We start from the raw sequence: 123,920 nt of genomic DNA on the forward strand, positions 1-123,920 counted from the left end.
TCACCTTACATGCAAGATCGTATTTCAAAGATTTTCATGATTTATTGCTTGTTCATCCTGTATCTAATTAAATGTGTGTAATTTAGACAGAGGTTTACTGATTCATATTTCACTGTGAGTATCCAAGGGTTATACTACTCACATTTGTTATGAATGATACTACGGTTATGGCAGAGATCAAAGAAATACCGCGGTCATTATTCTGCAACATAACGATCACGTCATCAAAAGATTATCAGAATAGTGATACATACGAAATTTTCTCAAGAAAAATAAATATGTGAGTTTAAAACGTAATACTTATTGAGATCATGTCACTTTCAGGTCTACGACGTACAAAAGTAATTAGATGTTGCGTGTTGGCTTACAGCAGTTGTTAAATGTCTTCTGTGGTTCTTACTATCGTGTTTTGCAAATTAAACTGATAATCGACAGTTTTATTTCATATTCATAAAAAAAATCAATCAATATAATTTATAAACAAATTTCTAGATAACTAAAGGATACTTGACATTCAACAATATCTATATCAACCAACATTTAAGAAAAGTCATATATTTGAGGCATATTTTAGATGGTGATGAAATGGATAATTATGAATAAGGAGGAACGCTATTGAAAGGGGTACGTCATAGGAGTTTGGTAATTTTTACAAACTTAACAAATAATGAATACAATTGTTTAATGTTGTGTAGTTTTAAATTGGATATATTTTGAACAAAGCTGTATACTTGGAGGATATTCCATAATATTCATTGTGGCACTGCATTATTACATACATATGTAACTAAAGTTGCGTGGGGCGTCGTCGCGTTTAAACAATGTAGCAGCGAACGGGTTAAGGATTGGGGTATACATACATGTACATACATACATACATACATACATGTATGTTGTTCACAAACAAACCACGGATTATGTTCATTATGGTATATACCAACAGTCACTGAAAATAAGGGGGTGTCAACAATTTTCACAGGTCTAATAGCGTGTATGATTGCCATTTGCACCGAAGCATTCTTCACATCAACGACGCATTGAATTAATCAGGTTATGCGCATTGAACGAATCAGGTTATAAAGAAATGTCTAGGGAATGTTCTGCCATATGCACAATAAAGAACTGCACAAAGCGTCCAACGTAGCAGGTCTGTTTTGCTCTTGTCATAGACGTCGTTCTATTCCATCCTAACATGTTTTATATGCGATAAATGAATGAAATAATCATTGTTGATACATGTAGATAAAACGTCGTCGATATATCTAAATGTCGGGTTGAAAGACACAGCAAGAGATTTTTCTTCTTACGTAGAAGCTTTTGAATAAATTCTGTCTCATAAGAATATAAAAATAGGTTATCTAACAAAGGAGCACAATTTGTGCCCATGGGAATATTGTGTTATCAACATTTATGCTTAATGCTTTTAGAATACATTGGTTTTTCTTAAATGAAACATTGAAATGAGCACAGTGGGTACATGTAAATACTAACAGCAATCGTTCAACAATTTGTTAATCATGTGTATTGACTTTGGTATTCTAGGCTAGGATACTAATTCACTGAAAACATTTCGTAAGTCATTATGTGGAGCTCTCTTGGGGATTATCTTTAACTTGAACAAACAGATAGAGAGCGTACAGATTCTTTGAAATTATGGAAAATGTGGCCTTTGTCTTGCCAAGGGGCTTCAATTAAGACTTAATGTTGCAATACTTGAATTTCACTTGTAAAACGCAATTTAATTCAGCAACATTTTCATATCGTTTACAATGAGACGATGTTATGTTGCTTTACATTAGCATTTTTTCCTGTTTCCATTTTGTTGCAATATCAGTATCGTATCACGTCATATAAAATTCAATTTTTTTCTTTATAATTATTTTTCAAATGTTACATGCAATATCTTTACTAAATTAATCGATAATGAATGAAAGTAATTTCTACCATTTTATACGATATAAAGTAATAACGTAAGTTGGGCAGCTTTTAGGGCTTACAATCTATGTATGATATTTAAATAAACAAAGATATTATTGTGTTCCATTTCCATCTCTTAAAGCATAAAACACATTACATTGTACCCGATGATATTAAGTCACATTGAACACATTACATTGTACCCGATGATATTAAGTCACATTGCCCTAGTCCCTTTAATGGCGACAATGGTGCATGCAACGGTACGTTTGATGTAGTTTAAAATCAATATCTTCAAATTATCATATTTTCTAACATTTCTTTTGCGTGGTGTCAAAAGGTGTAAACATTTTATCCCGTGTTTTCAGCAGGGGCCATTTCAAAGTCGATCTTTACAACGCGGCAATATACCCATTACATGCGTAGCCTACACTTACTTTCTGTAAAGGCGATTCATTGCATACTCCACCTTCAATAGATCTAACTACGTTTTCAAATATTGTAGTTCCTACATGAATTATACGATCGGGTGTGATGTAGAACTAAGATGGCTGCCCCCACAACTCGACGCTTTGTCGGTAGTTGCTAAGTAAATCCTTGCGCGGTGTAAGTGATTCGTGTTCATCAGTGTTTACTCACATCTTCATATACAAAGAATTGTAGTTTTATGTTTTTACTATACATTATAAGGAATGAATATAAATTTGGGGTATATTATTTAGAATAATGTGCTTTGGATCAGTTCTCGACTTTCTTTTTTTTTTTAAATATAAAGCTGAAAATGATTCAAATTAAATCAGGTTAAATCGCATAATCCATGTATGCCCCAAAATTATATTCATTCCTTAAATATGTTTGGACCACTGGAATAAATGTAGATAAACAGTTATAGAACCCTGTACTGTTGTGCTCCGAAGCTGGAGAACTAGTCTCCTTAAGGTTTATTGACATTATTATGACGGGGGAGGGGGTAATTTACATGTATGTACAAGTTTAGATTCAACCACAAAAACCTGGTCAGTTGTTAGAGCTAAGGTCTCATTTGACAGGACCATTCCTTGCCGTCTTATATACGCCTTCGCTGTACTACGCTAATGCTAATGAAGATTGTCCTAAATGGTCGCAGATTTCCAATAACTTCATATTCATTGTTCATTTTCATTCATATACTGATTCGATATATCCCAGTGAACTCGAAGTAAAAGACGCCGCAGTCTTCTATATCTGCTTTATATTTGGACACTAAGTATTTTATTGAACATTGGTGTTAACGACAAACTGACAACTCAACTTTATGACAAACGGGATGACTTCAGTTTCTCCATCGTCAACTTCCCGTATTTGTGTTGTAGTATTCCATTGTCGTCTGCACAAAGTGTTAATGTTCCTCCACTGGATGCGCGAGAGCATGTTCTGAGTACAGGTGTTTCAACAGTCTTGTTTGAAGCCAGCATTTCCCAAAGTCGATGGTCTTTTTAAAGATCTTTGCAAATACAAGCTATCACTGGACCGAATCATGTTTGACGTGTTTTAAACCAATTGTTAGACCATTCTTTACGTGTGCATGTACATACTGATTTTACCTACGTATTACTCTGTTTATTTGATCACGGTAGAAAGCTCACGGAAGGTGTGACCGATCAAAAGGGGATGGTTGCTCCTCCTTATGGAGAACCAAAGAGTTCAATATTCTATCTTTGTAATTATGTATTTGTTGTTCCTAAATGCGCCATCGGTTCAATGTAAATAGAAAAATGTTAATCGTTATCTTGATATTTGTAGTGCATAACGGTATATTCGTCATTTGAATTGCGTAAGATGTAAATGGAATATATGTTTGTGTAGATAATAGGCGCCTGGGTCAAAGATATTGCATTATAACCTATATATAAACAATGGAGGAAATTCGAACCACGAATAAATATTTCTCTCTGATCTATGGTGTCTCTTTATACATTTTTTCATGTTCCAGGAAGCTTAAATACACGTGTCATTATCACAGAACACCAATTTATACACGTTTTAAAAAATGTCTTATCCCACTGATTCATAATATATAACAAGGCTTGCAACTCAATCTACCCCTTTCCGTACCCCATGAGAGATATTTGTCGATTAAAAGTTATTTACACTGCTTACCAGCTAGTTTCAGGGCCCCATTCACTCCCAGTAATTCTTCTTTAATAATTAAAATCCTCTAATAACAGCTGTCTATCCGTTGTATATTTTTAATATTTTTTTCCTGTCCAGAGTCATCTCATTCAAATCTCTAATCACGTAAGTGCGTAAACAGTACAAAACTCGAAACGGAATAAGGGATATCCGAATTAATCTCGAGTTCCGAAGATGCTATGGCTATGTAAACCCCAGAGGATATCGATAGTATTGGCGCTATTTGTTATTTGGTAATGCAGACGTGAGTGCCCCCCCCCCCCCCCCCCCTATTTTCAACAGTAGTAGTGAGTAGTATATAGTGAATTTAATGAGAGGGACGTATGCTTTAATGTCATGAAATAGCAGTAAAATCTCCACACACGGATAACGAAAGTGAAGATTAAAGAACTTCTTTTATATAGGGGGGGGGGGGGGGCAATTTTCCCACTTTTCCTCCAATTACCCCCTCTCAGCTTTGACAATAATGTGGTATGTGCCAGACAAATTACAAATTCTGTTCTCACTTCCATTAACCATTAATTATCTTTCAGTAATGTATCCTCGATTTTCAAAAATGGGGGGGGGGGGGGGGCAAGCCAGAAGATTGTTGGTTTTTCTGTTTTACTTCCCGTCGAGAATGTTATACTCACATTGAGATACCGCCATTTGTAGGTGAGTTAAACTGAAAAACCCGTGATTCTCACTTCTAAATGCCGAGTGTTTGGCAAAACGATCGGAGCTCGAATTCACGACCTCCCGGTTACAAAGCGAAAGTTCAACCACTGAACTCTCGCGACCGGTAGCAGCAGAAAGAATAAAAATCCTCACAAGCAAAGACAATAACAAAAGAAAAGAAAAGAAAGAAAAAAAAATTACATCAACAAAATTCCTAATTTGTGCGGGGGAAGAGATGTCTTATAATGCCTCAAATAAAAAAGAAATTCCCCAGTTTTTAATTTCTTATACTCCGTGGGGAGGCGGTGAGTAGAGGGTTTTACTACTATTTCAGGACTTGATTCTTCTTTCACTACTACTGTGAAAAATAGGTGGGGGGGGGGGGGCTCACACAGTATATTTGATTGTATTACAAACCACAAATAATGGTCATTATGAAAAAAGGGGGGAGGCAACACTCCCACCCCCCACTTCCGATTCTACGTGCCTGGTTTTTAAAAAAATTATCTCACCTAAACAACAATTGAGGGGAGGGAATGTATAAGACAGGTAGTGAAACTAATCTAAGCTGAAAGAAAATGATCCTAGTAGGGGAAAAGTGGTAGGAACCTGCCCTTTACCCCCTCTTTCACTTCAGGGTACCTATTTTATTTTGTTCTCATTTCTTTTTATGTCGCATTGTTTTGGAATTCATAAAACCTTGATAGTTTAGGCTGTTGTTAGACAGAGCGCCAATACTCTCGATATCCTTTGGGGTTTACATAGCCTTTCAGAACTCGAGATTAATTCGGATATCCCTTATTCCGTTTCGAGTTTTGTAATGTTTACGCACTTCCGTGATTAGAGATTTGAATGAGATGACTCTGGACAGGAAAAAAATATTAAAAATATACAACGGATAGACAGCTGTTATTAGAGGATTTTAATTATTAAAGAAGAATTACTGGGAGTGAATGGGGCCCTGAAACTAGCTGGTAAGCAGTGTAAATAACTTTTAATCGACAAATATCTCTCATGGGGTACGGAAAGGGGTAGATTGAGTTGCAAGCCTTGTTATATATTATGAATCAGTGGGATGAGACATTTTTTAAAACGTGTATAAATTGGTGTTCTGTGATAATGACACGTGTATTTAAGCTTCCTGGAACATGAAAAAATGTATAAAGAGACACCATATATCAGAGAGAAATATTTATTCGTGGTTCGAATTTCCTCCATTGTTTATATATAGGTTATAGTGCAATATCTTTGACCTAGGCGCCTATGGTGTAGATGCGTAACAAGTGAATGCATCATTTATTTAATGTAAATTTGAAATTGGATCTTTGTCATCCGAAGTTGAGCATTTGCACATTGTAGTTTGTTAAGTCTATGCGAGTTGTGGTAAATGTGTTTTGGTAATCCGTCCGATGTTAGTTCGACATTCGCATTTGCTCAATTCAACATTTGTAAATTGTTTTACCATTATGACGACAGAGGGCGCGCGCTACATCGTATCTTTTGGGAAACAGACTACAGTAACTACAATAACAAACTCCAAAAATATTTCATAACGCATTTCTTATGATTTGAAATATCTTCATAGATTGTGAAGGATGTATTAATTTTTGTAAATTTCACGCAGTCACATTTTTGTATATCAATTTTGATAAGTAATATATACACTTTCTATAAGTGATAGATAACGAGACATGTAATTAACTCTAGTTTACAGGAAGACATAACGTGTAATTAACTCTAGTTTACAGGAAGACATAACGGTTTTCTCCTGGAATAAACCATTAGTCGTTCCTGAATAAGTACACCGATATAAGAATTCAATCGTGCGCAGACAAAAAACGGTGCTGTAAATGGAAAGTTTTTCATAAGGAGCGGCTGATCTGTAGCTCTCTAGCATATTTCCATCTACCACCAGAGAGCTACCGTTCTGCAGCTAGAGTAACATAAGTTCCACACGTAGAGGAAAGGAGTAAACTGAATATATTCAGTGCAATGTCAAGGATTTCATGTGTAATATCTTGCAAACTTAATTTTTAAAAGTTTACGAACACAGTTACCTGTTTGCCAGTTGTATCTTGTCTAGTCAAAGTCAACCAAATTGTCATTTACTACCATGTTTTATTTAAAGTCTTTCTATTGTTCTAGCTCTTCCTTTATAGCTCATGCAGGTCTTTTATTGATATATTATCATTTATTATTAGCACAAACATTTTACAACGCATAGAAACAATATGTAATTTTGCGCTTTATAAATGAATAAAATAATGATAATATATGTTGAAGCTTACAGCTAGCAGGTGCACAATAAAAAAAAATAAACCGTATAATGATACCAAACTGGAAAGTTCAGATCGTACGAGACGGTCAAATTGACAATATAGTAAGTTGTTGTCTTGGCGGTAAGGATTTGCTTTCGTCGTATTTCTTGCTCCTCCTTTTAACGGTATTTTAAGTCACACTGAATTTTGTTTCTAGGGCCTTACTTGATGGACGCCAGCAACTTAGCAGTGAGTTATCATCTTTACGTGGCACAATGTACAAGAAAAGGAGGCTTGTGACAGTGCATACCTGACCAGCTTGGTCACGTGACAATTTCTCTGTGCACCTCCAGTCCCCAGTGCTGCCCCTAGACAGCTCCATACATATATACCAAGCTCAAGGAAATAGCTATGATCCATATAGCCACTATGACGAGCAAACAGACACTAAAAGTCATTTATCCGCGGTTTAAGAGGGTTCTGGGGTCGTGGCCATTGTAAAACGTTATTATCTCAAGACAAAAAAGATTTTCATTTTGAAGTCACGTCACTTCCGTACAAGTCTCAGAAGATTCATTGTTCTTTATGTGACTTTTACTATAGTAAGGTGATAATAGTCTATGGTGGGAAGAATGGATGGTTTATAAGTGAAAACCGGGTGAAAGATTTTTCTCTTGGTGTATTGTATGTAGCAATAACAACTACCGTCTCGAGCACAAATTTCTCGAGATCATGCATACTCCAGAAAGAAACCTCCTCTGCAAGTAACAAATTTGTCGACGACACCAGTTTTTAGGATCTCAACTAACTAGTCTACAGATTCATTTAAGTAATATACATATGTTTATGGTGATTTTTCCCTTTGTACTTCATAATATCTAAGCAAAGTTCAATTTTCACAAATAAGACAGAGATAGCAAATGGCGTGAATATGAAAATGAAGCACAAGGCCTAATTTGATAAATTGGTAATCATTGATTTATTTAAATCTTTACCGTTTGCATTTTGCATTAAAGCACACCCAACATCCATGTATCACTAAAGAGGTGATTGTTCAACATCTCTCTCTCTCTATCCAGCTGTCTATCTATCTATCTATCTATCTATCTATCTATCTATCTATCCCATCCTTCCATATATCTCTCTCTCATCTATCTCTATCTATCTATCTATCTATCTATCTATCCGTCTATCTATCTATCTATTCCATCACATCCTTCCATCCATATCTCTCTCTCTCTCTCTCTCTCTCTCTCTCTCTCTCTCTCTCTCTCTCTCTCTCTCTCTCTCTCCACGGATCAATCAAATATCGTTGGGGTTATAATTCTACACTCTTGTAGATCCGTCAACTGGGCGTATGGTTGCATCAATTTAGGAATTCCCCAAAATCACCACCTCAAATTCAATTTCCTACGCTTGGTCGGTTTTTATCTAGTAAATGCGTAAACAAATAAAATATCAGTTTACCTTTAAATTAATGAATGCGTTTCCAACTTACGGTATTTCCAATGACAAGAATTTTATTTGTTAATATTAATATCCTTACGTGTTGGATGAAGATGTTTTTATTCTACTTTTGGTGATAGTTTCATGTTGAAGTTAGTCAATGCTCATCTTCAATTAAACTTCTCCGTTGCGATAGAAGAAACAATTATTGATCTTTTTAAAATACAGCGTTTATTACAGCAACAACAGAAAGAAAAAATATTATCAATATTTATGTACACATGCATTACCTTCCAATCAGAAATTGCTTTTGGATATACGTGTTCGGTATGTTATGAATATTGAAATCCTTTAATAGCATCACTGTAATATGCAAATTTTATTGCAGCTATTTTAAAATATTTTCTGTTTAAATTGCTTCTACATTTACGACATTTTTATCAGGTTTTCCATTTGTCGTGAAGATCGTTTATCGTGTTTTGCGTTTATCAAATCTATCGTGAAGATCATTTTCATCGTGAAGATTGCTTATCGTGTTTTGCGTTTATCGTGAAGATCACTTATCGTGTTTTGCGTTTATCATTGAGATCAATTATTGTGTTATCAGGTTTAACGTTTATCCTATTATACCTTGCGTGTATCCTATCGTATTGTGCGTGTATCCTTTTGTATCATGCGTGTATCCTATCGTATCGTGCGTGTATCCAATCGTTTCATGCGTGTATCCTATCGTATCGTGCGTGTATCAAATCGTTTCATGCGTGTATTCTATCGTATCGTGCATGTATCGTGTTCTATTGTTGATCGTATCAAGAAAAACGTTACAGGTACTGGTATATATATCATCCCAGTGTTGTATTGTAGTCATTTATAAATATAATTATCTTTATTTAGGATTAACATCAATTGCACAAATGTCTGCTGGTTTGCGGAGGGAAATGGCTTTCCCACGTGCAGACATCAGACAGTCTGCGTCTGCTACAACTAGGATTTCCTTTGGTGATGTGTGTGTCTTTACAAGGAAGAGAAGGGGGTGGGGTGATCTACCGCACAATGTGAAATATTTCTGTTGAATTCATGAGCATGTATCAATTTTGATCACATTGTTGGAATTTTAGACAGTTTACAACTTTTTAAAAATTATTACTAGACAAATTATGGTGCAGGCCTTTCTTATGATGTCTGACAATGCTTAGAATGTCGCAGATGCCCTGGAAGACATATTGGAGTTTCATTGTGTTTGGAGGTCTACTATCTATTCACTTATCGTTTGTATTATGTCTACAGTGCTCTAGTCTTTATTATAACAGAAAATACAAAATTTATTATGTACAATTACCATCACTGTCTCAGATTTCGTTGCAGCGACTTTTCTTTTTAATTCATGCATGCCGAAAAAAATGCTGATGAATCTTCAAAGGGAGATAACTACTAATGTATCAAATAATTTATTAAAATTTGACTTTTTATTTATTCAAAATTCCCCAGCTTTCCTTCATTATGCTTTATTCATACCTGACTATTGCGCTTAAAGTTGAAAAATATCTCATGATTACTTCTTAGAATTAATCTTTCCTTTTTTGTGAAATGTAAGATTGTAATATTTTTGTGAATTCACTATTGCTATAAAGTTTTTGTTATATTTACTTGCATGAAGTTATGTATTTTGACCCTTTCCACTGTATATTTGTATTGTAGGTTGGTTTTGTTCATTTTCATGTTCACCCGATGTGCATGTACAATGCTAATGAAATAAATTATATAAGTACATGTGAACTTCATTGAGAAGTGACCTTTCATTCGTGCTTATATCAAGCATTTCTGCTAATTTAGGAATTCGATCCCCTAGAACACAATTACAAAGCAGTGGCCCACAGCAATGGCTTTGGGGGTCAGTGTGGACACACAGACGCTAATCGCTTGGGACATTGCGCCTGGGAGATCTCCAAACATCCAGGAATACACCAATTATCCTAGCGGTGTGAACGGAATTGGTAATTTAGACCTATAAGATTATACACAGCGAAAATGGTGACGATATTGTTAGTGTTTGTCTGCACAATTTTGTTTCAAACTATTGCATACACTGCCAGCGTGTTGCCGCTGATCCCCAGGGTGAGGATAATGATGTATAGGCCAATAAGCAGCACGAGCAGTTCGATTTTAGCGTGACCTGTTCCGGTTCAACCATCACCAAGGCGATTTTCATTTCCGTGACTTTATGCATTATGGTAGTCAAGCTATATTTCAATATTGATACAGCGCGTATTAGAATATACATTACATGTAATGTAAAACGTAACTGTATTACAGTCTTTGCCTCGCAAAAACAAGGATATGTAATTACACCCGCGGCTTTCACAACGATCTCTGATAAAGAAATTATGCAATACAATCTGGGTTTCTTTTCCGTGCGATATACTCACTCAATCCACATTAGACATTTTAAAGTTGTACACAATCTTCACAAGGGTGATAGTTGTCAAAATACAAGTAAACATTTAGGGTTCATTTTCAATAGTGATTTATCTTGGCAAGTCCAAAAAGCCTATTCACGCATGAGTATATTACGAAGGGTCAAGTTTATCTTAGGAAAACTCTGCAAAAATATATTTTTCATTTGTAAGACCCGTCCTAGAATACGCTGACATTATATGGGACAATATACCAGAATATTTAGTCAATAAAATTTAAAACATACAGTTAGAAGCAGCCAGAATAGTTACGGGAGGTAACAGACTAACATCCAGGCATCTTCTATATAAGGAAACGGGATGGGATCCATTGGCAAAGCGTAGGGAAAATCATTGACTTATCCAACTCCACAAGATATACCATAACATGACTCCCAATTACCTAAACAATATAATACAGTCTCAGAGAAATCAAGGTCATAACTAAAACACAAGAGCAACTAATTCACTGCAAGAAATCAACTCTAGAACCAAGCTATACTTTGATTCATTTTTTTCAGCTACAATAAGGAAATGGAACACACTTCCACGAAATTTCCAATTAAATCCCTCCCTATCTCGCTTTAAGAAATATCTTAATACAAGTGTCATTAATATTCAAAATTATTTTTACTTAGGGACCAGAATCGGACAAACTCTTTATGCAAAATTGAGATTAGACTGTAGTGCTCTTAATCTTTACGTTTCAAAGAAAATTATGCAATTCACGTTTGCATTTGTGGAGAAGTTGAAAGTATTTTCTTTTACGCTTTAATATATACTCAAGAGTTAGGACCAATACACTTCTGACACTGCCATATCCACTGAATGTAGAATAATTGTTATATAGTAAGGAAAATCTATCTGAAAGTGAGAACAATATTTTTTATTTAGCCCAGAAATTTCTTGTTGAAAGTAAAACGTTCTGAGCCTACCTCTGAAAACTGTTCTACTATATCTAATGCTGTATATAAAATATACTCATGTCCATCAGGGTTGTAATAAGTAGAAAACCTGTTTATTATGGCATAAGTCTACAATTTGTTATTTCAACCTATTCTATAGTTTATATTCATTTGATCTGTATCAACACTTATCATACATACATGTATTAAACGTGTGTTATTTTTCCTTCAATACTCAATTCCAGATTTTCTTTCTTTTTTCTGTTTCTTTTTTCATGTATTATTGTAATTACTTACTTAAATGACTTATACTGTACTTAGATATTTCATTCACCTCTTACTTGTAAGAGATTGAGAGCGAGATTAATATAAGCCTATTGGCTTGTTTCTCAATCTATTACATGTATAAGACATTGTAAGAAAAACATTATTATCAAATTATTTACTAATAAATATTGTTTAAACTAAAATACAAGTATTCTGATGTATAGCATTCAGACTATGACCTCCGGTACAGTTGATAGTTTGAAGGAGTTGAGGATATATGATGTTGACCAAGTACATCACAATGAAATCCTGGGTCTAAAGTGTAGCGTACGAGTCAGTGCCATTACCTTTAATTGTGTTGCACTTAAATTAAACTTAATAAACCGAAGCTTTTTTCAAAGGATTTTATTCCATGCAATGTAATATATGCAACAATGAAACATTTGAAATGATCCACATACCTTCATCGATTTAATGTAATATATGTCAAATGATATCACTCTAAAATGCACTGGTGACGATAACATTGATTGTGTATGAAGTCAGAGTATGAAGACTTTCCTCAAATTTCAAAATACAGCCACATGTTTAAAACAGTATGCACATTTTGCTTTAGAAATACTTAATTAAACGCTAGGGTAATCAAACACGATTTTCACAAATTCTATTAATTTCTGTCATTTTAAATTCTGCAAAAGATACAATATTAGTAAGGGTACCTAGTGTAAACACTAGATTTTATATCAGAAGCTTACAACCAGTTGTATGATCAGGTGACGAAGTAGGAGTAAACATCTCCTGATGATCGGTTAGTAATACAAAAACAGGTCAGCAAATAATGTAGCACAATTCATTCCCATGGTCATTCTAACAATCTATCACTAATATGGGTTTGAAAAGTTCTTCCTATATGGATTCCCATGTATTGAAAATTTCCTATGGAACCCCTATTGTGGCCCGACACTACCCTTGAGGTCGTTGATTTCAAGAAATTTGAATAAGCCCTACATGAGGATGCCTAATATTATGACTAATTATAGCTTAGCTGTTCATAAGAAGATTATGTATTACCATGCAAGGTGAAGATAACGAACAGTGATCAATTTCATAACTCCTATAAGCATATAAATCTTTGATCCCTTATTGTGCCCTCATCTAACCTCAGAAACCCACAAATTGAACAAAGGCTTTGCACTACCTAAGAAGCCCGATAGTAGAAAATATGTTTCAAAACAAAATGAGATGTGACAAACACTAGAATCTGTTTGATTATGCTCAGAATTAACTTGTAAATTGAATAATCTGCTTTAAATGAAAGATGTTCTTTAAATAATTTGTTCGGTTTTTGTCACATACATTTATTTATATTTTATGTCTTTGTGATGAGCAATTTTGTTAATATACTTTGTCGAGTAGTCTGTGCTCCCTTTTGACATTTTTTCTCCATATCTAATATTTTTTAAGGAATTTAATTGGCATTAATATCTGCTTGCAGGAAAAACTAGCCTTACGTAGAGCACCAAATAAAATTCATTCTACAAATAATTCAGATAGAAAATATTTCCTGTTGATATCTTCCTTAAAAGACTTGTTCCACATTTCACCAATCTAGATCAATAGGGTAACTGCCAGTGAGACAGGCCACACAATGACCAGTGTTTCCCAGCACATCCCCTTCTATTCCTTCCACAACTGCTTGTTGAAGTCCCTCCACTGTCAGATACTGAAGACTGTCTGCACCAAAGTAATCTGCAAGTTTGTCCTCCTTGATTCTATTGGCCACAAGCTCTTGTTTCGTGGGGATATTAATCCCCATATAGCAAGGGTATTTAATGGGAGGAGAGGCAATCCGAATGTGTACCTCTTTAGCACCCTCTGCCCTGAGTAGGCGAACAATGGGGATCATGGTTACACCCCTGACTATGGAATCATCAATCAGTACTATTCTTCTTCCCCTAATGTTATCACTCAGTGGACCAAACTTTTTGTTGACCCCCATCTTCCTCAGTCTCATGTTTGGTTGGATAAATGTTCTTCCAACATAACAATTCTTGCAAAAGACTTCTCCATATGGAATTCCAAGCTGAGCTGCGTAAGCGAGAGCGGCAGGTGTAGCAGAATCCGGGACTGTGCTAACCAGGTCTACCTCCACTGGTGCCTCCTTGGCCAGCTGCTGACCACAGCGCTGTCGGACACTGTACACCATTTGTCCTTCCATGATGCTATCTGGTCTGGCAAAATACACATATTCAAATATACAGGTGGCAGGAGCCTTGTTGTTTAGTCTGGGAGCCATGTACACAGATTTTACTCCTCTTTTGCTAAGTTCCACCACCTCTCCCGGTAGAACTTCTCTGAAGTATTTGGCCCCAATGCTGTTGAAAGAACACGACTCCGATGACACTACCCAGCCACTTGTCACCTCATTTTTATTTGTGTTGTCTTTGATTGACCCAAGTGAGACCAGTTTTCCCAGACAAAGAGGTCTGTTTCCAAAAGGATCCCTGACAGCATAAATCTTGTCAGCATGCATGATTACGAGTGAATACGAAAGTATAGTCTCACTCATTATTTTCTTAATTCTTTCAACCCAATTGGCACCATGAGGTTCCCCACACTCTGGGGTATGTGTCAAAAGTTGTGTTATTAACTCACTGTCTGTTCCTGTGGACAGGCCAACTCCGTGCTTCATCAGCTTTTGTTTCAGTTTCTTTGCATTTACAAGCTCCCCATTGTGAGCAACTGCTATCAGTCCGTGTATGGTCTCCACAACAAATGGCTGCACATTGATGGTGTCAGACTCTCCCTGGGTGGAGTAACGGTTATGACCTATTCCAATGTTTCCTTTTAATTTATGAACGTCGTCTTCTGAAAACACGTTACTGACCAGCCCCATTCCTTTCCTTACAATGTACCTACAGTCATTTGTCCCCATACTGGTCACAATTCCTGCACTCTCCTGCCCTCTGTGTTGCAGACCCACCAGACCTAGGTAGATGGTATGGGCTACGTCTAGCTGGGTAGGCCATTCACCCTGTGACACACAACCAAACACCCCACAGGCCTCCCGAAGTCCTGGGTCATCTTGGGTATTCAGGTGATCCACCATAACTCGGCGATTAATCAGTGAACTGCTTCTTTCTCAATGTAATGTCCGGAAATCAAGTCAACCGTATCCTGAAAAAATCAAAAACAAAAGAACTACAAAACACTTTTGCTACTTTGTTTACAAAGTGATATTATATAATACATCTATTAGTGCATAAGTACTGAATTGTGAAATATAATGCTGCGATGTTGTTTTTTTTTTTTTTTATAATGCTGCGATGTTAACAACGACGAGGACAAAGTGTGAACTCGTAAAGAAAAATAATCACGAAGAAATAATTATTCACATTTGCAGAAATTGCATATTAATTATTGGACGTAAAATAAAACGTGTCAGGTCGGATCGACCCACGGTTGATCCTTCCCTAGTGAATGCGTCTCGAGATGACCCCGTTCCATTGTCGATCCGGCTCATTTTGATTATAGTCTACCCGGCCCCTTAAATATGTTTATTAAAGATATAACAAATGATAATGATTGAATAATTTAAATTTGAAGAAAAGGGGGACGTTTTTACATGTACTTGCTTATTTAACACGATTTAGCAGAGAGATTGGGAATCAAATTTTAGGTCTCTGAAGTTAGATATCAAAATTAGATAAATGTCGGATTTAGGTTTGTAAATGATTTGTTTAGACAACTATTAGACTTTATGATTTGTGTTTGAAGTGCGATAATCATTGACACCTATTATCAGAATAAGACTAGTACTAGTCTTCATGATAGAATGCATGTCTCCAGGCTATACTTGATAAACACGTGGTATTTAGAAAATTGTTGTTGTAGTAGATTTTAATTCAAATGTAACTCTGCTTACAATTTCACCTAGGAAAAAACTTTAGAAAACAATAATTTGTAAATAAAAAACACGGGTGATCAAGATTCATTACTAATTACTGCCTGGTGACAGGAGATGTCAAAGGCACACGCCATGAAGATGAAACATACAAATGAATTAAACCAATTCTATATTGTAAATAACACTTGGAAACATAGTTCAAAACGTAGTAATCATAATGAACACAAACTTTTTTCCTGGGTCGGATCGACCGGGGACAGATTAACTAGGGGACGGATAGCCTAAGTACGGATCGGTGAATGCGGGACTTTCGCCTCTATGGACGTTTCGTGCTAAGACGATTCGCCCCCAAAAAACGATTCACCCCTAGACATTTCTCCCTCTGTTAGATTACCTTATGGACAGATTGATAATGGGACAGATCGTCTAGAATTCGAAATAAAGTATTTGTAACGTAACCGAATGTTTGTTGTTTCATTTTGAGCGGGATTTAGTTACAATGTACAATAACAAAGAAAACCGATAAACATGGAATAGCATTGTCTAGAAATTGTACTTTGACATTTAACAAAGAAAACGTAACATACAAAATAAGATATTTCTAAAATGTTGTACAAAACAAAGAATAATTACAGAAAACACTTTCTGGCCATCAATGAATCACGAATTAAAATAATATTTTACGACTACCGGGTATTTAGATTTCACAAGCATTGGAATTAAACGTTCCCGTGCAATAATTCACCAAAACAGAACAACATGAGTATAAAATCTACTGTACTGGAAAATTGATAATAAAAAAAATAAAATAAGTAAAACTTTCTTTACCTGAAAATAGGATAGTGACGGATAATTATACGACTTTATGGATTGACGTCCGGGGGAGAAGTGACTGGACTCTAATTCAAGATACATGTAGCGTCCCCTCTCTAGGCATTGAGTTAATCTTGTCGATGAATGGTGTGAAAAAAAAAACCTATTATTGAAATTGGTATCAAAAGGGTACAGTTTACTTTGGGATTTTACTTATAATGCGAAGAAAAAGGTAAATGCCATACAAGAAAATTAGATTTCTTCACAAATTACTCTAAAGATACTGGCTTCATAGATTAGTGTGACACTAATTGACTTTCTCAGGTTTGAAAGAAAAAAATGTCAAAAGGGAGCACAGACAAAGTATATCAACAAGATTGCTCATGACAAAGACATAAACTATAAAATATATACGAAGGAATGTGGCACATCATTTTAAGTTAAACTAGTTTTTGATCCTATACAGATTATTGTTGTTGTTTCAATTGCAAGAAAAAAAAACCCAAAATATAAAAGGTTCTAAAGTTTCTAAAATTTATAAAATTGTTAGAATGATGAGTGTGTCTATATGATATACCTCTGTGAGAGACATAAATAGATACAGTATAGGTGTATCGTTGTGAATATTTTATACAAGGAACGCATTAGGTTTTTATTATTAATATGCATTATCGTATAGAGCTGAAACGAATGTTCTTTTTGTAAAACTTGTTACACTCTGAAGAGCCGAACTATACGGTGAAAGCGCTAAGTGTGATTAATTAAGTGTGGATCATGTGTACTTATAGTCATCGTTGGATATATATATATATATATATATATATAATTACTACTTACCGTATCTCTACCACCCCCAGAGTTTGTTGCTATGAGAACCTGTTTGCACATATCGATTTACTTACATTACGTGACGTTAAACTATCCATTCTTTTCGGTAAATGCAGGTATATATTAATTACAAGCTCAAATGACTGGTAAATGTTCGATAAACAGTTGAACACGTATTTATAAAGAATTAATCTTATCAAATGTCCCCTACAGTCCGAGATACATGCCTCCCAGCAAATATCCATGTTACATGATGAAAATTCAAAGGCAATAGCGGGTATCGTGTTAACACACACACACACACACACACACATTGAAACATTAATAATCATAAACAATTATCGGAATAAATTTCTTATTTATAATTTTCCCCTTTCATAGTCTTGCGTTCAGATTCTGGGCCCCTTGTGATTAACTACTATATGATAGATTCATTTACTTTTTCAGATACCGTTTCTTTCACATCCAAAATGCACTAGAGTAGCATATGGTAGCGATATCGTAAAGTTTACTAAATATCGATCAAGAAGTCTTGTTTCCCCACGATACAAATTTTTAAACTATTTTGTTTTTACTTCCGATAAAAAAAAAAGTAAAACGTGAAAAGCAATGATGAATTTAACTCCATGAGGCTGGGGTATGTTCCCTTTTAGATGATTGATCAAATTTGATATCGTGCCTTTATATACATGTATCATATATAACGGAAGTGGTCTTAGTTTGCAGATACCTCTGTCTTTGCTCTCGCTCGATCTCTCACTAGAGGGCGTGCATGTATTACATATTCGCTGCGCTCTAGAACATCTATCATCGTCTAAAGTGAAACTATGCGTAGCGCGCCCTCTGGTAGAGATTGGCTTTGTTAAGAGAGAAACATCTCCACAAGCAACGTTTCTTTTCCATCGCCACAAAATGTTGCATATTTTACCTCGCCGTCTTAACTCGTATACGGGTATTAGACACGTGACTGGATAATCGAATACTGAATTTCCATTCGAATATGCGTAATTTACTAATAACGATTACTCGAACATTCTTTTCACATCTAGTATCGCAAATTTACACATTTTCTTTCAAACCATCCCAATAATTGTAGTTACTAGTATAGCGACATTTAACCGGGAGTTTTTCTATAGAAATTGTCGAGACGTTTGTGGGGGAGTGCCCCAAAACATTGGGATGATCCAGACTAGTGAAACCATCAGCGAATCGTCGCTTTCAATGCACCGGTAATTTTGATTTTCAGTTCAGCATCCCAGCATTTGCGAAGTATGAGCCCAAGAAAGTAGTGTTGCGAAAAGACGATTTTGTGAAAAGTCACAATTCAGCAACCGGCTTAATGGAATTTACACGGTGTTCACAGATTGGCAGATCTAGACGGGGGTTGTGAAAGAAACATCAGATTAATCACGGAGTCCTGATTTGGGGCATTTCTTTGTTGAATATCGCCAATATTTTGTTGCATTTCAACTGAGACGACAACACACTTATTTATATCGTCTGTATATGTACATACTGAAAATTTATATATCTTTATATTGAGCCCGGTAACTTCCTAAATGGTCATGGGAGGAGGGGGTCTTTGCAAGAAGAAAATAGTGTGTGTTACGTCATCGGTTTAGAGGTTGGCAGTCCACAGTGTGGCGATCCCGATAGTCGGATCACACTGTCACGTGACCTTGTACAATGAACAGTTATGTTATTGCAGGACTGATTGTAACAGTTGTGACGTTCCAGACAATGCGTTTCACAATGCAGGTACACTTGTAAAGTTGGTATTACATCCATCCCCGTTCCGTGGGGATTCGGGTTAGAATAGATCCTCAGTACCCCTTGCTTGTCGTAAGAGGCGACTAAATGGGGGCGGTCCTTCGGATGAGACCGCAAACACCGAGGTCCCATGTCGCAGCAGGTGTGGTACGATAAAGATCCCTCCTGCTAAATGGCCATAAGCGTCGAGCATAGACCTAAATTTTGCAGCCCTTCACCGGCAGTGGTGACGTCTCCATATGTGTGAGATATTCTCGAGAGGAACGTTAAACAATATTCAATCAACATCCACACCCTATATCTATCGGTTTTCGGTAAAACGGCCCCCGAGCATGATACATGTATCATATTGACTGTTATCTGATACTGTGTAGTATGGTAAACACTAAATTGCATGCTAGAATTGCGCAAGTGACGCTTAGTTTTCGCAACCTGCTTTCTGAAGCGTTCCAAAATTTTACTTTTTCAATATTTCGTATTGTGTATAGTTAACATCGATATTTTCAATATTCCGAGGCTCGCGGAAGTCATGCTTTAATACATGATCTCAAAACCATCCAATTCCACCTAACCATAGTGTTCATTTCAAGCTAAGATTTAACACATGGTGAAGAAGAAGACTTTTATTTTTAAAAGAACAACACCCACGTCACAATAAAAATATACATTGTAACAAATGCGTTTTTTGTCTATTCCAAGTCACATCAAATAGTGTACCTTTAATGATTTACGGGAGAAGCCCCGCAAAGTTACTGGCATACTGTGTAAGGGTGTTTATATTGCAGATGTAAAATTAAATTTTGGAAAACTCTTCCTGGCCACAAATTCTTAAAGTCTATTCTGAAGTAGCATTTGCTTAACTTTTGCGACTTTCAAAACTTGATATTGAAGCATACAAGATTGTATGCAATAATTCAAAAATAATAATGCAAGCGGATGTGGTTTCACCAATAATGAACAAAAACGAAAAAATAAACCTTCCCAGTATACAGTATGCAGGTCAACTTGATTTAGCTTTACAATCTACGGCGTGAAGCACTGGGGGACCTACGATGCTTCAACAACGCAGATCTTAAACGCAGAAAATTCAACAACGAATGTATAAATAAAGAAATGTACATAGTTTATCAATAAACCTCAAATGCTTGTAGTACATTACCAATCACGTGGTCCTTTTTTTTTTTTTTTTTTTTTTTTTTTTTTGAGTTTTTCTTATTTGATATTTCATTGTTAATTGAAAACGTTACTCTCCTGACTCCAGTGTATAATAGAACCTAAAACATGCACCATATAGATGAGGAAAATTTCATTATACATACATGTATGTATCTTATGTTGGAAAACATCCTGAATTCTTTTTTAAAATGGTATGAATACATGAATGACACACTAATCAACAAAGAATATGTAATGGCGATAATTTCGCACGTCTCATCCTCTACAGAAATCCTCGATACCCACACCACAAGCTGCTGAATGATTAGTTCGTACCTTGAATAATGTTTTATCACGGAATCATCAGTCGTTCCTGAATAATTCGTACCTTGATGAGGCTTAGTTCACGCGGAATCATCAGTCGTCTCTGCGTTGAGCTGATTAAGATGCACTTTTTCTGATTCAGTATCATAGAACACCTTGGATTTTTTCATGTTGTTCATTTCGTCCGGCTCTCTCATGGGTGATCGATTGATCAACACAGACGGCTGATTGTCAACGTTGGTGTACTGAGTATTTGTAGTGCTTCCGTTCACGTGGCGATCCCGATCGCCTCGGAACAGGCAAGGCAACACTTGTTTGAATTCCTTTCTAAAATTATCATTCATCCACGCATAAAGGAAAGGATTATATATGGTGGAACTCACAGCAATTACGTGCGCAATAAAAAATATAAGTGTATAATAATACCAAAATTGATAGTTCTTTTCGTAAGAAACTGTCACATTGACAATATTGAGCATAAGCCAACAGAGCACAAATATGGTTACCATGGCGATAAGCATTCTGTTTGTTCGACGCTTTCGTCGTATTTCTTGCTCGTCTCTCTCACGGCATTTTGAGCCACTCCCTATTTTAGTCCTAGAGCGTTTCTTGAGCGCCAGCGAGACTTTAAAATAGCAGTAAGTGATAATACTACAAGGCACAACGTACTGTAAAACGAGGCTTGTGACAGTGAAAAACTGACCAGCTTGGTCACGTGGCCATTTCTCTGTGCACCTCCAGTCCCCAGTGTTGCCCTTCGACAGCTGCATGTATATACCAAGCGGAAGTGATATAGAAATGGATATGATCCATATGGCCACTATGACGAGCAAACAAACAAACACCTTCATCCGCGGTTTAAAAGGATACACTATTACAAAGTAGCGATCCACAGCAATGGCCGTGGAGGTCAGAGTGGACACATAGACACTAATCGCTTGGGACATTGGGACTATGTGACAAAGAGCTTCTCCAAACATCCAGGAATTCAGAAAATATCCAAGCGGGGTAAATGGAATTGATAATAGGCATATAAGGATATCAGATACGGCGAGATTGGTGATGAAAATGTTAGTGATTGTCTGCATGGTTTTATTCCGAACTACTACATACACCACCAGCGTGTTGCCACTGAGCCCCAGCGTAAAAATAATTATATAGAGGCCAATAAACAGGACGGCCAGTCCGGATTTCTGCATGACCTGTGCCGGTTCCCCTACCTCCCCCACGCCAGAGAGAGGAAACAACGTGACGTTGTCGGTGACGTTGTCGGTGACGTTGTAGGTCACGTTGTACATCATGGTAGTTGCGCTTTGGTTCATCTTGGTTACGATCTCAATTTCCTTACTGTAAAACTCTGAAATACAAAGGCAAGGTTGTAAAATCCGTATACAATAACATTACTCGTGGATCAACGGGGTCGCCCGGAACCAGTATCTCACTGAATTTCACGGTTGTCGATATACGTCGTAGCAGTCGATATATTGATTTGGTCAACAATGCATTTTCCTTTGAATAAATACTTGAAAATGGGCGAAAGCAGACATACTAGTGAATTTATATACTCTGCATGATGCAGTTTACTGAATATGAAAATTTGTCAGTCATTTCATCCGCCGTCAAATTTACCGACTCACTGTTTGAGAGCGATCGTGTGATCCCAGAATGATTCGAAGTCAAATATATGTTACAATTAAAATTTATTTCGGTCATCAAGGGGGCGCCATATTGGGATTTGATTGTTTTTTAATCGGAAATTGCAACTGTTCAGGTGAGCGATGTGGCTCATGGACCTCTTGTTAAACATTTTCATACAAATTCTTTAAAAATTGTTAGAAGGCTAACTCTTTTGTCTTGTCAAAAATGTCCAATGAATAGGTAAGTGGTTATCTTTTGTTAAATTCATATGTTTTACATTTGTCATATCCTGAAATTCGGAATTACAAAGAAAATGTTGGGGCTAGACGTCTCATACATGTATCAGTTAAACGTATCCTGACGTTCTATTTTAAATATACTTACTTATAACTAAAGCCTTATACCAAATATAATTATTGTTGGAATATTCGCAGTATTGAACGTTTGATTAATGTAGGAAAGGGAACTGAAAATTAGATATTGATTTAAGGGGAAAAAAAATTAAAAATGGTCCGGTATGTATTTCCTTCAACAAATTTCTACAAAACAAACAACCTTCCAAATTTGTATTTGGTGCAGTACATTTTTATTTAGTTATTTTATTTTTTTTTTTTTATATTTTCAATTGTAAAGTTATTCGACGTACATAATATGACTATGCTGTTAACATGATTTTTGTTTGATACACATCTTGACTTTTTAAGTTGCATTCTCCTCTTAGGAATCGCACTATGCGTTGTTCTGTTTGATGTAAATATATAATACAGCCGTAAAAACTGGACATTTAGTATTAAAGGACCTAATTTTATGTATCACCAAACCTATTTACGATTGTAGTACATTTATTTTTACTCTACCTCGATGGAAATTTGTTTCTTTTTAAATAAGACTCGTTACCTATCTGCTAGAGCTCAATAAAATCACTGCTAAAAGCATATGCATGTTTGTCGTGTGTTGAATTTCTTTATGTTCATATTTTCTGGTAAAAAAGAAATCCCGTAATTTCCATAGCCGGTCAATGTCGACTGCTTTGGGGCCTTTTTTCTGCGGGAGTAAGTCGGGCGCGTGATATTTTGAATTCCTCATTACTATACCCATGAGGCATCTAACTGAAACAACACTAATCATAAAAGAAGAAAGATTCCTTCTCCAAGCTATCTATTGGAGTCGCACTCTCAGATTGCGAGTTAACAGAGGAACGCATCGGATACCGTAACTGTATATGTTATTTTTGTCTTCCCTTGCGCATATTCAGGCCCATACTAAATTCATTTCCGCTTGGTTTTGTTGACAAATTATGATAAATTCCATCCTCATTTCAAATTTCCGATACAAATATTGCTTGAAATATAAGACGAATAACCGTTAATGAAGCCATATTGTTATTCTTCTAATAGGGTTAATAATCTCACACAGTGGTTAGGTTTACGAAATCAACATATTTGGCGCCATACTGTCAGCTTGAATCTAGTATTTATGATTAAATTGCATAAATGATATGGAACTATGATGCCGTATATGTATTATGTTACATTTACATTAGATTCGAATAAAAGTTTCGAACAAAGAACCTTTTTTACTTCTTCCAAAAAGCCAGTGTTTGTTGTCTACACCCGTTTAATTTATCTTTTATAATGTTGAAATCAATTGACCACCCACCTTTATATGCAACTCATTTTGTATAAAAAATCCATAACTATTTATTTCCCGTAATAAAATGTCATTTAATTCGGAACGAATTAATATTCAAATTTAAAAAAAAAAAAATTAGAATGAAGGTCTATCTAGATCATGAACACATTCATCTTTGAATCACCTACTTCTGTGAGAAATGATGTACAGATTATATTGAAGGAGTTACTAGGAGTTTATGACTTCAAAAGCACATGCAATTTACAACAGGCTGTACTTCCTACAGATAAGTATTGATAGATTGAAATTTTTTCAACATTTGCATCACAGATACATTTTTTTTTTCAACATTTGCATCACATATACATTGAAATCTTGAGATAATGCCCGAAACAATGATTTATTCTGATCCAGATGTTCAGCTGTGTCTCATCCGTTTCCCCAACACATGCAGATAGGCAACACCTGTTCACACCGGGTGCGCGTGTATGCTACGAGCAAATTGAAGGTATGTTGTATTGGAATTAAACAAGGACTGCAATAAAACTAAAACCGCGCATGTAATAAAGTGTTAAAACCTTTTAAAATGAATCTCTTTCGATACTGAGTTCAATGGCGAGTAATTGTTTAAGGACGACAATTCACCGATACTGGACATCAATAATCATTAACAGATCTATGAACCCGTGTGTACAGTGGTAATCAAGCCTGTGTTTTAAATCACCCAGCAATTGATTACTTTGTCACAGATCTCGTGCTTTAGAGGTAAAACTCCCACCAACACCGACGACGTATAAGTGGTTGCTGTAATTAAATCCTTACGATTGTTGACCTAGTATTTATTCGATTTCTAGCACACTTTTAAACGGGTCTGTTGCATGTGTTTTACCTATTGTTTTTACCCCTCTGTTAATGTGATTACAAGAAGCAGTAGTTCATTCCTGAATTAATGTAAAACCAGAAAGTTTTCCCATCGTGTAGATCTGCGTCAACATATTGGAATTCTAGCTTTAAACGATACAAAAAATCGTTAATAAACATATTCCTTCCGTTAGTTATTCCAACTATTTTGGAACAGTAAAATAACGACATTTATCACCGCTTCTGTTAAGTGCTCACTTGAAAACTGTGTGGTTCTAGAGATTTACATCTGAAACATTTTCTGTATTGTTTTGAACACTTCATTTTGGAAAATGCTCGATTTTCCCTTTGACAACAGACAAGTTTTATTAATTAAAACTCGCGAAACAGTACAAGGCACTTCAGTTTCAACAGATTGCCGCTCTGAAGCAGATGACTCGTAGAAGAGATTGACTTTAGTTGCAAATTAGCTTGGACTGAATTTTATCAGGTTAGAGCAGTGCGTGGCTTAGACTGTTTATCAATATGAAGCAAGGATTTCCTTCGTCCAAATGTGAACTTCATATATCTTCACCTCATTTTGGATATGGCGATAATTCATCATTTTTCAACGATGAGTTCTGGCAATTAGTAACACTAAACGACATGTTTCGGATACTTGATTTTCCTGTCATTTACAGTGTTAATGATTAAAGACAAATAATTAGCTGAAATTGAACTACTTATCAATTTAGAAACAACCTAATTCAACAGTATACTAATGTATGGATGTCCTTTTCATTAATTCATGGTTTCGTGAGATAATCATTTCACAGTTACTGAACACATCCAGTTGCAAGGGATAAATAATTGCCTACCATGAAAGGCTACGGTCTTAAAACAGGTCTAATAAGCTGAAAACAATGTTTGGGAATTTATGAAAAAGAATTTTGCTTCGTCACAAATCGACATAAAAATTGATAAATTATGAAAACACATCAATAACTGTAATAAAAATTCTGATCCTTCATTACAACGTGCTTCAGCATACGTTACAATTCTGTAAAGGCTATTTAACGGAAAGTTCCATGTATAAGAAACGATAATATCGGGAACCAGTATAACGAATTCCCGGAAGAGTGGTCGTTATTGATGAAGTATTTATACTCGCATAACGGATGAGGGAAGGAGAAAATTAATCGTAACACAATCAACTTGTGTTTTATTATTGCGAACTACTGCGGTTCTAGAGAGCTGGTTAAGGGTTAAAATTGTCAAGCTAAAGCATTGTAAACACTGATGGAATACGAAGAAATCTCGCTCCCTATCGTTCCCAGTGGTATCATCAACTTGCCTCCCATGATTTTATTTATCTTAGTCAGTACGAAACAGCAATATATACATACTGAACTGTGTCAAATCTATAACTGTGTGCCTTGGGTTACTTTAAATTGCGTCTCATATATCCCTCCAATAGTGAATGTGTTTTCTGTTATATCTATAAAAAGGTGTTTGAAACTGTTTACCACTTCTCATTATTGTTAATGCACACTGTGATAGATGGTTAAACGTTGATGCAATCTGTAAATGAATCTACGGCATGAGTGTTAGCAACAAGCAGAATCCTCGTTATCCGCATAATTTCGTTTTTCTTACAAAGTGCTTCACTAATAAAGGGACCCTCATCTTTTTGAACAGTCAATTACGAAGGAAGTTTGATGGAGAGCGGCTTTTGTCGGCCGTCTGCTCATCACACGAGAGAGACCAGGCGCCCAAGCGACTCATCTTTAAAAATAATTTTTTTTAAAGCGATAACTGTTGTTCGTCTGATACCCCCACTTGTATAGAACACGGCCTGTTGTACAGCGCCCCAGGCGGAGCAAAATGTTTCTTATCTCAGATGTAAACACATGCAAAAATGTAATTCAGTGTTTTTTGTCATGTATCTGTTTTTAATCAGACTTAACATCTTTAATAATTGCTGATGAATGACAAATTGTATGGGATGTCATAACCGCTGATGGTGTATTTTTATACTTGATCAGAGAAAGAAAGAGGGATAGAAAGGGTTTATGTGTAATATTCATTTCGAGTTCTATTAAAGCACAAAGTAATTTATGGTGAGTTTAAAGCATATTCACCCGATCACAGTGACCGAAACATGTTGTATTTTAAAAGACAACCAATCATCCGATGACACTGCATATTTGGAAAGTTTTGTAAAACAATGTGGATAATTGTTCAAAAATATATTTACACGTAGCCCAATTTCATTATGTATGGATCGGCAAACCGTTGTGCATGCTCCCTCAAAGCTTTGTTCCCAAAGTAGAAATCACACAGAATAATGAGTAATTAATGAACTTCACTCTCATCCGTTTTCCGTCAAATAGCAATGGGAAGTCCATAAATTCATTATATGCCCCATTACTGTCGATATTGTGCATACATTATTCCCCATAAATCGTCGAGCTTAATGACTTTAATATATTATACGTGGCTTACGATACAATACAACCAGCATACAACGGTTACCCCGGGACTATCGCTTCGTGGAAACCGGAGGTTGGGTGTTAGTATCAGTGTGTGTCTTTCTAGGTCAGCATGACCGAAACAGGAAAGACTTCTGTATATGGCATAAATAGGTCACAATGACTTCAAATTTCCTTTACAGCTTATCGAAATAAACACAAACAGAAGGTTTTGATTTCGAAAATCGAAAGCATTCATGTTGTATAGGAGGTCTTCATTGATAGTACACTGAACATCACATATTGGTCGCGGCTAATTTAGTAAAGTATATTTATGCCTACGAGATCGGAGATCTGGAAAAGAAGGGCATTTGTTGTGCTCTGTCTGTTTGCCTTTCCTTTAACTTTTGAAATGTTAAAGATAGCTCGGTCACAGAAAAGTTTGGATTCTACATATGGATGGGATTTGTAATTACTGATTTCTTTAAGATTTCATTTCTCAGCTCTCAGCGTTTTCTCCCAGGCTGTTCCATTATATAAATTACCGATTTCACTGGTGAACAAATTGTTTCAGATTTCTGGGTTTGACATTCTTATTTCTTGTAAATATTGTTACCACATTTCAGATATGACATATCAATAGTATCTTCTGAAACGTGTAAATTGCTGACTTAAGATTTGACAAATGAGAGTTGATGGTTTAGGGGTTTTAACAGTCCCGTTTAAAGTCAGCATTTCGCAAATTCTATGGTCGTTATAACGATCTAGTTTGCAAATACAACTTATCATTGGGTCAAATGCTGTCTGAATTGTTTCATACCGAGTGTTAGGTCGTTCATGGCACACTGATTTTGACTACGAATAACTCCGTTTACCTGATCAAGATATAAGGCTCACGGCGGGCGGGACCTGTCGACAGGAGGTTCTTACTCCTCCTAGGCACCTGATCCCATCTCTGGTATATCCAGGGGTCCGTGTTTGCACAACTTTCTATTTTGTATTGCTTATAGGAGTTATGAGATTAATCACTGTTCGTTATCTTCACCTTTTACTTACATGTTGGTTCCTAGCATGGACCGGTCGCGGTAGCTCAATGGTAGAGCGTTCGCTTCGTAACCTGGAGGTCGTGAGTCCGAGTGCCGCTTGTGTCATGGTCGTGTCAAACCCAAGACCATACCACCCATAACCCTCTACATCTCCGCACACAGAGGCACTACCAGATAACATATAGGGATATTGTACGTCCGCGATTACAATGGGGCTAAGTACATAGCGCAATAAATGCGCACTTATCCAAATTGTACTAACAAATTTAAAAGAATAGACGCAAATTTAAAACTATAGACGCAAATTTGAAATCGTAGGCGCAAACTCAACTCTACATAGATTATCTATTTTTGTTTGAATTAAAGCAAGCGTGGTTTTATAGTGAACACTTGCTGTGTCACCTGCAAAAGAAGTGAAGTTCGGTCAGCTACTACAAGGGAGGACTCTTGCATCTATTCGGGTTAAATGTTACATACTTCGAAATAAAAGCGACTGACGGACTTTCTACGTGTATTTTTTCTTCTTCAAAACCTGAATTGTTTTCGATAACTATAAGGCACCTGCAAGCGACAAACCCATGGTCCTTGTTTCTAGTTAGATGTGCTTTGTCCTTGAGAATGCTACACCATTCCTTCATTAGCTACGCTGATAATTCCATAAGTGTTCACCAAAACAGTGAACTATTCTTCATTTGCTACAACATGCAAAATTTTGAGATGGCAATTCCATATGTGGCATGGCTACGTGAATATACCAATGTGTTACGTTATGTCGTGGATATTAAACATTAAATATTATTACATACAACTTGTCGAGGTCTTCCCCGACCAGACAAATGAATCAAATCGTACGATTAATGATAATAGCAGATATTTTTCTTGGTTTCAATATTTCTATATATTACAAAAATACACCATTGCACATGAATACTAGAATTTTTAAAGAGCTTTTCAAAACGAAGATAGAACGGTCCCTTGGTAATGGAAGGATTTTTTTTATCATTGCCAGGGTTGTAGTAGTTATTCACGATGATCTATGTGATAATGAGGGGTTGTCAACTAATACTGATATCCCATACACTATGAATGATGTTTTATATAAATCTAAATGATATTTCAATATTACCACCCAGAAGGGTCCATAAGGGGTCTTTGTTTTGTTGTGCAATATAATAGTTCCTGCTGCGCTCAAAGAAGTTTTTAAGTGGTCGCTCTCTGGAATTTTATAAAAGCTTTTGACAGATAGTTTCATTTTTGTGAACTAATATTTATTTATTGCTAATGGCAGAACTAGGGCATTTTAAGTATCCTGATGATTGCAGAAAGACAGTTTTTGAGATAGGGTTTCTAAAGTAACGACAGCAAATGTCGGCCTGACTTCCTCCTCACGCAGAGGCTTTATGTAAAATTAATAATAGAAATAATCTCGCAAAATGCTCATGGCCGTGTAATTATTGTTGCAAGCATTATAATCCTTGTGGCAGGGCAGTGAAATTATCGTTATTGGTTTTGTAACGTTTTAATTAGGATTTTTATATCTGCTTTTACCGAAAAATGTGAATTCAGCATGTAATCTTCAAATCACAGTTTATGTCTTTCGTCCAAACTAAGACAATTATTGCCTATAACGATTTTTCTCGATATCTTTCCGAGAATTCAGATTTTCCTGTCAGATAAGTCTTTCTAACTTAAAAACATAACATCAACAGTCTATGCTTTTACCTGTAGGAGTTGTTCATGATTTGTATTGAAGCACAGTTGTCAACTTGACCCTCATTGGAGGTGACACCCACCCCAAATTCAATGCTATGCTGGTTATTTTTGCGTGCCATGTTAATATTAAACGTTAAACTATTACCTCGCATGTCGGATGAGATGGATTAATGATCCCCAACGACAAGTTATTGTTCTGTGTACCTGATTTATAACACATGGATACGTAGAAGTGTTTTTTCGTATAATTACACTCTTAACTTTGTTTTAAGGGCTAAGTTGTTGCCGTGTAAGTTGATCGTTTATTTTGTTTCTAATAAATTGGCTGCTTGTACCAGTAATTGAAATATATAGATTTAAAACCACTCCTATGCTCTTTTTTCACTTTTGTTCCTTTACATTAGGCAAAATAACGACTTTTCCCTGAGCAACTTTGACACTCTCCCGATTATCATTAATGTGATATTTTCTATCTGGAGTGGAGTGTAAATTTCCGGTGCCTGTAAATCGGCTATTGTTTCTGCTTACTGAATACACGTAGTATCATACAGAGGGTATACTGCACTGTCCGGAATTGTAAACATTCGTGACATTGCACGGAATATCTTCTATTCAGTTATACAGCCTTACTAGAGTGAATACATGTCAATACAATTATTCTAAATACATAGTATGTCAATGATATTGTGTGTATGCGTCACTGATATCGTGTGTATACGTCACTGATATCGTGTATATATTTCTATTACGATTGAGTTCAGTTTGGAATTAGAATTCACATCTAAAGGTTGTCTCTACACCCAATCCATCCGATACTTTATGAACCTTGTGAAGTCTATTTTTAAAGAAAATAAAAATACATTGCAACAAATATTACACACGCACGAGGTGTTGTTCACATGAAGTAGGGTTACATGAGCAATATGTTTTGGTTCCAGCTGACAAAGCTTGTAACAACATTGCCTTGGTAAGGCTCATTATTACAACTGTATTTTAAACGAACTTGGCATTAATTCCACTTTTGGTAATCGTACTTATGCTCCAACTACCCTTTCAAAAGACGAAATTCTTCAAAACCATGCTTCAGTTTTAGACACATTTAATATCCCAGTCAATCGGTCAGATGAATTACCGTACCTATACTGGATTCTTAAACTTCATAAAAACCCTTACAAAGATACATTGCTGGATCCAGTAAATGTTCTACAAAGTTCCTATCTTTGTTCCTCACGAAAATCTTAACAGTTGTGAAGGAGAAGCTTCAAACGTACTGTGCGACTACATATGTCAGAAGTGGTGTAAATCAAATGTGGATTTAAAAAAATTCTAAACAACTTTTTGTAAATTTGAAGTTGCAAAAACTTTTCTTAAATTAACAACTTTAAAACGTATGACTTTTCAACACTTTACACGACCATTCCTCACGATAAATTAAAGACTAGATTTTTTGACATCATAGACAGTTGCTAAACGCAACTCTGATCCCACGTACAAGTACTCTGAAGTTGAAATAAAAAATATGCTGGAGTTCCTCATTGCCAATATCTTCGTGGTCAGGTCTTCCAACAGTCTGTTGGAATTCCCATGGGCACGAATTGTACTCCTTTGTTAGCTGACCTGTTTTCATATTCCTATGAAGCATAATTTATTCAAAAACTCCTACGTGAGAAGAAAAAATCCCTTGCTGTGGCCTTTAATTCGACATTTAGCTATATCGACGACGAATCCATTAGCAATAATAATTTTCATTCATATGTCGATTCGATATATCCCAGTGAACTCGAAATAAAGGACACCACAGAGTCGTCAACTTCTGCTTCATACTTAGATATTTTATTGAAAATACATATCAACGGCAAGCTAAGAACTCAACTTTATGACAAACGGGATGATTTTAGCTTCTCCATCATCATCTTCCCATATTTATGTAGCAATATTCCATTATCACCTGCATATAGTGTTTATCTCTCAACTGATTCGATACGCAAGAGCTTGTTCTGCCTTTAGTCAGTTTTTGAATCGAAGCATGCTCTGGTGTGTCCAGGGGTCCGTGTTTGCCCAACTATCTATTTTGTATTGCTTGTAGGAGTTATGATATTGATCACTGTTCGTTATCTTCACCTTGCATGCTACTGACAAACAAGTTGATGGTGCAGGGGTTCCAACAGTCTCGTTTAAAATCAGCATTTCGCAAATTCTATGATCGTTATAACGATCTACAATGTAGTTTGTCAATACAACCTATCATTAGGTCAAATGCTGTCTGACGTGTTTCATACCGATTGTTACATGTAGGCCGTTCTTGGCACACTGAGTTTGTCTACGGATAACTCCGTTTTCCTGAGGCTCACGGCGGGTGTGGCCGGTCAACGGGAGATGCTTGCTCCTCCTAGGCACCTGATCCTACCTCTGGTATATCTAGGGGTCCGTGTTTGCCCACTAGATCAATTTGTCTCATGAAAGATTGATGGGATTTACACATACAGAATCAATTTTTGTGTTTTACAGAAATATGTATTTATCACCAATTACAACAGGAGTTGTTTTCCTTAGTTGAACTCTTCTGTGCGGTGAAACACAAAACATTATTTTCAAAATTCTTCCTCATCTAAATATAATTGTACTGTCCGCATACATTCTGCACGCACCCAGGCGTTCAAAGGATTGCTAGTACTAAACGTATCTCCATATCAAAAGAACTGATATCTCAAATATTGTATGTTTCTACAAGTTTGATCTTCTTTCTAGTTGACCTATTTTTCGATGGGAAGTGTACCATAATGAGAAAAATAACCAGAAATGTGGCGATGTTATTTACCTTTTATTTAGTTTTTAAGGTGGAGGTAACTTCAATCCAGTGAAGAATGTTACACGTATCAGTGGCGGATTTAGAGGGGGCGCAGCCCCCCCCCCCCCCCCCTAAATTTTTCAAATTTAAGGTAAATCGTGGTATCTTGTTTCGGAAAATGTACTAAACGATAAAAACAGCAATAATTTCTTCCACTCCCATAGAAATAAATGACAAAATCATTTGATTTCTTGAATTACTTTATTGGGAGAACTTAATTTTTTCCAAAAACCCTTAAAATTTGGGTCATTTTATTAATTTCACCTTATTAAAATGATAGAAAATAGTACAAATGACTTAATAGGAGAAATATTTCAAGCTCCATAAAATCTGTAAAATGCGGGGGCTTCGCCCTCCTGGACCCACTGCCTCATAAAGTGGCGTCCCCCTTAACCACAATTCCTGGATCCGCCCCTGCGTATAAGTACCTATTTGTTAAACCTCTTCACAGTACCTACTCCTCTCTTTAGAATACGTTTAGCTCTACAGTTTGCTTGAATTTAAGGAATGAATAATCATCTTAATTGTTTGAAGCATGGTCGTATTCAAACGTTTACAAGTCTTTGATTAACCCTACAAAGCGTTTATGTCGCCTGAACAATTTGTTGTAGTCGTTGCAATGGGTAGACTGTTTCTATAGGATGTTCTGTTTATCATCGAACATGTAGCTTCAATCTGTCGCGAAACGTCCGCAGACAAGACAATATGCTACATATAGAGAGGTGCATTATTCATAGCTGCCGCTGAACAAAATTACAAGGATGGGCATACTTAAAGACAGGTTAGAACTAGGTACCCGGTAGCACTTTAAAAATTCAGATTTTGAGGCAAAGTCTCTTCGTCGATTCTATTGAATAAATACAATGTTTGTCCCTGGGATAACGATATTGACATCTGTCATGTAATTATATAGAATGCAATCCATCAAGTTCTACTTTAGTGAGGGGCAATAGTATATGACTCCTTTGTTATAGATTTCACTCATTTTACTCGCATTAAATCATAGGTAATTAAGTGTAATAATTTATTTGTAAAGTATTGCTTAAATTCCGCCTTTTTACGATACCTGATTTGGGATGACAGCATTGCTGACATCAAATGGGTGTATCACTAATAATTCATAGGTGTTGTTGGATTTAGTAAATGCCCGCTTTTGAAAGTGGATTTTGCAAAAAAAAAATTGTCTTCAAAGGTAACATAAAAAAAGGTTCCGTTTCAAGAAGCGTATATTCAATTACGGTCCTACTCATTTCCTTACTCAATTGAATGAATTGAACTTTTTATTCGTAATCATGTCAAAGGTCCGAAATATATGCAAATTTACTAATCGTGTTTCTGAAGTCCATCTTCATTCCCGACGTGATTAGCATTTACACGTTATAGTTCGTCTCTGTGATGGAGGGTCGCTACAGCTCTTAGATCGATAATTTCCGTATTTTTCCGGCTTTCTTTTGATCGTCGTAGAGCGAATGTTAATTAGTATGGAATAGTAAGGACCAGTACCATATGGCGAGAAATACGTACCTTATTCGAGTGTCCAGGACAAATATTTCGCAAGCTGCTGAATTCCACAGCTTCATCTTCTTCTGGAATAGAAAGAAAATTGCATTTATCCATAAGTTCAGGTACATTTCATTTCACCTCCAATCACAGAATCACCTTCTAGTATGTAAAGTTTTACCAGCATCGTGGAAAAGAATGGAATTCTTTCTCATCGTACAACCGTGACAAAAGAAGGCGTCATCATTAAATATTTTTTTCAGCAGCTTAACTTTTTCCGTTGCTGTGTCTTTGCACAATATCGATCTGAATAGCAGCAGGCACCTGGATTCCGGAGAAAACTAGCGTTTCCTCCCGGGCAAAAACCATTTTAATGCAGAAATATAAACGTGTAGGGCTCGGAATGACGGCTATGATATGTAGCCTTAGGAATGCTTTATGATAACATTTGATAAATTCAATGCCAACGTTTGTTTTTACAGAAGATTATTTTTACTATTTAAACTCGAGGGAAAAAATGTGTTCTATTCCATCAGTGGAAGTATCTTGGCGGGGAGAACTGAAATATATGTTATACATTAAATCATCATATTTTATTTGGCAGGATAAATATTAGATAAAAAGTAAAAATGTATGCGTTTATTTATATACAAGTTTATTCAAATAAATAGCCACTATACATTTGTCTTCTTTGAAAGCTCACGGTAGTGTTTACAAATGCTCACAGGAGTTGGAAGCCGCTATCGGCATGCCCCAATAGAATTTGGTTTAATGAAAAAATATTTACTCCGTATAGCAGCAGATCTGTGAAAATAAACAAGCAGAGATTTGTGAAATAAACATTCCAGTTTTAAAAAAAACCCAGCTTGTTTCATTCGTCTGTAAATCTCTTTGGCGGAGATTGAATATATAAGTGTCACGGAACACACTTGATATAATATCAAGGAAACTCGGCGTTTTTAATTATTTTTAGTCCGGCATGAATCTCTTGGATAGTTAGGTGGGTGTACAATCTTATACAGAACGTGAGTACATTGTGACTATATACTAAAATAATTATAATGGATCGATAGCGCTAGCGATGGAGATAAACTGTTCAGTCCTCTGTCGAGGGAGTGTTCTCTTTAGAGATTTCGTTCGGTGTTTGTCGTGTCAAATCTCAAATATCCTCTAAGGGAAATTAACAGCAATGAAACATACATTTATATTCAGTTTGTTTCTTCCAGTAGTCGACATTTCTAAAAATAAGTACTGTAAAAGAACAATGACTGTTATCTTTGCACCAATCTTAAGATTGAATTTTAATTTAGTAACTAGCTCCCTGCTGAAACAATCTCAATAAAGCAAAACTCACGATTAGCAAAGAGTAATTCTTTAAGAAAGTTTGAGAAGATTTTTATGGCGTGATCGTAAAACCTTAATTTTCTGCGGAGCGTTTTGGAAAAATTTTATTGCACCGTAATGAGTTTGGTATCAGATGTTGAGGATCGTTCGCAGTTGCGGCTTCATGTTGAACTAACGGCATGTGGAATTTTGCGCTAATTTGTGCGTGCGAGCTATGTCCATAACACTTTTCTTTTCCCTGAAGACATTCCTTTGCAATAAAGTTTTTGTGAGACTTTTACAGACACGACCAACTCTTTCTTACATGCAGATGTTCTGGAATCATAGAAGAATCGCCTTTCATGGTCAGATTCCCTAATTGAAAAGTGTACATCCACCGCGGAATCACATTAAGGGTAAATATTTGTAGCATGAAGGGTACATATTTGTAGCATAAAGGTACACTTTTGTCGGATACACTTGTACATGCACACATATGTACTTATATATTGTAAACCAACCTTTATTCGCGTGCGAGAAAATTTCGCGAGATTAACGAGAACCTCATCGTCGCGAACCAGTCCTTGAATGTCATCTGTAATGAAAAACGCTTGATCGCAAAAAGTAATCTCCGCGAACCAGTTTATCATAGGTGAATCGCGAAATAAAGTAGAGGCGAATAAAAGTTGGTTTACGGTATACACATTGTATTTGTCGCATCATGGGTACACACATTTGCCGCATTAAGGGTGTACATATTTGTCGCATAAAGCTAACACACATTGTCGCATATGGATGGATTTCGTCACATAAAGGTAGTGCATATTTGTTGTTTTAAGGTTACAGGAATTACTCATATCTTGTTGCTACATGTGCATAATGGTAAACATATTTTTCGCTTCTAATAAGGGTACACATATTTTCGCAATAGGGGTAATTGAAAAGTTTGCCAACACACTGAAAGAAATAGTTAAAGAACGTCATAAACTCATAATGATGTAATTATTTTTGAGATTTTGCTGTACATGTCTAATTATATATTCTTTCTTCTCTTATCCTAATACATGCATTTTTACTGAAATAATGATTGTTACAAAAAACAAACCCATGTTTTTGGTTTTTTTTTAGTATTTTACCATAATAATTGTTCATTAGATCATAGTTATCATAACTTAATGTCTCTTGCATTGGTACATGCTACTCCAGGTTCAGCTGGAACACTATTATTCTATGTTGTCATGTATATGTATTTCTTGTTTTTATTAATCTGATTTCTTTTTTCCACGTTTTATTTTCATCTGATTTCATTTATATAATTTTTTATTATCGCATAACCTCTGACATACATATGTACGTTGTAAATATTCTCGCCGCTGAAACCACGCCCCTAGAAATATCTTGCTTTATGAAACTTCCGACTTATTCCACTTCTATTTGAAATTTACAAATTCATCTATCATTATTCCAACTTAATCTAACACAGATCCAATCGGTGACATAAAGCGTTAGCACTTGATCATCAATATTTCCAGCCAACATACAAGGTGAAGGAGGTTAAGTTAACAATACAGAACGGAATATAAAGCAAGTTATCAAACGAAAATGGAACCCAGCAGAGGCAAGGACATCTCTTGGAAAGTATCGATGATGCAGATGTGGCCGAATTTCCTGGACGCGTGACAGATTAGAAAAATAAGTTTTCATTTAAAAAACCAAATCGTTTAGTAGTAGTATAAGAAATATTTTCGTTTTCTGAAAAATCAATCTGAAAACATTTTCTTTCGTCAAATCATAACAAATCATTATAATCTGGCCTGGAGGTTATAAAACTTTTACCGTACTCATACTCAAACTCAGCCATGTTTGTTTTAAGCATAGCTCTGTGCAAAGTTTGAAACACACTAGAAAAATATTGAGCATTTACTCCATTTTAGTGTGAGGATGATTTTATAAAAGTTTTATAACCTTCACTTTTGAGTATGAGTACGATTTGGAACACAGATTTTTAAGTTTGAGTATGAAAATGTGCTCAAAATGTTTTATAACCGCCAGGCCAGATTTCTAGATCCGCGCCGTATACTCTGCGATTGTGAGCGTATCTTAGGGCATGCTTTTTAATTATCTTATGCACCGATTCGAATGAGATTAAATACATGTGACATTAACATTTCCAAGGGATATTAGAATTCAGTCGATTAGATAAAAATTATTTAACGGTAATTAAGGATTTAAGTACCAAAAGATTTAATGTATTTGTGAATGCAGATTTTACTTAAAATCCTTCCCATGGAAATTCGGTCGGAACGAGGTCGTTGAAAAATGACCTTCGGATATTAGAGTCCAAGGTATATAAGGAGCGTAGGAACATTAATTGAGGCGCTTACTTGTAGGAGTAGAGTATATGCGATATCTTATTCTGGATTCGAGTCGAAGCTTCAAGGGAGGTTTACAATAGCTCATGTTGGTTGTGTGGAGAAAATTGCACCGCGTTTCTGCTGTGTGCTGCAAATTGGAAATCTCTCTCTTCTCTCCCTCGCTTTAAATATATATATATATAGAGAGAGAGAGAGAGAGAGAGAGAGAGAGTAGAGAGAGAGAGAGAGAGAGAGAGAGAGAGAGAGAGAGAGAAATTGGTCCCCGGTACAAAACAAGCTTCATTTTTAAATAAAGTAACTTTACATTAAAATTTTAAAATCAATCTTAATGCAAGTAACACATACTTATGTTTATGCTTACTCCTGCAGCTGATTTTTCTATTCATACGTATTCAAATATTTAGTTTTTTTTTCGAAATTTCTTACATAAACTCATGGTAACCCCCCCCCCCCCAACCCCCAACCCCGCCTTTCTTACTGCGACCCGTTTTGATCCGGCCCCTTATTAGTTTACATCAAGACCCTATATGAAATCATTGTTTTTAAGCCAATCAGATTGCAGCGCAAGGCATATCTCGTATTTTCATATATATCTGCTATTCGAAGTGCCGCTATGGACATTTTCTGACGGAAGAACAACCCCCACCTCCACTCCATCCACCGAGTTTTAATTAACTATTTTATGAACTTGTTTCCACTTTTGTGCGCTTTTTTATGCACCACTTTTGTCTTCCATTAAAGCTGATATTGTGGGGTCTTTTTTCACATGATCGCATTTTTGCTTTGTAGTAACATTGCGGCTGTTGTGTATTACCTGAATATCTTGCATTTATAGTTAAGAAATAGTTCATATGTCAACTGCTGGTATGTCTCCCAGCCAATTTTTATGTGTTTACTTTTATAATTTACATTTTTACGTCATTTAAAATAAGTGACAAACTTTTACACCTTGTCTTATTTTCTTTTATGATTTTTATAGAAACAAAGAGACCAGCCAAGTTGCCATGCGAGATTTTTTGTTTGTTAAAAATCAGCTTATAATTGAACGAAAGTGTTGCTTCTGTTTCTCGTGCGTTTTTTTGTTTTTGTTTTTTTTTTACTTGTTGATGTGCTCTGCATTTCTTTTTATCAGCGATACATATTCTATCGAGAAAAGTGGATTCGGACCTGTATACATACATTCAGGATAAGCTAATAACTTGAGGACGCGCTATTTACGTAATACTAAAGTCATTACATAACCCAATCCTGTGTATGAAAAATCACCATTCAAAAGAACAGAAATGAGTATTGATTTCATTTAGCAACTACTGTGCGGTAGAAGCAATTCATTTTCTAGTCAGAAGTTCCAAAATATCAATGAATGTCATATATTTAACAAAAAAATATGTAAAAAAAAACCAACGGTTACCATTGTTTTATTCATCTGAATTGTTATATTGGGCCGTTCTTTGCACACTGAATTTGACTATGGATTACTCCGTTTATCTTAATAAGATAAAGGGCTCACGGGGGTGTTACTCCACCTGATCCCGCCTCTGGTATATCCAAGGGTCCTTGTCTGTCCAACTCTTTATTTTGTATTCCTTATAGGAGTTATGAGATTAATCACTGTTCGTTATCTTTACCTTTCCATAGTTTATTCAGCGTTAATACTTTTTTCCTTTATAGTTGATCTAACGTTAATACATCATACTTTATTTCATAGTCAGACCTATGATTGTACGAAACTATGACAGAGCACTTACTTACCCTCTTAAAAAATATATTTCAATGTTTAGTTTATTTTGATAATACATATATACGTATACATGTATATTCTGGTATACTTTATTCGTAGCAATATGCGCATGATCCTATAATGTTCAAATAAAGCACACATTCTTTTCCGAACTGTGTCTTTGTCGGCAGGATGCATATTACATACATGTGCGCAGTTTCCCTTCATTTCCCCCCCTCAAAAATGCTACACTAGTAGGACAATTAATCGTGTTTACTGAGTCGCTCGAAATGTTTTTGACAGAAACAAATACTTAGAAAATGATATTTTTGGTCGTAAAAGGGGAAAATATGTGTTCTAAGGTTAAAGCCACCATTTCAACCAAAAAAAAAAAAAAAAAAAAAAATCGGGATCCGCCACTACAGCTGATATTCCTTTATCTAAAGGTTAGGAAGGGAGACATCATGTATTTTATCATACTGTGTAAGACAGCATTTCAAAAAGCTGAGTATGTGCAGATAATGTAGGGTGTGGTTTGTTTTCCTGTCCGACTGTTTCACTGGCTGTAACAGAGATATATCTTTCATGCTTATCTAATCCAAAATTACACGACCTTCCAATGGCTTAATTTTGAATTGAGTTTTTAACATGTTCTGAATGGTTTAACGTTTAGAATAATAGAATGTATGCCTGCACCACAGGCAATTGCATCGCTTGGGGTCGAATTTACTATTAAAGAGTAAAGGTATAGAACTCTATATATAGGGTAACCAAGTTAGACAATGTAAAAACAATAAACCAATTGATATAAAATTTTACTCTGTATTCTAATATATTCATACATAATCAATCTACATTACTACCAAAGTTCATGCAGAAATTCCGTATACCTCCCAAGATATGCAGAAATGAATTCGGAAAAACGCCTATTATTTTTTGGTCGAATTCTAGCTGGGCCCTGGCACTATACGACTAAACAGAATGTTTGAGCATTGCAACAAGCTATTACATAGAATGTGCAGCATAAGATATCATTTCTAAAAATGAATTTCTTACCCCAATTCATGAAAAGAAGTCCGTAATAGCTCCAAGTGACTGAAAATCTTAAAACCGTTTCTACGGATAACAAGAAATTCAGTTTAAACCATTTTTAAAATCTACCTTTAAAAAACACTTGGCGATTGTTTTGCGTAAATAGATTATACTAGTCTTTTTGTTCCTGCTTTTTTACGAAAGCAGAGCCATTAAATCTTGTGAATCCGTCCTTCAGTCTGTCACATGATATATATCTACACAATAAATATGCATATTCAGTTTCCTGTTAGCTCAGTAGTTTGCTATGTTTTGTTTTATAGATTTGAATTTGAATTTGCTAGGATTTTGTGGTTAGCTCTGTATTAGGAGTCTTATGTTGGCTCTATAATTGTGCTTGGAATCAGATGTGAATGTATATTGTTTAACGTCCCTCTCGAGAAATTTTCACTCATATGGAGACGTCATCATTGCCGCTGAACGGCTGCAAAATTTAGGCCTATGCTCGACGCTGATGGCCTTTCAGCAGGGAAGGATCTTTATCGTGCCACACCTACTGTGGCTCAGGACCTCGGTTTTTGCGGTCTCATCTGAAGGATCGCCCCAATTGGTCGCCTTTTACGGCAAACAAGGGGCACTGGGGACCTTTATTCAAACCCGGATCCCCACGGGAATTGGAATTTGGGGACAGCTCTTTAGTTTGGTAGAATGTTTAGGTTGGTTTTGTGTTTTGATAGGATTTTAATGTTAGATCAGCATTGTGCTATTGTTTTAAGACTAGCTCTGTATTTTGGTATGATATTGGGGTTATGCCTGTACAGCTTATAAAAGTCGATATTATCTAAATAGATTGTTCATATTTCGCATCCCAAATAACTCGTGTGATGTTGTGTTTTTTTTTTTTTTTATATCTATTTAACAGGATAGAGATTCCATTTGTAACATCACGGAAGCAGCTCAGTTTTGATAAAAAAAATTGTGCCTTGATGGTCATGAAAATTTTCTTCAACACGGAAACAAAATTGACTTTATAGTTGCCGGAGTATTTCATGAAGGGATGAAGTAATCCGCTAATTGTCGAGTAACGCGAGGGTTTTTATGTAAAATTTCAATAAGAGTTTTCTGAAAGGATTTGACATTTTCTCTCTTCTGACAGAATGTCTTCATCAATGTCTCAGTCGTGTTGGGAGTGTTGGTTTTGTCAAGCGCTGATGTTTTTTGTTAAGCTCCCATAAAGTATTATGGAAATATCGATGTTCGTCCTGACTGATGTACAACTTTATCATTTTCTTTCTATTTTGGGACATGAAGACTGCGTAGATATTGAAACAATCCTTCATTATAAACTGAGAATCTGTAGTATACATGAGGTAATATATATATATATATATATATATATATATATATATATATATATATATATAATGATTCAATATATATTGATTTTGGATCAGCTCTTTGGACGAATAAGGCCTGTCCTAATTCGCTCCAGTTTTAACATTGATTGGCAAGGCTAAAGCCCAAAAAAACATGTAGTCTGCGTTGTAAATACGTTTGTAGATTAGTGTAGTTGTGGTGCTAGATGTATTTATATGTAGTTTTTGTTATTATTCTCTGTTGATATTGGCCACATTATGTAATTCTTTTCGCTTGTCCTGAAGAAGGGACGGGTCGTCCCGAAAACTTGACAATTTGGTTTGGTCATTTTAGTGCTTTGTGTGTGTGTGTATATATATATATATATATATATATATATATATATATATATCCCCTATTTTCTAAAGACAAGGGCCTCCGTGGTCGAGTGGTCAAAATCACACGGCCTCTCACCTCTAGTCGGCGCGGGTTCAAATCCCGCTCACACCTGTAAGTGAGAAAGTTTCCCAATTTACTTTCGGAAGGTCGGTGGTCTCTTCCCAAGTACAATGTATCTGGGTTCTCTCTTCCACCAATGAAAACTGGGCGTCACCAGATAACTGAAAAATTATTGAGTGTGGCGGAAAACAGCAAATCAATCAATCATTATAAAGACAAATATTGTGAGTTGGTTCACTAACCACATCTAAATCAGGATCGTGGACCAATGCAGTAGTATACATGTAATTGAGATTTGTCATTTACTAAACATCTGAACGTGTAATATGAATAGATTAACACCGTAATTAAACCATTGCTTTCCCTGAATGTATATACATGTAGATTATTTTCTTTTTCATCACACCATTTTTGCAAATGTGTTACAAACTTCATACAAATATTGAAAACGGAAGCCTGATTTATGTATTATAAAGTCATATCAAAATACCAAATAAATATTTACAACTTTTAGGTCTTATGAAGGACACGAGTAAAAATCATATATATTGATATTTTCCTGCTCGCATTATTTGTACCGTTCGTGAACAGCGCAAAAAAGCAAGGTGTGTTTATATTTCTTTCTTCCTTCACAGACTGGATAACCTAGATAACCCTTTTCCAACTTTTAGTGGGCATTAATATAGATAATAACACTATCTACGTGTCCCATGAGGATCCGGGTTAGAATAGGTCCTCAGTACCCCACCCCCGGGGATCCGGGTTAGAATAGGTCCTCAGTACCCCACCCCCGGGGATCCGGGTTAGATTAGGTCCTCAGTACCCCACCCCGGGGATCCGGGTTAGAATAGGTCCTCAGTACCCCACCCCTGGGGATCCGGGTTAGAATAGGTCCTCAATACCCCACCACCGGGGATCCAGGTTAGAATAAGTCCGCAGTACCCCCTTGCTTGTCGTAAGAGGCGACTAAATGGGACGGACCTTCGGGTGAGACAGCAAAAACCGAGGTCCCGTGTCACAGCAGGCGTGGCACGATAAAGAATCCTCCCTGCTCAAAGGCTGTAAGCGCCGAGCATAGGCCTAAACTTTGCAGCCCTTCACCGGCAATGGTGTCGTCTCCATATGAGTGAAAGATTCTCGAGAGGGACGTTTTACAATATTCAATCAATTATACTGATTACGTCATAGATTACAATTTCTAGAATCTGAAGCAGGATTTTTGAATGATGGGAGATATAACATGTCATAGTCAATAAATATATGCACACAACAGAAACAAAATTAGTTATATTATTTTTTATGCATAAAAAACTAAACTGAAATGAAACTTGCAACAATCATAAAAAAGATTCTGGCGTCAAAACGAGGCGCTGTTCCCGGACCTCACCGGTCCTTTACGTTCTTTTGATGAAGGTCCAGAGCGGTCCGAAATAAGCGCAACGCTCGATTCCTCTGTGTAGTTAAACATAACGAGACTTCAAAACAACATTTGATTTCGATAGCATGCAGTGTACAGATGTAAAACATCTAATTCCATTGTCCGTGTGCTTGTGTTATATTTAAGCAGTAAATTTAATTCCTTTATTCAATCACATGCATTATGATTACATTTATATACAACATGCAATTGCTCTGTCCAATAATGTGCATTATTACATTTAGAAACAACATCTCTGTCCAATAATGTGCATTGTTACATTTAGACACAACATCTAAATCCCCATGCAGTGTGTTATATAGCTTTACAACATATAAATTGTTATTCGTGGATAAAAGAAAAGACTGTGATGTACTTGGTAATCATAATAAATTTGTTGTCTTGTCTGACGATTAACTGTAGAGAAAATACCAGAAGTGCAGGATCCTACATATACCACAGCTATAGATATTGTCAGACAGACGTTTAATTCAAGATATTCATTATTTGTCTGACCAATGCAATTACTCTATTAGTAAATGGTGGCACGTTATCTTGGATAAGATGAATGCTTCCTCCCGTTCGTTTCTAGTCCTCGTTAATTACTACTTTTTATTGTTTGTCTAGAACCCTCAGCTTCCTTACCTAAACCAAAAAGATGTCAACACCTGTCTCCATCATGAGCAAGTCTTATAAAAAGTTTATACAAAAATGTCTCGATAGACTTTTATTGACAACATAAACCGTTAAATGGGGCAAATATATTGCAAATTTCATGAATGCTGGTTAAAACGAATTTCTTTGAAATATTGTATATCAATTTTGTTAGTGCTTTTCCCCGCGAGACAAGAAAGCCCTGACAAGAACGAGAGCCATGTCACAGACAGGCCGTGTTTATGACGTTCTGTATCGATTCAGTGGACACCATCAGAACTCCCAGTGGGGAGAACCTCAATCTAAGAAAAACAGTACTTCAAGAACTATTGATTAAACAATTTGAATCCAATTACATTCTGAGCTTAGAAAAGTATATATATATATATATATATATATATATATATATATATATATATATATATAATATAATATATATATATATATATATATATATAGTGTGTGTGTGTGTGTGTGTGTGTGTGTGTGTGTGTGTGTGTGTGTGTGTGTGTGTAGCACTTAAATCATTTTTAGTTTTTTAGTGCTTTTTGTATCCTTTTATATTTGGCCTCGTATCTACTATTAGTTCCGACACTTTGGATGTTGAGTGTTGTTGGATTATAGTGTTTTATATACATACATTTATATATATATATACATGTATATAATTTCACGACAACCCAATTGATTTTTTATTGAATGAACTTTTCCAAAATATGCGTTTTAAATAACCTTTGTCCAAACAGTGAAACAAGGAGACGAAATTGGGTAATCGATTGCAAATCCACTTATCATTACAAATATGCGAATAAATTATTGATAATTGCATTTTACCTGTGTATGAATAAAAAAAAGTATCCATCAGTCATTTTCATTGCAGGCCTCCGCCCACAAAATAGTATGAATTTCCGACTGTGTTTTTGAAGCTGCAATAATATTTTCTGTTTTTCGGTAACTCAATACAGAGAATTTTAGATTGCAAATGCTATCAACTTGATATACATCAAATCAGAGCGACAAATTTGCGCAATTTTACTTTTGTGATGTGGACAATATGATTGCATCATATCGATGAAGAGCAAAACGAAAAGTTTTGACGACTCTTTTATCGTTGTGTTGTTACAAGCGATTGTTAAGTCACGCAAACAGTCGAATACAGACGATACTAATATTATCCTCAATACATACGACCCCCCTGATTCCAAACAAGAGAATCTGTACATTTTAATCAAGAGTTCCTGAATAATTGTACTTAGATTAGTTGTCGGTGTCCAACTTGATGAATTTGTGAAGATTGGCGGGTTTTTTTCCTCTATCAAAATAATGAAAAACGATCTATCAAAGAAATGTCGTGATGAATCACCGACACGTCGCTTCTGTGTGTTTGTGTGCGACGCCATTGTGTTAGCCTATAATGCTATCGTGATAAGTTATATTTTTTTGAATGCCGAGAAAACGATGATCAATTGGTAATCAACAGAATGAAAAAAATCACTCTCCGAATTTTCATTCCTCGACCATCATCAAAATGAAAGAACAGACCGTGGTTTAATCATTATTCGTCGAATACCAATTCTCGTCGTTTTCGTGGTTCAGCACGTCAACGAAACCAAGTGACCAACGAAGAATAGTTTGTTTGAAAGTGGAAAGCATAAAAGGGGCAACTGTCTACAAACTTACTTATCAATGGCATTGTATTTGTTGACAAAACCAGAAATTTGATGGTAACGCAAAATAATGAATCGAATCTGGCAACAGAAACTAATGAATGGGATCCATGGTAACACATTGTATTCACCGTGGGCGAGAGTTATGCACAGAGAACTACATCTTGTTTAATACCATGTACTACATGTAAATAAGAATATGTCGGTGTATCAGTACTATCACAAACGAGTATTGAATTATTTAGACTTTTAGTTTTAACCGTTTTTGGTTTCGATTTACAAAAAAACAAACAAAAAAACCCACCTAAAGTTTCATTATGTACTGGCTTCTTAGAAAATTCATATTTAAATGTAATCTTGGAGTAAGTTTACATACATGTACTTGTTTTTCTAGGGCGGAGGAGCAAATGAGAGATACAACGTGCAAGGACATTGTTTGCCACATATGGTAACAGAGTGCACAAATATCAACACACAGGCCTGGAAATGGTCAGTCAAGTCACTAACAGAATAATCGCAAAAGGACGTAGCATGTCCAAATAATCTTGGAGGAACCATGCCGATGGCAATGCCGGTATTTTATTTCGATATGCGAGAAATCGATAACTTAAGCGTTGGGTCTACTTATAATAAACCTTAATTCCGGTGTCAACGTCCTTCTTGTTTGGGATTGGTTGTAATTACCACCGCCAAGAAGGTTAGTGTGCTTCTGGCTCGGTGTGTGTTTTTCTTTACGTGTCTGTCTGTCTGCTACTCAATAAAATTACGGACAAGCTTTTTTCTTATATCACCAAACTGAATCTTATGACGGGGGAAAAGACTGAGGTTTTAGAGCTGATGGGGAGCTCCGGGATTTGGGTGGGAACTTCGAGTTGGTTGTCGCTTTCATTCGCTGTCTGGAATTCATCAAGGTGTATGCGATAAATGTACGCGTGCTTGTTGAATGTTTTAAATAGTAAAAACATACTATTTAGAATGATTTCAAAATTGCCGTAATCGATCTGAATCAGTAACCAAACGAAATGGATTTCCCCAATGACGAAAAGTGAAAAAAGGAGAGAGAAAAAAAATGAAAATGAATGCAAAAATCGGGTTTACTACTAGAGCATTGTCATCACCAGCGCATGTGCTTTGGCAAGTGTACCGAATTTCAATATCCAAGCAATAGATTTTTATTCAATTAATGTTAACGTTATCCTCTATTAGAATTTTTCTAGGATCGCCGCGGTTGCCTTAAACCAATCACTAAATTTCACGGCTGTCAAAATATATGTCTCAACAACAGACTATAGTATTAAGAAGACACTTTTTATGGTTGATCAACTATAAACAAATCGTATCTTTTAACTACATTTCTTTTAAATGGGGACTGTTATTTTTGTTTCCCTGCCCATTTAAATTTTCAGTTTGGACGTCCTTAATTGAATGCACGGTGGTCTATCCGTCAACGACACGGTGTCTTCGGTAATCGTGCTTTACGGTTTGATTTTCATGTACGTACGAGGGTTATAGCGAGGTAATATCACGATATACCGGCGCCGTGAATATGATTAACTACGCAGAATCCGGGACCATTGAGCTTGAATAGCGACCTGGATTTTAGAAAGAAAGAAAAAAAGAAATAAACGTTTATTCTCCGGAATTACAAGATATAAAAGCTAACAGGAAAACAAAAGTTGGTTCTACTCATTTGGTGTACAAGGATGTACTATGACAACGACCATTCCCAAGGCTGATATCGGATGCACAAAACGATTAGCCAAAACAATCCACTCATTACTAGCCTTTTGATCAGTCGTAGCTGAGAGATAATGACAAGTTGAAAACGAATCGCTATGTTTTGCCCTGATTGCATCCCTGGTTCTGGTGTTTCCGAGGCAAGCCTCACTGAAAATTTTTAATGACTACTCTTCAATCAGATTGGTGGTTGCGATCTGAGACAAATATGGAAAATGAGATCAAAACCGTGCTCGTGTGAATGTCAACCATCGACGAAGAGACATGCATGTACAGATTGATAACGAGCTATCTAGTATGTACAGGGACATGTCGGCAACCAAAAAACTGTCACTTTGATTAGCGGTACGATCAAGATACGTTGAAGATTGCAAGACAGTAAAGGTCCGCATGATCCACTAAGTCTTCTTAAATTCATGGTAATGAAAATATGCCGCTAACACTGCCTCTCTGTCCGTTAATTAGCTATGATAAAAGGTAATCCTTGATTTGTATTTCTAGACATGGGATAAGGGGTTCCAGCAGTGGTTTTTTTAAAGCCCTTTAATGTTCAGCATTGTATGTTTTAGCAGGCGTTGTAGAGACGCGTCGTTCTCACACAAGCAATCCAGCGATAGTCGGAAAAACACTCTGTTGCATCATGAAAAGAAAATTCTGCCCATACGTCACTCTTGAGTCCATAGCCAAGAAGTGATTGATATTTTATTTGATATTTACGATACCTACTAAACATTCAAGTTATTTAGGAGGTGATAAGTCAATGGTTTGGCATCGAATTGAGTGGAAACCGCATATAAAATTTGAAATGGTTCCTCTTGGTTTTGATGGATTTAAGGAAATTGAAATTCTAATCTTAAATGGTACTATTCTGTTATTAAAAACGTATAAAGGGTGTTGTATACATCCTTTTGAGACAGAATGAAATAGTATGATTAAGGGAAGTGTCACCAAGGTGAACTAAGGTGAACTAACAATTGGGTAGACTGAATATTCAGAACTTTTATATTTTATTTTGCTGCCAAGATTTATGTGCTGGGAATACGACATGTACATGTAAATAATAAACACGAAATAAGACTTATGAAAAAAATATTCATTTGAGAAACGATTCCTAATTTTCTTCCAAATATGCAAGAATGTGCATATGATGAATGCAATACGTATACATGTATGCTGGATGCATTTAATGGCACTGTAATATTTTTCCACGTAATGAAGCAGAGATAATGTTGTATAAACGATTAGTACTTTGAAAAAAAAAGAGTTAAAAGACCCTTTACCATTTTATTTGAAGCAATTACCAATAATTCTCTTCAATCCTCAGATATATAAAATCAATAATACAATGTTTCACGGAGCTTAAGCACTCCATCATCCGAGACAATAACAATTTTGCCCCAAAACAATTTCTCATGCTATCAGATTTTATGTTTTTTGAATCCTTGATTTAATGTTTTGAAGTCTCTCGTTATTTCTGGTGGCCACCGATAATGGCAGAATGTAGAGTTTTATCCAATAAACAAAACCTATCACGGAGTTATGTACATGTAACAAACAAAGGGACTAGCAGTGATAACGACCATTATTGGCCCGGAATTTTAAACCATTCTTCTATTTCTTTAAAAGTCTCCATGTTGAAAAGTTTGGAAGGAAAAACACATTCCAGGCTTGAACCTTGACGTCACAATGCTGGAGATATTTTTACACGAGAAAATTGATGAATTTGTCAACTGTTCAGGCAATTTATTGCCTAGAAATAAACGCGCTATGCATTGCCCGAAATATAAACGTATTTATCGCATATGCATCATTAATAAGATTTAAATGTGTTTGATGCATAACGCCCACACTATCAAAAGCCATATATAGCTTTGAAAAATAGCGAGTTTGGGTACGTTAAAAGAAAATGTAGAATAATACATGTGGTTGAGACATCATTAGTTGGTAAATTCATGACATAGAAATTATCTGAAGTGTTGAGTATCATGCCTATTTAACAACATATCTACGTGTATTCAAACTCGTCTTAAATGATTGTCAACATATCGGAGCTAAATTAGACCAATTGGAAGTCTTGTTCTTCCCATTTATATTAGTGCTAGCGTCAACATTGACATAAAGTTCAATACAAATATTCATATACATGTATATAAAATAATCGATGTAAAATTTCTTTCTAAAGGAAATGAACAAATATGGTGTATGTGTTACTCAATTAAAAACAAGATTGAGCACGTCCTTAATTTATTTCTGTAGTAAAGATAATCGAATACAGTAAGCTGTATTTAGAAACTTAGATCGTGTTTCCAAACGACACAAAAGTTTATGAAAAAAGTTGACCGTAGGAGATTTCCTGGTATTGATAAGATATCAAAGGGACCCGCAGTCTTCTTGCTTCTCTTAGGTCGTTTCAAGTTTTATTAATTCTATTGGATATCGAATCGCAATAAAATATTTTTCTCGCTCATTCTTTCTCTTTTTTGCCACAAATTTGTTTTCTTTCATTACAATACCTATCTCAGAATTGATTTTACTGTCAAAAAAGTCCACATATTGTAATTAGTGATATTTATTGTAATACAATGAATGTCTAGTTATTCATGGAGTCAATATATTAAAGTCTGAGCTTATAGATTGAAATTGCCGTAAAACTTCGTGTGAACTTCATTGATAACAATGTTATTAAAACGCTTGTCTGTTATATCTTTTTCTATTTTTTGTTTTTTGGGGGGTTTTTTGTTTGTAGATAACAATTAAAATGTCGTAAATATACACAAAAAAAGAAAGATAAAAATAGATAGTCTTTTAAATAACACTGAAAATATATTTCACGCACATTTCAAATGTTTAAAATCTGTTTTCTATCAAAATGTTACGTCATTAAAAAAATGCTAGCGAGTATTAGTTATTCTGTAAATTTAGTAGGTATTCTAATGTTTCAAAACCACTTGTCAAATTTGGGAACGCGCTTGGTATTTTTTATTCGTGATGCATCGAGTACAGGTAATTTTCTAGGCGAAGATTATCTTAATCAACACGAAAATGGTTAATAGGTACACATATAATCTATTAGTAATTTTTCAGTGACATTAAAATTGATCAATCAGTGTTCTTTTATTTACACCGAGGGGATATCACTGATTTCAAACCAAAAAATATCTTTGACAATCTAACATCGATAAAATAGTCAGACCATTTTCTAAGACAGAATTATAAAAATGTTACATAAAAACATGCTCTGTGATGACACATATAAATCTAGTTTTGTGCAATGAGGAACTATCGATTATTTCTTTTTTTTTTTACTCCCAGAACAACACTAGAACTCTGCCGATTTTCCATTAAACGTAGACACATTTCTGGAAAACCAAAATAGTTTAACCATCTTCTAGTGAATCAACTCGACTTATTATAGGTCGAGATGAAAAGATTATGTTTCTGTAAGTGGTGTTCTAGGTTCAGAAGGTTTATTTCAGGTAGCAACCCGATAATGTCCAGTCTTCGTATCTCTACGGTCATTGGCGATACTAAAGATAGATACCAAGATGGTTACCTCTACTTTGGTTGTGACGTAAACGGAAGGGTTTTATTGGATTTTGCAGTCTGAAAATATTTTCAGATTTTCTATTTCATGCGATATGAATTAAAGCTAATTTACTTATTACATGGACCTTATGCACGGTGCCGTGGGAATAATTATGCAATAAATAAAGTACACAAGAAACTTTATTTCTCAAAAAAGAGGGCAAATCCAATTCAGTGATGTAAGGTTTAATGAAATATGTACGATAGTTCATAAAAAAGAGAATTTCACAGGTAATTAGCGAGATCTAGTTTACTTAATATACATGTATGTTGGTGTCAAATCACTACGCCTCCATTACAAAACTACAATTAGAAACTACGTACTATTGCCGGGTTTCTTGGCTGCAAAAACGATCTGTTGTTTGAACATATTTTATCGAACTTTAAATAAGCAATGGGATCGGGTACACGTTTTTTATTAACCTAAGATTTCCTCTCCCTATAAGTATACGACAAAAAATTATAATGGGCTGTTATATGTAGTTAAACAGTAATGTATTTCCTAACCGTAAAACATACAGATAAATAATTCAATAAATAAACATTCATTTCAGCATGGCGAAAGGTGGATTTCTGCTGCACCTTGACAATACCACTGTCCTGCCGTTCACAGTAAATACTCATTCTGACTGATACCAATAACTGTCTTGACATGCTCAGTTTTATTTTGTCAGGTGAAATGTACGACAATAACATATACCAATTATAACTACTTCTTAGTTGAAAAAAAAAACCAACCCAATTATTGTTATCAGAGAAACACTAGAACTTATCGAGAAAAGAAATAACAAAGAAATGAAATTTCCCAATCCTTTTCTTTCCGTTGGTTTTCAACACCTATTACATGTACTTTATGTTGTTATATGTAAAACTTAATGTTACTCACCGATACAACGAGAGTGTTAGCATCTCTCACAATTCCCGTCGTTAACAGTAGTATAAAGGATGAAATGAAACCGTCTTCCCAAAACGACCACCTGTTTATCTTTGGAGAAAAGTTTCTTTTTGTTATTGGACGCTTCAAACACAGTTTTTTGGTTATCGAAAATCAAGGAAACATTTATTCAATCGTTTTATACACAAAGATCCAGTGGTAATGCAGAGACTCTCCGTGCGCGCGTTATTTTCAACAGGCTCAGTACCTGTGTGAATATCACGACTGGCGAGGGCTCAGGGATCGATAGAATACAATCTTATAAGCAAGCAACATCTACACCATCACCATGTCTTCCCCCAGCGTTCGTCCAATCGTTTTGATATGCTGTGTTAAGTGAATCCATTACGCCATCTACCAATGGCTGAAAGAGCAAAGACTGAATCTTTCCATAATGGTAAAAGATGCGGATTTGTGGGTGAGGAGACGACTGTTTTCGCTATGCATTTCTGGTGTCAAGTATTGCACTGCGAATTTTAATAGATTCGAATACCGTTATAAAAGATGACGAATGCCAATTTATTGCTAGAATCATAATCAATAAAACAGGAATATTCAGAATGATTTAAGAGGTTTCAGCACGGACATTCTAATCATGAGTATTATTGCGAAGAATATATTCAATATATGTATGTAATTATTTAACTGCAATCATAATGAAGACACTTTTAAGAAGATCTTTACAAATTACTAATGGTGATATATGCTACATAACATTGTTAACAACATTGCAAATAACTTAAAGCAATATAAATGGTACAAAGTACTTTTAGAGTGAATGAAAGGGGAAGAGCAAATCTCTGTGAAGACACACAAGTTCTGGTCGGGAAGGCAGGTACATTCAATCATAGAGTGTTAGTAGTTGACATCAGGTTACATAACTTCTTTGTATTTGGTGAGTCAATTAAATCTCAGCAAAGTGTTGACAAAACTTTACTTTATAATATACATATTGTGGCATCCATCCCCAATTCGATTTTAATTATATATGCGAAATATTTTCTTTACGGCGTTGAATACAAGGCTACCGCGCAGACTTGAATATTGAGATTAGTACTTCATTGTTTTGTTTCCGTGGTGATACTGACAATCAGTTACATAAATATTTTCTATATCAGACATTGAATTAAATTAGTATATGGACACGAAACCCGTACAAACAAAACTAGAGAGACATATAACATGAAATCATTCGTCCATTGCTTTAATAACGCATCAATATATGCCTAATCAATCCATCTTACTAAATACATGTATAGCCCCTAACTAGCCACGATCTTACTAAATACATGAATAGCCCCTAACTAGCCACGATCTTACTAAATACATGTATAGCCCCTAACTAGCCACGATCTTACTAAATACATGTATAATGTAATGATGAACATTGACAAGAAATAGTCATTGACAACTACACCTGAATTTTAGGACAGACAATCGAATTAAAAATACTGCCAGCTCTCGTGCAATGTAACACCCATTACTCCATAGATAAAATTGTAGTTTTCAATTTATCAATTCGTGATTCTAGTTGTGATATCAAATATACAAATAATACAAGATGTTATGAATTCTTTACAGACATTTTTTATAGAATTTTTGTTAGAGTTTCAACGACCTTATCAGCCTTTTTTATGCAAAATGTGACATTTTGAAAATAGATATGAATATGATTATTGATTTGTCGAGGGAAATTAAAATAGATAGTGTATAATCTCAAAAGATAACTAGTTTATTGCATTCGGTGATGATATGAATTATACTTCCGTCAGATAGAAGTAATTAAAGGACAAGGTGCGAAGACAGCCATTTCTACTCTGGCTCTTAAATTATACATTGTTCGATTTCTCTTAATTTTGATAGTCATATACCATAATGCGAGATCTTGTTTTATCCAAACTGATTCCCATTTTTATCATTACGTAAAAAAAATTGGCTACTATTTACACTTTCCTAAGAAATGTCAAAATCTAAGGTAGTTTTTGAATAGAAATCAAGGACTGAGTGTGTCAGCTAAAATTATTTTTAATTTTTTGCAATGTTGGGATATAAATTATGATATATTTCAGTGTGATCGTTGTCGGCGAATGCGACCTTCCGAAGCCAAAGAGCCTAGAAAAATAGCGATCCTTGCCGATTTGGAAAAAACAACCCCATTTGAAGAGATTCACGTACTTATAACGTATGTTGTGCAATATGAATTATATATTCATCTCTAAACTTACATGTACAAGTTCTGTATATGCATCTCACCTAGTTGAAGTATATTATAAATCCAACTATAGCAACTACCAGTCTTTCGAAGTCTTTTCTGAAATTCAGTGATTTATCAAATCGGATTGCTTCTTCAATATGCGATACCAAAAATGCTGTGTTACACACATGGGCAACCTAAAAAAGGATTTAGCTACATATATCCAAAATCAGATATGCACAACTGAAAAAGCTACCCCGTCATTAATTAAAGTTGTTTTTTTTTATATAAATGATTCGGTGAAAACTAAACACTTATGTGATAAGCATGATATAACAAAATTGACTACCGGTACGCTCAATTCAAAAAGCATGTATTTGCGAAATATACCCCAATGGCCATGCTGTCGTGTGTGCCAAGTTTGAATGATGTCGTATGGAATTTGTTGCAGTTTCACTTTACTCAAACGTCTACAGCAAAAAACACTTACAGTTCCACAAGTACACATAGGAAACTTGCCCAAACAATTTTCAAATCTTCTAGAGTATATCATGTACAATATCTCTTCAGACATTGTATCATCTGATAAATACACACAACGGCAGTACAGTGTACATGTGGTACAAAATCTCTCCAGATGCTGTATCCTCTGATAAAGACTAACTGTGTATAGTGTATATCTTGTACAAAATCTCTCTAGACGCTGTATTGTCTGATAAATACTAATACATACAACGGCTCTACAGTGTACATCTAGTACAAAATCCCTCCAGACGCTCTATCGTCTGATAAATACTAATACATACACTCTGTACAACGACTGTGTACAGTGTATATCTTGTACAAAATGTCTAGTGACATTGTATCATCTGACAAATACATGTACAAGTACATACGATGACTATCATACAGTGTATGTTGTGTACAAAATCCCTTGTCGCATTGTATCATCTGACAAATACATACAGCGGCCGTATAGTGTACAGTGTGTAAAGAATATACCTGATAAAAAAATCAACTTGTTCACTGCGGAACAGTATACATCATTACCTGTACATTCTAAAAGAAACTACATTTGATATTGAATAGTCGAATGTCACACACATAAGAGAAACCTAAAATAGCCTATGCATTCTACACACACACACACACACACACACACACACACACAAAGGCAATGCAAATGAAAACTACCGACGTTCTATAACAATCATTGACATTTCTAGGTACGGTGTAGGTTAAACCCAGCGTCAAACAAATTCGATTTATAACGAATTTAATTTACAAGTAAGTATTCCAGAACGTTTAAGGAAAGAGAGATGTGTATATGACCATTACATTATGCTTACAAATTACCTTTTGTGCATTTGATTGTACCAGTGTTTAATTTTTTATCTTTGTTTTTTTTTTTTTTAAATAGTTCTATTCATAATTATAGCGTGTTTGGTCTGGAGAGAGAAGCTGGCCGGTTTAGGTAACTAGTACACGTAAGACGCGAACATGTACACAAAGTGATAATTTTAATCCCTAAAGATTACAAAATGTGTAATGAAAAGGTCAAACAACGGTTATTTACACCGTCTGAGCGACAAGTACTCTAGTCTCCATTGATTGTTTTTCATAAATTACTTCTAACAGGAAATACTGAAACTGAATCACACGAGACTGAAACTGAATCACACGAGACTGTTCAAATAACGAAGTAGACTCTATCATGCTAACCACATGTAAACCCGTACCAAATCAACATCAACAGCAAATGAAATGAGGGTTTATTTTGGATTTTGGTGGGGTGGGGTGGGGAATTTCATACTTACAATAGTTGTAGTTCAATTTCTCCATCATGATATTTATTAGCTTGGGAAAAAATCATTTTGTTACAATTGGGTTAACTTAACAGATTCCTCAACCTTCCCTACTGCATTAAGTTGTGCCGTAGGTTGTAAACCTCAAACAAATGAGGTAATTTTTGTTGAAAATGAAATTAAAATGAAGAAACATAGATCGTCTGAATGAGTCATTTTGGATACCGTCAGTGTACTGTTATATACATGTACCAGTGGGCTTACATCTTTTCGACGTCATCTTCATGTGACTAAAATTACCTTTTAAGGTAACTAGAATAAAATTCACATATATAGAAAAGTAAAAATCAATCTCGTAAATTTTATAAAGAATATAAAATTAAAACAAAGACAAATACGTCCCCTTCAAATACCAGGGATGGTATAAGGTGCCTAAGAGGAGTAAACACCCACTGTTGACCAGTCACACCGACCGTGGGCAATGTATCTTGATCAGGTAAACGATGTAATCCGTAGTTAAAATCAGTATGTAAAGAAGAACCTATCGTACATATGTATCAACACTTAGCGCAAGTTACGTCCCATGTCCACTATCTCGCGGTTAAAAATCGTATTTCCCTACGTTAGCCTTTGTAATTTTTTATCTGTACATGTAGCTTTGACATTTGTTATTTTTCCATTAATTTCAGTCAACTACAATAATGCCCCAGAGTGGGGCAACCGATTAACTTATTTGAAAGCTTGACAATTAGCTAAAATTCACAGTAATAACGTTTTACATTTGGTAAGGTAAAGAAGGAAAACTTGGCTTTTCACCGATTGACCTTTAGCTGACCCCGCAAAGGGACGTAACTCGCGGCGAAGTGTTCATACGTGTATGGGCACATGAAATACGTCAGGCCACGAGAGGGGGAGGTGCATATAAACCATGTGTATTCTTTCCATTATTTAACCTCTGCTTGCTAATACCTCTGTCAATGCTGAATTACAAGATGCTTGTAAAACTAAAACTTGTACGAACATTTACAAACAATGTGAAAATCAATTTATGGTGCAGGATTTTAAGATGCAGTTGTTTTACTGCTTGTATGCAAATAAAAAAAAAATAATAACATATAAACATTTCAGTTCTGATATTTACGTTCCATTTTCCGTTCCACGTTTTAGCAACACCCGCAATTTACTGGACAAGTCTTAACAAAGTTTAAAAGAGGTAATCCGCTATATTGGGGCCACCAACGGGGACGGTTGAGTGAGATACCACAGACTGGTGCGTGTTATTGTCTTATGTTTATGCCCCACATGATAATTTCCAAACCATGGGCATCCGGGTTAAAATAGGTCCTCAGTACCCCTTGCTTGTCGTAAGAGGCGACTCAATGGGGTGGTCCTTCGGATGAGACCGCAAAACCGAGATCCCGTGTCACAGCAGGTGTGGTACGATACGTCCCTGCTCAAAGGCCATAACCGCCGAGCATAGGCCTAAATTTTGCAGCCCTTCATCGTTAATGGTGACGTCTTCATTTGAGTGAAATATTCTCGAGAGGAACGTTAAACAATATACAATCAATCCAAACCTGGTAGTACTGTAGACAAGGTGAGAATGGTGGGTCTCGTCTACCTCCTTAGAACACTGGAGATCATTCGGGTCTGAGCACCGAATGTTTCAATCCCTCCCGCCTCCTCCAGTGTACCGCTTATAGGTTAAGTTAAGCTGGCAGATAACCATAACCTTCATCATGCGGTCGATCTCACGGATGTATCATGTACATGTATATATCACAATGAATTGTTAAACATATACATGTACTTGTATCATATATATTATGGAATTGTAATTAGTTACATGTATGAACATCTACATCTCCATGTCAGTTTGGATATTTAACTCAAAAAATAATATTAAAAGCACTTATGGTATGTGCTCAAATTATAGGCAAGCATTGGGTGCAAAATGCCTTTAATTGTTGTGTTAATCCTTTTAATGACGCCTCATATTGCCCACGTATGTGAAATTATCAACATTCTTCATAAATCATCCCGAATAGAGTGATTTTCTATAAATTGTGCACATTTTTATTTCAAATGTAGAAAAATCAGTAAGGTCGATGACCAGTAGCTCACAAATTCGACATGGAATTCAAAACGTCTTTCTAAAATCATTCAGATTTCAACAATATAATTTGCGTATAAAGTTAAAAATTTCATAAAAGAGATGCAATGTATGATTAGAACTACGGCTATTTGTTTTGTTATGTTGTGGGTTATCATTTATAGCGAGCGAAGCTCGCCTTCGCGAAGCGACGCGACGAGCTCGCTTCAATGATTACACATATGAGTCACGTGATTTGCTCTTCATCAGCTGAAAAAAGATGAGTATTACCCATAATGCTTATGGAAAAATGTCGCCGTCACTGCGGTATACTTCATTAACAAACCCGTAATTAAAATGATTAGATTGTTTAGAAAGTACCATAAACGTTTTTAAATTCCAGACAAGCTTTATCATAGCTTCAAACGTTTTCTTTTTGCTTGGTTTCAGAGAAGAAGAAAAAACATTGCAGCTAATATGACGTCACAATGTAACTTTACACCCACCGCATTATATTTCCCGCGTTAAATGAAGAGGCGGATAAAATGTCTATAAGTCGTGTTGCAAGATGTCAATGGGCTTCGCTCGTCTCAACGGTCACACCGTACAACGTATTAATATTTATCATGAAATATTTCATTCGATTTATGACTGAATGGTTTTTAAGGGTATAGTCAATGAATTATTTGATTTTTCTATTTTCACTTTCGGTTACGTTGTGCATACTTTACCATTCTCTCACCAGAGGGCGCGCTATGCTAGCTTCCGCTTGGTAAATCGTTCCTACATCACGTGACAATTCAATCACGTGAAGATGAATAAAAACGTTGTTGCATGCACCCTAGAGGAAACAAATAAATTGACTGGGTTTATTTTTTTGGTGGAAAATATATATAAAAACACTTGTAAAGCGAAAGAACAATAGGAACTGAGAAGAGATGAATGTTTTCGATCAAAACCTACAGATGATAATACGTGCAGCTAGTGTGCTTGTTCGATCTATCTGGATTATGTATATTGGAGACAGTATATATACATTGTAGCGCTATTATGACTAGAGATGAGTTTAAGAATATCCAATTCTCCCACTAGTATCTTTTCTCTTAATTAACGTATAAAATACAATGTAAAATGCTCAACTGTTTATAGACACATGGGTTTGTTTACTTTTAAAGGAGTTCTGTGTATTCATATACAGTTTCTATCAATTAAATATTCTATTTTCTATGATTAAAAACAAAACCAGAATTTGTTATATTCATTATTAACAATTGTATAAGAATCTTGTACAAAGATTTACACTGAAATGTATGTGAAGCATGCGTAGCGCCCTCTGGAGTGAGAGTGATATTTGACAGGTTATTACATGTACATGTGTTAAAATAGATAAAATTCTTCCTAAGCTGTGCTCATTATTCATGATCATTAGGAAAGAGTAAGGTTTGGTTTGAAGGTAGGATAAAACAAATATGACTTTTGAAGTTTTAAATTAAACATTTTGTTTCTTCTATCTATAAGACAACATCATGCTTCTCAATTTCAATTAATCAAAGAAATGTCAAAATGAAAGCCTACATAAGTCTGTGCACTTTGTTCGAATGTTACAAAACCTGTCGATGTAATTTAGATGTTCTTTGATGTTGCTGCAATAACTGCATCACCGGCTAGTGCATAAATGTAAGTTTCTAAGATTAATTAATTTCCACGAGTTTCTTCAATGCTTGGATATTCGATGACAAATAAACCAAGACGTCTACAAATTGATAATAAAAATCCCACTGTGACAGTATGCTATTATGCTTTAATTGTAAACCCTTCCACCCGCCCCTAAATGATACCGCGCATTTGTACAGAGTATGTAATGTGAGAGAATTAATTTTACCTGAACACTCTATTATCATACTCTGGTACAAAAGATCCATGATAACGAGCCCAATCTAATTAGAATTAGATCCGCTCGCATTCATTCTGTGTAACGAAGTACGTGAGTGGATGTACTCCGCGTTCACAGCAAATTTCACATACATGTACGTTGAAACCAGCTATACGTGATACATGTAATTACATATACGTAATGTGTGTCGCACGTATATATTTCAACTACATGGTACGCCAAGAAACCTATGTTGTACATATGTGAATACGTGTAAAAACGTATGTTTCCTAGACTTACATATTTCCCACCCGTTAGTATATTCGCTGATTATAAACGAGCGTTAACCATACTTAACTATAATATAAGCCTGTATTTCATAAATGCATATTCGTAAACTGTGAGCATACTAGTTCATGGGTTTAAACTAGTTTTCAGACCAGTTCTAAAAATTTCATTTAGCGAAACGACTTCATAATAGGCACACGACAGCAGAAAACAAAGACAATCTTAAAACAATGAGTAAAAACTGCACACGTATAATGGATAGTTGTATAAAAAAGTATAAGTTTGAAATAGCACGTAAACTGTCTGAACTGCGCTCTACAAACTTTAAAGAATATTGGAAGATCTTAAATTCATCAAATAAAAATAAGAAATGCGCCGTCGATATTAACGAAATGTTCCAGTTTATGAGGAATCTTAATTTAGGTGATTCTAATGACGATTTAACGGGGAATTTTGATAATTTTGATTTTGTTCCAAACGATGGAGACACCTCTGATGAGTTCCTTAACACTGTTATTACTGACGACGAAATAGAAAAGGCTGCTAGAAAACTTAAGCACAATAAAGCACCTGGTTATGATAATGTATTAAATGAACATATCTCATCAACTTTGTCAATATTTTTACCTGTGTATAAGAAACTTTTTAATATGATTTTTGACAGTGGCTTTGTTCCAGATGAGTGGTTACTTGGAGTTGTTAAACCTATATACAAAAATAAGGGTGATCCAACATCACCGGAAAATTACCGCCCTATTACCTTGTTAAGTTGTCTCGGTAAACTTTTCACATGCATTTTAATATACTATACATCGCCTGTAGTCATCTAACCACTGGTCCGTGCATCCCCCTTCAGAATCACCCCTATTCGTAGTCAATATTTTAAAATCGATCGCAAATCATTTTACATTCGTATAATTATTTCAGGAATCGACTGCTATCTTACTGTAATATACTCTACATGAGAAACATTTTTCTCGGTCTGCTAGAAATCTGATACATGCAACTAACCTCATTGATTCCGGTAAACATCTGAGAGAGAGAGAGAGAGAGAGAGAGAGAGAGAGAGAGAGAGAGAGAGAGAGAGAGAGAGAGACCATGGGGTAAATGCATTTCATTGTGGAATTTAATAAAATATATATACACCATATGAAAATTATACGTTTTAGATACAATCACTGCCTCTCCCCCTCAATGTAGCTGTACGAGGACAATTGTAGTCACGTGTATTTCTTTGTCATAAAATGGCTTGTTTTCAGTCAAATTTTGCGAGATGGTCAAAAGTCAAATCTTGTCAAATTTGACACAATGATTGATATTATACATAATGTTTGACCAATAGATGGGTAGAGGCATCTTTGTTCAGTACAAATATTTTCTATGCATTTAGTTTGTTTCCTAAATGTACATTCAGAGAAGTAGATAAACAAAAGTCCTATGGGCCACATCTCTCATCTGAGTCACCTTAGCCCATATTTAAAAATGTCCCCTACATTTTCGCATGTAAAACTTTGCCGGGGGGGGGGGGGGGGGGCATGATTTTTACAAACTTGAATCTGCACTATGTCAAAAAGCTTTCATTTTTACAAATGTCAACTTTTCATGCCCAGAAGTTCTTGATACAATTTTTAAAGATTTCCCCTATCTATTTGTATGAAAAACTTTGATCTCCTATTGTGATCCAAGTTAACAAACTTGAATCTGCAATATGTCAGGAATTTAAGCTTTCATGTAAATGTAAACTTATTTGGCTCAATGGTTCTTGAGAAAAAGATTTGTAAAGATTTTCCCTAAATATTGATATGTAAAGCTATGATTCCCTATTGTGGCCACATCCTACCCCCTGGGACCATGATCTGAACAAACTTGGACCTACTTTATAGCAGGAAGCTTTCAGGTAAGTATCCACTATTATGGCCTACTGGTTCTTGAGAAGAGGACTTTAAAAGATTTTCCCAATACATTAGCATGTAAAAAAAAAATTGATCCCCTACTGTGGCCATACCCTACCCTTCCCTACGGGGTCATTGTTTTAATAAACATGAATTTCCACTATGTCAAGAAGTTTTCATATGAATTTCAGCTTTTCTGGCCCAGTGGTTCTTGAGAAGATTTTTTTAAATGACCCCACCCTAATTTTGCAATTTTTGTGATTTTCTCCCCTTTGAAGGGGGCACGGTCCTTCATTTGAACAAACTTGAATCCCCCCTCCCAAAGATGATTTGTACCAAGTTTGGTTGAAATTGGCCAAGTTATTATGGAGAAGAAGTCGAAAGTATGATAAGTTTACAAACAGACGGACGGACAGACAGACGACGGAAAACGGGTGATCAGAAAAGCTCAGGTGAGCTAAAACTATGTATTTCCACTACACTTTAGTTCCACCCAGGGGTCATGAATTTCACAATTTTGGTATAGACGCCCATGTCTATTATAACTATGGTCTAGTCCGGTTTTTTTTTTTTTGGTTTTTTTTTAAGATATGCAGGAGTCAGGAAGACGATATGTACATGTAAATATATGTATGAATGTATCTAAATACTCCCGCCAATCGCCGTAAAACCCCAACCCAGATACCATGGATTTTACTATTTGGGAAAAGCTTCCGTGTTTAGTTTTAAATGTTTATTTGTCAGACGTAGAGAAAACGATTTTTAATTTGTAGGTTTCGGCCCTATTCCTAGACTTTCAATAGGAAAGAGATCACGAATTCTTAACTTTTGTTAACAGTCTGCTACAAGAGGAATGGACGTTTGAATTTTATAACGCGCTATATAAAGTATGCCGGCATGATGCGTTGCAGCTCACACCCTCATGCATTTTAAAATATGTTTCATAGATATCAAACACATCTTTATAAGTACATAACCTACTTTGGTAGATTTGATTATCGAAGGTTAAATGTACAAAAAATTACTTAAATAAGTTTTGCACATAATACGAATAGGAACACGTTTCGTCAAAAAAAAAATAATAATTTGATTTTCATAAAATGTTCAAATCGGTTGTAGTTTACATGTATGTACAACAAGTTATCAGGTGCAGAAAGGTAAATTTTTACTGGGATAAAATCCGCGAAACAATGTAACGTCATAATTGAAATAAGTATATCACTAAGTATATATTAAATTCCGATTTTATTTTTTATTTAAGTTTTATTTATGCATAAAATAAACCATGCAGCTACTAAGATCCAACTAAATTCGAAATGCTATACTGCTGTTGTGTAATTTCTGTCTGATCGATATGAAAGTAAACTGATGACGTAATGACTATACATCGAGTGACGTTGACACATGCAAGGAATTTGTTTATGTGTGCCATGCAAATATCGAAAAAATGTAGCTCGTATTTCAAATATATGACATCTATGGAATATATATGTGAAACGCTGAGAATTTATTGAAATTAAGAATGTATGTTAATATCATTCATTGGCAACTTTGTTTGACGGAGAAAACATTCCATTTAGCATGTCGATCCGATTTTCCTCGGTCACAGACTGAAATAAAACTGCAAAAGTAGCACATTAGCCCGCATACTTTTAGAGACTTTTTATACACTGTTTGAAAGGTCATAAACTAATGTACACGGCAATTACTGATAGAATCCTCTGTTAAGAAAACTTTTATAGAAAACTACATAGCATAATGCAAAATGTAAAACATGAGCTAGATGGTTTCGTGTTTAAATGTTCAATAATTATTTCTTATTGAAAGTGGTAGGATTCTATCAGTAATTCTGATATACTATGGGTATTTTACCGTCATTATCGCCAGTTAGACCAATATTTGAATCTTGGGATAATGTGTTACTTTTACATTTTCTATTAAGGTACCCCCATGATCTATTTATAACAGTCATGCAATGACGTCATACGGAAGCGCATGTTTGTCATGTTGTTATGATACAAAATGTTCTCATGTAAACAACCAAAATAGTTTTTAAGAGTTAGTAGCTCCCTCTAAATGTAAGACAGATTTTAAAAATTATGCAGTTTACGTGCATAAATGAAGCATGACCTGCCTTAAGGTAGTACTCTACATCGTCATAATGGCTGACTTCCTTTAAAAACATGGATGACAAAATCGATATCACCAATATTTGACTTTTCCTTTTGTATTTAAATACCTAGCCGAGTAGCTCAGTAGCTTAGAATACCGACTGCTGAACTGTAGGTCGCAGGTTCGAGTCCAGCAGGGGTTTTAAATTTTTTTCAGATTACCTTCTACTAAAACTGTATTTTTTGACAAAATAAAGTAAATTTGAAAATTTTCAAATTCAAAATATTTTTGTACATATCCTACACTTTTCACCTACATCAAATTTCTCTGGTGTAGCATACCTCCTTAACATACCCGCGTACAGGTGCACGATCTTGAAGATTATTAATACACAGTACAAGTAAACATCTACCGAATTATAGTGTTATACTAAGAGGAGTTCCGGTTTGCTAATGGCAAGGTGAGCACGGTGTATTTTGACTGTTCGAATACAACTGATTGTGTTTACTGTGTATATTGAACCACTTGACTGTGTCTTCCATAGGAAGACTTAATGTATATACTTTTGTTTATTTTGCTTGTTTTGTGTATATTGTGCTGAAATAAGACAGTGTGAATAGTGATACGAACACGAGTGTGGATGGCTGCCACGTCAGGCGGCCGCCATTTTGGCGGATCCAAGAATTTGTTTGCTGACAGAAAATATTGTCGAGAAAATACTCTATTTGTGAATGTTAAAGATAATTCTTCTGTTAAACCTGAGAAAATTATCGAATTCATCCATGACAACTGTGGAGTTGGTAGTCTACTGGCATGTGTACCAAAATCAGGGAATTTGTACGAAATAACATTAGATGGGAAAGCCCCCCTACAGTACCTCTTAGAAGGGATAAAAATAGGCAACAACACTTTCGAATGTCATGAAGTAGTACCTAGCTCGATTGTGGTTAGTTTCATGCACCTGCCTGCTTATATCGATGACAATGAAATTGAGATGACATTAAGATCTATGGGAGTTGAACTTTTATCACCGATCAACAGAAGATACTATCCAGGTACGACAATAGCGGACGGCACGCGTTATGCAAAAGTCAGACTACCAGACAACATGACCTCGTTTCCCTACACAATAAAATTCCAAAAAGAGTACTACAGGTGTATCCATAATGGTCAATTAAAAGTGTGTTCGTTGTGCTATTCGAGTGAACATCTTTTCAGGGCTTGTCCAGAATTCACCTGTTTTAAATGCAAGAAACAGGGACACTATGCAAAAGCATGTAAATCTACCAGATGTAAACAGTGTGAGGAATGGGAACACAGATGTTCGTGCCGGGTGAGTGACCACGGAGACAACGAAATGAGTGAAGGTGAAATAGATGCATGTGAGGTGAATAACGGGGACGACAATGATGTACACAGCGACGGAGACGCGGAGGCACCAGAAGGGGACCAGGAAATCGGTGAGCCGATAAAACAGGCCAAAGAAGATGAACAAGGTGTAGTGAAAAAAGACACAGATGAAACAGGGACCAGTGATCAGAATGAAAATGGTGATAACAAAGAAAAGGAAGAAACAACAACTGAAAACGAACCACCGGATATTACAGATACCGAAATGTGCGATTGTGAAGAGTCTTCAACCGTAGAATCGGAACTTGATACAGAAGTGACCGTGAAAAACGCCAAGAAGAGGAAAAGTAAAGTGAAAAATAAGAGCAAAGTAAAGAAGAACAAATAAAATGGAAAGCATCATTAACTTTTTCATTTTTACAATGGTTTTTATAACCTCGTGGAATTGTAACGGTTTGTGTGACGTTGATAAAATGAAAATGGTATTTAGCTTATTTGATGATAGAAAATATGACATTGTAGCTTTACAGGAAACCCATTGGAAAGACAATTTTATTGACAATTATAAACACTTATGGAATGGTGTTATATATTATGATAGTACAAATATGTCCTCCAAAGGTGTAGCATTTTTAGTTAAGAATAATATCAAAACAAACATAGAAAAGGTAAAAGGGTTTGATGGGAGGTATTTACATATCAAATACAAAGAAAATGATAACAATTATGACATAATAAATGTATATGCGCCAAATGATGTAAAGGAAAGGGTATTGTTTTTTAATAATATTATGGAAATAATGCCACATTCTACAAGTTTAATTATTATGGGAGATTTTAATAATACTCTTGCAGACATAGATAGGTGTGGAAAAACTGCACACAAGTATGACCAGAGTTACAAAGCGTTGACAGATATGATGAATGAACACAATGTGGTTGATGTTTGGAGAAAAAGAAATGAAAGGAAAAAGATTTTTTCAAGAAAAGTTATTAGAGAAAATTTGCTTGTATAAAGTAGAATTGATTTTATCTTGATCACAAAAATTCTATGTGTTTATGTTAGAAATATTTTTTACGTGGAAACGACAATGAGTGATCACTCGATGATTGTTATGAATTTCAATACAGATGTGTCTGAAAGAGGTCCAGGTGTTTGGATACATAACAATTTACTTTTGAATGACGAATATTATGTAAACAAAGTTCAAGAAGTAATTGAAAACGAAAAACAGTGCATATTATTTGAGCAATCAATTTTGGTATGGTGGGATAATCTAAAGTACAAAATCAAAAAATTGTCACAAAGTTATAGTCAGAATAGAGCAAGAGAAAGAAACAGGGAGTATTACAGAATTCAAAATAGTTTACAAAGATTGTCAGAAAGAATTGCTGATGGCGATAGTATTAATATTGAAAATTATGAAAAGTTGAAAACAGATCTTAGTGAATTTGAAAATGAAAAATGTAGAGGTGCTATACTAAGATCTAAAGCAAAGTGGGCCAATGAATCGGATAAGTGTACGAAATTTTTCTTGAATTTAGAAAAGAGTAGACAAGAATCAAATACTATTAAAGAATTAGTGGATGAGAGTGGAGAAGTTATGGAAAATGCAGATTCTATTTTAAATCTGCAATATGATTTTTATTCCAAATTGTATTCATGTGTAACTATTGATTGTGATAGTAAAAACCAGTTGTTATCATTAGTTAATACAAAGCTTGATGTGAATGATACAGAATTGTGTGATAAGTACATTGATGTTAATGAAATAGAACAAGCTGTGAAAGAAATGGCCAGGAATAAGAGTCCTGGTCCTGATGGATTGACTGTTGAATTTTATAGGAAGTTTTTACCTCATTTGAAAACTATATTGTACAAATTATTTTTAGAAATAGAAAAGCAAGAAACATTGTCACATTCTATGAAGATGGGTAACATAACGTTATTATACAAGAAGAAAGGTGATAAGAGGTTGTTAAAAAACTGGAGACCAATTAGTCTTTTAAATGTTGACTACAAAATAATAGCAAGAATAATGTCAAATAGACTCAAACAGGTGTTACCAAATGTTATTTCTAATGATCAAACATGTTGTATTGTTGGAAGAGATATTGCAGATACTTTAGTAAGCATAAGAGATATCATAGAAATGGTTGAAATGGATCAAATGGAAGGCTATATCGTAAAAATTGACCAAGAAAAGGCGTTTGATAGAGTTAGTCATGAATATTTATTAGATGTGTTACAAGTATATGGTTTTGGAGATTATTTTAGAAAATGGGTTAAAATATTTTATACAGATATCTATAGCAGTGTTAAAAACAATGGTCATTTGACAAAATATTTTCCAGTTCGAAACTCTGTTAGACAAGGTTGTCCAATATCTGCTTTGTTATATGTGTTATGTTCAGAACCTTTGAATTGTGCAATTAAATGTAACAAATTTATTAGAGGAATAGATATTCCTATGTGTGATAAAACAGCATTAGTTTTTCAACATGCAGATGATACAACGATCTCAGTATGTGATAAAAAGTCTATTTTTGAAATACTGAATATTTTTGAATTATATGGAAGAGCGTCTGGTGCCAGAATCAATGTACAAAAATCTGAAGTTATGTGTATAGGGACAGGAAAATTGTTACTAGATGATAAAAAACTTCTCAATATAACAGAAACAAATGTCATGAAAGTTCTTGGAGTTTATTTTGGTAAAAACAAATTGGAATGTGAAAATCTGAACTGGAGAAGCAAAGTTCAAAATATCAAGCAAGTTCTTAATATGTGGAGACAAAGATTGTTGACAATACAAGGAAGAGTTAATGTTATTAATACATTACTTATGTCTAAATTATGGTATTCTTTGTCTGTAATTTCTATTCCATTTTGGGCTAGAGATTCGATTCAGAAAGAATGTATTAATTTTCTTTGGAGTTATGGTACACATTTAGTGTCATATAAGACAATTGTCGGAGAAAAAGAAAATGGAGGTTTAAAAATGGATGATATTTATTTGAAAATGCTTTCTTTTCGATTAAAATTTTTAGCTAAGTATCTTTGCACAAGAAAACATCTTGCATGGAAATATTTTCTTAGCTATTTTTTATCAAGAATATGTGATTTGAAAGGAGGAGTGGAAATGTTTTTACTACAGTTGAACAAAAAAGATTTACAATGTTTACCTTTGTTCTATACAGAAATGTTTAGTGCTTGGTATGCTGTGAAGGATAATATTGAGTACAATGAAAGTACAAATGATGTGTTTAATTACTGTTTGTTTTTTAATCCCAAAATTGTCAATCAAAACAAGACACTATTGTGGAAACATTTCATAAAAGCGGGGATCACACATATCAGAGACATTTCATATGAAGTGATACCTGGATTTTTACCTGCATCTTTTATTGTAGAAATGATACATGAATGTGATACTGAAATTAGTGCAAAACGCATCAAAAATGATTACTCAACATTATTATCGATTATTCCAAAAGAATGGGAAAATGTTATTCAGCACAATGTTTATAAAAAAGAAGCATGTTTACCAATTTTTTCACTTTGTGTCGAAAATACAAAGTATGATTTTTCTTCATGCACTGTAAAAATATTTTACAAATTGTTGATTCAAAAAGTGTTTAATCCTCCAAAGTCAAACCAATATTGGTCAGAGAAATTTAAAACAAAAGATACAAAGATGCTTGACAATAGATGGATTGTACTTAAAGAAAGTGGAAAACCTCCTGATGTTGTGGAGCTTGATTTTAAAATTTTTCACAATGCAATTTTTACGTATGAAAAATTGTTTAAAATTGGTAAAACAGATTCAAACAAATGTCCACTTTGTTCGGTAGAACGTGAAGATTTAATACATATGTTTGTATATTGCACAGAAATACAAGATTTCAAAAGCGAGTTTATTATATATCATTTGGAAACATTGTTGAAAGATTGTGAAAATAGTGTATACAATGTTTTAGATTTTGATGAAATATTTATGACTGCTTTTCCAAATGTTATGAAAAATGTTAACACATTTTTTGTTAATTTTTTTCTGTCATTATGTAGATTCACAATTTACAGAAGGAGACAACTATTGTTGCAAACTAACAAAAGAATACATTTGACAAGTTTTTGCAAATATTTGCTTAGACATTATATTTATTACAATTACCATTATTTGTGTATTGAGAAAAACAACAGAAAGATGTTTTTTGAAAAGTTTTTGAGGAACAATCCGCTATTGAAAGAAACAGATGGGATATTACTGTTTATCTTTTAACATGGTTTTATTGTAAAATGTTAAACCAAATCTGAAACTGTGATATTCATTGTGATGACTGTGTAAATTGTATGTTGATCAATAAAAGATAAAAAAAAAAAAAAAAAAAAAAAAAAAAAAAAAATACCGACTGCTGAACTGTAGGTTGCAGGTTCGAGTCCAGCAGGGGTTTTAAAATTTTTTCAGATTATCTTGTACTAAAACTGTATTTTTTGGCAAAATAAAGTAAATTTGAAAATTTTCAAATTCAAAAAAAAAAAAAAAAAAAAAGAATACCGACTGCTGAACTGTAGGTCGCAGGTTCGAGTCCAGCAGGGGTTTTAAATTTTTTTCAGATTACCTTCTACTAAAACTGTATTTTTTGACAAAATAAAGTAAATTTGAAAATTTTCAAATTCAAAATATTTTTGTACATATCCTACACTTTTCACCTACATCAAATTTCTCTGGTGTAGCATACCTCCTTAACATACCCGCGTACAGGTGCACGATCTTGAAGATTATTAATACACAGTACAAGTAAACATCTACCGAATTATAGTGTTATACTAAGATACAGTGTTTATTAATCCTGGGCAGGTGAGTGATTATTATGTTTTTCGTTGAACTCCAGATGACTGCAAAACGAGCTCCAATTCAAATGAACAAAATAGCATGTAAACACCGCCTCCGAGAAAAAGAAATCCACGTGCGAAAGGAACGAACTGAGGTGATGTCTTACGTGTATCGCGACAATTTTATCAGTTTCAGATTTGAATTTTATTTTACATAAGCAAAAGACTGAAATATACGCTTTCATTTAAATTTGTTTTATTTCATACAGAAACCCTGCAGACGATAGAAAACGTGACTACTAGATAACGAAGCGAATATACGAGAACCACAGACTAGGCTCTCTTTGATCATCTGATTTAATTGACAACATCAAATCCTATTACAGGAGACGTTGGCACTGCAGACGATCTTGGTGTCGTTTTCTGTAGAGCGGAATGTTTAACGGTTTATATCACCCTCTTTGAAATCATTTATATCATGAATTTTATATTATATCGGATCATGTTATGAAAGGCACGAAAAGTCTATAGCAATAAATGCAACAAACGGAGTTTGAAGAATACAACGTCACGTAGTTCTGAGACAACAGAATTAACACCTGATGTCATATACAAAAAATACAGTAACCGCTTTTTATCATTTCAACTTACAATTTTACATCACTCTGAAAATTCCTTTAACTTTTGATGAAAGTGAAAAAATTCATGACCAGTATACCGGTACCATATTATGTCAGTGATATGACTGTATGTATACGATTAAAAATAATTATATACAGGGGTGCTTACTCTTCCTTGACATATGATCCCACTTTCATTATTTCCAGGGGTCCTTGCTTACCCTACTTTCAATATTGCATTCTGAATAGTTTTATAGGATTGATCACTCCTCGTTATCTCAACTTGTTTTATCTGGAATCTATCGGGGAAAAGGAAAGAAAAAAAAAAGGTGTCCAGCAACGGACGCTTGACGGACCCTGCATGCAGAACTATAATACACTGTACATCTAACAGGACCCCTCATCACGAAGCACCTTCTGATGATACGATGTACCTTCTGATGATACGATGTACCTTCTGATGATACGATGTACCTTCTGATAATACGATGTACCTTCTGATGATACGATATACCTTCTGATGATAATATGTACCTTCTGATGATACGATGTACCTTCTGATGATACTATGTACCTTCTGATAATACGATATACCTTCTGGTGATACGATGTACCTTCTGATAATACGATGTACCTTCTGATAATACGATGTACCTTCTGATAATACGATGTACCTTCTGATGATACGATATACCTTCTGATGATACTATGTACCTTCTGATAATGCAATGTTCCTTCTGATAATACGATGTTCCTTCTGATATTTGCCATGCAACTTCTGATAATTGCCATGTACATGTACCTTCTAATGGTCAATGGCTATATAGATATTTTAAAATTTTGCATTTTGACTGTCTACTATTGACATAAATAGTACTAGGGTTGTTCAGCATGATAACGCTAGCCTTTTCTTCTATTCAAAATCGATTTAAGGCATTTATACTGGCTAAATGCGCTCTTTACCATATTTGCAGTTAGAAACATGTTTGTTTGTTCTTGGGAGAAGTGAATTCATTCTAATACATACAGATGACCGAGAGTATAGATGAGTCTTTGTATTAATACTAAGCAGAGCTGGTGATGGGTTCCGAAGGAATGAATAGTATAGGATTGATAGTGTTAATGGCCTCAGCCGGATTATCCCTCTGCCAACAATTTCATAATGTCTACGTAAATATATAATACACGGCGACGACAAACAACAATGCTGTAGTCCTTATTCCTTTATCTCATACAGCAAAGCATTCTTGGTGATATTTCGGGGGGAAATATGTTGCAACAATTTGAAGTGTCTTTATCGACCTTAAACAGCAAAATTAATCACAGGAAATTCATTTATCGTGAATTCAAATAAAGCATTATAAAATAACAGTTTCCGTATCCTAGCAACATGACAACGGCGTAACCATGGATACAGGGAATTTTTACAAATGTTTTATAGTGGGCATTAACATGAAATAAATACAAAAAGTCGTATGGGGTTCACACTGAATGACATTTATGATCGCAGCCAACAGTTAATTTACAGAACATGCAACACTCTCGAAGACTAGTTCAACTTTCTTTGTGAATAATGATAGTTTATACTAGGTTCAATGATATGTTTTAAATGATACGTGCACTAAGACCTACTTACATTCAAGGTAAGTAGATAATTTTGTTCAGGTGATACAACGCTTGCAATTCTAGAAATATTCCAGCAAGTCATGAATTCATCATGGTCTGTCAAACAGTATTTGTGCAATTAAAGAACCGTAATAAATATTTTGTTATGAGGCTTTAGTCCTGTCACCACTGCATGTCTGCAAGGGACATTCCAATTTGAAGTGTCATTGTTTTAACCACAAGGTGTAGGCTAGTTGAACTCAGGTGCAGAATTCAATATTCCCCACGTAGCGCCCGTCCACACGAGTGATCGATTTTTCCGCTTCCGTTTGTCGAATTGGAAACTTTACACGCTACCTTGGGGATTCAATTCATGTATAAAATTACTTTTCTTCATAAATGTTTCTTGCGGCTAATGACACATCTTAACTGGGAAATGAAGAACAAGAATCAATATTCTATGTAGATCATAATAATGAATATTAATATCCCGAGACCTATGCAAATTCTAATCAACTTATTTTTTTGTAAGGCGATATCCTCTATAAACTAGCACATAATTCCTTGGCATATTTCTTTGTGGACTTTCTTCATTCATGTATGTATAATTGTTGATAACGCAAGCCTTTAGTGTTCCAAGGAACTACAAGACAGAAGGAGGTCGGGTATCTGGGATCGCTTTAGGTAGCCAAAAATGTTTTTTTAAAAATACGATTTTGCAAGTCAGATGACGGATTGTTATATTTAGAATAACAATTTACTCGGAGTCTTAGGGATGTATTCTTCAGATCCTTTGAACATACCAAAACAGGGAGTAACCCCTTATAGTTCCCTACTTTGAAATTGATTTCCATATACACCAAATATTATATAACTTAAAGTCTATAAAATCACTATTTTTATCATATTTGAGGAATAACATTATTAAATTAAGCTTTCACCAAGAATAATTTCGAATTTCCTCTAAATATGACGTAGTATACAACTCTACTCTATGACGAGCCGTCTTCAACTTCTCCATTGTTAACTTCCCATATTTATGGAGCAGTATTCCATTATCACCTACATATAATGCATATGTCTCTCAACTAATCCGATATGCAAGAGCTTGTTCTGCGTATGGTTAGTTTTGAAATCGAGGCAGGTTACTAATAAATAAGTTGATTTACAAGGGTTTCAATTGTCTCTTAAATCAGCATTTCGCAAATCTTATGGTTGTTAAAACGATCTAATTTACAAAAACAACCTGTCACTGTCTGACATGTTTTATATCAATTGAGATCGTTCTTTATACACTGATTTTGACTACGGACTACTCCGTTTACCCGATCGAGATATAAAGCTCAGGGCGGGTGTAGCCGGTCAACAGGGGATGCTTACTCCTCCTAGTCACCTGATCCCACCTCTGGTGTATTTTGGGATCTATGTCTGCCCAACACTTAATTTTGTATTCTTTATAGGAGTTATGAGATTGATCACTGTTCGTTATCTGCTGAATCACCTTTTCATACAGAATTGTAGGAAACATCTTCATTAGAAATGACATCTTGATTAGAATCGATATCTTGATTAGAGTCGACGTATATACTTTTGTCATTATATCTAACTAATATATTTGCAACTTGAAACGTGTAGATCAGTACCACAGCTATTTGTTGACGTTAGGAAGTACGGTAAGTCCGAGTTTACTCTGTCGCAGTCAAAAAGTAACAATTTGATAAATATAGCCATAACTTTATTGTACTGCTTAAATGCAAAGATATTGAATAATGGTTTCAAAAGTATGTCAAATAAGTATGAAATGTTTTGTTTTGGTGGGATATTTGCATCCATTATGTTAATAACACCTAATGGTATGCAGAACAAGGCTCACGTCACCATATTTTGGGATTTTAGAAATCCTGTGTTACCTTTGTGGTTTTTTTAAAATACATATCCATTTCTATATTTTGTACTAGATGTATAATATTGATGTAACTATCATCATGTACATAATTGATAATTTACGATTTAGAAGAAAAAGTTTTATCACAGCGAAATGCAGTTTTCTAATCGGGTTCTAAAAATCTAAAAGCATGAATATTCATTATATTTAGTGAGAAACTTAATGCATATAAAGATGCACATAGTTCGCATACTTAATGTACAGGAATCAAGAGTAAATATTCAATAGAAGTTAATGCATTTGTCAACATAAGATCAGTACAGTCCTATCTGGGGACCAGAAGTTACCGATACTCTTTAGCCATGGGGCATGGATTTAACAATTTTGATAGCGCGCTAGTTGCTCATTATAGTGCTTTTATTATGACTTAGTTATGTGGCTGGGGGGGGGGGGTGTCTTAGAATGTATTATAAATATTTGTGAAAACCTTCATCCCAGAAGGGCCTCCGTGGCCGAGTGGTTAGAGCATCGCGCTCAAAATCACACGGCCTCTCACCTCTGTCGGCATATCTATAGATAAGGGCTCACGGCGGGTGTGATCAGTCGAAAGGGGATGCATGCTTACTCCTCCTAGGCACCTGATCCCACCTCTGGTATATCCAGGGGTCCATGTTTGCCCAACTCTCTATTTTGTATTGCTTATAGGATTATAAGATTGGTCACGGTTCGTTATCTTCACCTTTCATCAAACAGTCAAATAGTTTGAACGATTATAAAGAGCAATGAGTCCTATACCACAAAATGTTAAATTCATGCCCCCCCCCCCCCCCCCCCCCCCCACCACATGGGTTCAGGGTCCATACCCTAAGATGGAGGTAAGTTGTTCATGCATATAAAAATACAGTTTAATATCGATTTTTTTTAACGTTTTGGACATCAAGGAGGTGAATGTTTCCACGAATATATGAGCATTGAGCCCTCCACCGAAATTGTGAATTTTTTCTACCTCAGGGTTCAGGTGCCAGGGTGACACTAGATTGGCCATATACATAATGTATTGAATATGCAATAAAAATCTTTACTGTTGGATATCATGTAAAATTTACAACTCCTGGGTACAGGTGCCAGGGTGGAGTTTTGTTAATCATACTTTGAAAATGCAATATAAATGGATACAGAAAATAGAAAACGTTGACATGTATTGAAGATGCATGTTTAAAATTTGTCTTTTCTTTTGAACTTTTAGCAATCAAACTGTCTGTATGATTGTAATACTAGTATATAATTTTCTGAATAATTTCACAAACCTTCCTTGATGGGGACTGTCCTTTCCGCAACAAGTTTTTGTTCATTTGTGTGAAATAATAATGAAGATGTGCAGTTGAAAGTCATTTATGCCGTTATGACTAATAAATTTATAAATTAACATTTACAGTAAACTATGGAAGTAAGTATAAAGCAGAATATGATACATTGAAAATAAATTCAGACACTTCATCCCTGCAACTTGTACGTACAATAATTACATGTATATAAGAAACCATAGCAACTGGGATGAAGGTTGATTGATTGATTGATGTTTGCCGCCACATTCAACAGTTTTTCAGTTATGTGGTGGCGCCCAGTTTTTATTGGTGAAAGAGAGAACCCAGATACAATGTACCTGGGAAGAGACCACCGACCTCCCGAAAGTAAACTGGGAAACTTTCTCACTTACCGGTGCGAGCAGGAATCGAACCCGCACCGACAGAGGTGAGAGGCCGTGTGATTTTGAGCGCGATGCTCTAACCACTCGGCCACGGAGGCCCTAACCAGCTTTTAAAAATGTAGCTCAACCCTGTGGCATGAACTCTGAATCATCCCAAGGATCATGATTTTCAAAGTTTAGGTAAGGGACTTTTTGTTTATAATGATCATGCCAATAGTTTAACTGCTTGATGTACAAGAATAAAAAATAAAATTTAAATGTTCAGTGTTTGTTACCCTTAACGCAAAAATATTATATACGAAAATTGCTTGAAGTTGGTTGGTTCAGCCGTTCCAGAGAAAAAGTACCTAACAATCGATAAATGACTAACGAAAACGTACTAAACAAGAGGTACTGTGAGCAATGCTCACTAAGAATACCCCCCGCTTACCCCAATCTCCCAAAGGGTGCTGTTAATAGGTATAAATTACCTCTTTCCTGAGTGTAAAAATATGGTATGCCTTTGTAGAAGAAAATGGAAGATATAGTCCGAACACAAATCCATGGCATATACCTATGATTTTGATCTTCAGGTCAAGGTCATAAAGAGGTCATGAATGTACATGACACATAGTCTCATGGTGATACACCCATGTCTTATGGTATGACTATATCAATACTCTATAATCATTTTGACCTTGAGGTCAAATTTCAGGGTCATTTAGAGGTCATGAAGGTACCCGACACATCGTCTCATGTTGATACACTCATGTGTCAAATATGGTACATGTATACCTATGTCAAAGAACAAAAAAGTTATGACCCTGAAACAAATCCATTGTAAAAACCTTTAATTTGACCTTGAGGTCATGGTCATATGGAGGTCATGAAGGTACATGACACATCGTCTCATGGTGATACACTCATTTGTCAAATATGGCATGCCTATGTCAAAGAACAAAGAAGTTATGGCCCGAACATGAATCCATTGTAAACAAAAACCTTTAATTTTGACCTTGAGGTCAAGGTCATATAGAGGTCATGAAGGTACTCGACACATCGTTTCATGGTGATCCACCTGTGTGCCAAATATGGTATGCCTAAGTCAAAGAACAAAGAAGTTATGGCCTGGACACGAATCTGCACAGGCAGACAGACGGACGGACAGACAGAGAGTGATTCCTATATACCCCCCTGAACTTCGTTCGGGGGGTATAAATATATGTAGATAGCAATAGGTCACATGAGTGACTCACGTGACGTAAAAGTTTAATAATGCGCGTTAGTGTGTTTTGGAAATTTCCTTGCAAACCATGGTTTGTTACTAGCACAATTCATGTCAAAAATAACATAACTGTCATTTAACATTAAAAATACTTAAATTATATTTGCAAGTGATTTTTTAAAGAAAGTATCTCTGTAATATCACATTTTAAAAACTCATTGGTGCTTGTCGAGCATGAAGTTGTAACAACCATGAAATAGCCAAGACTGTTTTCGTCAACGTAATTGTTCGGTCTAACAATGCTACATCATTGTTTTGTGTGGCGGTTTGATGTCAACATGTTTGTTATTTCGACAGTGTAGTGCCATGCTAATGTTGTTATGCTATACCAGATTCATAGCAAAATAATAATGAACCGTAAATTTAGCATTTTAAGGCCGCTTATGAAAGTAATGACCAAGCACCACTTTGCATAGTAGGTGAAAAAAAACGATCTACAAAGGATTCAGGAGCTTGAACCGTTTGCCTTTCTCATTGAATGAGTGATGTTCCGCAGTCAACTTGTGAGAGATCTATAGATATTACACGAGGTTCATTAATTCCTGTCAGTATTGTGGCATTCGCCATTTGTTTTGTGTATAAAAAAAATACAGTTTGAAAAATGGTCCGATATTTTCTCATTTCAAATCACGATGCACAGATGATGACATCCCGTCGCAACATAGCCATTTATCTATACCCGCCGCTGAACCCCTTTCAAGTATATGCAGTTGATACATGAGCCCAGTCCCGAGGAATTTCGAGTTGAAAGTTAAGCAAAATATTAATTCAAAAAAGGAAATTCGATCTTGCCATTTTCACTTCACAGGAAATGCAAAAGCGCTGTTATGAATTATAGAATTGTCAGTGTGAATATAATTTATATACTGTATTATTATCTAATGTATCTAATGCGACATATTTCGTTGTTTTATTAAATATGTAATATTTGTAATATTTTTCTGCATACTCATCTGCCTGAATTATTCAACTAACAAGAATGCGATCTCATCTCTACTGGAGCGCCTGTCATCAGTTTCCGAAGTTTGGACGACTTTCTATTGGACCGGCAATGTATTCCGGAAAATGCGGTATTCGTTTCGAATTTATACCCTATTGTGCAGACGACAACAAATACGGCAGCGTCAATAAGATTTCCAGAGCTTTGGAGGATATTTGGTTTACCTTCTTGAAAATAAGGACTCTAAAAATACAAAGAATTCAATCAAACGTCATTACATGCGTTGATGGCATACTGCGTAAGCAAAAATATAATTATTTTCTCTGATTTCAACAAGAAACCGTTGGATTCTTTTCAGTATGGGCATCTGAGGGGGTTTTACACGTCATTGTTTGGAAAATGCAATTAGATAAAACAGACGTGATTTTAAACACATTTATTTTAAATTGAAGATTGTTGATGTTGGCAAAATATAAAACGGCACAGGATCACCAAGCGAAGGCAGACCCCAAATCAACACATAACATGGCTGTTTTGGATTTACCGCGAACGGTAATTCACTTTACAATATTAAATGTATTCATATACAAACTACAATGTACCAGTAGTACCGTTGGACGTTTCCGTTGAGAAGGCAAACAATCGAACTGGAAATGGAGGAAATCCTAAAACAAATGCAACAGAAAATGCAACGACAAACTTGGAGAAAAGTAGAATAGGAACCAACAAATCTCCGATCCAAGGTGGTGGGGATGAAGCTTACGGTACCAAATTTCTTATTCTGAGGAGTTTTAATAGGTTGTTTTATATATATTATATAGTCTGATTAAAAACAAGGGCTAGTTCTTCAACTTTCAGGTGAACATTTTTTAAAATGTACATTTCGTTAAATTGAAGGGATGGGGGAAATGGGTGCAAGCTGTTTTTGATGTTTAATTCTGTTGAAGTTATGATGCATTTGATACTCAGAATTTCAGAAGTAATCTGTAAAAATAATTAACAGACACATGGATATAAAAGCACGATTAAAACGTGCGATATCATAAATATAGTCAGGCAGGCACGTTGCATCGCTTTTCAAAAAAAAAAAAAGGGGGGGGGGAGCTGGAGAAGTTGACTTCATACTTTGTCTGAAGATTATTGCCAAGTAATAAACAAACAAATCTATAACAAACACAGATTTCTAAAGCGTGGGAGGAGGTGCAAAGGTTGATCCTTCGATTCATTTCATCAGAATTTACAATTCACTACTATTATTTTAAAAGGGGGGGACCAGCCTATAGATCAAACTTTGCCCGTAAAAAAAACCAACATTGCATGTAATAATAACGGAGAAAGTGCGATGACGGAAAAAAGGGGGCGGATCTCACCTCCACTGCTATGTGCTTGATAATTATTTTTGTGTACATTTCAGCGTTGATTCACCAAAAAAAAAAAAAAAAAAAAAACTTTTAATTGGATATAATTGATCTCAATTTCGTACCGGACAAAAAAAAATTTCGCGTTATAACGTGAAACAATGCAAAACTTTCGCCAATAAACGCGTAATTATCGCTTTATACCGCGAATTATTCTATACAAATATAGTTATGCATTTCAGTAAACCGTGATTAGTACAATGAACGAAGACTTACATTTATGCATTTTTAAGTAGCCTTAAAGTAAAGAACTCGCATATATACAAACGCTAACAAGCCTACATTTACACACGCATCTTTCAAAATGTTTGGCGCATACATGTATCACATTGCGGTTCTACAATATAAGGAAGACACAGAAAAATTATATTGCTATTTCTGATTGTAATTAATTGCCAATTAAAGGATTTTTTCTCAGAATTAAGTGTATTGACTGAGGAATTAGTATGACTGTACAATGCGTTTAGTCATTAATAACTCATGTGTCCCTTGTGTGATTTTCATCGCAAACAAAAGTACGGTCATGATGTCATAAAGTACATGTATGGATAACTATCAGCTCTCGACTTATTTAGAATAGGGTGTCTTTGCACAATAGCAATTTTTCATTATTAATTCTTATCAATATCTACGATGACCAAAACACAATTAGATATGCATGAAATTGTATGTGCAAACCAACGCATGCATATTTTACATGTAACTTATTTCACACTATGGACAAAAATACCCGTTGCTAATTGTTATTGTCCATCAGATACCAATGAACAGAACATGTTAGTTATGTTGAATCGGTATATCTAGGTTAGTCTTTCTGATGAAGTATGCTTTTTCGCATATAATTCAATCTTATGAAAGTTAAAACTTTTGTGCAAATCAACTTAATTACATGTACATTGCACAGCATGATCTGCATTTGCAATTTCTCATGCTAAAATAAAAATTATCAGGCACGGAGCTACAATGGGTGTGTCCCTACTATCATTACATGAAAAGTTGGTTATATTTACATGCAGAGTTCGATCTCTAGGTAGGCTGCCCCCTCCCCCTTTAAATTTACACGTAGTAGTTGTGAATTATCGTAAAAATGTAAAATTTAACCGATGAATTGAACTGGTTTAACCCTTGACTCTTCCCCCACGATTAAGGATTTCGAGGTTTAGATTTGTTTTATTTTGAAAAGATTGTCAAGAACTTTCAGGCAATGTTGTGAAGTCAAATATGTTCTTTTCCCCCTCCCCCCCCCCCCTTTTAGAAAAAAATCAAGGCTTCATGCCTGATTATACCATGTGCTGTCATCGTAGTACTTTTATATCTAGGTGTCTGTTAATTTATCTATTAGCTTATTTATGAAATTCCCATTATCAATTGTGTCATAACTTGGACTGATCAAATACGACTGTAATCCTCCCCCTTCTTAAACGTGCAATTCGACAAAATGCACATTTTAAAACTTTTCTCCATGAAAATGAAGAAAATAAACATAATTGATTTCATCATAGATATTACACAACCTGCTAAAACTCAGCAAAAATGAAGAATTTAGCAACGTAAAGTTTACTATACACTGTTTATGTAAAACTTAGGAGAGCAATGGTAAGCACGCCCCCAACTTCCGGTGTAAGGGGAGTAACTGCAAAAATGTAGACTATTCTCACAGCAACCTTTATAACTTATGTTTTATAACTTTGTCATTCGATATGCATTGGTTTGGTTTGACCATATTTTATTTTCTAGGAAGATCTATCTTATTTCACGATTAAGAACACAAAATATGTTCCAAAATGTAAGTACAACGGAATCAAAAGGTCATTCAGATGATCTGCTTAAATAAATCAAGAGATAATGCATAAACAAAATACAGCTGGACAAGTCTATCACTATTCTTCTTCATTGAGATTAACAAATTATTCAGTGTTACTTTCTTAATATTGAGAGCATTTAATCAATAAATTGGAGTTTATGCTAACGTTTTGTGTATATAAGCAAAATTTGCGCTATATCATGTAACAGTTCCGAGTAAAAACGCGTAATTATCGTGTTATACCGCGAAAGTTCTAGTACGCGTTTATTCGCAAAAAGTTTGCTTTTTTCGTGTTATAATGCGAAATTTACACATATATTCGCAAACGTTTTGCGTTATAACGCGATTTTTTTCAGCTACGAAAATGAGCTCAATGGGCTTTCGTACACGTGAGAAAACAGTTACATTAAATATTCGGATTCAATAAAATTCACATGTTCTGTTCATTGTCACCGGATGTACATATTTGTGAAATGATGTCAAGTCAATGATGTACATGCATTGAATGCACATGTATTTTCTAGCATATTGATTGTAATTTGGTCGTGAAAAATATTCATAAAAGTATTCGTGAAGAACTGATGATAATCTATAGAAATCCTGATCTAAAGACGCCGAGGACTAATATATGCATACACATGTACTTTGTTACATCATCACCCTACATTGCCTGCGAAAAATCACACAATGGACACAAATATAATCAATGGCTAAAGACATATCATTTGTCAGTAATTACACTTAATTCTTAGAAGAATTCCTTCACTAGAACTTAATTATCATAAATAGTGAAGTTTCTATTTATTCCTTATAATGAAGCTATGGATTAGAACATGTATCTTATTCACTAATGTTGAGACTTTACCAGTGAAATGCCACATGTTTTGACATATGCACGACGCTCAGGGATATAGCAATGCGGGTTCTTTATCTGCTCTCTCTCAGCGTGACAGGGGGCCTCCATTTCTAGGAGTTTACCCGAAAGATACTTGGTTTTTGCTCCTAATGCTGGGCACTTGACGTAGGAAGAATCTCTGTCCGTATTAACGTCTTGATGCGGCGGTGCGGGATCGAGAATCGAATCAGGGACCTGCCGTTTGAGAAGCTAACCACCAAGCTACCACAATCTGTAGACTATAAAAGTCGAGTAAGCACGAGGAGACAAACCATGACCAATGCAAAATTCAGAATTATCTTTAACAACATTAATCCTTCTCATGGAGTAATATAATTTAATGCATCCTGACCGGGGATATCAGAGAACCACGCCTGAAATGCCACGTTGTGATCATAGAGAACTGTAAAGAATAATGTAACTTGCACATGTATATCAAAGCAATATTTGATTGATTCTTTCATTATCTACGTGTGTCATTTAATACACCGCAAATTATATATACACACTATAAAACTAGCTCTGTCACACAGGGGACTCGCGCCTTACTGGTGAAAATTTTACCCATAAAAACAATCCTGTAAGAAAAATAAATGGCCGAAAGAATGTTAACAAAATGATATGGAGAATTAGACAATCCTTTGTGTTTCCTATAATTTCCCTTAGGAGAATAGACAATGTCTTGGAAAATTTTGAATTCCTGTGAAATTTTGTTGAAACCCAAGATCTATTGCTTCTCATAAAAGGAAATAAAATTTCCTGCTTCAGTAGGCATTTGTAGAATTCTCACAGGGCTGGCTAAAAACTAACTCCAATATATCTCCTATCGGAAATGGATAATGTTTTTAAAAAGTATTTCTTACCCTCAGGTGAAAGTAAACTTTGGCGTAAGTGATTTTGAAGTCTGTAGACGATGGTCGTTTCACCACCTGGGATTTTTGTAAAGTGTTACAATCGTGTTGCCCATACTATATTCTCCAATTTCGATGAGAGTTCGAGGTGATGGAATCGTATTTCGAATAAAGCTTATTCACAATTTAATAGCTGATATCAACTTTGCGTTGTTTTCATTTCACTAATAGGCAACTAAAATATTGTTGGTACTCGTAATATTAAACGTATTACGTGCAACTCGTTCACATTGACACATATATGGCTCCCCGAGGCAAATACTATTTTCCGAGCTGGAGGTGGTAAACCGGATTATGTGTTCTTTCCAGAATTACGTAATACTGAAGTTGTTTATTAATGTGTTGAAAGGAAGCGTTCAGAGACTTGTTCGCAGTCATTGGTATCAGGTTGGCTTGTTGTTTGTATCTTGTTTAACGTCCCTCTCGATCTCGAGAATCTTGAAATCCCTTATATATGAAAATCTCACCATTGTCGGTGAAGGGCTGCAAAATGTAGGCCTATGTTCGGCGTTTATGGCTATTGAGCAGGGGGGATCTTTACCGTGCTACACTTGCTCTGACATGGGATCTCGGGTTTTGCGGTCTCATCCGATGGACCGCCCCATTTAGTCGCCTTTTACGACAAGCAAAGGATGTTGAAGACATATTCTAACCTGGATCCCCGCGGGACCAGCAGTATAAAGGAAAAGTTAAGCTTTTAAATTCAAAAAATCAAAGTTGATGGCTGTCATAATGTAATTTAGATCAAATTTAGATCACTGCTTCAGGACTACTATAGTATATTCGTATTTGATAATACCCCCATCACACTAGGCCACGTTCGCACTACGACCATGTAAAAATTGATGATCGTAGTGCGATCGGGTACGTCGTAGTAAGGTCGTAGTAAGAACGTAGTAAGGTCTTTATGGTCGTGATGGTCGTGGAGCAATTTTGAACATGCTCAAAACAAACGTAGTGCGGTCGTGGTCAAATTTGATCGTAGTGGAAGCGTAGTAAGGACGTACTAAGGTCGTATTTAGATCGGCATGGTCGTAGTAGCATCGTAATGGGATCGTGATGCATAAGAAAACGACTGCACTGCGATTCCACTACGCTCTCTATACGACCATCCCGTTTTCACTACGTTCTCATTACGATCATCCCGTTTGCACTGCGTTTTCTTCACGCTTCCGCTACGATCACGACACGTCCATACTATGTTGTTGAAGACTGTAGTACGTTTCTACCAAGCCCATCCCGTCCTTAATACGTCCTCACTACGATTTCACAGCGCGCAAGCCACGACCGAATCACGTTCTGTTCTCCCCCACACACTGGTATAAAAACTGAACAAAGGTTGCATATGACCATTGCTTCTTTGGAATCATGGAAAGGCCAGACCAAGAAATATTGATGGAGATGTTGATGCATATTCAGTATATGGCACTTAACGACCAATCTGCTATATTGTTACTTAGGCGAAGGAGGAGGAGAATCGTAAGGCAGCGTATATCTTGCTGGGTACGACCTTGGCTTTCTGTTGAAAGAAGACTTCAGTTTGACCATTATGATCAACTGATGAATGAATTGAGGATGGAGAATCAACAGTCCTTCTTCAACTTTTTGAGGATGCCTCCAGAGATGTTTGATGAATTATTGAATAGAGTTGGACCCCGAATTCAGAAGAAGAATACCACATTCAGAAAAGCTCTAGAACCCGGTCTAAAACTGGCTATAACCATAAGACATTTGGCATCGGGCGGTCGATATTCAACCCTCCAGTATAATTTTAGAGTCGCACGCAATACCATATGCACATTTATACCTGATGTTTGCAAAGAAATTGTTCAAGAGTATAAAGACGAAGTTATATCATGTCCAACAGAACCAGAAGAATGGAGGGCTATTGCTGAGGAATTTAATTGAAGATGGAACATCCCACATGCTTGTGGCGCATTAGATGGCAAACATATTGCTGTTAGAAGTCCACCAAAAACTGGGACATTGTTTCATAATTATAAGGGTTTTTTTCTCAATAGTTCTTCTTGCCTTGGTTGATGCAGACTACAAGTTCCTATGGGTAGATGTAGGTGGTTATGGTTCCATGTCGGATGCCCAGATATTCAACGCTTCTGAATTAAAAGAATGCTTGGAAGATAGAAGTATTGGATTTCCAGAACCAGATGCAATGCCTAACGATGTCCAGGACATGCCTTATTTCATTTTGGGTGATGACGCTTTTGGACTTAGAACCTATTTGATGAAACCCTATTCCATACGAGGTATGACAAAAGAACAAGCCATTACTAATTACAGAATTTCAAGGGGGAGACGTGTTGTGGAGAACGCGTTTGGGATATTAGCACAGAGATGGCAAATTTTATTATCGACAATGATGCAAGGCCCAGATACCGTTGGTGTTGTAACTGAGACTTGCGTTTGTCTGCACATCTTGATGAGAACACGATATCCAACCTTACAAAATGCTCTACTGGACATGGAAGACGATCAACATAATATTGCTCCAGGTCTTTGGAGAACAAATGCAAACAAGCACCTTTCCCTTTCCCTTTCCCACCACGAACTCTTTCAGTTTTTGGCGGCATGCTTTTACAATGGAAATATTGGTACAAATGGATGACAAGAAGGTTCTGAGCTGTATTTATACTGAATCTGGATCTGATTCAGCTGCTGCAAAGCGTGGCGACAGCGGCGCGGAAACGTTGTAGAACCGTAGTAAGATCGTGGTAGAATCGTAGTAAGATCGTGGTATAATCGTAGCAGAAGCGTAGGAAACTCGTGTTGCAGTCGTGGGAGTCGTGGTGAGAGCGTAGTTAGAACGTGATGGACGTAGTGGGAGCGTAGTAAGAACTTGATGAACGTAGTGAGAACGTGGTGAAATCGTAACAAGGCCGTAGTTTAATCGTAGTGGAGTCGTGATAAGAGCGTAGTGAGGACGCAGTAACATCGTGAAGACAGACAAAATTACAAATTCATGCCGTTCGCACTACGATCTCACCACGATCTAAAAAAATGATAGAACGTAGTGAGGTCGTGATGGTCGTGATGTAGTGTGACAGGGCCATAAAGGTGGTTTGGCCTGCAGTGGTACAGGCGGATTTCACTTTATCAAAATCCCTGATGGCTATATTCTACCACTAAAGCATTTGTACCACGTACGGTAGCTGTGTATGTATTCACTCAAAAGAAGAAAATTTAACAAACGTCACTTAAGACAATATAGACAGATGATTGACTCAAAAGTATTTAGCGCATACTGACCTTCAACCATATAAGCTCAAAAGAGTTGTAAGCAATATATGTACGTCACCAATCAACGACTCTGGTTGACTAAATTAAACAGATTTATATAGTACATACATGTATATGGTGAATGGAACATTCGGACCTTCACTGTACAGCACTTTTCGTTGCTTTTCTAATACTACACTATTTCATTGTAGGATACCAGGAAGTTCACTCTCTAATAATTCCAAAAACTTTTAATGTTTCTATCCCGTATTCATGAACTTATTTAGAAACAAGCAATTGAATTACAATGGGTTATTCAAGCGTTTGAGTGGGAAACCAGCATTCGTATACTTGATAGAAATGATATTTAAGCCTTTCGTGAAAACAACAGTAGGTCAAATGACTAGACTTCCTATATTCTTGTGTAGGAGACGAATTACTGAAAACAACAGTGATTTTCTATTGTCAGATCTTCATTATTACTACATGCGTTTATTTATGTTCCTGTCTATGTGATATTTCGATATTTTCCCACAACCTACAGCGCGAGCTTTACGCCACCTGAGGGAGAGAAGGAGAGATTTACCGTCCATGTCCTCTGCAAACCACAAGATAATAATATATCTGGATTGCTATAATTGCTTAAAGGAATCACCATTTCCATAGATGATGCATGCAAAACGAATGTTCTTCGCTCATTTGATTATTTTTATGCCCCCAAGATTGAGGGATATATTGTGTTCGGACCGCCTTTGTGTCCGTCAACATCTTTGATTTTGAACCTATGTGTGATATATCTTCATATTTGTACTTTTTGTAAGTCTAATGAAAACTTAATTTGCAATACCTTTGGGGTTATGGGGTCAAAGGTTGTGCCTTTAATATTTGGTTTCTCACTTCATAACTTGAAAAGGACTAGGCTTGAAAGATAACTTCGATGTTACATTTGCACCGTGATTTGACATAATAAATGCTTATTTGGGCTCAGTTGGAGTTAGGAGTGCAAGGTCGTGATTTCTACTTTAAAAATAGATATTACACGGATAACTCCTTTTACCTGATAGAGATATATGGCTCACGGCGGGTGTGACCGGTCGACAGGGGATGCTTACTCCTCCTAGGCACCTGATCCCATCTCTGGTATATCCAGGGATCCGTGTTTGCCCAACTCTTAATTTTGTATTGCTTATAGGAGTTTTGTGATAGATCACTGTTCGTTATCTCGTCTTTTATTATAATAAAAAAAAATAATCTTGACCAAAATCAAGGACATTTTTGCTAAAATATTTTCCAGAGTTAGATCATTCTTATAATTTCAAATGGAGAATAATGTAGTAACTATGAAGATATAACACTTGAATTTGATAAGAAAACAAGAATAAGTTAGCGTCATAAACGGATATAAAAGTATGGCTCTGTATAAAGAATTCATTTAGGTATTGAAACACTTTGCGGCTGTAGAGGTCTTTACCCATGCCAACATTAATGGCATTCAGCCATGATTATTTATTTATCATCTCAAACAGTATCGTCACATGGGGATCCGAATAAGAATAGGTCCTCAGTACCCCTTGCTTGTCGTAGGAGGCAACTAAGTGGGCGGTCCTTCGGATGAGACTGTAAAAGCCGAGACCGTGTGTCCGTGTTACAGCAGGTGTGGCACGATAAAGATCCCTCACTGCTCAAAGACCGTAAGCGCCGAGCATGGGCAAAAATTGTGCAGCCCTTCACTGGCAGTGGTGACGTCTCCATATGAGTGAAATATTCTCAAGAGGGACGTAATACAACATACAACCTACCAACCACATCATGCTAAGAATCATAATATCAGAGACAGATTGAACATCATGTCAAGAATCCCAGTAAAAGCACACACTCTCCACACCATGAGTGTTTGCTATTATTTATTGCTTTGTACAATAACAGAACTCGCTTGGGATTTCATAAATTCGAACCGATTCATTGAGGATACTTGTTCTAATCTATAGACAGCATCGTCTTTGTGTTGGGTTAATCTATCAGATCGCATTCTTGCTCTGTAAAGATTTTTGAATATTCATAATCAATACGTTTTTCGCAATCCGTCCTGTGTATTTGATAGATTTGTTCCTTCTAGCATGCATGTCTTTTAACTCTGCAAGGTACATTTCGTTTTCTGTTTTGGCTGATCGAAATTCACTGTACTTTCGATCAGCACGTGTTTTTGATAATTTAAAGCTGTGCAGGTTGTCTTTTCACAATATTGATATTGTCTCTTTGCTTAGGGGTCATCCATAATTGTCAACCATTTTCCAAAGTGTGCAAAAAGCACACTTTTTGAGACCCCCCCCACCCATGTACCTGGTTAATGGCCCGAACCTTCACGTTCTTACACAATATAAAAGTTTACATAGTGAGACTTGTCTCGGATTTTCTCAGGCATCTCAACTGAGAATATAGAAAATATTTCACTTCCATCCTGATGCGGAAAATCAGTGGAACGGGGGAGGGGGGGGTGCTACCCCTCCACTGTTTAACGATATTATTCCGTTATTTTCATATGCAATTAAGATATGTTAGATGACACCCCCCTCCCCACTATTTGTTATTGTAGTAGTGAATGGGAAGAATGAAAGCTTGAAGTCCAAGCATTGAAGGACGACCCCCCCCCCTCCCCCATTGAATTTTGACAAACGATGCCACGAGCCTGTAAATGCGATTTCAGTGCACTTTGCTTCTATTCACTGATAATTTTCACTTAGTTGCCGGAACGCAGTAGAATTATGTGCTTGATTCTTAGAACTGTTCAATTAAACGATTAGTTGAATAACTTACATAATAGTTTTGAAATACAAGTTAGACTGGATGTAGTACGTGGCGTACCGATCGCAGTTACCTAGTGGTTAGGACGAGGCCCGGTGTCGTATTATAAACTACCCCCCCCCCCCTTCCCGTATAAAATCCCCGGGTGATAAACTTTCCCTATTTTGGGATGGCAGGGAGAGATTTCCCCACGATGAACAAAGTCAGAATAGTCCACCCACTCCGGGCGGGGAACAACGCCCTGGAACTGAATTAACCCTCTTGCCTCCGTGCCGTGCCTATTTTAGCGCACCATTTGAGAACACAAATCTCGATTCGAAGTTTGTAATGATAAGTTTTGTTAAATGTAGAAAAACTTTAATGCGCCACATCTATTCATTTATAAATATGAAATGTATGTCATATTCACAAGTAATATTCATAAACGGTTTTCTGAAAGATCCATGACATATATATATATATGTAGTCCTTGAAAGTAGGGAAGCGCTACATGTACAATAGAATGATTACACCCCCCCCCCCCCCCCCCCCCCCCCCCCCGGGAGATTACTACACCCACTCAAGGACATAGGATACTAAAAAAGTTATGATATAGAAATCGGTAAAACTTTACCATTGCTAAAACACGTATATCTTTATCATAAAATTTCACTAATAAACAAATCTTATTATTACTATTATTTTTTTTGCATTTTCGCCAAAATCTATACACTAATATTCATATCTGAAATCACTGATATCATGAATAAAAATGAAATTCACTCAGAATATCTATGTAGGTTTTTAGCATGCATCTATAGTTATTCTGTGAGATCAAATGATAGGTACAATATCAAGTGTTCTATAAGGGATATCTTATTTTTGTTATCCAATGTATCTCTTGCAGATGATAAATAATCTAGAAAAATGAATATTAGCTTATAATCAAAACGAGGAAAGGGGATGCCTAAAATGGGCTGTGTCTGCTATCTAATCGTTGTGAATAAATTAGATAAAACGATGAAACTGAATAAATTTGAATGAAATATAAATATTATTTGAATCCCCCCCCCCCAATTAATTCACATCAATGTCCTGTTTTCACTGCTATCTCAAGTAACAAGCAAATGGTATTTGGTAAGATCATATTAACCAGATCACATATGTAAATAACTCTGTGCTTTTCCAAAACAAATCTTTGATAATATAAGAAAATAAATGTTCTTTTAGGTATTGATTGACATAATGCGGTCTAGTTTGTTTAGATACAGAAATAATGATATTCTTAAACATTTCAAAAAGTCAAACTATGTATTTTTGTGTACATTGAAGTTTATGAGTATCCACATTGCTCTATCTATAACTTTAAATTTCGGAAGTAATATATACAGTACACCAATTACTAGTATATACATGTAAAATACATTTGTAAAACAACAACAAACAGCCCCCCCCCCCCCCCCAAAAAAAAATCGACAACAAGCAAACAAAATATTTCGCTACTGAAGCAATAAGGTCAAATTGTTTCGTTTGTAAAACGGGATATAAAAATATATCATGATTAATTTCTTTGCTGAATATAATAAGCTGCATCCAATCAAAACTGAGTTGAAATCAGATTTAAATTCATTTCATTTTAAGTGGTATCAGTTTATTCACTGTATTTATTTATTTTCCACTTATACAAAAATGTATTATGGGTGAATTTTACTGACCGTTGAAAGTGCATTATTTTCAGTGTTTATTTCAATAATTCCAACTGACTGCTTGATTTATATCATCATGTAAGCAGCCTACTCACAATTAGATATCCCTGTTCCACAATGATACAACAAAGCCACGATTGACCTCAATCCGAACTTATTTGCCAGGTGTTGAGACTTAGACTAATATTCAGTTCGTGTTATTACCTGCAAAACACGAAGAATTCTAGTCGTAAGGTGTAATACGACGATCAAATATCGTGAATTTGTATAATAAAAAGTTGCAATGTTGGAAATAAAATTCTGATTCGTGTACCAAAAATGGCATTCTTAGTGTAAATGCATTTTTAAAATCCCTGTGAATCTTTAACAAACCCTTTCGATTGCAAATATGACACCTTACTTATAATTCACTGAGCTGATGAATGTTGATAGGATAAACACTGTATGTATCTACTGATTTTCCCCTGTTTGAACTGGTCAGTACCATATGTATTTGTGAAATTATCTATATGGGGGAAATCAGAAATGATGGGTTGACATATTGAGCAAGAATATGACAGTGCTCGTGGATCGCTGATTTCCCCCCCCCCCCCCCTTTTTTTTGTATGAACCTTTATCTTCGTCATTTGTTGTCTAAAATAAATGACATATTTCATTCTCATACAGTTTTACAGTGTTAAATTTTAAAAGCAAAAACAAGCTTCGGTGAGCTGTCCTCTTGAAAAGGAAATAGTATGAGACATAAATACATTTGTATCAATGGCGTAGTTCCATTTGGAAATTAAAGTAGGGCTAAACCGCGGAACGGAAAGCGAAAAAATATTATATGTAATAATGTTATGAGGAAGTCAGCATATCTATGCTCCCGAAAAAATTTCGAGGGAGCATAATAATTGCCGTCATGTCTGTCTGTCCGTCCGTCCGAGCTCATATCTCCTAAACCTTTCATCAGAAATTGATATGATTGATCACAAATGTTTCATAAAACAACAAGGACGTTTGGACTAAGGTCTTTTATTGTCATTTTAGAAAGGTCAAGGTCACTAAGAACCTAAAATTCCTAATTTCAACAGTTTTTAATATAAAAGTTCCCATCTCCTAAACCTTTCATTAGAAATTGATCACAAATATTCCTTAAGACAGGGACTTTTGGACCAAGGTCACTCAGAACATATCTCTTCCATGTAAAAGATTCTTTATTTCAAGTTTTTGAAAAGGTATTGATCATATATTACACAAATAAGTAACAGTCAAACAACTTTCAGATAAAGATCACTCAAGGTCATTTTGTAAAGGTCAAGGTCATTCAGAACCTATACCTTATATAATAAAAACTACTTAATTTCAACAATATCTCAACCATCTTCACAAGTCAAGGGTTATTGATTCGTTTTAAGGAATCAATAACCCTTGACTTGTTAGGATGTATTTCAACAGTTATTGATCTTTTTGACCAAGGTCTCTCAATGTAATTATGAAAGGTCAAAATCACTCAGGACATAAACATCTACAATGTACATTATATAAAGAAAAAGGGCCTTATTTCAACAGTTTTTGAACAGGCATTTGTTATATTTCACGCAAATAAGTAATAAGGAAATGGCTATCAGACAAAGGTCATTGTCACTCAACATAGTACCTAATATACATGTATGAAGAAGAAACCTTCATTTCAATAAAACATGTATTGCAACATTACTGATTATTGTGCGAGTCATTTACCATGAAGTAGTTCATTGGTTAGATGCATTTCGGGGAGCATTCATCATTTTACTGATATTCTTGTGTAAAAAATTACTATGAACAAGGGAAGCAAACATTACAAAGGAAGTCATCCTCAGAGTCACCATTTTATATACTTTACACTTGTGCCGTTCTTAAAGAAATGCACGAGCTAACTGGAACTCCATAGATATTCTTTATACGGACTTCCCTCATAAGACGAGGGTATAACACTGTGAAACAAACAAAAATTGGTCATAAGAAAATGATCAAATTGGATTGATTATCATACAATAAAACTGTTTATTACTCTATACGTATTACAAACATTTCAACCTATGTACGTTGCACCATATAAAATACACTTTAAAAATTCAGGAAACGAATACGCCTTTACATACTTATGGAAATGTTTTCAATTTGTTTATCAGACCTTACTCCTTAGGGAGGTCCAAATCTCAAACAATCACTTGACCAGAAAACACATTGCGCAAGTTTAAACTGAAACACTAATCCTCGAAACCGGGACAATAAAAATTTCGAACTACCAGAAATCAACAATTTTTCATACAATGAATATTTGCTAAATAAAAATAATAATACTTTCACAAATGTCAAAAACAAAGACAAATCGTTCAGCATTAACTTCAAAACATGTTCCACACATGAAATAAAACTCGCACAGAATTTAAAGTCCAACAGACAAATGCTCAAAAATGTTCAAACAACCTCTACAAGTGTTACAAGATCTGTGATTGGTCTTATACACAAAACACGTTTAACACCCCTAACTACAGCAACTTCAACTTTTCTAACAATGCCATCTTTCAGGGATGTGACTGAATTCCTCAGAAATCAGAGGAAAACTGGTCAAAAGGGGGGTGGGGGTGGGACACCTCACCCTACCTGGAAAAACATAATTTTGTGCCACTTTAAATCAAATCCAGAGTGTTTCATTTTTTTCGAAAATTGAGCAAATCAGAGGATTTCCTCTGAAAGGAGGAAAAATCACACCCCTGATCTTTACTCTCAAAGGTCCTTTGAATAAGTCCAGTTGGTCAATCGTTGCGCGGCGAAGAATCAATCTCCTCGGGTAAAACAAGATCTCCAACTTCGAGATTTCTTGACTGTTCCTGCCACTTTAAAACACGTCCTTGCAGCCGGGGCAAATGCTCCATTTTCCATCTATGCCAGAATGCGTCTGTCATCATTTGTACGTTTTTCCATGCAGACTTGAGTGTATCTTTAGTTCCAAATGAAGGAAACGGATTGACATCAGATCTGGTTTTCATTGTAAGTAGCATTGACGGGGTAAGTATGTTAGGTGATTAGAAGTCAAACGATACATCCACAGGTGGTCGGTTGTTGACAATCGCGCATATCTCTGACATGAGTGTCGTGAGCTCTTCATAAGGCAAAATTTTCCCTTTATGTTGTAATAATATAGAACTGAGTATGCGCTTCATTGTCCCGATGAGTCTTTCCCATGCCCCTCCCATGTGTGGAGCATATGGCGGATTAAATTTCCACATTGTGCGCGAGCTTGAAAGTCCGATACGGACCCCTTCTCAATAAACTGAGCGTCGATGACAAGATCCTCGGAAGCTCCAATAACATTGGTTCCCCTCTCAGGGCGAAATTGAGTAACCGGTCCACGAATGGAAACAAATCGTCTCAAGGCATTTATAAATGACGAACTGGAGAGCTGTTCTAACACCTCAATGAATGAATGATGTTTCCGCCACACTCAACAATTTTTCATTTATTTGGTGACGCTCAGTTTTCATTGGTGGAAGAGAGAACCCAGATACAATGTACCTGGGAAGAGACCACCGACCTTCCGAAAGTAAACTGGGAAACCTTCTCACTTACCGGCGCGAGTGGGATTCCAACCCGCGTCGACCAGAGGTGAAAGGCCGTGTGATTTTGAGCGCGATGCTTTAACCACTCGGCCAAGGAAGCCCCTTACCTCGATGTAAATCGCCCTTGTGACAAGACATGTAAATAACAATGCCCACCGTTTCTGACTTGCACTTCCACCCCTTGTCCGACGAAATGCACTAGATCAAGGACCGAAAGTGTCCACTCCTTCGTAAGAGAAAGATGGCCAAGATTACCGCAAAACTTACGACACACTATAACACTGACCGATTTCTGCAAAAATCATCCTCTTCATTCCTATGACCCAATACCGAGCGGAGCGGACTGCGCCCTCCGTTTAATGCCGACCTTGGTGGTATTCCTCCTGGTGGTACATACAATGTCTTACAACTAAGCGAGTAACGTGGTGATTTTTAGGAAGTATGACAGGATTGCTCTGTAATATCAGTTTCAAGTGCATTGTTCAATCTCCCACCAATTCGATTGATTGATTGAATATTGTTTAACGTCCCTCTCGATAATATTTCACTCATATGGAGACGTCACCACTGCCTGTGAAGGGCTGCAAATTTAGGCCTATTGCTCGGCGCTCATGGCCATTTACCAGGGAGGGATCTTTATCGTGCCACACCTGCTATGACAAGGGACCTTTATTTTTGCGGTCTTATCCGAAGGACACCCCCTCCATTTAGTCGCCTCTTACGACAAGCAAGGGGTACTGAGGACCTACTCTAACCCGGACCCCATCAATTCGAAGAACACCATTTGTAATAATGGACGAACGGGATTTCAATGGACTGTTGCGCGGAATTCTGTTTCCATCTTTGATAAAACTTATTTCCTCTGCAAATATGTCTCTTTGCACATACGCAATTATTGCAAGTTCACTATTTCTTAATTGTTCTGGATCATCAAAGCGAATTGGTGAATGTCCATCCTTGCGATGTTGACAAGCTCAAAACTTAATACAAGCAATAACACGTTCCATGTTCCATGATGACAATCTAATTAAGAGGGCTAAAAATGGAACTTTTAGCTTTGGAAAGTACTTGACTTTCACAGCTTGCATCGAGCAAGTTATTTCGGGACATATTTCTATGTCCTGATCCGGATGAATAAAACTGTGACCCGTGTCTGATACAATGTCTAGAGTATCCTCTGGGTAGTTGAACCATAGTGAACCAGACAGGTTTGACGCATGTAGACCACGGGTAGCCACATCCGTAGGGTTATGTTCTGAGGCAACATAATGCCACTGGGATGGTTTGCTAAAGAGTTGAATTCTGCTCACCCTGTTCCCTACATAGATATAAAATCTCCTGCACTCGTTCGAAATATATCCAAGTACCACTTGGCTGTCCGTAAAGAAACTAAAGTCATCCTTCTGAATGTTCAACTGGTCAGCTATAGTCTCCGCAATTGTTGTAGCAAGGACCGCCTCACATAATTCCAATCGAGGAATCGAATGGCCGTGACTAGGTGCTACTTTAGCTTTGCCCATTGGGAAGCTGATAGTTGATCTATTGACATCATACAGTTAGAGATATGCCAAAGCAGCTATCGCTTTCTTTAGGCATCTGCAAAGACTAAACCTTTCCTGCGGTTGACGTCTTCAAAAGATATATCGTCACTGTACATTCTGGGTATTTGAAGCCCCTCAAGAGAGGCCAATGATTGGATCCATGTCGTGTAGGGATTCCGGTAGGGGATCATCCCACTCAGTTGTTGTTTTTTTTGGTGATGGACAGCATTTCGCGTAATACAATTATCTCTTCAATGACGACAGGTTGTACAAAACCAATAAGATCAAAGCTGCTGTTGATGGTAGACAGCAATCCACGTCTGGTGTACGGTTTTTCCACTTGAGTCACACTGAATTCTGTATTCCATAAAAGTCCTAGACTTCTCTGAGTAGGAAGGGCAGCAGTTCCCATGTCTGGGTCCTTCAGGTCTTTAACCAACCAGCTGAGTTCATGTCTACTATTCAAAACGACGTTATAGAGTCTTATTCTCCCTCAATCCAGCAGTGTTTGCTAAGTTCGAAGCACGAGGTCAACTGTCTGAGCAACGGTTTTACAAGACACCAAGCCATCATCAACATAGCAATGTTCATGAATGAGGTCCTGTACGTTAAACAAGATACAATCAATCAAACAATTAAAGCGAACGAATCCGCTGTGTTTCAAATATTGAAAGTCGAAGGCAACGCAGAAAGCAGAACTAGGCAAACACGGAGTCCTGGACACACCAGAGGTACAAATGTACCAAAGACGGGATCAGGTGCTCAGGAGGAACAAACATCCCCGTCCACCGGTCACATCCGCCGTGAACCCTATATCTTGATCTGGTAAATGGAGTTATCCGTAGTCAAAATCAGTGTGCCAAGAATTTTGGTATCAATTCATGTAACGTGAAAGTTCGTAAATGTACACGTACCGGTGTCTTCCGGATTAATGTTGAACCTGATGAAACAAGAAACAACAACACAAACAAACAAAACGATTGAAACAGAACCAATGAAAACAAGAGGTACTGTGAGCAATGCTTACTAAGAATACCCCCCGCTTACCCCAATCTCCCAAAGGGTGTTGGTAAAAGGTATAAACTACCTCTTTTCTGAGTGTAAAAGACAAATGGCATGACAAACCGAACCATATTGCTACTTCGATGTCCAGTGCACGTGACCTTTGACCTTTTGACCCCAAAATCAATAGGGAACATCTTCATCCCATGGGTAGTCCATATGTATGATATGGTGACTGTAGGTGGAAAGGATAATGCTTTAGAGCCCGGAAACCATATTGCTACTTCGATGTCCAGTGCGCTTGACCTTTGACCTTTTGACCCCAAAATCAATAGGGAACATCTTCATCCCATGGGTAGTCCATATGTATGATATGGTGACTGTAGGTGGAAAGGATAATGCTTTAGAGCCCGGAAACCATATTGCTACTTCGATGTCCAGTGCGCTTGACCTTTGACCTTTTGACCCCAAAATCAATAGGGAACATCTTCATCCCATGGTTAGTCCATATATATGATATGGTGACTGTAGGTGGAAAGGATAACGCTTTAGAGCCCAGAAACCATATTGCTACTTCGATGTCCAGTGCACCTGACCTTTGGATCCCAAAATCGATAGGGAACATCTTCATCCCATGGGTAGTCCATATGTATGATATGGTGACGGTAGGTGGAAAGGATAACGCTTTAGAGCCCGGAAACCATATTGCTACTTCGATGTCCAGTGCGCTTGACCTTTGACCTTTTGACCCCAAAATCGATAGGGAACATCTTCATCCCATGGGTAGTCCATATATATGATATGGTGACAGTAGGTGGAAAGGATAATGCTTTAGAGCCCGGAAACCATTGCGTCTACAGACGGACTGACGGACGGACAGACAGACGGACAACCCAATTCCAGTATACCCCCCCCCCCCCCCACAACTTGTTGCGGGGGGTATAACTATATGAAAGGTGACGATAACGAACAGTGATCAATCTCTTAACTCCCATAATTTAAAACTTATACGGTACCAATTTTGATGCACCAGATGCGCATTTCGATAAATAATGCCTCTTCAGTGATACTGGGCTATAGAGACCCTCGGGGACTAACAGTCCACCAAAAGAGGCCTCGATCCAGGGGTCATAATGTAAAACGTATACGGTACCAATTTTGATGCACCAGATGCGCATTTCGACAAATAATGTCTCTTCAGTGATGCTCAACCGAAATGTTTGAAATCCGAAATAACGATGAAGTTTTACAGCAATACAATACACAATAGATAGTTGGGCAGACACGGACCCCTGGACACACCAGAGGTGGGATCAGCTGCCTAGTAGGAGTAAGCATCCCCTTTTGACCGGTCACACCCGCCGTGAGCCCTATATTCTGATCAGGTAAACGGAGATATCCGTAGTCAAAATCAGTGTGCTAAGAACAACCTAATACTATAGTAATCGGTATGAAATACGTCAAACAGCATTTGACACAATGATAGGTTGTATTGACAAACTAGATCGTTATATGACGACCATAGAATTTGCGAAATGCTGACTTCAATCAAGTAAGCACCCCTGTCGACCGATCACACCCGCCGTGAACCAATTGAAATGTATTATCGTTTCATACATACCTCATTCCTTGATGTACACACACACTGTATTATATTATGTGTAAACACATGTGCGTTAAAGACGTTTTGCCACGAGAGGGGAGGGGACATATCAACCCCGTGTGCGTTGTTGGGTTGTTTTTTCATTCTCTAACCATAGGCGTCGCTGCTCGTTAACACCTGTCAATGCCGGGATTACAAGATTTCTGTAAAACGCTTTATGAACGCAAACTTTTAACTCAATTTAATTTATGATGCAAAATTTTAAGATTAAATTGTTTTACCGCTTGTAAACAAATTCCTACGATTCTTGTTCCTGGCACCGCGTCAATTGGTGTTGAGTGCTCCCTCGCCAAGCGCCCACCATTAAAAGTGAAAGTAACTGGTATTACAATGCACCTTAAAAACGGAGGTCTGTGTATTGTTTTTATGTCCCATTCGATAATATTAACATTCCTTATGTACTTGCAATTGGGTGTCGTGCGTCAACAATTGAACATATTTAACTTCTTAATAACCACCTGTCCAATTCTTCCAAAATTTGGTATGAAGCATCATTGGGACAAGGGGGACATAAATTGTAAATTTCAGAACTCCAGCACCCCTGGGGCCCTATGGGTGGGGCCAAAATTGACCAATTTTTAAAAATCTTCGTCTCAAGAACCACACACATGTAAGACAAACTAAATGCATGGTGATAGAGAGCAGGAAGGCCTCTACCAAAATTGTAAATGTTATCATCCCCCGGGTCGGAGTTCTGAGCCCAGGACGGGGGCCAAACTTGGTATATAGTGCTTATATGTAAAACACTTAAATTACATCTTCTTTAATGCTATTGATACTAAATTGAAAGTAAATACATATTTACAAAGAACAGATAGTCCTTTACCAAAATTGTAAATTTGATTATTCCAAGGGTAGGGGTTTTGGTATCGAGGTGTGGCCAAAATGGTCAGTTATTAAGTGTGTGAACAATAGACATTTTTAACTTCTTCTTGATAACTATCATTCCCATCCTTTTCAAATTTGGTATGAAATATATTTGGAACAAGGGGAACATAAATTGTAAATTTCAGGATTCCTGCTTCCCTGGGGCCTTAGGGGCAGAGCAAAAGCTGCCCAAAATGACAAATTTTCAAAAATCTTCTTCTCAAGAACCACACACATGTAAGAAAAACTAAATGCATAGTAATGTAGAAGAGGACGGTCTCCACCAAAATGGTAAATTTTATGATCCCTGGGATAGGGGTTCTGACCACAGGGCGGGGCTAAACTTGTTATATAGTGTTTATGTGTATAACACTTAAATTACATCTTTTTTAGTGCTATTGATACTAAATTGAAAGTAAATAGATATTTATAAAGAAGAGGTAGTCCTTTACCAAAATTGTAAATTTGATGATCCCAGAGGTAGGGGTTTTGGTATCAGGGTGGAACCAAAATGGTCAGTTATTTAATGTGTGAACAATAGACATTTTTAACTTCTTCTTGATAACTATCATTCCAATTCTTTTCAAATTTGGTATGAAATTTAAACATATTTGGAACAAAGGGAACATGAATTGTAAATTTCAGGATCCCTGCACCCCCGGGGCCTTAGGGGCGATGCAAAAACTGTCCAAAATTGACCAATTTTCAAAAAAAGAGCAGGTAGTCTTTTACCAAAATTGTAAATTTGATTTTCTCCAGAGTAAGGGTTCTGACCCCAGGGTGGGGCCAAACTTAGTATATAGTATTTGTAAGTTTGCTGATACTGTATAAAATCTAACTGCATACTTAGGAATAGCAGAAAAGGATGTACAAAAAATGGTGAATTTCACAACCCAGGGTTATGACTTTAGGATGAGTCCAAATTAGTCATATCTTTTGATGTTTTAATGTTAATACACCTATTATTTAAAGCCTTTCATCAGTGTATGCACTTTTGAGGGTAGTGAAGTTTTAAGAACACATCTTGTTTTATACTGTTGCTGAACATTAGAATTTAGCTTAGATATTCAGAACAGGAATTTTTTTCTAGATTTCACAGCCCATGGAAGTAGTGATACTTTTTCACTAGTATTCAGGTGACCGATAAGGCCTGTGGGCCTCTTGTTTTTGTTATTCTTACCAATGACAACCATTTCCTCATGAATGCGATGCAAACAGTTGTGAAGAACGTGCGTATGAATCTTGATAAATATAGTACGTCTATTTCAACGGCTGAGAATTCTAACAGTAATAAAAGTAAAATGTAAATAAAGAAAATAATTCATTATTGAAAATACTTTAGGGTATGAGCTGCAACGCTTCAAGGCAGCATAATTTTCCGGAGACGCTAACAAGTCATTACACATACTTGACTTTTCTTCGGTTGTACTTGACGCGTCTGTTGTGGATCAACCCCGGGACTTTACGGCCAAATTGCAATCGGAGTGCCCGGGCCAAAGTATACCGTACCGCGTTTAAATGTGTTTGTCAGTGATGTCACTTATCCTTTACACGAGTACATGGTCTTATGCAAATTTGCTGATCCAAAACAGCAAACAAAAAAATCAAACCAAAAAAACCCCTCCAAAACCACCGTATGTTAATCTGTTCAGGATCCAGGAATTCGCAACATCTTGCAGTGTGGCACATTATTCAAGCGTACATTGCCTATTTCTTTCATGGCATTTATTTTGTGATATATTTTAAGAATGGCAAGGATCATTATAGACTCGATTTTTTCTGTTTATTTATTTATTTTTTGCGCTTGAAAGTAAACACAAACATGTTCAAACGCACACGTTCTCGACGTTTGCGAGACTTGGAAAGATGTTCGAGAACAGGGATTTGAACGCACCCCAATGACAGAATTGCCTAATTTTCTAAATGATTAATTTCACACACTCTTCATTTTGTATTCTTTGTTTGAGTTATGAGACTCATCGCTGTTCGTTATCTTCACTTTTTCATTTCAATCAAACAATTACCAAAGTATATTGGTGGACAATATCTTTGAAAGTTATTCTTCAGAGTAAAAATTACAGATTACAAATCACCAAAAACAATTTATTAAGGAGTTCTTACTACGGTTTCAAGTAAGGTACATGTACTCTGTAGTGTAAAATATAAAGTAATATAAATGATTGACGTTTTATTATACACTGAGTAATTTATACGTTTTCTTTCAACCCATTTTGGTTGATCTGCTAAATCCGACCAAAGAAGGTATTAATTCACAAAATGTTTAGGACAGTCTCTTCGATAGCGAATTTCGGAATATATATGAAATGCATGCAGCAATAGCTATCTTGTCATCCACTTGCAAGCTTGATGGGGTGTATATGTCACGTGACCCTTTAAGTAAAGCAAATCACTTCTTCGAATTTCTCTCTGCATAATCTACATTAGAACAACTTGCCTGTATCTAAATACGATAAATAGTTTATGAATAGATCCCCAGCATTTGAATCTCTTGCCCTAATGTTTCCACATGATTTACTCCTTCCTTTCAACTGCTGTGTCCCCTGAGGGCTCCAAATTGACAATGACTGGCGAACTTCTACTCCGTGTTTAATACAGAACCCAACTGGATCCCCACTGCACAAATCCATTAACCACTTGCTTCCGTTTCTTCACATATATCGTATTAAACTTGGTTTTTGTCACGAAGTCAAATGTCCAAAATGTATATACACTGACAGAAACCGATAATTACATGAACATGTAATATTGTTACTGATACAATTCATTGCATTACTTTGCATATTCTAAAATGTAGGTATAAGTGTATAACCTCATATGTAAGACAAAGTTTGATCGCTTTGACCTTCAATATGACATCTTCCTCTACTCTCTCAAGGGATACTTTTCACGGAGTGGTCATTTACAATTCACTGAATGGTAGAATCTGCAATGATCAGTGAATTTCCATCCGTCATTGAGAGTTATGATTTCATCCTGTGCCATTTACAAGTATAATACATGTATATGACTAAAAGTGCACTTTTCATCGATCCACAAAATCGGTACGTTCAATACTCATTTTCTAATACCACCAACCATCTCTACAGGAAGTGTTGAGATTGAAAATGAAATGAAACTTAATTATGCGGTGCCTATATAACAATTCAGCTTCTGCAACACGTATCTCATCGAGCCCACGTAGTACGAGACTTACATCTTGAACGGTTACCGGTGCACTTTATACGGGAATCCAAATATTTTCCTATCATTTTGTAGAACGAACATATTTGTTAATTTAAATATAGTGCTCAATATTTGAAATAAGCTCTCTTTGTTTTACATTAATTTTTAACTTTTGAACTCAGGGTTATATTGTTTGGAAGACTCTTTCTGGAACATGCGTTATTTCAAATAAAACAATGATGTGAAGACCACCACACCGAGGTCCTTTACAAAACATGTATATATACGCGCAGTGAGTAACATGTATACATTGTGTACATGCGCGCAGTGAGTGATGGCCCAAGGAAGTTAACCAAAGTTCAATTCCGAAAAAGGAGCGGATTAAGGAGATGATTTTAATCAGATGTATCATTAACTGACAGTGACCTTGATCTATGATGTTTTTATGCCGATTTCTGTCGTAAGTTGGTATGCATCTAGCCTATATGTACTGTCCAAAACACTGATTTTTTATACGCCCGTCGGAAACTTGAATACAAACTTATGACCTTGTGATCGATATTTGATTATCAGACAGAATTTCTTTTTTTTTCAGCTTAGTCGTAAGATATTTTGTGATTAAAGGCCCAGGATTTTACAACTTGGTACATCTGATCACCATGATGAGAGGAAAATGCCTATTGTTTTTCAAGGTCAAAGGCCGTAGTATCACTTAGTAGGAAATCCTTGTGGGCAGGATTTAAACCCAACTGTAAGCTCCAGGAAATTACAACTTGGTATATTTAATCATCATGATGAGAGGAAGATGCCTATGGTTATTCAAGATCAGAAGTCAAATGTCAAGGTCATAGTATTACTTAGTAGGAAAACCTTGTAGGCAGGATACAAAATCAACCGTAAACTTCAGAACATTGCAACTTGCTACATTTGATCACCATGATAAGAGGAAGATGCGTATTGTTTTTAAAGGTCAAAAGACAAAGGTCAAGTCGTAGTATTACTTAGTAGGAAAACCTTGTAGGCAGGATACAAACCCAACCGTAAACTCCAGGATATTGCAACTTGGTGCATTTGGTCACCACTATAAGTGGAAGATGCCTACTGTTTTTCAAGGTCAAGGTCACATTATCACTTAGTATGAAAACCTTGTAGGCAGTATACAAACCGAACTGTTAGGGCTAGAACCGTCAAACTTTGTACACATACACTTTATGCCAAATGGAGGATGCCTATTGTTTCTTAAGGTCAAGGTCGTAGTAACAGGATGCAGACCGATTCGTTGGGGGTAAGGGTCTATTAACTTGGTACACATACATCTTATTCCAAGTGAAAATATTACATAGAGAGTACATGATTTGTCTTATTTTTTCGATGCAAAGAAAGTATGTCACACCCTGATGATTGCTGATACTACTTGAAGGCAAGTTCTACAAATCACGGTGTAAGAAAAATGCCCTATGATAGCTTTTCACGGGCGTATTATGTATCGTTGGCGGTACTCTTGTTGTAGTTAGTTGGTATATATCTATACAGTCCGCATTATTCGGAACACGCCAATATGGGCAATATACAACCTTCCTTCCATGAAACTTTGACGAGATGATATATTGATAAAACAAACGCATTTCATATGATAACATTGCAAATATCATGCACATTTTATGGTCATTTCAAAAGTATCTCACTGGTGACCAAATTTAATATTTCATTAATCAATGTCCTTAGTCCGGAAATTGAAAGAGATTTAATTGACAATTTAAGATCAAAAACGTTTATCAGAAGTAACACACAAACCACCGCTGTATAAAACGGGCAACAGCTGCAAAGTAAGTGATGATGATGGAACGTACAAAACGTTAGATATTCCAACATCTGCTTACATTTGTGATTGGGAAACTGTGCAATGCATCGATAATTTCAATAGCCATGTCTGAGCAATTTCAAATAACCATATTTGGTTCTTTTAAGTTTTTTTAATGTATTTGGTATTTCATTTCATGACACTGACGGATTTGTTATCTTATAAAAACACATTTGGGTTGTGTAATTATAAATATCATTAATAGTTGAATGAAGAATAACCAAAAGATGTTTTTTAAGCCGCAATTACAAGTAAGTAGGATGTTAAAGATTGAACCAGACCCTGATGTTTTTTGTATTTTCCTTCTAAGATGTAAATTGAAAACAGAAACTACGAAATTAATTTAAAAATAAAAAATTTAAGATCACATTTTGCCTTATGCTTAAGGTAATACACGAACGTATCGTATTCATAACACTTCATAGGAAAAGTGTCTATATACTTAGCACTATGAAATGGTGGCATGATAAGTAGTCGAGGTTGCCTGGAAACTGAGTACATTTAGGAACTCAGACTAACTGAAGATGTCACTTATGGGAATGCCGTCTTGCACAAATATCTGGGTTCTTGCAGAGCTTAACGACATGCACTTGCTACAAACAGTTTTCCAAAAATAATGAAAATGATAATGATGTTTTCATTAGTAAAAGTGGATACAATTTACCATATGAAAAGTAATATCCATTCCCAGGATTATTTTAATTAAGAGAGAGAGAGAGAGATACAGAGGATAAATTCTTTCAACTTTTTACATTTTAAACATCATAGAAAATTTACAAGTCCCTTATCTTTTAGGATTTTTTTTACTTGTACATATTGCAACCAAACTAAGCCAAAAGTACGTGTATACAATATATATATATATATATATATATATATATATATATATATATATATATATATATATATATATATATATACAAAAATATATCAATCCGTGCCTCCATTTTGTTTTTGTATTAAGTGTCCTTAAGGCCCAAGAACACGGTCAGTGGAGAACTGTCCACGACCCAAACCAAGGAATACTAGATTCGCAGTTTCCATGTACTGGAATTGAACGGTCTCCGCACGTATAAAGACTGAAGCAGTGAAAGAAAAATAGTTATGTTTTCCAGGAAGAACGTTCATCGGGACTCATTCATTAAAAAGGGTGGCGCCGCCTTAAAACAAAATTAATGTCGCCGCCTTAACGTAGTTGTCACCCTATACAATTAACTGTATGATAAATAATAAACCCATTCTCACATCTAGATTGGAAATGGTAAACCAATACTTTGAAAGTGTCTCACTATTCAGGAAAGAAAGGAAAAGCTTCTGCTTTCCATCAATGTCAAATAGTTGTCTTCCTGATGTATAGGACAAATTAGATCACGTCATCAATTGTTTCAAACAAATTCATTTAAAAGGGAACCAGACACGTATCTATTTTATCCTATCTTGATTAAAACCAGTTTTGCGATTGATAACGTTATATCAAAATTAGGCCCTCTGTTATCAGAATTGATGGCTTCATGCGTTATGGAAACGAATCCCGAAAATCAAATTATGCAATGCAGAGAGTTGGGTTTTTTTTATTTCTCAAAAGCATTGATCAACAAAAACACTTCAAATGTTGTTTTATTGTCATTTTAGAGCAGTATTGTCTTAATATACACATATTCTATGCATGAAGTAGGTCAAGCCATTTCCTGAATAATGAAAAGTGAAGATAACGAACATTGATCAATCTCATGAATCCCATAAAGAATACCAAATTAAGCGAAGGACAAACACATGCCTATGGAATTACCAAAGGTGGGACCAGATCCTTAGGAGGAGTAAGCTTCCCCTGTTGACCGGCCATACCCACCGTGGCTCTATATCTGATCAGGTAAAAAGGAGTTATTCATAGTAATTTTCTTTAAGTAAAGATTCAAAAAGTGGCATAGAACACATAAGACAGCATTCGATCCATTGACAACTTGTATTTGCAAATTAGATAATTATTAATAACGAACATATAACTTGAGAAATGCTAACTTTAAAAGAGATTGTTGAAACCCCAGTACCATCAACGTATTTGTAAGTAGTCTGCCTCGACTAAAAAAAAAAAATCATATGTAGAACATGCTCGAATCGTTTGAGAGCCACAAACACCATATGTAGGTAATAATGGGATACTGCTACACATATATGCGGAGTTGACGATGGAGAAGCTAAAGTCATCTCGTTTGTCAAAACGTTGTGTTGTTAATTTGCCGTCGACATATATGTTCAATAAAATATTCAACCATGAAAGCAGATGTGGATGACTGTGGTGTCTTTTATTTCTAGTTTACTTGGATATATCGAATCGATATACGAATTAAAATAAGTATGATAGATGAATTGTTTATAGATAAAACGTTGGTCAAATTAAAGGCTACAACAAGGAATTTTTTCTTCTCATGTAGCAGATCCTGAATAAATTCTACCACATAAGGGCACAAACAAAAGTACCGTAAACGGTACATAAAACGCCAGTGAAAATGTTCACATAGGGTGTTTTTCTGAAGCCATAATTTATAGAACTTTGCTTCAGGTAGTATCAGCCATCATCAGCCTGTGACATACTTTGTTTGCATGGTATGGATAAAGGGTCTTAGCTTAAAACTGTGACAAGAGGTAGATAGACAAACCAAGGGTTTTGTGTGTATAATATTTCCCCGAATTTGACCAAGTTCAAAACCTATAAATATTTAAAACATCAAAGAAAATTAAGAATTGTTGAGAATCGAAATCCTTGCACTATGCACATCTTCAAGTAATGTAAGAGGAGTTAAAAGGACAAACAATGCCCTTTATTTAATATTATTTCCTCAAAACGGACGAAGTCCAACAACCTGTAATTTTCTCAAAATGAAAATAATGGCCACATGCACATATCCTATTTCCATACAAATACTCTGTAAAATTAGAATGTCCTAACTTGAAAACTGAAAATAAAAGACAATTCATGTACTTTCTATGATATATTTCCAAAACTAAGTTCAACAATCTAAAATTTTCTAACTCATATAAACACTCTGTAAAAATAGTTTTAACTTGAAAAATGTGGGAGGAGTTCACCGGACAAATCATGTGCTCTCTATTTAATATTTCCTCTAAACGGACCAAGTTCAACAACCAGCCATTTTCTGGGGGGGCGGGGGCTTTAAGAAAATCAAAATCCTTGCCACATGCACATTCAATATTATATCCATACAAACACTCTGTAAAACAAGATGGCCCTCACTTGAAAATTGTAGGAGAAGTTAACCAAACAAATTATGTACCCTCCATATAACAATAATTTTCAAATAAAGGGGCAAAACACCTGGAGAAGAGGTCGAAATGAATCAAAATTGCAGCATGAAATAGTGCGATCCACAGAGAAGCTACATAGCAAGTTTCAGCATGATATATGAGAGAGAAATGAAATTAGAAACAGAAAATCCCGAACAGACGGACGGACGTACAGGTATCGCTAAAGACGGGCGTATAGCAAAACACAGGTTAGTAAATAATGGAGCGCAATGTATACCCATATGCATTTCAGCAGTCTGTTGGAACACCTTATCACCGAAAAATACCGGCTACGTAAATATTGTCGACGAGGAATTCCAGCATTTTTAAAATTTCAAAATTAAGAGTACTTGTGCATAAATTCAGACTGATGTTTAATAAAGTAATCTTTGGAAGACTGAACACAACATATGAACATTTCCGTGTTCCATTTTCATCGAAGAAGCAGCTGTCTGTAATATCACAAAGAGTAGTCTTTGATTTATCCTGAGGAATGGTCACGTCATGTGTTGAAAAGTCGTACGTCTTGATGCTGTTGATTTGGGAAGTTTTTTAAATTTCAATTTTACTGAACGTTCTTTGTTACATTGTATTTTTGAGAATCTACATTTGATTTACACTACTTCTCGCATACGTTGTAGCACACTATGTCTGGCGTTTCTCCTTCACAATAGTTCATATTTTCGTGAGGAGTAACGATAGGGGCTCTGTACATGTAAAAAAAACCTTTACTGGATACTACAATGTATGTTTGTAAGGGTTTCTGTGTAGTTTTGGAATCCAGTAAAGGTATACGATATCTTATATTCATTCGTCCCATTTACTGGGATATCAACTGTTTAAAACTGAAACATTGTTTTAAAGAATTGCGTCTTTGGAAAGGGAGCTTTGAATATAAGTTGAATGATCAATTACAAAATTAAAGAAAAGTTCGTTTAAAATACAGTTATGATAATGTGCCTTACTAGCAAAAACAACATTGTTACAAACTTTGACAGCTGGAACCAATGTATATTCCTCATGTAGCATATCTAATTCTTTCATCATTTCTATTTTACTACCCATAAAAGGATAGATGGTACGCACTTGTGTTTTGATATGTCTAATATTTTGATATTCCTCTTATGCCTTTTATCCATTCTGACAAGGTGTCAATTTCTTCTTCCTATTCAGCACAACTTCGGGTCTACACGTAATCTTCTATAATAGAGATGGCGTTCTTTCGCCAATTGAAAGATCTGGGCTCTCTCAAATTTGGACCTTTTGAATGAAAGGCGAAGATAATGAACAGTGATTAATCTCATAACTCCTATAAACAATACAAAATAGATAGTTGGGCAAACACGGACCGCTGGACACACCAGAGGTGAGATCAGACACCTAGAAGGAGTAAGCATCCCCTGTCGACCGGTCACACCCGCCGTGAGCAAGTGGCATAAAATAGTCATTTTCAAGTATATCGACATCACCAGTAATGTCATGTCCAGCTGGACTAGCTGCAATAATGTAGCCCTCTCTGATTTTTTTTTTTTTTTTTTGATTTTTTTTTTTTTTTTTTTTTAGGGAGAGGGCTACAACTCCTTAGGATCTCCGCAATGGTGGAAATGCGGGAGTAATTCACTCCCGCAACATTTGCGCTCATTCTAAACATTTCCTGCCTTTCTTTACGTAAATAAAATGATATTCTATGTTTCTTAGTCAATATATAAATTTACAACCTGCAACTTAAGATTTGTGAGGCTCTATTCTACCGTTTTCAACAATTTCGATAAATTCCAATTTCTCGATTCATATTTGTGCGCCATGTTTGATGTACTGAAGTATAAACTTCCGATTGTCAAGTCATTTGCATATGCCATATAAGGTATTATTTACATCAATGGACAAGTATGGAGGCGAAAGCTATTTCGTCGGTATTGAAAAGGTTTGAATTTAATATCAAGTTAAAAACCGAACAGCAGAGTGTAAATTCTTTCTGCAACAATATGATTTTCCTTTCTTTGTCGAAGTGGCTCGAGTAACTACATTTTCGCGCTGATTGTCAATGTTTAGGTTTTTCATTAGATCCACCTACGAGATCTCGCGATAACAAGCATGGCGGAGCAGACGAAGAATTTTGCATGCTGTACATTGTATTTAATGAAAAACACCTTTATTAGACATGCCCGAGCACAATGTTGGTACTCCTTTTGGTGTAAACAACATTTGGGACTAATACACAGAGTTTATTATCGGTTATTCATAAAATTATTTTGCACCATTACGGAGATCCTATGGAATTGTAGCCCTATCCCGAAAACGTCAGAATTTAAAAAAAATTGGATAGGGCTACATTATTGCAGCTAAGCTGGACTATAGATAAAAGACGGAGAACAAGAACATGTAGGTGGTTTCCGTATTTAACATAGTATATACAGGCACTGTAAAGTTTGTTTTTAATTAATGATTGATTGTATATTGTTTAACGTCCCTCTCGAGAATCTTTCGCTCATATGGCGACGTCAGTATTGCCGGTGAAGGGCTGCAAAATTTAGGCCTATGCTCGGCGCGTATGGCCATGGAGCAGGGAGGGACCTTTATCGTTAAACACCTGCTGTGACGCGGGACCTCGGTATTTGCGGTCTCATTCGAAGGACCGCCCCATTTAATCGCCTCGTACGACAATCAAGGGGTACTGAGGACCTATTCTAACCCAGATCCCCATGGAAAAAGTGGGATGCAATAGTAAAAGTATATCTGTGGGAAATACATGTACTGTGCAAGGAGTAGAATTAAACTTGAAGTATGATGGAACAAGATTGAACTTTTTGTGACGAACAATGCTGCTTATGTTGACAGCATCTATTTATTTGTTAATAAAGTTGAGTTTAAGGAACACACGGCGTGATTCGGAAGGATTATTATCTGTAAGTTGCGCTGGATTAAAGTGCTTGTGATGGGTAACATCGATAATCACATAATGCAGTCTGTATTCTAGTGTTGAAAAAAGTTTGTTTAATGTCACGTTTCGGTGATAAAGTGCAGGGAGGGATATCATACATGATATTGAGGGTGTGGAGATCAAAGACCCATGGTGAAAAATGCTCCTGTTAAAATGTAGAATTATTCAAAGTCCCGTTATAATGATGTAATATGTATTTATTAAAAAGAATCAAACGAAGGGTTTCGCAATTTATCTTATACTCAAAGCTCACCTCTTTAGGCTACAGTAAGAAAATGATATTCCTTACATGTTTTATGTGATTTTCCGCATTTTCGCAGTTTAGAGGCGAGATCAAAAGTTTTAATGTCTAGGGGACAAACTTAATTCGTATAGTTTTCATCAAGACACGCACCCCCTCAAAAATGTTGACCCAAATCGATTATTCCTACACTCAAGTCAAGGTCGATCGATGTATGTAGATTTAAGACATCTTCCGCTTTGTTTACGATACAAATGTATTTAATCCTTACTTCCATTCCATTTGTGGTAATCATATTCTTTCGGGTGACTTTGGGTAGCTATTGTGGTTTGTTTCTGTTCGTCGTTGCGCGTTAACATTTTCGACTTCTTCTCACACACGAAAGGGTCAATATTTATCAGAATTGTTTTGTGACATTATTTGGATATAGGAAACAAAATCTGTTAATTTCTCTGTCGATGTCTCTCTGGAAACTGAGTGGCAGGCCCGAAGCTTTAAAAGCTGATGTAATATTCAGATTACGCAGGAACATGTACCAGATAAACTGTGTGATCAGGACCAAGGACGGTCCTACCCAAATCGTGAAAATCATGACCCCTGGGTCAGCTAGGAGTTCTGGTGCTTGGGTGGGGCTTTATTGTTCATACAGTAACGTGCATTATTTCTTTACAATTCATAACTTCTGGACATCAACAAACCGAACCGAATCCATAATGATAATACACTTAATTCATTATAAGGAATAGATCGAAACTTTAATTTAATGTTTCTGATTGTAATTACTTACAAATGGTTATGGCTATACAGCAATTTAATCATTGATTATATCTATGTGTCCCTTGTGTGATTTTCCGCAGGCAATGTAGGGTTATGATGTAACAAATTATGCAAATATTAGTCCTCGACATCTTTAGATCTACATTTTGTAGATAAGGATGTCTATAGCATATCAGCAATTCTTCATTATTACTTTTATTAATATTTTTCCAATACTAAAGCAGAATAATTTTGCCTGAAATTACACGTGCAACCAATGTGTACATTATTAACTTGATAGTATTTCACACTGCGGACAAAATTATGCACATCAGGTGACAATGAACGGAAGTGAATTATATCGAATCCATATCTCTAATATATTCTTTTTTGTTGGATATCTGTTTGCTCAAATGCGATTCAATCTTTTTAAAATTAATTTTCTTTGTGTGTGAATCAATTTGCAAAAATGTACACACAAACAATTCTTGAAATTTGTTTGTAATCTTCTTTCTAGCGCCAAAAAATGTCCGCAGCCGTTCTTCATAACCTGTTGATGAAAGTATTAGATATTCAAGTATATGATAGTCCAACGTATCTAGTAGTGCAGATTCATATTAACAGGATTAGGGTATATTGGGGCTGGATGGCGTCTAACATAGAACAATCTGAGGAAAAATCGATTCCAAAATTCAACAGAACTTGACAAATATGATAAGAGTCCTGGGTCTTGGGATATGAAAGAATGACAGGGCCTACGAACTAATATCAACAGACTTGGACAGTGACCTTGACCTATCTCCATAAATACTATATAATTTTAATACCGGAACTTATTGCGACATCGGATCTTCAGAAATGATAAGAGGATGATATGAACTACAAACTACACTGTAGTATCCGGGTCAAGTGAGTCCAGTGACCTTGATCTTGGAACATAAAATTGGTATTACTTCAGAACTAGGTCTGATGGAGACATGTCATTTTTAGATATATTTATAGTAATGGTCACATTTTATATTATTATATGTTAAATGGTACATGTAGTGGGAATGCAAGTCTAGGGTTGAACCGATGATTTGAAGTCTAATGTACCGAGTTTCACGAGTGTTCCGATCGAAGGGTACCCCCTCTACGATTTGGGCGTTGGGCAGAACTAATCTGGAAAGAATTTAAATATGACCTTGTTAATTTCAATGGAGCACACATAAACTTTGACCGCCGCGGTGCCCGAGAGGTTAGAGCGTTCGCCCCGCATGCGGAAGGCCGGCGTTCGAATGCCGGCCGCGACAGACCTAAGTCGTTAAAATAGGTAGTGACAGTTCCATCGCCAAACGCTCGGCATCAGGTGTGAATGTCACGGGTCCTCGGAGACCTTAAAAACGGATGTCCCGTGTCACAGAAGGTGTGGCACGCTAACCAACCTCGATCACTGATCAATGGCCGTAAGCGCCGAACATAGGCTTAAATTTGAAGCCCTTCACCGGCCTTGGTGCCCTCTCCATATGAGTGAAAAATTCTCGAGCGAGACGTTAATCAAGATACAATCAATCAATCACATAAACTTTGTATATAACTCTATGTTTAAAGTAGATTTTATATCAGTTTCTTGGAGTATTTTCCCTATGGGTGTATATACATGTAGAAAAAAAAACACCACACTAAACTGACAATTAGAAGAGATTCAGTACACAAAATATATCATTATACTCAAGCAAAATTCTCTCGTAGAATTCATTTTTATTCCAGTTATTCGTTAAAACTATGCCCAGGGACAAATCGAAGCGAAAAGTATCCATGTTCAATTTTAATTGCGATTTATACTTGTACACAAGTAAACGGCTTGGTTGCATGAATAGATCAAAAGAGAAAATGAAAAATGTCGCAGATGCCAGGGTAGTACACGTAATCCCAAGTTCTTTCAGCTATATCTGTTAGATTTATCAACATCTATATCTGTTAGATTTATCAACACCTATATCTGTTAGATTTATCAACAGCTGTATCTGTTAGATTTATCAACAGCTATATCTGTTAGATTTATCAACATCTATATCTGTTAGATTTATCAACAGCTATATCTGTTAGATTTATCAACATCTATATCTGTTAGATTTATCAACAGCTATATCTGTTAGATTTATCAACAGCTACATGTTAGATTTATCAATAGCTACATGTTAGATTTATCAACATCTACATGTTAGATTTATCAACAGCTATATCTGTTAGATTTATCAACAGCTATATCTGTTAGATTTATCAACAGCTACATGTTAGATTTATCAATAGCTACATGTTAGATTTATCAACATATATATCTGTTAGATTTATCAACAGCTATATCTGTTAGATTTATCAACAGCTATATCTGTTAGATTTATCAACATCTACATGTTAGATTTATCAACAGCTATATCTGTTAGATTTATCAACATCTACATGTTAGATTTATCAACAGCTATATCTGTTAGATTTATCAACAGCTATATATGTTAGATTTATCAACATCTATATCTGTTAGATTTATCAACATCTGTATCTGTCATATTTATCAACAGCTGTATGTGTTTGATTTATCAACATTTATATATGTTAGATTTATCAACAGCTGTATCTGTTAGATTTATCAACAGCTGTATCTGGTAGATTTATCAACATCTGTATACGTTAGATTTATCAACATCTATATCTGTTAGATTTATCAACATCTATATCTGTTAGATTTATCAACATCTGTATCTGTCAGATTTATCAACAGCTGTATGTGTTTGATTTATCAACATTTATATATGTTAGATTTATCAACAGCTGTATCTGTTAGATTTATCAACAGCTGTATCTGGTAGATTTATCAACATCTGTATACGTTAGATTTATCAACATCTATATCTGTTAGATTTATCAACATCTATATCTGTTAGATTTATCAACATCTGTATCTGTCAGATTTATCAACAGCTGTATGTGTTTGATTTATCAACATTTATATATGTTAGATTTATCAACAGCTGTATCTGTTAGATTTATCAACAGCTGTATCTGGTAGATTTATCAACATCTGTATACGTTAGATTTATCAACATCTATATCTGTTAGATTTATCAACATTTATATATGTTAGATTTATCAACAGCTATATCTGTTAGATTTATCAACAGCTGTATCTGGTAGATTTATCAACATCTGTATACGTTAGATTTATCAACATCTATATCTGTTAGATTTATCAACAGCTATATTTCATAGATTTATCAACAGCTATATCTGTTAGATTTATCAACAGCTATATCTGTCAGATTTATCAACAGCTGTATCTGTTAGATTTATCAACAGCTATATCTGTCAGATTTATCAACAGCTATATCTGTTAGATTTATCAACAGCTACATGTTAGATTTATCAACAGCTATATCTGTTAGATTTATCAACAGCTACATCTGTTAGATTTATCAACACCTATATCTGTTAGATTTATCAACAGCTATATTTCATAGATTTATCAACAGCTATATCTGTTAGATTTATCAACATCTATATCTGTTAGATTTATCAACAGCTATATTTCATAGATTTATCAACACCTATATCTGTTAGATTTATCAACAGCTGTATCTGTTAGATTTATCAACACCTATATCTGTTAGATTTATCAACAGCTGTATCTGTTAGATTTATCAACAGCTACAAACTCAACAGGTTATAACTATGGAAGATTTAAGTGATTTGACTCAAACATGTTGGGATACTGAACATGTCGTCGAACTCATGGATCTCTCAAGTCATTACAAGGACAGGCAACATCTTATGTATGACACTTGTAAAAAGGGAAAAACGACTTTTTACTGTATGCAAGGTGCCCATACAGTAGGAGGAAAGTTTATATCTGTAACTCAGACCTCGGAGAGAATTATTGCAAACACGCGGATGTAGGTCACACGTGTAGCTGTGCAAATTTCACGGTGAAATCTACTACACGTATGGGCAAACTGTTGTATTTTATAAGATGGAGCCTCTGTGCTAGGTATGATTATACTGGTCAAAGGTCAAGTGATAGCTGAAGGTCAAAGTCATTCACAGTTTAACCATAGTCACTATTAGAGATAAGGTGTTCTGGGAACACATTTTGCTCAGCAAGTGCAATAGATATTTTAACAACGATAGCCTCCCCCTCCTCCCTTACACACACTTGAGAGTTGTGTACTAATTTGTATTATCTACATAGATCTTCTTTTTGTTACTTTTAAAGACAACCATATTATTCGCGATAAAAGAACTAATTTAAAAGCTTAATATTCAAATTAAAATTTTAAAGCTCTATGGTCCGAAATACAACATTTTTTTCCATCTCGTAAAAACGCTATTAAATCATCGCACGTATGTAGTTATGAGGCTGTATGGCATGCCATACATTATTCCACCTGTATCAACCAAAATTATTTAATTCTAAATCGGTGTTTACAAACAACCGCGTCACTCTGCCATTTCAAATGACCAGTTCAAACTTTCAGATCATCGGTGGTCTTATCTGTGTAAAGCTGTGTATTTTGTTACAAAAGTACCGTACCATAAGTTTAATAAAAAATAAAATTATCAAACACCTCTTATTAATTCGTTGTTTTACACTCTTTCAGCCTTTTACAGTTGCGTATGAGTTGTTGGGATTCCCCTGACGCACGTGGGGCTATTTATAGACATCTAACACTATAATTTATGCGTTATCTGGAACACTTCGGGCCTTTCACTGAATACACCGTGCTTTGGGTGAAAAGCCCGAGGTTTTCCGGATGATTTATATATGTACCACACTATATTTACTTTCTAAATGATATTCTCACTGTTTTCTTTTATATGCAGATGTAATTAAGGGAAAATTGATAAGTTTGTAAAGTAATTAATCTGCTTTAAAGTAATTATGTACAAAAATAATACATGGACATCGGGTTATACAGCTTTAATATAAATTTTAATTATGAGCGGATCTAGAGGGGATGGGGTGTTCCATTCACGCGCTTCATGAAGTATGCCAGCGTGAAGAGTCAAAATTCATACCCTCATGTATTTTCAACAAGAGGCCCAAAGACTTTATCAGTCACCTGCGTATTAGTAAAAAGTACCAATAGTCCCAGGGGCTATGAAATATATACTAATTTTACTGTTCTGCATATGAAAGGTGAAGATAACGAACAGTGACCAATCTCATACAAAATAGATAGTTGGGCAAACACGGACTCCTAGACACACCAGAGGTATCTAAGATAAATTCTAATATTCAGCAGTACAAAAGAAGATGTGTTTTTAAAACACAAATGCCCTTAAAAGTTCTCATACTGCTAATAACAATATCCTTTATTTATACAGAATTGCACAATTGGTTATATAAACTAGTTTACATTGTGGTCCTGTCTATAGAATATATACAGATCGAGAACATATATCCCAAAACATGGAAATATCAGTTTATATACATACAGATAAGAACTAAATGAAAAGAGACAATAAACACACGAGTATTATTGAGGATCAAAATAATATTTGAGATACGCTGATTTGAAAGATGTGGTAGTTGTGCATTTTCTTATAGAATTTCGTAATGAGTTCCATAAAATTGCTGCTGAAATGATAAAAGATCTTCTAAAATATTCTGTTTTGGCTCTTGTAACATAAATGGAGAATATTACATACTAAAATCCATATCGTATGGGGCCCGAGGGCTGATATGACATACAATATGGATTTCAGCATGTAATATTCTATTTATCATATACTGCACTTTTTATTCGGTACTTATTAATAAATCGTGTATGCATACTGCATAGCGTTTTTAAGGGGGGGGGGGGCTGATATAGGGTTCGAGGGCTGTTTTTACATGATGGTTTTATTCTTTTTATCATATGTGGGTTAATTTATTGTACTTTAAAGATAGATCAAGAAATACATTGCCTACCTTGATTTACTATAGTAAAAACTTTGATTTACTATATGGTGAAAACTTGACTGACAACAGTAAAAACTTAATTTGATACATACATTGGTTAACTACATGTATGGTAAAAACTTTGATATATTGTTTTACTACAGTAAACACCTTGATATATTGATTTACTATGTAAAAACTTTGATACACTGATTATTACGAGCGAATACGTAATTTCCGGCTTGATATGCACTTTTACACGTCGGTCTGAAATTTTAGGCCTATGCTCGTCGCTTATGGCCATTGAGTAGGGAGTGATCTTTATCGTGCCACACCTGTTGTGACACGGGGTCTCGGGTTTTTCGGTCTCATCCCCATTTACTCGCCTCTTACGACAAGCAAGGACGTACTGAGGACCTATTCTACCCCGGATCCCCACGGGATTAAATTACAGAAGAGAACAGCAAGGATCATTTTACACACCAAAGTACCTCATTCAGTGTCAACTGCTTGTATGTTATCATTTGAGATGGACGCCTTTGATTGACTATTTTATATATCGAAAAATTATTCTTGTATTTAAAGTTTTACATCATATGACTCCAGAGTATTTGCATGTTTTTAGATTTGTGAATGAGGTAAACACAAGAAATACAAAACAGTGCTCTAATTATTTTTATTTATCATATACACTGTACTTGGTAATGGTTATGCAGATTCTGCACTGCGTGATACAGGTGACGTCACAATAGCCAATATCAACGACCGGTCCGAAACAGGCAGTGGTGACGTTTCCATATGAGTGAAATATTTTCGAGAGGGACGTTAAACAATATTCAATCAATCAATCTTCTGTAATTTAAAAAGCCTATCAATATTTGTCTTGTCCTTGTCTTGTTGCATGTTCTGATGACACTTTACAAAAATATAATGTCACTTTTTATCATGAAATACTGCCAATTTTATATTCCATATATACTATATTTATAGGTTATAGACTTTGTATGGGAAAATATGACGACCGAGTTTTTTGGCGCGTAGACGGACCGAGCTTGCGAGGTCCGTCCGCGACAAAAAACGAGGTCGTCATATTTCCCATACGAAGTCTATAACCTTTTTATTATATACTTTCAATTTCATTTAGAAACTAACAATAATTTTATTTTTAACAATAACTTTATCGGTTTAACTGAGTAAAAGATGAAAAACACGAAAAATTTGAAAATTAACGGCGTAAAAATTTGATTGTGACGTAATGTTTGCGGGCCGGAATGTTTCCGGGCATATATCGTGTGATATATGCCCGCAAACTTTTAAAGAAAAAAGAAGAGATGAAATTGAAAGTATATAATAAGAAGAAAGATTATATCATAGTCTCACTGAGCTCAACATTCTTTACTATATGACTATGTTGGACCCACCCTAGAGTCGGAACATTGGGGTTGTGAAATTCACAATTTTGGTACATCCCTTTCTCCTTTTCCTTAATATGCTTTTAGTATCACTATCAACAAAACTAAATAAGAAGTCATTCAAATGTTATAGACAACAATCACTATGACAATTTTGGCCCTACCCTGAAACCAAAACCCCTATCCGTGGGACTATGAATAAAGAACTACCTTGCTCCTTCTAAATACCGTATAGCGGCTTTTTTCCACGGGTCTAAAATTTGACGATTTGATTGCTGAAATGTATGCTAATAATTTTAGCGGAATATATTTTGGCGAAGAAGGAAATGTCATCTCTCTTGCAAATACTGAAGTCGCATTAAGTGTATATTTGGCGAGTGAATTTTTTAGCGGAAAGCTATCTAACCGCAAAGATAAGTCAAATTTATCACCCCGCGGAAAAAAAACCGCTATACGGTATCTATATAGTTTTATTTTAGTATTAATAGCATTAAAGAAGACGTAATCTAAATGTTTACAAATAAAGACTATCTACCAAGTTTGGACCCACACTGGAGTCAGAACATCTAGTCCAGGAATCATGGAATTTGCAATTTCGGCAGAGACCTCCTTGCTCACATTACCATATTTTTAGATTTTGCGGTTGTAGAGAAAAATATTTTTAATTGGTTTTTTTTTCCAATTGTGATAGCTTTATCCGGCACCTAAGGCCCCAGGGGTGCTAGAGTCCTGCAATTTATAAAAGATGTCCCAATTATTAAAATGTTCGTTATCATGATGTTTAAAAAAATTCATTTGTTTGTGCACGACGAACGCAAAACAATTGCAATAGGTCAATTGAGTGACTGAGGTGACCTAGAAATGAAATGTAGATAGATGAATATCCTGGAGTCAACTTAAAGCGAATCATCGGAGTATTAATCAATGGCAGACAGCTTACTGTAAAGAAACACCAGGTAATTTCCCATTAATTGTGTTATCTTAATTACTAAATATTCATCTGCAGCGTGGTGAACACAATGTAAAATATTCTCGTTATCACTAATTAAATATTTTACATAGTTTCCCGAGACAGTGCTCCAAACGCACGTTTAATGGGATGATTAGAACGCACGCGGGAAAGAAATAAAAGTGTAGCATCTGTTTACCAAAAATAGGTAGCGCCTTATCTCCCCAGTTCCTGTTACCGACTGCGATTGTCGCAAAATAATCAAAAAACACCAACCATTAATGAAGTACACTTGTAATTACGGGAACAGAAATTTATGCTGATAAGAATACTCATTCAATTTGGCCAGAGAGCTGTTTGATATCGATGTGTCTTGAATGCAAATTGGCAATGGTAATAATTTAATGAAATAGAAATCGGACGACGATCTCGCGGCCTATTATTGTGCTTGTTTTCTGAAAGCGGAAAGGAACTGCAGCTGAGTTAAGTCATGTATAGAAGCCTCAGATCCTAGGATTAAAAGAAACGACAATCGGAAGTTATTTACAAAGCTAAAGTTTCTACAAAATCTTTTTAAATTGGAATGTTTTTTTCCCTGTATTAGTCCAATGCATAAAACACGCAACCATATTACTGACTTTCCTACGCGATTACACGGGGTCTTGGTCGGAGTAAGGTTTTTTTCTATCAACCTAATTCAATAATTCCATATCGTATGCTAAAAACAGGACAATATGTCATAAGATGTGGTAACTGAAAACATGAAGCGAAAGAAAATCGAATGAGGTAGAACGACTAGCCATTTCGTAAAAAGAAGGATAATTGCCCAGAAAGCAGAAAAGAAACTAATTTGACAAACCAACAAGGTTGATTAACCCAGGCAATGGCTTGTAAAGCTGTTTATCGATTTCAGAAAACGTACGAAACACAGGCGAAATAAAAACTGTTAAGAAACCGCTAGGGTCAAGAACTAAACCATGCCTCTGTAACTTGTCAAGAGCTTCCACTAATGAAACAATGATCATGAGAAGAAAGACAAATGTATTCCTGTACGAACAAATTCTTCAGGTCCGGCCTTTCGTTTACCGGGTATACTATATCTTCACGGTTTGCGATAAAACCTGATTATTTTCCTGGATAAATGTGCATCGATCGTACATCTCATTCATCAAGGTGATAAATAATATAACTGTCGACCGTACGTGAAATCGTGACAGAAATTTGATTAATGCGTTCGAATCTCAAAATGGTACTACCAGATTTCCACTCGAGCACACCACTATTAGTCATTTACAGTTATTCGGCTCATAAAACAAACCAATACGTAAAGAGGGTCTCCTAAAACTACAAAATCTTATTTGTTGTATTCATGGAAATTATGAGAAATCAATATTTTAATCATCTTCTGAAATGCGAAACTTCCTTCTCATACATTGGATTCTGTCAGCAAGGACTTGTCCCGCCATTGAATCAAACAGAAGCATATAAACTTGATTTGAAAGATTTTTTTTATTGCATAGTGCCTTCGTGCACTGCCAGTCTTTTATAAATGATCCCTTATCTTCTCATCGATGCCTTGATGGGGCTGCGCACAATGATTTTATTGTTATTAAAAAAAAAACCACTTAATTAATATCATGTGACACGAAAACACCATATATACTTCCTTTGCGAATGAGGTCATGGAAACACTGCCTATTGAGAATTGGGTAAATTTCGACAATATCCGATAGTTGTAAAAATTTGCCCGTTATGGCGGATGGATACATTTCCCCCTTGCCTATAAAGATGAATAGAAGTACTTTGTACCCAGGGTATCCGGCTAAACTTTATGACTCGTTTCTTTCTTTCATTACGTTGTTTCCATTAATGATCTCCACTGTTACAACGTGAAAAATTGGCAGTAGATTGTCGTATTCAACGAAACACATATTGGGATGTTGATTGTTTGGTGAGAAGTAAAAGTAAAATGTCTTCTGATGTTGGTTGTTCGTTTGATGTTCCGCCGATATTTTTTTCACTCATATTGAGGCGTCACTAGTTGTAGGTGAAGTATCCACTTACGGCTGTATTAGCAGTGACAGTTCATTAACGTGAGAACGCCTGCCGCGACACGGGACCTCCGTTTTTAAGGTCATATATATCTGAAAGGACCTATGATTCTCGCCTCTACATGCTGAGCGTTACATATGTTTACGTATTAAAGGTTTGCCGAGCGTTAATCGAACTCACGAACTCCAGGTTACCAAGCGAACGCTCTACCACTGAGTAACCGCGACGGGTGTCTTTTGATGTAAATTAAATATAATTGTCAATAGAAAGTGAGCAAACATTGGAAAAGAAATAAGTCCTTCTGGATTACTTTTATTCAATGATGTCAATTCCTCTGAACCAATGACTGTGAATTGGACCGCGACAAAGAGCGTCCCATTAGCCAACGCGTCATTAAATTCACTTATCTCTTACAGTATGTTGTTTTCCGGACCTTCCCATCATCTGTGTAAAATTGCGTAAGATTTCAGGAAGGCCATGGAAAGCTACAAGCAGTGTGGAAATGCATTCCAGTCTGTCTGCACGCACCTGTTTATATAGAAAAGCTGAAGATTAATCTCATAAATCCTATAAAAAATACATAATCCATACCATAGCAAGCATAGGTCCTTGGAA

The 123,920-nt window shown here is 35.8% G+C and overlaps 2 protein-coding genes and 1 long non-coding RNA gene across 4 annotated transcripts; 1 reads left to right on the forward strand and 2 right to left on the reverse strand.

Annotated features, from left to right (window-relative positions):
* Positions 1–12,468: 12,468 nt before the first annotated feature.
* LOC125658410 (amidophosphoribosyltransferase-like) lies at positions 12,469–15,235 on the reverse strand. Its single transcript, XM_048889657.2, has one exon. It carries the CDS (start codon positions 15,182–15,184, stop codon positions 13,676–13,678), a length of 1,509 nt encoding a protein of 502 aa, XP_048745614.2. The 5' UTR covers positions 15,185–15,235; the 3' UTR covers positions 12,469–13,675.
* A 4,766-nt stretch (positions 15,236–20,001) lies between these two features.
* Positions 20,002–53,150, reverse strand: LOC125658415 (neuropeptide Y receptor type 2-like). Of its 2 annotated transcripts, none has more exons than XM_048889679.2 (3): positions 52,772–53,150; positions 34,585–34,646; positions 20,002–22,229 (listed from the first exon to the last, which is right to left on the reverse strand). In XM_048889679.2, exon 3 carries the CDS (start codon positions 22,192–22,194, stop codon positions 20,953–20,955), a length of 1,242 nt encoding a protein of 413 aa, XP_048745636.1. In that variant the 5' UTR covers positions 22,195–22,229; positions 34,585–34,646; positions 52,772–53,150; the 3' UTR covers positions 20,002–20,952. The 2 variants fall into 2 exon arrangements, with proteins under 2 accessions (XP_048745636.1, XP_048745637.1); XM_048889680.2 differs by lacking the exon at positions 52,772–53,150 and adding an exon at positions 34,742–34,930.
* Positions 35,410–73,654, forward strand: LOC125658421 (uncharacterized). The gene is made up of 5 exons (XR_007363738.2): positions 35,410–35,585; positions 36,215–36,299; positions 46,958–47,260; positions 71,322–71,417; positions 71,532–73,654. It is a non-coding gene; the product is annotated as an uncharacterized LOC125658421 (long non-coding RNA).
* The last annotated feature ends 50,266 nt before the right edge of the window (positions 73,655–123,920 follow it).

Source organism: Ostrea edulis, chromosome 9 (assembly GCF_947568905.1).
Source record: "Ostrea edulis chromosome 9, xbOstEdul1.1, whole genome shotgun sequence".
Classification (NCBI taxonomy): domain Eukaryota; kingdom Metazoa; phylum Mollusca; class Bivalvia; order Ostreida; family Ostreidae; genus Ostrea; species Ostrea edulis.

What these genes read in the sequence shown, in the direction of transcription:
- LOC125658415 (XM_048889679.2), bottom strand. Translation starts at nt 22,194, where the DNA reads ATGAACCAAAGCGCAACTACCATGATGTACAACGTGACCTACAACGTC.
- LOC125658410 (XM_048889657.2), bottom strand. Translation starts at nt 15,184, where the DNA reads ATGGTGGATCACCTGAATACCCAAGATGACCCAGGACTTCGGGAGGCC.